Source organism: Wolffia australiana, chromosome 7, assembly GCF_029677425.1.
Source record: "Wolffia australiana isolate 7733 chromosome 7, ASM2967742v1".
Lineage (NCBI taxonomy): Eukaryota > Viridiplantae > Streptophyta > Magnoliopsida > Alismatales > Araceae > Wolffia > Wolffia australiana.
The window spans coordinates 10,960,977-11,077,768 of NC_135841.1; the positions used below are offsets into that span (position 1 = coordinate 10,960,977).

Here is a 116,792-nt window from a genome sequence, read left to right on the forward strand (position 1 = left end):
TAATCAAATACAACTCTTTCAATACCCACAACAGCTCATCTTAATCAAAGAAAATTTTTGACAGAGTGTTGTTTGTATTTTAGAAAAATGTCACGATTACCTGCCTAGTGGAAATTCAACGCTTTAAGAGTAAACAATACTAAAAATAACTTAAACTCAAACCTGGAAGGATTTGTGCAAATCCTTCAGTTGTCTTATTTCTTGTCACTTTGGCAACTCAGTGTAACTTTCCTGCACCATTAATCTGATTCAAACACACAAAGGGACAAATTCTCCAAACTCTTGTGTACTAATTTATTGGGTTTGATCACAATCAATTCAAGCTCAACTTAATTTAGTCTAATTTAAATTTTTGGCAGCTAACTAGACGCAGTGATTATGAGTAGATTTCGATCAAATGGCGAAGTTAAAGACAAAATGCTGTGAGCCAATACTGATCTGAGTTTAAAGACTTCTGAGTAACAATCAGAAGATATGTAAATATAGTTAGGATGCAGTTGATCTATATCAAGCTATGTAAGACTAATCTTACTTAAGTTCTCACTTTAAAACCACTCTCAACTGAAACAAATTTCAAAGCAATCCCAATAATGTGTTTCAGGATCCAATCTCGGCAGGGGATTGACTTTGACATGTTAATTCCAATACAGATGATTTAGAATGGCGAAACTAGTGTTCAGATGAAATTGATCAAATCTGTAATTTCAGTTTCATATTATAGGTTTTATTTGATGCTCTGATCAGATATGAATATGTATGACTAAATATGCAAGTATTTTATCGATTAAATGTGAAGACTAATGTACCCTACAAATACTCCAATGATACTCAAATAAAATTTTGTGAGAACTTAGCCTTGAACTATTGAAGATTGTGCTATATCCATCAACTTGTCAGGAGCTTCCTCAACTAACCCTGCAATCAAGGAGTACAGCACCAACACATGAATTACTAGACTGGCCTTACCGAGTTTCTTCCAGAAGATATAGATCTCAAATGTTGATCTTAAAGGATTAGCTCAGGTGTCGTTATGGAGGAGTCTTCCCCTTGTACTTTAAATAGTTCACATGAAGTTATTTTCAATCAACACGATCGTTGTTCCTCATTTTTCTCTTAGCTCAAACAGATTCTATTGTTTTTCGTCAAGCTCTTGAGAACTGTTAGATGGTAGTTAATGAATGGCCTTATGCCTAAAATAGCCCTGCATTTCTTAATTTAATGGTTACTTCTTTTGAGGGTAAAATAGTAAAAGTAAATGAAATATTTATAATTCATCCTACAAACATACCCTTATAAACATTACTATATGCGCCTGGAAAGATCAAATAAAATTAGTAGAGCATACTAGATATGATGTAGGATGTTGTTTGCATAGAGTTATTCCTTAGAACTATTATGCTGATCAGATAAAACATAAGAGAACATTTTAGTCAACTTTAACCTAGTGTTTCACATTAACCCATGCTATAATTGACTTCTCATTTGCCAAGATGGAATCGTTGTAAATTCATCAAAATTCCTAAATTCAAGATTCATGTTTAGGCATCAATCTTCAATCCTCAAAGGCATCATATTCCAAGTCCGTATCTGCCTTAAACTTTGGTACAAATCATAACTTCATGATATATATTAGGTGTTGACTCAGAGGCGAGGGATGGGTGACGGATAAATAGGTAGGGTGGAGCTTATTATAGAATTTTTTTAAAGAACTGGATTAAGTGTCAAATATCATTTAGTTTTAATGAGAAAGGGGAAGATCAAGGTTGTTAGTTAGAAGCAAGGTTTTTGATGTTAGACTAAAGGAAGAGGTCATGAAACTGGCAAGTGGGAACATGGAGCCATGATCTATCAAAAGAGGGATATGAATAATAAAACGTGATGGTGGTGGCATCATAAGAGGGAGTATGTACAACAAATGTGAAGGAAGAAGAGTGATGGCGAAGCCCTCAACGTATCCGCAACTTTTTTTCCTAGGTAGTTTAAATTTGGGTTAATATCACGGTTCAGCCCAAACTTTTCCGAAAATACGAGTTATAGCCCTAACTTTTTTTTCGCCGCGGCACAGCCCAAACTCCCTATTTGGTCCGCCGCCGTAGCCCGGCTGTGACGTGGAATCGACGTGGCTGCCAGGTGGGTTTCCGGCAAAGTCCACCTAGGCGGAATCCACCTGGCAGCCACGTGGATTCCACGTCATAACGGGATTTGAAGAAAGTCAGAAATAAGTTATCGATTAGTCCGTCCAAGTAAAATCACCCGGGAGAGAGATCAGAAAGGTGGAGAAGGAGAAGGAGACGGTGGAGAAGGAGAAAGAAAGGGCGTGCGAGAGAAGGGGCTTCCGCGCTGATCAACGCCTTCTGCAGTGGAATCGTTGCGAGTTTCTTCTTGGCTACGGGAGTTCCACGAGGTAGGGTTCATTGCCGTCGTCGGGGCCTGCCTTATTATCTCCCCCATTGGTCTTGTTCATCCAAGGAAGGTGCTCTGTGTCCCTACTAATCTTCTTATTAGGCAACTCGTTCTTTTTTGCTGCATCACTTCGGCGATCTATAGGGCATTTAGTCTTACCGTTTTATGCACATTCCACCTTATATCTTCACCGACAATGTCCATCCAACTTCATATTCCTCTTCCCAAATCCATTGAGCCATTTTTCTCTTCTTCCTCTCTCTCTCCCGAATAGAACACCTAGGTTCATATCAAAGTCCACTTCAACTAAAACACTTCCCGTAGCCCTTCAGGCCCACTGATCTGCTAATTAGAGGACCAAGATATACCTATATAATGTTAACACAAACTCTATAATGTTAACTTCCTCAAGCTGATATTGATCTGAGGAAACTCGTATAAAACCAGAGCGAACATCTATTCAACAGAATTTGAAATATTTCAGTAAAAATCGATCAACATTAATAACAGGTTCCTCCACAAATCAGAAAAGAGAATGTAGCCAATAAAGAGAGATCACACAAAGATAAACATTGATAGAGTTTATGGAGATTTCCTGTGAGCTCTCCCTTTCTGGTTTGCAGGCCTGATCCTGCTCACCAGCCCTCAGTCTGCTCTTAGCAACTGAATAATTGAAAGAATATAGGGTTCTTCACATAGTAGGGTTCTTTTCTTTATGTTATTTACTACGTGATAATAACTCTGTGCTCTATGACGTTGTAGAGGTTGGCATTGGCCTTCTGGGTTGTGGCGCCTTCTTTGCATTTTTAGGCGTTGTTCTCTTCTTTGACAGGGGACTTTTGGCTGTCGAAAACATATTCCACCTTCTGCCAGTTTGATTTGTCATCATAGTCACACTTGGTGTGCATTGGAGAACTTGTTTGTTTTCATTTCTTCCAACAACTGGTTCACACTATCCCACCTATCATGACAAAGACATCATCAGATCAAAGTGAGACAGTTTAAATGATTTTTAAAAAAAATAATCAGAAACTTACCTATCATTTTTAGCTTAAACTGACAACAGCAAGCAATAAGCTACCACACTGGGCATGCTGCCAAGCAATAAGCTACCACACTTGAATCATAATTTCATGAATAAACAGGCGTTAGACATGCTATCAGAACCAAGGTTGCAAGTTGAAATCCCGCAAAATTCAACACAACCTGCATCAGAGAGCGTCGGAGGACATCGGGATAAGCTAAATTCATGAACAAAGAGGCAGAAAAAACCGAGAATTGAAACGGAAAAAAGGATATGATGGTCTTGACGGGGTTGAATTTGTAGTGGACGGGGGAGGCAGGGCAGGCGAGATGGTAGATCTGGTCGACCTCGAGCAGCAGCGGCTCGACCACATCGTGCCGGATGAGCTCGAATCAAGGATTACCAAAGTGGTGCATCACATTTTCCTTCCTCCCCGTGAAGAAATTGTCCTCATGGAAGCCCAGCGCGGGCGAGGGCTTCCATGAGGACGTTGTAGCAGGCGGGCTCGGGGGCATTGCCTTCCTCCTCCATCTCTCTGAGCAGGTCACTCACTCTGGAGAGACGGCGGAGCTTGCCGAAGGTCTCGACGAGGTAGGCGTGGGTGACGATGTCGGGGAGGACCCCAGCGGCGTTCATGGTGCGGAAGACCATGTCGGCCTCATCGCTGAGGCCCCGGCTGCCGCAGGCCGCCAGCAGAGTGTTGCGGGTGACGAGATCATGCCGCATCTGCCCAAAGAGCCCAATTAGAGTGTCCCAGGGCACCTCCGTGGCCCGGGCGCAGGTGTTGATGACGGTGTTGTAGGTGAGGACCGTCGGCGCGACGGAGTCGGGCCGCCGCATCATCCGATCGAGGAGGGCGAGGGCGGCGGCGTGGTCGCCGTTGTGGCCGAAGGCGTTGATCAGCGCGGAAGCCCCTTCTCTCTCATGCCCTTTCTTTCTCCTTCTCCACCGTCTCCTTCTCCTTCTCCACCTTTCTGATCTCTCTCCCGGGTGATTCTACTTGGACGGACTAATCGATAACTTATTTCTGACTTTCTTCAAATCCCGTTATGACGTGGAATCCACGTGGCTGCCAGGTGGATTTTGCCTAGGTGGACTCCGCCGGAAACCCACCTGGCAGCCACGTCGATTCCACGTCATAGCCGGGCTACGACGGCGGACCAAATAGGGAGTTTGGGCTGTGCCGCGGCGAAAAAAAAGTTAGGGCTATAACTCGTATTTTCGGAAAAGTTTGGGCTGAACCGTGATATTAACCCTTTAAATTTTCATCTTTCATAAGTTAGGATTTCCCTTATTTTCCTCATGGGTCCTATATAAGGAACCCCTCATGTAATAGGATGACAGATTTTCCCTTTGGGGGAAACAAATTTTTGGAAGAGGTCCGAGTGACCTAGAAGAAGGCGGCTCCGCCGCCGCCGCCGGCACCGTCCGCCTGCCCGCGCCGCCTTGCCGCGCCCCGCGCCACCCCTCCGCGCCCCGAGCCGCCTTGCCGCGCCCGCGCCGTCTCGCTGTGCCCCCCGCCGCCTAGCCGCGTCCCGCGCCGCCTAGCTGTGCCCAGTGCTGCGGCGCGTCACCCCACGACGCTCCACGCTGCCCTGCGCCGGCTTGCGCCGCCCGGTGTCGCCCGTGCGACCCGGTGTCGCCCCGCGCCGCCCAGCCGCTGGACCCAGGCCGCGCCACCGCGCGCCCAGGTCCAGCCGACCGACCCAATGGGCCCTGCGGCCTAATGGGCCGGCTCCAACCGGCCAGGCCCACCAGGCCCAGCCCCTGAAACCGCGCCCCAAGGCGCCGCCTACCAGCTGCCTAGCCACCCCGTCTCACGTCCTGAGGCGCCGTTTCTTTGACGGTGGGGCTCGCAACTCGAGGCTGCCACATCAGCCCTAGCCCCCTTGTGGGCCTTGGTTATTGGGCTGCCTCCGGCCCAGGCCTTCGGCCCAGATCGCGCTCCAGCCAGCGGCCCAGACCGCGGTCCCCATCACGGCCCAGCACGCGGCCCAGTCCTGTGGCCCAGCCCGATCCAGTCCTGCCGCCTCCGGCCGTCGCCGCCGCTGCCGCCGCTCGACGCCGCCGCCGCCACCACCGCTCGACGCCGCCGCCCGCTGTTCGTCGATGCCGCTCGCCGACGCCACTCGCCGACGCCGTTCGCCGGCGCTGGCACCAGCGCCACGCTGACTATCCGTGGATCATCGCCCACACGAAGATAGAGACACCCTTCGGCCCCGACGAATTGAGGACCTCGTCCACCAACAAGCGGGACGTGCAGTCCAAGATCACTGTCCTCCGAGGAGGACGACGGACCACGCTCCCGTCGCAGAACGTCGACGACGTCCGTCCTGCATCAAAGAGTGGTGTAGAATGATGGTGGTTATGTAGTGAATCAAGGATTATCCTTGATGAATGTAACATCATTAGACAATAGATGTTTTTCATGGAAGTAGACGTAATTCCCTTACAGGTACATGAATAGCTGACAAATAAAATTTTGAGGACCAGAGGAGAGAATTTGAACAGGTTGGGCATATGTTCTTCGAAAAATGCAACGTACCCATAGACTCGAGGAGAGGGGGAGAAGAGTTCAAGTTTCTACTGGAGGAAAGGGATGAGAGCTTTCTTTTCTTAAGGGTATAAAGGGAGAAAATTCAGGATATATGTAGCCATCATAAGAGGATCAGTCATTTTTATTTATGGTGTACGAATCATCCTTGGATGATCAGTCAAGGCCACAAACCCCGAGAGTATAGTTTTCTTATGATTCTTTAAAACCTTAATTTATTCATTATATTTTTATTTAAATAAAACTGAATATATAATAACAAGTTCAGACTATATTCCGAGTAATAAGATATCATTAAGTAGTGCACTAGGACACCCTTATAATTATATACGTCCTGATATTATTTTTTAAAAAATTTATAAATATTTTCATCCATAAATATTCTTATTTAATTAGTATCATCTTCCGTATTTCCAAATTTTCACAAATCCACTTCTTATGAACCAAGAGCTTGTCACAAATATTTGAGTAATCTTCCATAATTTCACTTTTCCATAATAGTTTAATATCTTAGATTCTACATTCTGGTCATCACATGGTATAAAAACATTAACGCTAGTAAATTCCTTTTTTTGTTTATGTTGTGTTTACGAATGGTTTATCTAAAATGATGGGTGTTGGTTTGACACATGTTTGGAAATTTAAAGATGATTTATGTGACAAAATAAAGTGAACCAAATCATACATCTTACTAAAATAAAAACATGTCGATCATTGAATCATCTTGAGGGGAAAAAAATTGTTGATGTTTGGTTCCATGAAAAAGTTTTCATGAAATCCTCAGTTTTTTTACATAAAACCTATCCACACGGTCCTTGACACATTTTCATCTCCTCATCTTCTACTCAATCAACTTTACCATATATGAGGGAATTCCTTCTCGTCTTTACAGTTGCACTGGAGTGGAAGGAAGCCTAATGAAATATTTTAATACTTCATTTTTGTGATTTAGGTCATTTTATATTAAATAATACTTTTCATAAAACCCTTATACTTTAATTATATCCTCAAACATTCAATAAACCTAATGTATGTGACCCTTTAGGCCCATTCAATAAACCTAATGTAAAAGTATACTTCATTATTCTATCATCCCAATAACTATTTATTGCCTAAATATATTAATTAATTGATCCAACAAATAAACTCATTAATATTGGACATATTTAATCTAATCAATAGGCCAGGTAGCTATCACGTGGGGTGCACAGCTACATCATGTGCTCTAAAAGTTAAAAAGTGTTAAACAACCATTGCATGGAACCTTTCCATCATCATTATTATGTGCATTCTTGACCCCTCATCCATGTGGAATTCCTAGAATGAATCAAGGCATGATCAACTATTAAACCCCTATCAGTCATCCTACTAAGAGCTGTTGCATTAGGAAGTAGTAACAAAACTTAATTGTTGATATTTCTATTTTTCTTGGCCAATTTGGATATATATTATAAAAAGTTAGGTAAAAATCCATTCCAAGGATTTGCACAGAAAAAATTAGTGAAATATTTCCTTAAGGAGAACTCACTATCACTCATTATCTCGACACAAATGATTACATCGTTGACTGTCATTATCAAATGATAAATGGTAAATAATACTATTTTATCCAGATATATGGATGTTTAAAATATTTATTTGAAGATAATTCATCACCATAGCATGATATGCTTTTAATTCATTTATCATTGAACTTCTTTATAAGTATGACACGGGCATAATAATATACATATTTGTGATAATGAATGCTCAACGATATGTGTAATGTGTGATAACATGATAAATGTGCTTATAATTTTATCAATTTAATATATTTTTAGACATATAAATTGTAAACATATGATTTTATTAACCTACGTATCCAAATATCATTTTTGACACCTGATTGACAATTTTAACTAACCTACTAATGAATATTTCCTATTTCCATGATCAAAAAAGTATAAAAAAATCAAATGGCAGAATTATTAATGGGCCATAGCATACTATGGAGCTTGAAGTCAAAACATTGGGCAATTGTACTAAAAAAGAGCATTCTTGCTTTTAGCCGACAAAGTAGTTGGGGAGGCTGGGCCACGTCTTGGATCTATCCAATAGCACCCTTTAACTTAACTTCTAATGGGGAGCATAAAATTCAAGTCATGGGGCCTTTAAGAAATCATAAAAGAATAATAAATGGCATGAAGATAAATTAGGAAACAATATAATGGCATTTAGTAATCATGCCTATATACGAATATTATATTCCACTCTCTCTATTTCCATCATTCGGGATTAGCTCAAGAAATGGCTAGCTAACGGGATAAGGCCCTCAGGATCCTGGTTATTCAATATCGTTGGTGCAAGTGTTTTGAAGTGCTCGTCATCTTCAGGTAGAGGAACACACCTGATCTTGACAAAATATACAGATCTAAATTGAGGAAGAATTATTGGGGCTCAAGACACAATCACCAGAATTTTATGAACTTATATCCATGTTTTGTATATCATCTCATCCATTTAAACCACTGTTTCTCTCATTTTTCTCACTTCTCTCTCTACCTGACCCTTTCCTAAAAGGACAATATTTGTAATGTAGGTTTTATGTTATGGTAAATATGTCATAAAAAAACTATACTGTGTTTATTATGATTTCACACATCATTTTTTCCTCATTTTTATACATCTAAAGGTTTTTTCTAATTTTTTTGAATTATAATTTAATAAGGTTAGAGCTGTAAGTTTTATGGAATATAATATATTTTCTTGGTTTAGGCTCTAGATTAAGTTTAAATAATGAGTCACCTTATGGATAATATATTTTAATTTATATTGAATATCCAAAATTGTGTATCCTAAACTATCTCGTCAGCTTTTGATCAACGCATTTGGACTTGATTGAAATCGTGGAAACCGTGGTAATATTTTCAAGCTATATGAGTAATTAGTTCAACTTCTCATATCAGATAATATTATTTATCTTCTTGAAGGGAATTTACCTTTGACCATGTCGTCAATGGATTAAAACTTAAAGTTTAAACCTCAATTTTATTGAATTAATATTATTATGTCATTTGTAGATGTTTATTTCTTTATAACTCAAAATTTAAATCACTGAAATGAAATATTAAACTCATATATATATGATTCAATATTTATGAATTAAAATATAATTTATGAATGAAGACAATCATGAATATTTTAAAAAATATTTCAGGTAATTAAGTGAAGTCAATAAGATTAAATTACATGTACTTTCTCAATTTCAAAATTTTTCACTTGATCATTCATATTCTTTCATAAATAGGCTGTAGTTTTAACTTAATTTTTTAAAAACTCAATTATGAAAAAACAAAAAAAATTATGAAAACTGAACTGGGTGTTTAAATGTAAAATTAAATAATCAAGGGACATAAAACTATATAGTTTTAAGTTGAATTTGTTAAAGATGAAGCCAAGGGTAAACTTTCCATAATGATTAGGTAGTAATATGAGGATTTGAGAACATACACATGATAACATGGAAATCGTGCCTATAATTACATGCATGTTATATTAATTAAAAAATATTTCTAAGTTTCATTTAATCAGCACATTATGAATATTTTAGAGCATGTTGGGCTGGACCACAACATGATTTTAAGAGGTATTTCTTTGGGCTATTGGGCCGACTATGAGAAATTTTGCTTTTGGGCTTGAAAGGAACAATGAAGGGGTGTGGGTCATGTCCCAAATCCCTTACCAATTCCCTCTGTACATCATTTTAATGAGGAGCATTAAATTTAAGTCAAGGAGCATGAGAAATTCAACCGATGAGAAAAGAAGAACGAATAGCAAGGAGAGAAAATAAGAAAACATATCTCTCCCGAAGACATTTTGGACGTGGTCTAGATGTAGCTAGACAGCAGGAGAAGGCTAACTCGGATCTTAGTTTGACTTGATTGAAGTGTTTTCAAGTGTTTTTTTATTTTCTTGTCATTTTCTTGTAGAAAAAAAATATCATCCAAGTTTAGAAAGAGGCATTGGGGGATCAAGATGTGAGCATAACTTCCATTCACTTCCCCTACTTTTCATTCAATTACATCACCTTTTTTCTCTAGCATCCCATTTACTAAACCTTTATTTCTCAACAATTCTAAATTTCCTCTCCAAATGACAAATCCAAATGGATGTACAAATCACATATTTTAAGGATACTTTTGGCATCATTATGGTGATACTATCCTCATTTTAAGATGTATTTCCATGCATTAATGGTAATATTTTTTCAAACTACACTTTTTATGTAATTTTCATGTCCAATTTTTTTTCATGCAAAATGTGTTGCAACATTGTGAGTTTTAATGAGGCGGAACATATTTTTTAGCTTAAATAAAATATAAAGAAGAATAAAAAGGGGTTTTTGCTAAAGCTCTAGCGGTCAAGCCTGCTAGGTGAAAGAGCACTCAAGCCAGCCCCAGGCTGGTGAAAGCAAAGTGCTCAAGCAAGCCAGCGGCTGACCCGCACCAGCGCAGACACAGTATTAGCAAAGGCAGAATCAACAAAAGAAGGAAGGTCCAAAAAACAAACCGAAGGGCTGACAACTGAGTAATATGGACAATGAGGGAATAAGCAGTTATTATTCAACTTACATTCCCACTCAACATTTATATAGCAACCATTTTGCTTATTTTTCCTACATGGGATTGCTAAATAACAGTTTCCTTCCACCTCTGCGTTGGGCTGGGCCAACAAGAGAAGGAAACGATTGTGGTCCAATGGGCTGTGATTGTAGTGGGGTAAATCCAACCTTCAACACCATTGGCGTTGTCCCCGTTTGTCATCTAGCGGAGGCCAATGATGTGAGGTGGTAATCCAATCCAACGCTCCTGGAAGAGCCATTGGATTTGGGTCTATTAGATTTATGTTGAGGCAGTAATTCAAAATTTGAATTTTTCTAAGATTTTCTCAACATCTTAGAAAAATCTTCAATTTACTGTCTATTTCATTTCATTTTCAATCTTATACAAATCTTAGAATGTAGGACAATCAACTTTCTATTTCTTTCTCTTTTATTTCTTTCTCATAATTACTCTATATTATTTTGTAGATTATTAAGTGGAAAACTATAATAAATACTAGTTTTAACTCTAAATTGTAATTTCAACATAAATCCATTAAATCTGAAATAAATGAGGTGCCACTGTAGGGCCTCAAAGTGAATACAATTAGGGGTTTTATGGAGAAGAGCACTTTTAAGATTTAAGTGGGAGAAACTTACGCATTATGATGGACTCAACAAATATAAATTGAATTACTCGATGAAGAATTAAAATCTGAGAAAAAGGTTTAAAACTTTAATAAATTGACCCTACATCAACAGTCGATATGTCCGAGTGGTTAAGGAGGCCGACTCGAAATCTGCTGGGCTTTGCCCGCGCAGGTTCAAATCCTGCTGTCGACGGTTTTCCCTCGGTTCGCCGTTTTGGACCGGTCAGACCGGACCGGACCGCCGCCCCCCCCTCTTCCCTGTTCGCACCGCCCCCCCTCTCCCTGTTCGCACCGCCCCCCCCCAAGCTTCGCACCGGCCCCCCCCCTCTTCCCCGTTCTCCCCCTTTCTCTCTACCCGACTCCCTCCTTTTCTTCTTTCCGCTCTTTCTTCTTTTTCCTTTTTCTCCTCTTCCTATTTTATTCGCTTTTTTTCTTCTTCTTTCACTTTGACTCTTCCTTTCTTCTTCTCTTCTTATTCTTTTATTACTTTCTTTTATCTTCTATTCTTTTTCTTCTCTTCCTCTGCTGTTCATCTTCCTCTCTTATTTTCTTCTTCTTTGTTATTAATATTTTCATCTTCGTTTCTTTGTATTTTCATATTTGTCTCTTCTTTTTTTCATCTTCTTTTTTATTGTCTTTTTTATTATTATCTTATTTTTCTTATTTTCTTCTTCTGCTATTCATCCTCTCTTACTCTTCTTTTATTTTTCTTCTTTTCCTTCTTTTTTCATATTTTTACTCTTATTCTTTGACTTTGACATTGACTAGTCAACATGACTGGACTGGGACCAGATCGGACCGGACCGGGACCGGAAATGACCGGACCAAAACTGGATTGAAATTTAGATAAGGTTCAGGTCCTTGCTAGAAACCCGGACAGGACTGGGACCGTCAAACACTAACAATAACTATTTGATGTTGATTTTGTCCCCCATCTTATTTGTACCTCTGTAGGACCATTTATCCCCCCCACGCGACATCTGGATCAGTCAGTCGCTGTCACAACTTTCAGTTATTTTTCGTCCATTGGTATCCTTTCAATTCTTGGGAGGGAAAAATTAACTCATTTATCCGCACTAAGTCTACTCAGTACCGTTGATGTATCATTCTTTCATAGAGCCGAATAGCTGTGAGCTTTTTTCCTTCAAAAACATGCATCGATAATGATATTTTTGTTCAAAAGCAGAAAATTTTCATTGACAAAACTTTGAAAATAAGATATTGATATGATATCTACTTGATTTTTTGTTTCGAATAGTTGTGAGCTTGTTTCCTTCAAAAGTAAGCATCAATAGTGCTAAAAGGACGTGTTAAATGCGTTCATGTTTATCCTTCGGTTGTGTGATACCCACCAATTTGTTTTCGACATAATTATGGGTCTAGAAATCAGATGGTAAGATCATGATAGAAATTAATGTGAAGGAATATGCTAGATCAATATGTTTGTTATTTTCAAGGGTTGTTGTCTTCGAGCCCATCATTATGTAGATTTGTTTGAGACGATGTATAAAATTAGTTATCATTCAGATAGTTGCTTATATACATATAATCTGAGTTAAAATGTAATTAGCTTGATTTATGAAACTATGATATCATTGTCGGGCTTCACACTTTTTATTCTCTTTCTTCTTCTTCGTCTTCTTACCCTCCTGCAACTTTTGACCAAAGTCGTCTCTCAACAGAAGTCAATCTCCGATTAGAGTCAACTCTGATAAGGAATCAACCTCAGATCATAGTATATTCTGGTGATAAATCATCCCTTATCATAATCTGCTGGCATATCAGAAATGGACTATGATAATAATTGACATATCCACGAGGAGAATGTTTATTACTTATTTTCAGGTAGGAAGAAAGTTAGTGGGGAATTCAAACACTGAGTAGCCGCCACCTTTGAGGGGTTGATCTTTCTTGCGAAAGGTACGAGGCCCATTTTCACGCGTTAAGTGAGAAAATTAAAGGTTTAGTATCATACCTGGCAAGAATTTGGCTTCACTCCTCATGACCGCAAGCTCTTGCCAAACCAAGAGGATTCATTCCATGCATTCCTGAAAAGGCTAGTGTCTATGTTGTCATAGAAAGTATCCATGATAAATATGTGATTGATATCTTTAAAAAGTTCATGCACTTGTCTTCCTTTGTTTCAAGGTGAATGTAAAACCTAAGGAGAACATAAGGAGCACTGCTAAGGGATTAGCAATGATTAAGTTGGGGGGTATTTCATCATAAAACTATAATGTTATTTTTAGCAATAATTTCATGTATTTCATGTACTTATTTCACTTAAATCATCATAAATGCATGTTATTTGTGGCTAAAATGATTTATTCCACTTTTACTAGGAATTTCCAAGCTTTTCGTGATTTGATTGGCATTTTAACATAATTGCATGACATGAATTTCATGAATGAACTGATTTTACCAGTCATAAATTTTTTTTTCAGTTTTTAAAAAATATTTTAATGATTTTCTTATATTTCTAACATGATATTCTGATTTTTCGGGCTTCCTTGTATTTCTATGTAATTTTATAATGTTAAATTAATTAGGTAAATATTTTTTAAGTGATAAAAATACAAATTTTGAACGTATTTAAATATTTTTTATGAATTAATTGACTTTTTTCAACTCCAAGAAGTGCATGCCATGTTGACAATCCACCAACAAATCATAGATGGGAGAAAATTAGATGGCCCACATTGGTCCAAATTCAAATGATGATATCTAATGATATATAAGGAGTTTCATATTTCCCTCCTCTATCTATCCAACATATTGGATTTATAAATAGTAACCCCGCCCTTGTTGCAAGGGCACCTTGGATTTTGTTCTTAATTATGATTATGAATGATTCATTCATTTCAAACCTCATGTGATCCATTATTGTACTCCAAGAGAGAAGGATTGGAAGAGTGAGGTAAAGATTAAGACAGGTGAAAAAAAATCACTCGCCCGGTTGAGCATGTGACGATGAGGTTAGTGTGACCTTTGTATTTTTCTAACTCTCATATTTTTCCTCTGTCCTATCTTATCATCACCAACTCCACCTTTCGTAGGTGTGTATTGATGGAGAACGCCCACTCAAGATCACTGTCGCATCTTCGAAGCCCATCGTCATTGTCTACATCAACTCATGTCAACTCGCGTCCCACCCGACCAGCACGCCAAGGCTACAGTGAAGAAACCCGGGTTGAACACCCCGGGAGAGAAGCACGACCGCCCCAACGATTGACTCAAATTGCTCGCTAGCTCGTGCTCATTTCGTTCATCAATTTATCATGTTTTCATTTTCATCGTCCATATCGTTGTGTTTTTGTATACGTATCATCGTATTCGTCCATATCGCTTTACTTTTGCATCGTTAATTTCTCTAGTTCTTTGAATTATGTGTAAAGGGATCTCTTATTGGACCCCTCCTTGTTGAACTCTTTGTAAGGGCTCATCATGGCCCTATATAAGGCCATGATGGGCACCACATGTTCACAGATCTGGAATTTTCTTTTTTGGCAGTTACTCCACGTTTAGATCTCACCAAGAAGAAGAAGAGGAGGAGGAAGAAGGGGAGAAGAGGAAGATGGGAAGGCAGAGTGAAAGGGAAGTTGTCCATCATCCCTTCCGACCCCTTGGGCTTGAGGCATCTACCCTGTTCGGTTGCATACGCTCTATTTGCGGCCAGCCACGCATGCGGTGCATGGTGCCACAGTTTCGCCAGTCCACACAAGCATTTGACCACAGCTCGTTTGTGCGCCATCGCAAATAGGTGCATTGTCATCGCCAGTCATCTCCATCGGTTGTGCGCGTTTGACCACAACCCGCTGCAAAGGACGTGTCGTCTGCGTTGTGATGCGCCCAATCGTTGGTGCACTACAGCACCACAACCTTACGAACATCCAATACCCCAGGCGTTGACGTGTGAACCCGCACTGATGCACGGCCGATCGCAACTTGACGTTGTCACTGTTCAAGTTGTCATTAAGTGTCGACTCTCGACAGCATCATTGCCAAGATCGTTGCAATCCCTGCACGCCAACGTCGAGGAATCACCGCACCGACCATCCAGTTGCACTCTTCGCGATCCAGAACTGGGTGCCAGCGCTAGTCCTCTCATGCAGTGGATGTTGCTACCTGCTTGTGCCATCAACCACCATCCGTACGTGTGATAACTGTTCGACGTGCACCACTGCTGCACCACAACTCTCACCGCCACACGCTCGCCTTCGACACTACATCAAAAACTAAACATCATCGCGCCGATCTTCGGCCTACATCGCCGTAGCTAACTCACCGGCTCCACCCTCGCCTTGAGTTGTTGGTGATGCCACATATGCCGTCGCACCTTCACGTGGACGAACCCGACCGCCATGTTATGCCTGCTCCGACTCTCTCATTACAGTCATGCCCGCCGAGCCCGGCCACCCATTCAAGCCACCTCGCCTCCATCTCTCTCTATCTCCTCACCTTCGACCTCAATCGTTACGCTCTTGACCTGCGTCATTGTCACTAGTCAAGCCAGTCGTATTCCTCAATGGCATGTCTCTCACTACATCAACCCACACCGACACTTGCACCAACAGAGATCACAACAACAAGTTGATGGAAATATATGTGCCCGGCAAGCCAATCACACATTCCACATCTCGTTCCATATTCATTGCAACATATTCATCTCGTTCCATGATGCTTATAATGAAGTCCATGGATACATGATCGGGCTTAATGAATTATGATGAGATCGTAATACAGAGATCACTAGTCTTTAAGCATTTGTTCTAAACATTCATATTCAAAGGACACGTGAGAAGGACATCAAAGTACCCAGATAGAATAGCACTATCTAGCCTCACTCATATGATGAGCATGGCCTGTCCCGTATCCATTAGTGTGGAGACACTAAGTATAGATATTGGGTGCTCTTTAGTGGAAAGAGTTCATTGAATTGATACGTACAAATCCCTAAATGGTATTACACCAAACTATCAATCAGGTCGATTCATGTCACGGTTGTGTAAGTGCTCCTTAGACTTGAGACACCAAAGACGTCTTGTGGACGGACGGTTGTACTTTGACTATGGCCAACGAGTCTCTAATCATGGGATTCTAAACGGTTATAGTTCAGGTACATCAAGAGGTTCACGAAGACAATTGAGTGGTCACGATGGGATCGTCCACCCTCGGTATAAGTGGTGACAGCTCAAAGAAGACGATGTGATGAAGTCCTTGGCCAAGGCAGTGAAATATTGGAGAAGAGTTCTCTGATGATTTACGAATGTATTAATGCTAACTCGGATAACCGATTAGGGTTTGACAGTTAACCATACCCTAAGTCGTCCAAGGAGCGTCAAGTGGATGGGGGATTATACATACATAGTAACCGATGATGGACAGGTTCCATGAAGTGAGTCGATACACCCTTCTTTGTATCTTCTAGAGCACGAGGTTTAGCTTGGCATCCCACATGTTGGAGACTCGACCTATCAATTGGGTTAAATCCATTTGACATTAATAAATCTATATGTTGATATAGTTAATTAATTTGGAAGACCAATAAAGGTTATTGGGCCGCTGGAGTCATTAACTAGACTGATACACATGCCTAGAGGGTCACATGCAAATGGTCTTTTGGACGTTGGAAGTATACTTAAGTTTTGGGGGTTTTATGAAAAATACCCACTTATTATAAATAGGGGAAGGCCCTAAAAAAAATTAACCCAAGCCAGAATTGTTCAGGGGCCTTTCCCCTCCTTCTCCTTTCTCCTCACACACCCTCTCCATGCCCGATGCGATCAGGACGGCGTAATGATGACGATGGAGGTAGAACGGAGCTCGTCAATGAGGAGGAGGAGATCTAACGTGCTGAGGATCGTGTGGATACATCTAGAGGCTGCCCATTTGAGTTGCTCACCTCGGCTCACTCTAGGATCTAAGAAATCACAGATGTGATCCATGTAAAGGTACTTTGTCACATGTTTTAATCATATCGTTCAATTTTCGCAAAAATCTTCCGCTGCGAATCATTTTGATTTCTTCATCAATGTCAAGACCTCTAGAACCCAACATGAGCGATGTCACCGATGAGGAACGCTATCCCTTTCTCATCTGTTACATTAATTTCTATAGTAAATTTTTGGCTGCACTCCAGCGTGCTCGGTTTAGGTGAGAGAAAATTATCAAAGATTTAGGAATTGAGTGAATTCTTTGGAACGGGTCGAGCCCGTTCATTACGTGTGAGCGCCAACAAAAAGTCTTCCGTCCGACGTCGTAGTCACCGTTCTCGCTCCTACGAGGGTCAGAAGGTCCCCGTCACCATCATCAACCATCCAAACAGACCTCGGAGCTCGGCAAATTTCCCCACAAGTCGAGGCCTGCACATACACTCACGTAGGATTCACGTCATCACGTAGTTACTTCTCCTTAGTGAAATACCCCCCAGACGATGCCATCGGTGGCGTCCGACATCATGTATCCTTCCCCATCCTAGTTGCACTGGTGATGGTTAAATCGTCATCACTCATCCCCCTCTGCCATCATCCCCATTGAAACCAATTTGGTATGTCTTTCATCTGCTCTACTCCACTCATGTGTAGCAGAATCAACTTCCACCTAAGGCTCTCCAAAAGAGCCGACTAAGGTACTTCAGTTAGATTTTATTAATATTATTATAAATTATATTAAACTTCTCAAAATTATTCTATAAAAGTTGAATGAATTAGGTTAATTAGAATCCTCATTTTCTAATCATTTTTATTATTATTCTGAATTTAATTTTACAGGAATACTTTTTATTATTTAGGTTTAATTTCTAAAATAGAAATTGAAAATAAAAAAATTAGGGCTAAAATTTACCTATTAAATATTCACTCTTTGTGGATTCGACCCCTAATTGGTAGAATGTGTGAATCAAAATTATAAAATTTGTTGCATGAACTAGAAGCCTTAAACTACATTTTTAAACCCAGTTTCAGGCTCATAAAAAAAGCTCATATGAATCATGGAATGTATCATACAATTTTCCGTCATATCCACTATCATAACACTCACAATTTCTTTTAGGAAGATTGAACTCATCTTATTCTATATTAAACAAAAATTATTAAAAGACATCTAAGAGTCATTTTTCAAGACGAGGAGAAAGAAAAACTTTGTGCATGTCAATTATTATTTTCACGTGTCTGGCTGACTAATTCACCCGTAGAACATGATGGTGAATGGAAAGAGAATCACTGGATAAAAAATAAAATCCCTAAAGGTAACCGCTCCCAACAATGGCATCAATGGATGAAGTCAAACTTAGGGTTTTAATTTGTCATTGGTGCTTTTGAGTTTGATTAATAAAATATAAAATTAAGTTAATATGGTTAATGATGATTATGGATCATCTCCACAAGGAATGATGTGAAGGATTTAATATTCTTTAATAGTGATTAATGAGATGAGAGGATGTATAAAAATATGGGGCTAAGAAATGAGAAAAATGTAAGATGAGAAGGAGATACCTTTATGATAATTATAGTGAATGGCGGTGAAGAGGATAGTAGAATAATGAGTGGGATCAAGAAGGGACTGACGATAACAAGATTAGAATGTAAATAGGTGGGAGAGATGTGATGAAAAGAATAAATAGTATATGGGGATGACAAGTGACAGGATGAAGAGACAGTAATGTGAAAGGTGTAAGATGTGATTGAAATGTATAAAAACGTAATGTGATGGTAGACTTGGATGACAAGATGGATCTAAGCTAGCACTTATGCTGACAAGAACCAATCTAGAGCAAGGATGCTTATCATAAATTCTTAGATTCTACCAGGACTATGGCATTTTTTTAGTGCAAGAAAGGTTCCTCATGTCTTTGATGCCTCTTCTCAAACACATATGACACAAAGAACAAGATTGATGGATCTCAAAAGCTCAACTCTCTTTCCATTATCCCACAAATGTAAGAAGCAAGTTTAAGGATGATGTTTCAAAGACCCACATCTCAATTTGTAGATCAAAGGGCATGGATGTAAAAAGGGGGTAAACATGAAGCTACCTTCAAGTTTTCAGCTCAATATGCCTTCTTCTTTTTCAGATATGAAGCTCTGAAAATAGATAAAACTTGGGGGCCCATTATGCTTCCTCCTCATCAGCGCATCGTCGCTTCCTCATTTTCTGTTGGCTAATGAAATCCTTGAAATATTCCTCTTTACTGAGTGGTGTGATCTCTGAGTCATCCTCAAATGACAACTATGAGAGCGCCATGTGTCTTGCAGGTAAGAAAAAACATTCACATACTTTTTCCAATCAATGAATGAAAAAAAACTAAGAGAATCTCAATCATTGAGTGATATGGTGATGCATTACTCCGCCATCTCAACGTGTTTCCATAAATTGTTCCATTGACATGCTGACATGTGTCAGAATTGAATTAAAATACATAATATATCATCATAACAGTGAGGTGGCCACACAGATTCGCGGCACCATCACAGTTTCTCCATTATCCACCAATAATGTGTTCCCTCTTGTGCGTGCCATCTTTTTTGACTTTCCCCACTTTAAAAAAAGTTGAAACTAATGATTTTATTCTTTGTCTCTGCACACATTTATTGAAATTTAAATTTATTCTTTTTTCTATGGATCCACATCTACAACGAAGTTCCAAAAGATTGTGTCAACCAATAATTGGCCCCCCAAGTTGAAATACCACATTGGAAGCTTTTTGCAACGATTCACAAGGAAAATCATTGCCAAAAATTTTTGATTGGTCACTATTAGTTCAAATTTAATGGCAGCACAAGACAGGGCATGATTTCAAGACTATAAATATTAAATTAAATATGTTAAAACATATAATTCACTAAAGTGTATAAAATATATCCTCCTGCTTAAAAAATGAAAGAATACATCTTCCTGGATATAGTGTCAAATAATTCATTAAAAATATATTTTAACACAGAAAGTTATTTTTTAAAAGAATATGATGTTGAAAATTTCCAAATGATTACCAACAAATCATTATATCTCTCTAAAAATAGGTGTAATTATTTTATGCTTGATAACACACATATATAATGAATTTAATACAGAAAACATGCGAATTTCTTAAGATCAACATAATATTTTGAGTGTGATCACTGGTGAGTGACACAGTTGGAGACGACATGCATGATGGTGAAAACTTAGGCTAACAACAGAGATAACCTTGGAAAAAGGAATACGACTGAGTCAAACAAAAGATAAAGAAAAAACTAAGCTCACTCCCATGTTCCCAACAGGATGGTGAAAACTAAGCCCAGGATTTTATGGGTCGTCCTCGTCGCTCGGCGGCGACACGCTCGTTCTCCTAGAAGATCTTGGCATGTCCCGTAAGTCTCGTCTCCGCATATTCGATGCATAAGTCGTCGTCCATGCGGTTCCGCCGGAAGTAGGAGTTCATGCTCAACTCCCAATCGATGAACTCCTTGGGTTTTCTCGACCCCTCAAAGACGGCAACGTCAGCACGCACTCTCTAGTGGATCCGAGTGCAGTGCTCCTCTCGTCCACGTTTGTCATCGTCCAGGCGCTGTTCGGGCGCCAGGTGATCCTCGTGACGCGGGTCGACACGTCGTCGAGGCGGGGTCGGGTCGAGGTCGTGGTCATCCTAGTGTTGGGGATGAACGTCGTGCGGTGCGCGGATGACGGGCATCACGCGTGGCAGGTACCGGGGAACCTCGTCAGGTTCCTCGTACTGGCGGAGGTGGGGCCGGACATAGTCTTCACGATGGGCCGGTGGATCGGCGTTGTGTCTACTATCGTGGAGCCGGACATGGTCGTCACAGCGGGCCGGTAAGTCGGCGTCATACTCACGATCATAGCGTGGGATGTAGTCGTCCCGGCGGGCCGGACGTTCGGCCTCGTATTCACGATCGCAGGGCCGGACGAATTCGTCACGGCAGGCCGGTAGGTTGGCGGGTAACCACGATCGTCGCGGCAGACGTAGTCGTCTTGGCCGGCCGTTTTGTCGACCTCACACCCTCGATCATGGTGTCGGACAGGTTCGCCGCGGCAGGCTGGTAGGTCGGCGACGTAACCATAATTGTCGTGTCAGACGTAGTCGTCTCGGCGGGCCGGTAGGTCGGCGTCGGGTCTTCGGTCGAATGGCCGGATGTATTCGTCTCGGCGGACCGATATGTCAGACTCGTACCCACCGTCGGAGTCGTCACGTGGGTATCATCTATCCTGAGCATGGACGTCCGGTGGGTCGCATGCGGGGTGTTGGGCGGGGCGCCAATCTCGAAGCTCCTAGTTTGGCCTCCGGTCGTGCTCCTCGTACTCGTCATCGTCGTAAGGACTCCTCAAACGATCCGGGTGTCATGCGACATGGGGCGGGTCGCAGGCTCGCTCTGGAGCCACGCCCCCCGGTACGACGTCAGGTACTGGGGGTAGTGGGCATGCGAGCAACTGCTCGATGCGCTCAGCGAAGGCAGCCATGGTGCAGAGATACGCCCCTCGCTCCTCGAACGGGTCCTCCCGGGATCGGTGTTGTCGGCACGGTCTTCCTCATGCGCGTCCTGCTCCTTGGCCACGTGCGGTGGCAGCCTAGGGTGAAGCCTTGTCGAAGGAAGCTCTCCCGTGTGGGCGACAACTCGTCGTCACCCTATCCTCGTTGTCACTTGGTGACGAGACTCCTAGTGACCTTGGGGAGGTGCGTGGGGACTGTCGGTGTCCACGACATGCACGGGTGTGCTCACATGAACCGAACGGTCCGAGGGCACTCGCCTCGGCGAGTGTGGTCCGTGCGGGCTCCGTAAGTGGCTGTGATGGGCCGCCTACGCATGTCGCGGGACGATGTTCCGAGAGGGTCGTACATTGGCCTCTCTCGTCCAGTAACGATTCGATGCGTTGCGGGGAGGTCGAACCTCCGGGTCGCGCCCTCCTGCTCGATCGCGTCTTGATGGCCATATCCCTAGGGAACCTAGATGGGTTTTTGAAAATACGATGCGATGCAAAAATGACGACTATGCGGGGTCGAAGACGTGCTGTGAGCGCCCATAGCCGGGCTCTGATACCAATTTGATGGACGTCGTCTAGGAAGTCGTCCAATCGACACCGAGTATGATGGCTGTGGCCGATAAAGGATGATGGTATCGAACGTTGACGGTGTCATCGTCCGACAGATAAACCTTAACGGGTCAATATAACCACGATGCGAAGATGAGTGCCCTACATGTCGTAAGTGTAGGCTCCAACTCGAGGGAGTCGTGGGAGAGATGAGTGAGTCGACAAGCGGCAGCGCGGCTCAAGCACTAACCAGACTTGTCTCTACGCCCGGGTCGGGGAGCGAAATGGGCAAGGGCGTGCGGTGGGGCGAGCTGACGGCGGGCCAACAGGCAACACCATGCGAGTGGCTGAAGTGGGGTCCGAGACGTCTGAGGTCCCGAGAGGGGCTCGATCAGCAATCCTCAGGCCGTCGGGGCGTGAGACGGCAGACGATCGCAGCAGGGGAATTAACCATGGCCTGATTTTTGATGCGCCAGCAAAGCAGAATAATGTCGTAGGATTTCCGTCGGCTTGATGGCGCCAGTGAGTTGTTAGCAAGACCGGGGATGGTTGATCAGGGGTAGAAGGGTCGTTCCGACCGTCTGGTTAGGAGCGACGGTATTGGCAGAGTTTCTGATATCCAAATAGTAACTTGGGGAAGACTCCGGATCGTTCCCAAATCTTAGGAAATTGGCCTCACCTTTAAATGTAGTGGTCGATTTGCAGCACGAGTACGGTGACAAATCCACTGGGTTGAAGCTGCCGCAGGTTACCAAGGGTCGGGCAAACGCATCCTTCTTACGTCGAATGCGAAGTCTCAAATTCTGGAATTTCGCCAAGGCTGACGGGCTCAATTCCGATTTTGTCGCCCAATTCTTGAGAACGGGAGCTGGTAGGCCGTGAATCCTGCCACAGGAGAGCCTTCCCGTTCCTGTTCTCCCTGTCTTCTCTGCTCAGTTCCTTCCCCCACGATTCCTCCTCCCTCTGTGATCTTCTCTTGAACGAGGAGGGAGACCAAGATAGAACAACAACGAAATTCCTCTTTTTTTTTGTCTCCCTGGTCTAAGGGATTAGGGGCCCCCCCCCTCTTCCCTTATGAAGGGGGAAAGGATGGGCCCTTAAGTGGGTCAACAAAAGAGGGGGTAATAGGTCCATTAGGGGGCCTTATATAAATGGGCCCCCAATTACACATTAAGGGGAAATAGAAATTAAAAGAAAAGGAAAAGAAGAAGCAAGGGCACAAGGGAGGGGGGTCCAAAAATGACTAAGGATCCCTCCCCGTGTCGACGACGAAGAACGTACAGACACGTCGCGAACGCGATGAAAACACAACGACGAGATGGAAAAACATAAAACACGAGAGAAAGAACAATGAAAACAAAAAGCGATAATCTAGCAATTTTTTATCCGAGTTTCGACGACGGTGGCGGGCGTCACGGATGACGTCGTCGAAGATCTTTGATGGCGTGCGCCATCAAATCACCAATCTAGATCTTATTGGATTTAGTTGAACAATAAATTTATTGTTTCCTCAATTGAGTGTCATAAGAGATCTAAAAATATGTAACGTAATAATATTGATTCATGGAAAACTCTAGAATTATATTTAATAACCTTTCATGTATGATATTTTCTAATGAATCATCTTAAATAGATTCAAAAAGGAAACTATATCTTTATGCATGAATGACATAAGTGTGGACAACAAATAATATTATATATATTAATCAGTTGAAATTCATAAGATGCAATTGTATAATGTAATGGATGTTACTCTAGGGAAAATGATTGTTTTTTAAATAAGATATTTTCTTGCTCCTATAATTTGATTTATACATTAATATTGACTTTAACTTGAGTGCAACATCATCAAGAGGAAACAATCAAACATTTATGGCTAACAGATCAAAGATAATTATTTAACTTCAATATTGATCTTTGGATAAAAAAATTGATTCAATACATTAAATAGAAACTATGCGTGAACTGGAATCACATGCTTAGTTTTCTCTCTAGTAGAGAAACCATTCTCCAGATATTTCTCTAAAAATAACTAACAATTTTCTCACAATGAATTTTTTCCATAGATATGAGTGTCAAATAAATTGCTATTTGTCTAAGTATTCTTCACAGTTAAAAACGCGCTTAATATGAGAGTTCAAATAAATTGCTATTTGTCTAAATAGTGTTCACATATAAAAGCACGCTTAAAATGAGAGTGAAAATAAATTGTTACTTATCTAAATATTCTTCACATGTAAAAACACGCTAAATATGAGAGTGAAAATAAATTGTTCTTTATCTAAATATTTTCAAATATAAAAACACGCTAAATATGAGAGTGAAAACATATTGATATTTGTCTAAATATTTTCAAAAAAACGTAATAGCAACTAATAATGCCCTCACGCAGGATCGAACTACGGACCTTCAGTTTACAAGACTGACGCTCTACCACTGAGCTATAAGGGCTGTTGGGTGAGAAGTTTAAAATTTTATATAATTTCAAAAATAAAGAAATTGTTCTTAAAACATCATGCTTAGGTGTGATATCGGCGCGGGAAAAGGATGTCATCGTCGAGAAGAAAGAAATCAAGCAAGTCGCGGGCAGAAGAAGCAGACCTTGTCCCTCGTGGGATTTCGACGCCATCTCCTTCCCGTTCATCCCACCAAAGCAATGATGCCTCAGACGACGAGATTGCTCTTAAACATCTCTCACAGGCCGCCGCGAAATTCTCAGGTTTCATCGGCCAGTCGGCATTTCTGGGGCGTGTTGCCGACTTCAGCTCTTCCTGGGAACAGGACGGAGGCAGAGCGTGTGTTTGGCTCTCCGAGAGTGCCATGGTTTCTTCTTCGTTGCGCCCGGGTTCCTATGTTTCGGTACCTCTTCTCATACCCGTGTTGCCAAGTTGTGGTTTTTCCCAATTTTTGTCAGTTTAGCATTTGGGTTTTTTTTATCTCGTTCATGGTTGGTCCGTAGGTGTCCCTTGCAAATCCGCCGTGGACCCAGTTGTGTGTTTCTCATTTTTCTGGGATTTGTTTATTTATTTCTTAAAGCAGAGATCGCCAATGAGTTTGAGAATTTATTGTTTTTAAGCATTTGGATTATTTTTCACTCTGCTTGGTCAGAGGGTTTCACGAAGCTTTGGAATTCTTTTATTATTTTCAACATTTGATGTTTTTCAAACTTTCTTGGTCACTGGGTGTCTATTACAAATCCGTCAAGCGCCTGGTTGGGTTTTCCTATTTTTTGGTACTTTTTATTATTTTAAGCATATTTATTCGTTTTTGATCAGTGGATATCCGTTCCAAAACCTGTATAGGGCCTCGTTGGTGTTTTCCCGTTTTTTGGTTGTTTTCATTATTCTAAGCATATAAACTTTTTTTCGTTCTCGCTTGATCAGTAGGTGTCCCCTGCAAATCCGTCTTGTGATCAGTTGTGGTTTTCTTAGTTTTTTCTGGGCGCTTTTTCTTGTTTTAAACAATTGAATATTTTCCATTCTTGCTTGGTCAGTAGGCGTCCCTTGCGAATCCGTCCAAGGCACTGTCAGGTGAATTTCTCCTTGATTCGGTGGTCGATGCATGTGCAAAGTTCTTCTGCCTCGATGCTAGAGACTGCCTTACCAATGAATCCGGGAATTACTTTGCCATCGCCAAAATATTCTCTTCTCAGAAGGTAAAACAGTACTCAACTGCTGATTTGCGTTGATTTGCCTTTATAAAAAACATGGCTGCCCTTCCTAATGTAGGTCCTAAAGAATGAAGTGAGATTGTCTTGGAGTCTATCTTCTACTATGGGGTTTCCTGCTGCGGGGAAACTTATATTTGTTTTCCCTCTGGAAAATTTATGTTCTTCGTCCAATGTACTCTCGACATGTGGTATGAATAACTCAATTGCAATGCTAGATGATGCTTCTGCTTCCCGTTTCATCAACCGAAAGCTAAATCTGAAACTTGTTCGACAAAGCGCTGACCAAAGAAGAAACATTGGAGGAGAATCACCTGTTTCTGGCCTGAAAAACTCAATGAACATTCCATCCGCAGAAGCTTCACCACCAAAAACTCCAGTTCCTAATAAGAAATTGCAAAATGATGCCTCTGGGTTGCCGACTCCATTAAATCCCTGGCACTCTGTCATAAGTGGCGGACTTGAAGATGAGAAGAGCAACGAATTGCTTCGGACTTATGCAGTCAGATGGTTTCATGGACGTTACGTTCTTAAAGGGAATATACTAGCCCTTCCCATTTTTGGACAACTTTGTGCTTTTCAAGTGGAGAATTCTGTGGTGGAATTAGTAGGTGCTTCTGATGTGGACCAGGTGCAGTTTTATGGTCAAGGCAAATCATCTGACAGCACGGCATTTGCTAGTGATATATTTCTATTTGATTCCGGAACAAAAGTTCATTTTACCCTCACTCCGACGATCAAGGTTTCACCTAAAGAAGACACCTGTGGAATAGAAACTAAGAACTTTAAGTTAAAAACTTCGAGCGAAATCCCAAGGTTAGGTGGCTTGTCCAAGGAGTATTCTGTTTTAAAGGAAGTCATCAGTTTTTCATTCTCCCATCAGTCCAGTCTAATGAGGTATATTCTTTTCAAATTCACTCTTTTTCATGCCTCAACTTCTCTATAATTTCTATCTTTTTTTCTATACGCAGTTTGGTTTTTTCCCTAAAATTTCTTCCTTTTTGTTATTTCTTTAGAACGATCGAGCAAAGTCTGAAGTGCTAAGAATTCTCCAATCAATTTTTTAAATGAATGAACAGATATAAAGGAGTACTCCTTTATGGTCCACCTGGGACTGGAAAAACAACATTGGCCCGTTCATGCGTTCATGATGCTGGAGTTAAGCTCTTTGTCATTAATGGACCGGAGGTTGTCAGTGAGTACTTTGGAGAAAGTGAACAGAAGCTGCTTGAAGTGTTTGATTCTGCTCGAAAATCGACTCCTGCTGTGGTTAGATCCTTTAATTCTCAGTTGTCACGAAAATAATATTTCTCATATGTATTCTCTTGCAAAGTATAGAGATTTTTGTGGTATAAATCATTTCTGCAAAAAAGATGTTATGGGGGAAATGTTTTGAACGTTGTTGTTGCATTACAATTCCAATTTCTTTCACTGAAAACCCTTCATTTACCTAGGTTTTCATCGATGAGTTGGATGCTATTGCCCCTGCTCGGCAAGAGGGTGGTGAAGGACTCTCTCGAAGAATTGTGGCTACATTGCTTGAGTTCATGGACGGTATCATAAGGTCCGATGGTGTACTTGTCATCGCTGCCACCAATCGACCTGAAAGCATTGAACCGGCCTTGAGGAGACCTGGACGCCTTGATAAAGAAATCGAAATTGGTAATGAATCCTTTTTTCCAATTTTCACCATTGTACTTTTTCACATGGGGTTATATTGGTTGCCTTTGATAGGAAAAGGTTAGGCATTACCGTGTATATAATAATTGTTTTCGCCATCACTGATGATAGTGACAATTGGATGATTACGCTTCATAATTGTCTCCGTCATTTTTTCTTGCCAGGATGATGATGAAATTGTCGACATCATTCAAAGTGCAGACAATGCCGAATGGTAATGGCAAAGACAATGATATTTTCGTCATAGTCTGCAATCTCCATCATCCCTCTCGTCCACAGTTGGAATGACAGTGACGATGACGATTTTGGTCTCTTCATTGCCTCTTGACACACTCTTGGTGTTAAAACTCACTCAGATGATGAGAGATGCTGACAAATTCGTCACTGTCATTGGTCTGTGATAAGATCCTCTCCGGATCTATCGAGATATCGTAGACATCAATTAGATACGCAATTCCTCAATATTCTGACAGTAGATTAGGAGAAGTTATCAATCACAATCTATTCGAGGAGGAAATTCTCAGGAATGCTTTGAGGAATTAGCACAGAGAAGAAGAATGAAAGAGGAACAGATAGAATTGGAAAGGAAGAACAGATAGCCTAAAATGTACGATCCTTTTTTGAACGAACCATATCGCGGAAAAATCACAAAATTATATTCACGTTCAATCAGGGATGATTTAATAACTTCTACAGATGCAGAGGATTCCATAGAAATAGTCTGGATAAATAAAATTCGCTGTCTATTTCCTAATGATTCCCCCCAAAAGAATTTGCTCTCCTCCTGACCGGAGAATCTCCTGAGTTCCAGCCTCCGCCGTAGCGACTAGTCAGATCTTGGTCAACGTCATTTGACAGAGGTCTCCCTCCTTTACATAGAATTGTGTTCCCACCAATTAGAGTCACATGTGCTGCCTTGTATCTTCTTGGATCGCTTGTTCTGATAAGACCTGGGAAAATTCGTATGAGTCTCCGACCATTATGGCGATGATGAAATTGTCGACGTCATTCAAGCTGCCGACAATGATGAATGACAATGGTGAGGAGGAGGTTTTAGATGGCGATGGCGTTCTCTTCATCGTTTGCAGCCACTGTTTGAGAATTTGGAGACATTTTATTCACATTTTAGGCATTTTTCATATTCATCAAAACAATAACTATGGAATTTCCAATCGAAATGCCTTTCAGTGTTCAGCATATGAGTCTTGGTCCCCCTCTGCAGAATTATCGCACTCTTTGTCACTGTACCTCTCTTTGACCATTCTTGGATTTTTTTCAGGCGTGCCTACACGAGACCAGAGACTTGATATACTTTCGGGCATCCTTAGTGGAATGCATCATGCTTTGAGTGATGAGCAAATTCAATCATTGGCTTTAGAGACGCATGGGTTTGTTGGTGCAGATTTATCTGCTCTTTGCAATGAGGCCGCAATGATTGCCCTCCGACGATTTGTTAAAGTTAGAGAGATTAACAAGGGTGAAGAATATGAAGATCAGAAGCCGTCCTCGAAATGTGAAGGCGAGAACAATATGGACTCTGTTATATTGTCGCTGTCGAGATTGGATGTAAGTTCAAATGGTGCATCAAGTCCTGAAGGGATGCCCAAGAGATTCGATTTCGAACATGACAGTATTCTTGGTGCGAAGGATTTATCCGATCTTCAAATCAGAGCGGAGGACTTTGATCAGGCTAAGCTGAAAGTCCGGCCCAGTGCCATGAGAGAGGTACTTTTCTCTTTACCATCACGATTATTCTTAACTGAAAATTTGTTTCTGGTGTTCGCCGTCACCAAGGATGATGGCGAGAGGATGATGAAAAATCGCCATGGTCCTATCATTAATTCTCGGTCGGATGAGGGTGAGATGAGTCGAAATCATCATCACCCCTTTGACAATAACGACGACTCTGACAGGTTTTTGGCTACCAATCACGAATGTCTGTGTTGAGTTAATGCGGTCGCTATATCATGCATGATATTCTTCCCTTGTGTTTGCCATTCTGTACTTGCAGCATTCAGCCCTCGCATCTTCTCTCTATCGGGGGTCATCAGTCATCAATTTTTTATTCAAGCAATCGATCCCAACTGAATCAATCAAAGTTTTGATTGGATAGATTGGATTTATCGAAGCGATTTTTGATCGATTTATCAGATTTTTGATCTATCAAAAGGAAGGATTAGTTTTATCGACGCGGGTCATCTGTTGATCATGCAAGATATATAAGTTAATCAAGGACTACCAACCCTTTCTGATTTATATTTCTCTCCCTCGACGTCAATAATGATCCATAGATCACGATTTTGAAACATGTCAGCTGCAAAATTATTCATGCCACCCCTGATCGAATGGATCGGATCAATCCGATCATAACAGGGCTTATATCCAATCACAACAGGGATTTTTGATCTGATCCAATCGTTGGTCCTTTTTCTCTCTCTCAACAGGGCTTATATCGATGGAATATATGAATTGGTGGATGGTGATATCTTAATATGAGATTTCTATGATTAATGTTTCTTTATGTGGTTAGGTGATGCTGGAAGTCCCAAGAGTTCGTTGGGAAGATGTGGGAGGACACAAAAGTATTAAAAATCAACTGATTGAAGCGGTACAGTGGCCACAGACATGTCCAGACTCTTTTAAGCGGATGGGAATCCGACCGCCGAGGGGATTGCTCATCTTTGGACCGCCCGGCTGCAGTAAGACTCTCTTGGCTCGTGCCGTGGCGTCTGAAGCGAAGCTTAACTTCATCGCTGTGAAGGGACCCGAACTTTTGAGTAAATGGGTCGGAGAATCCGAAAAGGCGGTCAGTTCGCTCTTCGCCAAAGCGAGGGCGAATTCCCCATCCATTATATTCTTCGATGAGATCGATGGACTGGTTACAACCCGTGGGCGCGAGTCCGATGGAACCTGCGTTGGAGACCGGGTTATGAACCAGCTCTTGATAGAGTTAGATGGTATGGACTCGGCGAGCTGCCATTTTATTTTTGTGAGATATTTTGGCCCATTTTTTCTGTTTTCTGCTCATTCTGTGATATTTAGTTCATATGGGAAAAAAATGTTGATTTTCTTTTTTTTTTCTGTTTGGATGTTCTAAAAGAAGGATGTCTCTGATGCATGCATGCAGGCTTGGATGTAAGATTTGGGGTGACTGTCATCGCTGCCACCAACCGCCCCGATAAGATAGACCCGGCTCTTTTAAGACCAGGTTGGTACACTTCCTAGCTCAAGAGAGAGGGAGACGGGTGGATGGAGAGAGATCGATAGAAAGAGAGTTAAAGATTGATGGATAGAGGAAAGATAGGTAGCTTGAGAGAGAAGATAGTGATGTTGGTTGCTAGTTTGATAGACAGTGGAGAGATAGGTAGGTAGGTAGGTAGCCTGATAGAAAGGTAGAGAGATATATATTTGGATAGAAAGATGGATAGAGAAAGATTTTCATATTTAGCAATTTGAATGAGAGAAAGCTGGCTCTTTCCTCTGATGACTTGGGTGGGCGTAGGCAGGTCGATAGATGGATAGAGGAAAGATGGGTAGTTTGATAGAAGGAGAGAAAGTTAGGTTGATAGGCAGATTGTTTGACTGGAAGATTGATAGAGAAAGTTAGGTTGAGAGGCAGATAGTTGGAATGAAAGATTGATATATATAGAGAGAGAGATATACTAGGATAGAGAGATAGACGGGGAGAAAGAGAGAGATATATATATATATATATAGATGGTAAGTTAGAGAGAGAAAGAGACATGATGAGAGAGAAAGCACATTCTTCTCTCAGACTGACTTGGGTGGGGTGGTGGGCAGGTCGGTTTGACCGGCATCTGGACGTGATGCCGCCGGAGGAGGAGGACCGAGCCGAGATCTTCCTCATTCATACGCGGGGCACGCCGGTGGGCGGCGACGTCGCCGCCGGCGAGCTCGCCTCTCTCACGGAGGGCTACTCCGGCGCCGACATCAAGCTCGTCTGCCGGGAGGCCGCCATAGCGGCGCTGGAGGCACCTCCCTTTCTCCCGTTGACTTTTCTCCCATGGTTCCTCCGTTGACTTTTTGTGTTGGTTCTGCAGGAGAGCTTCGAGACGGAAGAGATCTCAATGCGGCATTTCCGGGCTGCAGTAGAGAGGGTGAAGCCCGCCGTCGACGCCCGGCTGTACCTCGACATCGCCGCCAAGTTCAGAAGATTCGTGCAAGTCGAGTTCTGAGGAGATCATCCCGATCTTAAAAACCCGTTTTTTCGATGCGACAATCGTGAGGACAAATCAACCGAAATCCGGATTTATTGGGAAAATGTGTGGAGACTGGACAGTGGACAGGGAGCAACTTATAAGGCGGGGGCGGGGGCGGGGGCGGGGGCGGGCGCGGGCTCCTCGGCGGCGGGGGGCTCCTGAGCGGCGGCGGCGGCGGGCTCCTGAGCGGCGGCGGTGGGCGGAGGGGGAGGCTTGAACTTGGAGACGTAGAAGCTGAGGGGGGGGCCCGAGTACTGGGCGGTGAGGGCGGGGGGCGGCGCGTTCTTGCCGACCTGGATGAGGATGGAGGAGGCGGCGGCGATGGCGATGAGGGCCAGCCCGCCGACCAGCGCGGCCGTGTTCTCCGCGCCGTCCGACGACGTCCCGGCGCTGCCCGAGCTAATCGCGCTCTCCGCCACGTACACCACCGGCTGCAGCCGCAAGAACAAGTCTCAAACGGAGGGGATGGAGGAGAAGCAGAGAGCGGGAGAGGGGGAGAGAGAAGACTGACCTCGACGGAGTATATGTTGGTCTGGCCGGCGGTGTCCTTCTCGACGTAGCCGGTCCAGCTCTTCTTCTTCGGGGGGAACGTGCCCGCGACCCGCGTCTTCTCCCCGGCCAGCCACTCCACGCTCACCTTCCCCACCTGCGCAGGGAATCGCGTCAGATGTCGTCGTCGGCGGAGGAGGGAAGAGACAAAAAGGACAAAAGAGCAGAGCAAGAGAGACCCACCTCCTTCTCCGGGGCGCACTCGTCGGCGTTGCAGTCCGGCTCCTGCGCGGCGGCCGCCGGCACGCGGGCGCTGCGGCGGCGGCGGCGGTGGCCGCCGGGGAAGGCGGCGCCGTTGGCGCAGACCACGGCGCGGGCGGCGCTGGCCATCACTGCAGCAAGAGAGATAGCAAGAGAGAGAGAGAAGAGAGTTTTTTGGTTTGGGGATTGTCGTGTGATCTTCTTTGTATGCCCGAGAGTGGTTTGAGGGGGGCTGGACCAGCGGCGGCCACGTCCGCCGGGAGGAGCGAAATCCCGGAATTAACCTCGGGGCAAAAATAATAGGCTGGGGTCGACAAGGACCGAGGGTTGGGAGTTGGGGTAAGGGGGGGGGGGGGAGGGGGAAATTAGTCTTCTCGCCACTTGTTGGAGTAGCGGAGGAACGCCATGGCGGGGCTGTCCCTCGGCGGGGCTCGCACCCGGGTCGACCGCCGGAGCACCGCCTCGTCCAGCAGCACCTTCTGCGCCTCGTCCTTGGCCCTCCTCTGCAACCCCGAGCTTTCCACCCCCCCCACACACACAAACACAAACAATTAAAAAAACAATTAAAAACTCTTTTTTAAAAACTTTTTATTTTTATTAACCTCACCTTATCTTCGCGTAGTACTTGTCGAGCTGTCTCTGCAGGCCCATCTCTCTCTCCCCCTTGGGGTTCAGCGACCCCACCAGCGCATCCAGCTGAACATGAACAACAAGTTTTTCAAAATTCAGATCAAGCCGATTCGTTTTTGGATTTTTTTTTTTTGTTTCGGGGATGGATGGATGATCACCTCTTGCTTGGAGGCGTAGTAGCCCCACTGCTTGAAATCCGCGCTTTCCACGAACAGCCTCCCGTCCCGGCGGAAGAACCAGTACCGGTTGTGGTTCCTGTCCTTGCCCAGCGCGTTCGTGCGTATGAACCGCTTCTCCATCTCCCCGCCCTGCGTTTTCCACCGATGAGATTAAGAAAACCCCCAAAAAAACCCACTCATTTCATTCATTTTCTCAGTCTCACCGTCTGTTTTTCCGCCGCCTTCTTCTCGTCCTCTTCCTTTTTGCCTCGCCTCTGCTTCGCCCTGCGAGTAGTTCAAAGATTTGTCTGTCGTAGAGAGTTCAAATGAGATCACCGGCGGAGATTTGTACCCGTTTTCCGCGGCGGGGGAGCCGTTGACCGCCGCGAGGGGAAGAGTCTGCTCCTCGGCCGCCAGCTTCCTCAGCTTCTCTCTCTTGCCGACCGCGAGTTCTCGTTGCTGTTCGATGTACTCGTCCAGCTTGTCTCTCACGGCGTTGGTGGAGAGAGCTTCCCAGACCAGTTCGTTGAGGATGGCCAGCTTTGCCCAAGGATCCAGCAGGCGGTAGTGGCCCCTCTTTATCGTCCCCCCATGCTCCGATAACTCTGAGATGTCCACCATCTCTATAAAGTCGCACAAGAGCTCCGTCCAGTTCGATTGCGTGATCTGTAGATCAGTCCAGAGGATTAAGCGCGAGATTAAGCGCGGCGTTTAGTTTTTATGTTTCTTGATTTTAAAAAAGGGATTCAACCCAAAAAAAAAAACCCAACAACTCCTCTCTGGAAAGTATCATTTAATTCGGATGCTTTAATAGCGTAAACTGTGGATCAAATCCGATAATTTGAAGAATGAACCGAAGCGTTTAGATTTCTTTTCAGCGAGAAAAAAGAGCATTCGGAATGTTTTGCTTTTCGAGAGAGAATAACTAATCATCTAAGAATAGAAAACAGGACTTCAAGGACAGGGTCCATGTTTTATTCTTTTTGTAGAAAATCCGATAATTTTTGAAGAATGAACCGAAGCGTTAAGATTTCTTTTCAGCGAGAAAAAAGAACATTTGGAATGTTATGCTGTTCGAGAGAGAGTAACTAATCATCTAAGAATTGAAAAGAGGATTTCAAGGGCAGGGTCAATGTTATTCTTTTTCTAGAAAAAAAGATTCTAATCTTTGGCTTTTTTGTTTCTAGAAGCGAGAAAAATCAAAAGAAAGACCAATTTTCAACAAACAAAAAGAGAATCCAGACCTTGGCCTTTCGCTTCTTGCTCTGCAAACTATCAAAGAATTCGCCCTCGTCTTGCATGATCACGCGTAGAAGACTGATGTGAGACTCTGCGAGTAAGACCAGATCGCTGTCCGTGTGGGAGATGGACTTGGCAAAGTCTTCGAGAGAGAAGGGCCACAAGCGGAGCAAACGGCAAAAGGAGGAGCAAAAGTCCCACACCATTAAAAGATCCCCCACGCAATCCATCGGCACCCCAAATTCCCTGCACGGATTGGGCCGTTCCGTAAATACTGGATCGTCCGACCCGGCTCTGACCAGAAGATCCTCAATCGGGTACCTCTGTTCTTCCCAATCCTCTTCCTCTGAAAAAAAAAGCCCAAAGAAATAAATCAAAACTTCATTAATAAGCGATTCCATGAGATGATGATGAAAATCCCATTATTGTCATCCTCTTCCTACGGCACGAGAGATGATGACGATTTGGTCGTCATCATGATCATCCTGGATGCAGACGAATGATGAGGGTCATCGCAATTTTGCCATCATTTATCGTCATCTGGGTGCTGTTGACCAAATTGTCATAGTCAACCAACTTCCGGACAAGAAACGTTGACTACGACGATTTCGACATTGTCATCGCCAATCATGGCGAACACAATGACGACTCATCATCATGGCGGAGGCAGCAATGGCTCGCCATCGCTTTCTCATCATCATGGCGCATTAGAATGAGGAAGACAATGACGTCTCGACACATCATTGAGCCGACGAATGACAGAGACGAAGACGACTCGTCATCACCGCAGTGACGGTGATCGCGTGCCATCCTCCTCTCAACATCGTCAACGGAGACAGCAAACACTGCTCCAGGCTTTCGTCAGACGACTAACCATTCTCTGATCTTTTTCGTTTCAGGCCTTTTTTCTTCTGGTCAACATTCTTCCAGCGTTGACCCTTGAACACTGACAGCCGGTCTCTCAACTCCGCCGGGGCTTCGCACGAGATGCCGTGCTTCGTCGCAATGTCCTCGTAGACAACCCACGGACAACTTCTTGATGTCATCTCCCTTATGAAGGATTTAAGTGTACCCCTGGAAAATGGAAGCTTCTTGCGGATGAGAGCCTCAGAGTCGACGATCGAATTGCTTGTGATCTGCCTGCTTTTATCGAACCAACCCACTTTAAATCGAGTAATGTCCTTATCTTCGAGTATTTCCAAGATCCTGCATGCAGAGACAGACTGCCCTCTCTGCGCAAAAACCTCAGCGCCTTTGAATAAACGCTTTGACAGCTTTGCGGAGACTGAGTCAAGTAGATCCTTTAACTTCAATGTGCCTAAACCAATTTAAAATAAATCAACAAAAGAAAGTGAGTCAACAGGGAAATACAAGTGATCAAACGTATAATCTTCTACAGAATCTAATCAGAGATGCTTTTTAAAGAAATCTAATCAGAGATGCTACGTCCAATAGCAACCGAATCCCAAGATTTTAAAAAAAAATTGAAAGAATCCCAATATTCGAATATGATGTAATGGTCGACCAATGCTGTGAACTAGCACAATATCATCATCATAAACCTATGCATAAAAACAATCTATAAATTCAAGGTTAACTAGCACAAGATCCAATAAGCCTTCACTCTCCCTCTTTTCCCTGGTCGTTACTTCTCTCCCTCACTCTTCAGGCTCAACCTCATCCCCCCACCCAAAGCACCAACCCCTCTGTCATCAATCCTTCGCCATCATCTCCCCGTCCTGTTCTTCTCTCTTACCCTGGGAATGTCTCCATATCTTCTCCCTCAACCTCAAACTACTGAACGTGGAACGATCTTGAATCAAAATGTTGATCGTATCGTGCGTTTCCCGGGTAATGAATACATTGGAAGAGATACTCCCGACAGAAGGGAATGATGACAAGCATGGGAGATTCTGTTGGAATCAAAATGTCGGATCGTATCGTTCGTCCAAAGTGTTAGTTTCCATCGTCCAAAGGTATATCAGACCTTTGGAAGATGGAAACTAACACTCTGGACGAACAAATCCTGAAGAGAAACATAAGTCTTGTATAGTGCCAGATAGTATGTCATGCATATCATCATTTCAGTCATTGTAAAATACTAGATAAATATCATTATGAACACATGCGGGTTATAATAAGTGCCCGCCAACCTAAAGACATCAAATGGATTCATGATAAGTCTCTTGGAACGCATCACTTGTCAATCGAGTGTATTGGAAATTGCAAAAGCAGTTATCAATTTTGAATGAAAGACAGGTTCAAAAATTGATCGAACAAGCAAGAAAGGATAGAGAACAAGATGATGGAGAGTCACTGCTGATGCCCCTGGGCATGTCAAACACGAGCCAATTTGGTTAGAATATGATAGAGAGAGGAGAGGTCAGAGTGGAAAGAGAGCGAGAAAGGGAAGAGAGAGAGAGAGAATTAGGTAAACGCACATGATGTGATTTTGCCGCCCTTCTAGTTCTGCCTTCCCATCTTTATACTATTCAAGTGTTGAAGGCCTGAGCCTCTTTGGGCCGCTACAAAGGTTTTGACATCGTATCAATACTCCCCTTAATTTCACCAGCTTGCCCTCAAGCTGAAAAACCGGAAACTGATAGCAGATGGTGGATAACCGATCCCAAGTGGCTTCAAAATCTGGTAGGCCCTCCCAGTGCATGAGAACTTGCAGAGCTCCAGGGGAAGGACTAAAGCAGTGATCTTTCCTCAGGACACTGATATGTACTTTTCAAGAAAGTACCAAAGAAGGAAAGGGACTCGACCCTATAAATAAGAGGGAATCATGGTCGGGGGAGAGGAGGATGTTTTTCTTGATTCAGGCCTGCGACGGTTACGTTGCAGGAGGACCAGAGACGCGGAGCTACACCGCAGATCTGGAAAGGGGATTACGACGACGAGGAAGGAGCTCCGTCGCAGGAAGGGCAAGCCGTCCTATCGTTTGATTCTGTTATCTTTCTATCTCTCTTTTCTTTCTCTCCACATCGGATCCAGACTCACAATTGGGTGAATATTAGTAAATTCTTGAGTTTCTTTTGGAGATAATGCATTGATACAACATAGGTGTATCATTTCACGTCTTCAGATGGTGAGGGCTGCAGTTGGGTAGCTGTACCGTTCACCTTACAGAGTTGTGACAAGTGAAAAAGACTGCGTGGACTCGTATTTCAGGGGGGAATTGATGGAGATAGGCAAACAATCCAATGCATTTTGCGATGGTGTAAGGTCCAAAAATACTTCGGGCCCAATTTTTTGTTGGGTCGCCTGGCAAGAGTTTTCATATGGTACAGTGGCCGGCTCGCGTAGACCTTATCTCCTACCTGAAATTCCACATGCGCTTGCTGTTTCATGTAAGTTTGTGCTATCTCCAGGTCTTCCTTCCAGATGTCCAGCATTTTATACTGTTCTTTGAGCAGTGTGTCTAGGTAGTCCAGTGGTGACGTGGCTGAACCGTAGTGAAAAATGGAGGGTGGTTCACGGCCATAGACTACTCTGAATGGTGGCGTGCTGAGGCCTGAGTGGTATGAAGTTTTCATATCTGGGTTCCCCCGATGCAGCTATTCAAAACGGCACATGTATGCCTCAAGGCTGTGGTTAATTATTTTTTTTTTTGAACTATAACAAGGGATGAACACCCGACCAATCGGTGAACCTCCCGTCAGGACCTCACAGGCTGTGGTTAATTATTTTTGGTTGCCCATCAGTCTCTGGGTGATATGTGGGCCTTCGATTGAGAACAGTCCCTTGAATCTGTCCAGAAGGTGCTCATGAAAACCCTTCCCAGATACAATATGATGGAGCGAAGAGAGCTATATGGAGCCAGATGATCTCTTTGGTAAAAGACTCCTGCCACATCCTTAGCTGAAAAGGGGTGGTGCATATCAATAAAGTTTTCGTACTTGCTGAAGTGGTCAACCACAACCATGGAGTCCACTCCCTTTGGCGTCATACTAGCCCGCTCATGATTGTCTGAAATCTGGCTACCATCAAATTCTCATGTGAGAAGCTGGCATTCTGTTAAGACCCGATCAAGGTCTATCATAAACAGAAGGCGCCTAAATGGCCCTCTGTCTTTTCGGCCCAAACGGGGGCCGCCTCTGGCCCAGCCCATCAGGAAATATAACTCACGGATGTACCGCGAGTCATAAGAAGGGAGAAAGGAAGATCGAAAGGCAGGAAAAACCTAGTAAGCTCTCTCCTTCTTCTTTCTCTCTACCCTTCTTCGACTTAACTTCTCTCTCTCGTTCTTCATCTCCAGCAAGGCAACCACCGCGCGCAAGATCATCTCGGCGATTGCGAAGGAAAAATCTCTTACACATCTCTCCCTCACCTTCTCCCCCACCCAGACTCAAATTTGTGGAACGAGCTTGTGTTCTGGAATTTGAACTCGTGAGCCAGCGAGAAGGGCTTAACAGATTCCATACACACTAAGGGCAGTATGAGTATCTGGTGCTGGCTTTCAGGCTTTCCAACACCTCGGCACCATTCCAGTCGTTGATGAACCTAATTCTCGAACCCTTCCTGTGGACTTTGGTGTAGGGTCAATGTTGATGACATCCTGATTTTTGGTAAGTCTGAGGCAGAGAATGACGGCCACCTAAAACAAGTCTTACAAGCACTACAGGCACACGACCCACAAGTTGACACAAAAAAGTGCTTCTTCCATCAAGAGCAGCTGGAGTATCTGGGCCACTAGATTTCGTCTGCAGGTGTGGCAACGGATGAAGCCAATGTTGCCTCTGTCAGAGATTGGCCCATTCCAAAGAGCGTCTAGGAGCTTTGAGGATTTCTAGTACTCACCAGATATCACTGTTGTCACCAGTTATGCATCTATTGCCTGGCTGTTGACGTAACTGCTGAAAAAGGGAGCTTTCTCATGATCGATAGGACCTCAACACGCATTTGATGCCCTAAAACAAGTGTGTTCAACTACACCAGTGCTTGTCCTCCCTGACTTCTCCCAAGAGTTTGTGCTGGACAGCCATTCTCATGCAGCAAGTAGAACCCATAGCTTACTTTAGCCAGGCCCCCCCACCATCCAAGTGCACAAGCTCCACCTATGAGCGACAGTTGCTGGCAAATGTTTTATTGGTATGAAATTGGTATCATTATCTAATATTCCAATCAATTGGGATTCGCACAGATCAACACATCTTAAAGTACCACCTTGAGCCAGTTGAAGTTCAAGGTGAATACCAGAGACACAAGTAAGTGGGCATACTCCAAGCTCATGGGATTCCAGCTTGTGATTCAAGACAAAGAAGGTCGGAAGAACAAGGTTGCAGATGTGCTATCCCACCTTCCATCTCGCTCCGAGGCACAATAGGATTTAGTGGCCGCAAGAAAGTGGGCATACTTGGAAAACCTCATGAAGGAAGTGGAGCAGGATGCATTCCTCCATCAGCTGAAACAACAGGTCTTACGAGGGATGTTGCCTTCTCCTAAGTATCCCGTGGTGGGCAGCCATTTACTACACCAAATAAGGATCGTTCTGCCCAAATCTTCAGCATAAATCAAATGTGTACTTAAAGAGTTCCACAACAGAGCATTGGGTGGGCACAGGGGATTTTCAAAAACCTACCATTGAATCAATCAACAATGCATGTCCTTGGAGACAGTAATACAAGTGGTCAGCATTGGCACTGGTAAGGTTGTTACAACCTCTGCCCATTGCAGACAGATATGTGAAGAAATATCAATGGACTTTTTGGAAGGCCTCCCCAAGTCGAAGTGAGTTGATTGCATCATGGTCGTGGTGAACAGCTTCAGAAAGTGTGAGCACTTCATCGAGATGCACCACCCCTTTTTGGCTAAGGACGTGGTTGACATCTTTTACCAAAGAGATCATGCGCCTCCATGGCTCTCCTCGCTCCATTATATTGCATCAGGGAAGTGTTTTCGTGAGCACCTTCAAGACAGATTCAAGGGATTGTCCTCACGAGAAGCCCTGCATATCACCCAGAGACAGATGGGCAAACAGAAGTAAATAACTGCAGCCTCGAAGCATACATGCACCATTTTGCAGGCAATCAGCAACGACGTCAGAATGGGTGGCTGCATTGGGGGGAGCCCAATAGAAAGACTTCATACCACTCAAGCCTTGGCACGTCACCATTTAGAGTGGTCTATGGTCGTGAACCACCCTCCATTATTCACTACAGTTCAGCCACGTCACCACTAGACTACCTAGACTCACAGCTCAAAGAACAAGACCAAATGCTGGAAATCTGCAAGGAACACTTGGAGAAAGAGAACTAGGTAAAATGCCCACAATGTGAATTCTTTGCCCCACTAGTTCCTCTTCCCTGAATTTACACACTACAAGAGTTGCAGGTCTAGGCCTCTTTGGGGTGGTAGAAGGGCCTCGACACAGTACCAGGCCAAGATTTGTCATAAAAACGGTCCGTCATTGTATTAATTAATTTATACAGTTAACTAGGGACTGTTAAAAGTAGAAGATCACTATGACGGGGTCATTTTGGAATATACTGATACGATCCTGTACCCCCAAGGGTATCTTAGGCATTTTAGCCCATTAGGGGTATTTTAGTCATATCATGCTTAGGGTAGACTGCTTTCTTTCCTTATAAATATGTATCGCCCTCCCTTGAGGAGGGCAGTCAAGACTTAAGGTAAGATCCGCCTCTTGGCTCACTACCTCGATCCTCCCTGTCTCGGTCCCGTCCCCTTGACCGTCCCGCAATCCCCTATCCCCGTGATCGTCTCACCGGATCTTCAGCCAGCTCCCCACCAATCCGATCCCTACCCTTACCGTTCGGTTCTCTTCTAGTCTCCGACGATCCCCGTCCCTGCGATCGTCAACCCTTCACCGCGTCATCAGGCGGCTCGTCCCTGGTCGATCCCTGCCCCATCTGTTCGACCCCTCCTATCATTCCCGTTTCAACTCTCCTACCCTGGGAACGTCTACCTCGCCTCGCCCTCTACCCTCCTTCCCATACGAACCTAGCCAGAGGTTCATATACCTACACCTCCACTAGATCAAGTCAAAACTTGATTGTTACCTTGACATAATTCATTCCCTTCAGCAAAAAAATCAATAGTTTCCTGTTAGTTTATCTTGCCTATCTCTCCTTTTTCCCTATCTACTGATTGTTATACGTCCAACCATTACCGTCACCCCTTTCGTTCTTTTAATATAAGAGAGCTACCTGATATTAAGTTGCTGACATCACTCCTTTCTTTCAATTGTAAGTAGGTCACATCTTCATAAGTGGAACACTTCACAGAATCTTTCTAGGCAAATTATTTCTCACGTAAGGAATAAGTGACCTAAGTTGTATGGGTCCACTTCATATCGTTGGGTATGATCCCCATTGTATCTTAAGCCCACTATGAGCACTTTTGTCTTTTGTCCTTTCCTGTATGTTCCAGTAAATATTTAACCCTCCGTGTTGGAAGGCAGGAAATAGACTATTATTTTGAAGTGATACTCAGAGGACATCCAACCCATGAGAATATCTTCTAATTGGCTAAGCCTACTCTGCCAACCTGCTCCATCATGTGGTCTTGGTGACGTCTATCCCTCTAAATTCCCCAGTGTCTACCCATTCTCAATATGAACCAAACCAGTTCATATCATCTGCCCCATATTTAACTAGTTGAAACAAAGTGAAATGATACATTGTTTTGTGATTAGGGTTTCTTTTTTAACCCTAACAGGACAGGCAGAGGCGACGACTGAAGAAGGAAGCGCCACCAAATCAACATTTCCTTTCACAAGGAAATCGAAATTTAGGCTAACTGTTAAAACTAGGATTTTTGTGAATGGCTAACTGTTATCAACAGTTAATTACATTCTAACGAGAATTCAGCCCATACAGGCATTCCGTCGTTCCAAAACCTTGGCCACAAGATATAGGGTTCTTAACCGGGTTTATTCTCCTGACATTTAGCAAGAAACAGATGTAACAGGATTTCCTCGTCAGTTCATGAAGAAACTAGAACCGGTGTACTTGCAATTATGAATATAACATGGAACAGGTATGTAAGACGTTAGTCAAATAAGTCAACGTCAAAATAAGCACAAATGGGATTCCGTTATCTTACTGTATTGAACCTCTTTCAGTATGGGAGCTGCTAAGTCTTTTGGGATTTGTTGGACTTTCTCACTGGCACGACGCTCAGACACCAATGCTTCCTCATAAGTCAAGTTAGTTTTGCCGGTCGCTTTACAAGTCCATACCCTCTGGCGGTATAAGTTCAACCTGTTTAGATAATCCCTATTTCCAATTTAAGGAATATTTTTGAATTTTTTACACGAATCGCAAATAAAATCATAAATCTTAGCTACGAGCATTCTTCAGCAAAACATTCAGAAAAAAGGGGTAAAATTTTGGAGCTCTTATCATTTTTTTAAAGAAAAAAGTTTGGAGCTCTTATCATTATAATGCAATTCGGATCACTCTGGTTCAAAATCATAGCTCTACCGGAAGCACTAAAGGCATTGCGTCATCCTTTCGGATCCAGTTTCTGACGGATACAGGTGCATCTAATTCTGCGAGCCGGTTTAAATTAAGTTTTGTGCAATTTTTTTTTTGAAAGATAGGTTCTGTGAAATTCTCTTTCCCTATTTACAACTTATGAATCCCGATGTTTCTCATTTTCTCCTTTGAGGTCAATTACTCCCTGAATTAATCTTCTATTTACTATTGAAAAACGAGATTGCATAAACTCTGAGAAAATACAAACATCTACGCCTTGAAAATTTGAAAATAAACTTCGAAAACATTCTGATTCCGAAGTTATATCTTCAAACATTCTTAGATTACAAGTCTGAAGGCAGAAAAAGTGAGTTGTGACGATAGGTGCAATAAGATATGCGGAGCATATATATACGGACATACCATGGGTAACTAAGAAATTAAAGATGGGAGACAGACAAGAGGTCATCTCGTAAGAAGGGAACCGTCAAAACCATATGAAAATTTTGGTCACTAGGTAGGGTTATCTCCCCGTTTACTCTATACGTACTCTATTCCTCACTCTCTATCAATCTTCATGGTCAAGGTGTCAGTCTATTGGTGGTAACGATAAGAACGAAATGCAACCAGATCAAATATAAAAATGACAGCTGAATAAAAGCACTTTGGACATTAATCAAAAAAGGATACTGGTAGTCTCTGAATATCTCTTTCGTAAAACGAACTTGGAATACAAGTTCGTTCGGTTCCAAAGCCTCAGGCAGCTCAAGGGGCTGAAGCAGTGTCCTTTTATAGAGAGGCATTTCCTTGGCCCTGTGATCAGCTAAAGGCAAAGGGCAGAGACCAGAAACATCGACATCAAAATCCGCCCTGCGAAAAGAGAAGTCTTCAGTTAAACATTGAAAATTATCATCATATACACCACGAACAAGTTTATTATGTATCTAATATCCGATGATATCAATTTCATAACACAAGAAATGTATGATACGAGCGTGGAGATCTGTTGAAATATATTCTAGGCGTAAACTCTGAGGGAATAGCTAGCGATAAACATTAGATGCCCCGATGCATCGAGCTGAAAATGGAATTTTAAAAGGTCGATTCCACGTAATACATTAGAACGATCGAAAAAAAAGCTCTTTTTCAAGGGATTTTAATTTCCTTCCATTGCGTCCCGACGAAATTGCACTAATTATCAGACAAATGGTTCAGTGATGCGTAAGCTGAACTGACTATATTCATCTTTTACCGTCCATAAAAGTGATTCATCAGGAAAATTGAAGATTCCAAGATTCAAAGAATCAAAATTCAAGCACTGCAGCTCAGACGACAACGAAAAGTCTCAGGACGCGCAGGCACATCTTCTACAAAGATTATAACATAGGAAGGTGAAGTATCGACTCCAGATCGCAGCAGACAAAGCGAATCGCATAACAAACACGGGATGCGAAAGCAATTCAGGAACACGACAGCGGCGGGAACCTCAAGCGAAGAGCAATACGGAAGAGGAACGCGGAATGACAACCAATTCAAGGAGAAAACAAGCAAAAAAGCTACAAAAACCGATACCTGCGTAGTCCGGAGTGCCGCGAGTTCTAAAACCTAGAACACTCTTCCAAATTGGGAAGAAGAAACAGCAGAAGAAAGAGTTTCACGCGCTGCGCGGCAACTTCAGCCACGACCAGCACCTCCAACAACAGCAAGATTCGAGCTTCAAACCTACGCCGCGCGTTCAAGAAGAAGCCGCCCTCCCGAGCGCGATGAAAAAAGGGGGGAAGGAGAGACTGAAATGCACGTTCGTTTTCGACTCTTCCCTCCCCGTCTCAGCAATCGTTCTCTCCCGCTTTTGTAACCTCTCTCTCTCTCTCCTCTCCTCTCCCTTTTTATACCCCCTCGTGTCTCCGCCCTCGTTTAAAACAACAAAGAGAGAAGCCGCGTGGATCCTTTTGGTTCCGCCACGTGTCCCGAACCGATCCAGCCGCCTTATGTATTTTATAATTATAAAAGCAAAGTGTTTGGCATAGTTTACAGTTATGGAGCCACCATGAATATTCTAATTTATAAACGGACCCCACTAGTCCACGCACAGTAGAAAAATGAAATGCATACAATTAGTATGCCTTCATGGCACATTAGACTCATTTTACTATACTGTTATTGGCAAGAAACAAGGTTTTATGTACAGCCTTAGTCTAATTTAATCGTGGCCCCAGATCTAATCTATACAAATATCCAACTTGATGATAGCCGCCACTGAAGGGAAATGCATATAATGGTAATACTTCGTGAAGAGCTACAAAGTATGTCTTGAATCCATGGCCCATTAAGCTGTTTGGTACAACCAACTCGAGGATCGTGCTTATAGACCAATCTACCCTTGCTTTAACATACAGATTCTACCCTCGTGCTTATCGACCACTACCTCGGAAAAAATCAATCAATAGTAATACCTCGGGAAAATACAGATTAAATCAATCAATAGTAATACCTTGGGAAAATACAGATTCTACCATCTATCTTATTATTTTGCGGGAAACATGATGACCAGTACAACCAACCCAAGGGTAGTGCTCATAGACCAATGTAGTTGAGACCTTGACACAACCCACAATGTTTTATACCTAAAAGTTGAGTGTTCAATATATTTTCACTAACACAGTCGTCCATGCCCACCATTGGAAAAAAAGATACAATAGTAATACCTCGGCGAGTCTCTGAGTATGCCTTGGATGCCACATTTTCTTCGTCTTAAACCATTGCGTTGACATGACGATGCACGCAGAAATGGGTCATATCTTCTGAATTTACACATAATTACAAGGAAATAGTCCGGCAGCGGCGAATTTGGCAATGGTCAACAGGCTAATCAGAAAGGGGAGGAGAAGACTGGGAATCCCCCTTCAAAGCCCATCCAATCTTCCCACTCCTCCCATTCATCGTAGTCTCCAAGGCCTGTCTGTTGCTCCATAGACTCCACCTCTAATTTCTGCATAAGACTCTGCCAACGTTGACCCAGGCATAAGTCAACCATGCCAGACAGTCAAACAAATAGGTTGACCACAAGACTACACGGTTCAGAAGTTCAATTCAATGTGAAATTAAAGTGCATTTATTTTTTTAACAAAATTGATTTTTAAAAATATCCCGGGGGATAAAACATAGTGGCCAACATCGAGGACTGAACTGGTGTTTGACCGATTGCCGCGAAAATGGAGGGTTACGTGCAACCCACGTCTTCCCAATTCAATGGCGTGTCTTCAGAACGTCGCGATCCAAATCGAAAACCACGGGAAACCCGGCGACGCGACGGGAACGAAATCGATTGATTAATGACGCGGATTCAGAATCGTTTCGATTTCTCGATTACAGCCAAACAATCGCCGTTGATGGATTTGATTTTTTTCCTAGAGCTGGACGAAGACGTGGAAAACACGAAGCCAGAAGATCGCGTGTGAACACGCTCACCGAACAAGAGAGTGTTCTTCCAGTGCGTACCTCGTAAGCAGATTTGATCTCCTTGAAGACCTCCTCCTTGGCAGGCCCTGTCTTTCCGCGGATCACATCCGGATGATGCTGAGCGGAGATAAGAGACAGATGAACATCATCATTCATCATAATAGAAGATTAAAACATCAGAAATTCGCAACTGATCAACATTTACAAGGTCCTCCGCGGTCGATTACCTTGAGAGCCAATCGCTTGTAGGCGCGTTTGACGTCGTCGGCGGATGCAAATGGACTCAGGCCGAGAACAGCAAACTCGCAAATCGGCGAAGACGAAGATCTTGGAAGAGCTTGCGATGAGATCCGAAGACGACGACGACCTCGGGAGATCGTCGGCAGTACGCTCCTGCCAGAACTCTTCAGCCCGCGCATTTCTTCCGCTAAAACAAATCTCCTCGGTCTCCCGCATATTTATACCTATTTCTCCGAGATCCGACGTGGCCGCGCGGGTGAGAATAGTAGAAAACGTTGTGCATTCACCGCCGTCCGATTCGGAATGGACGGTGGATCGCCCAGGCTTTGCGCCTAACCACCTGCAATCTCCGCCATTCCTGATACGACACGTAGTTGTGGGGACCACTGTCTGGGGCTAGGCTAACTTATATGGGGACCAACCATGGATAAAATTCAAGTATTTATGGTTGGTAATAGATCTACATATCATGACCCTCTCAGCCTTTATTATTGATTGGGGTACGAATATATACATACTATTTTCAAGTTCTGGATCCTAAGAATTTCCTTTCCTATATGTTGTATATAACGCCTAAGCCCTATGATAGCGTCAAAAATATTTATCATGAAGATTCAAGTCATTTTTATGATGTTTGGAGATTTGATGGACTAATCAAAACAATCATTGTTTTATTATTCCATCAAAGCTCCTTCTGAGTTATTAATACTAAATGATTTGCTCCACTTTATAATTGCTTGGGTCTATTAGCATCATATAGGGCTGCTTATATGATAGCGCACTGGTACAAAATTTAATAGTTCATTATGCGTACTCAATATTTATAAAAAAGTTCAAGATAATTGTAATGACAGTATGAATAGAAATACCAATATTAATGTACCTGAATACCTGTTATTCTCTCAAATACATTATTGTAATATCAATCTCAAAGGTAATAATTTTCGAAAAAAAAATCTATTAATAAAAATAAAATTATTTCTCTAGCTTGCCTTTAGGTCCCCACCTATATATTGTGTCTCTATATCTTTACACTCCAATAGCTAATCTTCTAGGTTCATTTATAAAACCGTCTCACCCCGAATAATTATCAATCCCCCTAGTTATTTGAACTGTATCCTTGTCACGTTTGACGAGAATGTTATAATGTAGTTATTTATCAATTTAATGTTAAAAAAGATTGGATAGTAAAAATGTAGGTTATTTATTATTACTCTCCATGATTTTAATATTATTACTCTCCATAATTTTAATGATTGGATAATAAAAATGAAGATTATTTACTCTAAAGAAATGAAGGGCCTTAGAAGATTATCCAAGAGGCCATGAAATAAATATGGCGACCAATAGTCACGATCAAGTAACCTCAAGATAAATACGATAAAGGGACGATGCAGGGAGTTCATTTCTTTAGAGTTCATTTTATTACACAATTTATTATCCCATAAGTTAGGCAGGATGCAATAATATATTTGTATAAACAAATTATGGAACTCATGCACTGCATGTAAACTATTATATGTGCATTTCAAATAATGTATGATATTACTTATTTTTTTATTTTATGTACAACTTACGTGTATTCATCCAAGTTATTCATCAGTGAAATTTTGTGACATTATTGATTTTATGAATCACCATTGTTTGCAATCTTGAAACTAAATAGATTTTTAGGATACTTCATGCTTTATTCAATGTAGAAGTAGGGATGCATTAAGTGATGGAGTTACGTTTCCTGAAAGCCATTGGTGCAATTAAAATTCATTACTATTCACAGATGATGTGAATACACTACGAGTATAAGTCAAATGACGACCAGAACATAATGGGAGTATAATACATTGACAAGTCAATTTTGAAAGAATGTATCCTAGATGATAATGCACGCCCATAACATGCATTCCTGCATCATTTATCGTAATTCTATGCATTAAATTTATTTGAAGAATGTAACATATAACTAATTTGACACATGTTTATATTGTTCGCACACAAACACAGTGTTCCCTTTTTTATATTCTTTTTTTGTAAATATGTGGGATACATTATGCATAAAATGTTTATAAAGTTATTGTAGAAGCTTCCCTAAGACATTATGCCTCATGCAGATTATTGGGATTTGACACTTTTATCCCAAAATAATAATATTTCAAGTTCTAACATATATTAAATAATTATTTATATTTTTCAGGTCTTTTTGGGTTAGTGGACAAGAATATTGGGATGCAAAGCTAGCTTAGTAGGGTGATGGGAGTGGGTTCATCATGTTGCAGATGAGAGTTTAGCAAATAGTTTCTATATGCAGGCTTAGCACATCTATCGAATATGAAAATGGGATACATATGCTTACTTAGGTGGTCCACAAATTGCCGAACGTGTGTCAAATTAGGGGGGTTGACACAACACAAATTTATTTAAGCTGGACTTAAGTTAAGATGCGGATTATATGGTTAATGATATTGATAATCGCAAATAGCATGCTAATGTTGATAATAATTTAACCAATTGGTGTACAATTTCATCAAAATAATCATACATCTATGTTATTAAGGCTTCAAATGGTTTATTTCAGGTTTACAATAAAGCTTGGATTTTTCTCAGTTTTGTGATATATTAACATACAAGTCATTTTATATGTACATTTAAAATGAATTTATCTGTTTCCCAAATTTCTGGAAAATTGGAACAATTTTGACGCTAAACTCACAACAATGTATGGGCATGTTTAAATATTTTTTGGGTTTATTATAATTCTAGAATGAAAGTTTTTCTTGATTTTTAGTATTTATGGGGAAATTTATGACATTAAATTCATAAATAAAATAAATTTATAAGTCTTAAAATAGAAAATTTTGATTTTTTCCCATGCTGGCACTCCACCACACATATTTAGAAGGAAAGACAAAATTTTTGGAGTGATAAAATTGTAAGAGAGAGAAAATTAGACGATTGAGATTTCTCTAACTTAAAACGAATATATGTAATGAGCTAGAAAAAGCTTAAAGCTGAAATTTTGAGGGTAGTTCTATCTTTTTCTCCTGTATCCATCTACCATTTTGGATCTATGAATACACATCCCACATTTATAAATAGACATAGTTGGTTTTCGTTCCTAACTACAATTATTAGAGTGTTTTACCCTCTCAGAAGCTTGTTTGGGGTCTGTTCTTGCACTTTCAGAGAAAAAAATTAAATGAATGATACTCTCACTAGAAAGCAACACTCAACACGTTGGGCAATACTGATGATGATGATAGTGTGATGTTTGTCTTTGTAAAACTCACATCTCTATCCTTATTCCTAATGGATATTATGTGGCCGTCAAGCCAATCACACCACCATATTTATTTAAGTTCATTGAATAAAATATTTATGTTAATTATTATTCCGCGTGATGTTTATAATGAAGTCCATGAATACGTGCAATGACTTAGTGAATTATGATGAGAACATAATACAATGGTCATTAGTCTTTAAACATGTATTGTTATTCGATGGATAGTCGAGATGGACATTGAGTTATCCGGATAAAATAACACTAGTTGATCCTACTTATACGACAAGTATAGCTGATTATGTGCTATTAGTGTGGCGACACTAAGGACATATATTGTGTGCTCTTTGGAGAAAGAGTTCATTGAATTGATCAGTACGAATCCTTTAATGGTATTATACCTAAACGTCAATCAGGTTGATTCAAGTCACGGTTGTACAAGTGATCCACTGACATGAGACACAAAGGACATCTCGTGAGTGGACGACTACGTTTTGACTATGACTTAGGAGCCTCTTATCATGGGATTCAAATAAGTTATAGATCGGATGTAATAAGAAGCTTACGGAGATGATTGAGTGGTTAAGACAGGATCATATGCCCTCGGTATAAGAGGAGATTCACTCAAGAAAGATGATGCAAAAAAATCCCTAGCCAGAGTAGTGTGGATATTGAAGGATTTCTCCAATGCTCCCCATTACGCATTAGTACTATTCAAATGACATATTAGGGTTTGATGATAAACCATACCCTAAGTCATTCGAGAGTCTCGCGCGGAGGATGGATTATACATATACGGTAACCGATGACAGTAAAGGTTCCATGAGAGAGTTTGAGACTACTCAGTATCTTCTAGAGCACGAGGTGTAGCTTGGCACCCCACGGGCTAGAAACTTAACCTATTAATTGGGTTAAATCGCCCTTTATTTAATTAATATATATGTTGATATAGTTAATTAATAAGGTTGGCCACTAATTGTTATTGGGCCACTAAAGTTATTAACTAGAACGATACATGGGCCTTGAGGGTCACATGCATAAGATCATAAGGGCATTGGTGGATATAATTTACTTTATAAGGTTTTTGAGAAAAACTTAAGTAAAATATAAATAGGGAAGGGGCACTCATTTCAAGCACCCAGGCCAGCCAGGTTTGAGAGCCTCTCCCTTTCTCCACTCTACCCTCTTCTCCACTCAACCAAGGAGAGTGTCTTAATGGTGAGACCATCTTCAAGATCTTCAAGAATAGTTAAAGAAGAAGCCGTGGAGATCCAAGTGCCGAGTGATCGCATGGATACTTCTAGAGGTCGGATGCGAGAATGGCTTCAAAACGGCAAAGTCAAGGGTGGAACAAGTTCCCCACAAGATACATTCGATATTTCATTTTAAAGATCGATTATGAATTGATTACCATGCTTTTGCATCCATGAAATCGTATTTTCATGGAGGAACCAAGGCACCGAACCCAACAATTCCTACATTACCAACATCAATAGCCTAGTTTTTAATTCTCACCCACACTACCTATAACTCCATGGCTTGTCGACAAGTATTCCCCTGCATCTATATCGATACTGGCAATGATAAAATCTACATCGCTCGCTCTGATCCACTTCTTGCTGGTGTGTATCTACAACCGTCTCCATGATATACTCAAATTACGGTTAAAATTAGGTTGTTGTTGATTTTTACTTTAAACAATAAAATTTGTGAAAACAGCTCACATAATATTTCTAGACAATGGATGAGTAAGTAGGATGATGTGAATAACATGAATGTGATGATGAATTAAGATATATGAAAATGTAAAGGGGAGATGTCTAAAATGGAGGATGAGTAAGAAGGCAAGACGAGGAAGTTAGTGATTCAAGGTTTTGTGCGTTTTACCCCCTTGGGGGGAACACCACAGATTTGAGAAGGTAAATTCACACAAACCAATCCTAAACTCTCTTTCGAAGTAAACTTGTCCAACTCCGGGTAGTGCAGTCCGGAGCACAAGGGTCCTGGTACTATCCTGGTGCGAAGAACCCCGAAGGTTACTACAGTGAGCAGAAATGTAACTCACCATCCTAAATGATGAGAAAACACTCAAACTTGAGAGCAAGGGATCACCCAACGAATGGTTCTGAAAGAAGTTATTTTTTACTTAAATAAAATCACTGAATCACTCAATAATAAAAAGATAAAAATAATAATCAAAGAAAGAAGCGTGATGCTAATCAATGAAATAAAAAAGTGAAGCATGAGAACAAAATAAGTTCTCAAAGAACTTTAATATAACCTCACTCTGAACTGCGACAATAACTGAATAAGCCGTGTCCTTAGGGGGCGGGACAGGGCCAAGCCGTGATGGGTGAAAGATCTGCCATAGGAGAACTCTGCGAGTAGGGCAACTAATGTCAAGCATACGAGGATGCCGCCCATTTTCGTGGAAGTCCTCAGCAGAGGAAAGGGTTGTAGGTGATGGCGTGTTCTGCTTCTTAGGGCACAGAAATAGTTCCTATGGGTCGTGCGTGGCTGCTGGTATAGATGAAGAAAGGCGAGCCACATGGGAACTATTCTCTTAATAGGTGACAAGCAAAACTGAATAGGAAAGGTGTGACTTCAGGCGCGAGTTTACGTGCGAAGGGGTGAAGAGAATAAATTATTGAATAACTTCTCTTGAAGATAATAATCTTCTGGATAACATTATCCAGCGGATAAACGATGTAAGTAAAAGTCAAAGTAAAAAAACATAAAATTAATCATAAGAGAGTGCCCTTGTACAGAGGGTTGTTTTGTTATGAATCGGCTATGCCTTACACCCTAGGACTTGTGGGAGTATATCTTTTATTTACTGGTTTTTACGTTGTCACTAATCTGTGCGTAATATTGGTTGTGCCGTCAAGATTGTTAGATACCAAGACTCGAAGTTGGATGCTTCCTTATCGTTTATTTAAACAATGATTTTTCTCTCCTCTTCCTCCTCACCACCGACATGACACTTTAAGGGTTGTGTCTTATCATCGTGTCATGTGTTCCTAACGCAAAAACACAAAAATACTGAATACTGTTATACTATACATAATAATATCAAAAGAGGTGTGTGACATGGCGGTGCATCGGCACGCAACACGTCTATATTTTCAGTTATTTCATCCACTATAAGACCAACATGTGGATGCCACGTATGCACATTAGTGCCACATGTATTCATGGCTTGAATTGTGTGTCACCACGTGTCAGCGTTGCAATCCTTGACCATTCAAAAAGGTAAAATGCATAATAAAGTATTCAATAGTAAATCCATTATTCATCAATCTTATCAGATTAATTGAGAATTTTTTTATCTTTTTATTGTGCCACATCTCAACCTGCATACGTGTTTGCATGTTTACATGTCTAATGTTTAATATCCTCACATGTATACATGCTTAATGTCTAACATTAAATATGAGACATTAAATCATGCCATTATGACATCACAATTTTCGATGACATAATCGTTATTTTGATAATGATTAGCGACCAAATAAGTGCGAAAAGTCTTGATTCGTCACTATCCAATGGTTTGCAATTTGCTATTGAGGATTAACCCCAAATATTCATTAACAAACTTATATAAATTAATATATAAGACCAAAAAATGTAAATAAATATATTTTCTGACTTTGAAAAATCATATCTTCATGAATATGATGTCAAAAAAAGAAAAAACGATAATATTTGACTCAATTTTTTTCTTAATACAATAAAAATTCCTAAAAGTACTTAAAATTTAACAAAATGGAAAGCATCATTTTAAAAATATATTTAATCATTTTAGGCTTCATAATACACATATATAGTCAAGTTAATGCAAATAAACATGCAAACGTCATTTGGTTAGCCTATTAAAATGTGTGATCATATACTTTAAGTTTAGGATTTTCTGAAAAAAAATTCATAAAGTATAAACAGATGGGACCCAAGAAAACTTCAAGATATATATGGAAGTCTGTCTTCGGGTGACCCTACTTCTCTCTCCTTGGGATGCCTCCCTAGAGAGAAGATCATCCTAGATTGATGATGGCACTTATCAAGTAATATACTAGGAAACTCAATCTGCCAAAATTTGAATGGGTATGTGTAGAAATTGGGCATTTGCGTGGCTCGTGAAGGTCATTCAAGTCATCAAATGATAGTTGATTCAAGGTGATGATATTGTCATTCCGATTTTTAATGGTCAGTCTCAGTTTAGTATATTCTGATATGCAAATTACTTTCAATTATCGATCATGAACTAGAACCTTAAAATGTGGTCACATGTTATCACTGTGTGTCTTTTCACCATCCCATTGTCACAACAATTTACATTTTGTCTTTGATGCCCAATAACATATTTATTGTTGTTGTGATTCACAAATAACTTTCCATAGATAAAAATTACAACCAAACGGTCATGAAAAAGATGATTCAAAAGTCTTTGTGAAATGGTGATGAGATATGATTAGGTATATATAACTTCTGCTTTAGAACATGCCAGTTTAAAAAGCTAGGGATTTTAAGTTGTTAACACACTCACCTAATAACTAGGGTTGAGAACAGATCATCTCCACCTGGATTAATGTTTAGGTATTTAGTAGACTCCCGAGGGATGGAACATGATATTGGACACAAAGATAATGATAAGGCGATGGATATGATGATATTAATTGGATGTGTGGAAACCTAGCGTCTCAAGATAAGGGTTTAACCTAGGCAATGTGGATAAGGTTGATAATGAGATCGATCAATAACTTGGCGTGAAAAACTAATTAGAATATAAGAAAATATTTTATGAAGAGGAAAAAAGGAAATAATGCTTTCCTTCGGCCCCTACATCCACAAAGACAATGTATTATCGCAGAAATAGAGAAGCACTACGTTTATCAAGGCACGCTAGAAACTCCAAGAACATGTAGGAAAAATGTTGTCAGCCATCATAGCAGTGTTTTCATTCAGACACCCACTTGTTAAGTGCACACAAATACCAATTCATTAGGCCAGATTATGGCGGACTTGTAAGGGTTCTTGAGTAGTACCAAGTAGATAGAAAACCCCAAAGGGACCTAAAAAACTTGTCCAAAAATAGCTCCATGTTTTTTTACTGGATATGATACTATGATATCCATTTTAATAGACCTCTATATATTCTAAGTCCTCTACCTCATATATTATCGGGTTATTACTATGAAACAGCATGAACTTTCAAGTTTGTCAGCCAGACAGCATAAACTTTATGATATGTTCAAAAAATAGCACGCACCAATAAGAAGACGCCAAGTGGCGTCTTCTTATTTTTTTTGTCAGCGATGGTCAACTGCTGACGTGGCTTCCACCGTGGTAGCCAGGTGGACTCCACGGTGGCATCCACATCTCCGGCCGCCGCTGTCGCCCGTCTCTGGCCGCCGCCGCCGCCGCCGCCCGTCTCCCGCCGCCGCCACCGCATGTCTCCCGCCGCCGCCGCAGTCCGTCTCCCACCGCTGCCGCCCGTCTCCAGCCGCCGCCGCCGCCCATCGTCTCTATCTCTCTCTCTATCTCTCTATCTATCTATCTATCCATCTCTCTATCCATCTCTCTCTATCTATCTCTCTCTCTATATATATATCTCTCTCTATCTATCTATCCATGTCTCTCTATCTCTCTCTCCTCGCGGATATAAATAGCATGTGAACATCCCATCAAACCCTAATTGTGCCATTTTTCTCTCTCCTCAATGCCGCATCATCTTTCTCTCTCTTGAAGATCGATTTTCTCTCTCTCCTCAACGCCGTATCATCTTTCCCTCTCTTGAAGATCGATTTTCTCTCTCTCCTCAACGCCGCATCATCTTTCCCTCTATTGAATATCAATTTTCTCTCTCTCCTCTCGCCTGGGACGAGTTTCTGTTTCCATCCACTTGCAGGCAGGTATAGCGGCATTTTTTTATGACGTTTGGGCATCGACGGCAGCCGGAGAGGGTCTCAGGACGGCGGCCGAAGAGGGTGTCCAATATCGATATTTCAATATCCATATTTGGATATCGATATCGATATTGGGACATCCATATCAATATGCGAACATCGATATCGATCTTCCCGATATCCATAGTTGGACATTTGGATATTGATGTCGATATTTTAGATTTCCATATTTGCACATCGATATCGATATTCCACTATATCCATAGTTGGATATCGATATCGATAATTTTGATTTGGATATTTGGACATCGATATCGACATTCCACGATATCCATATTTCGACATCGATATCCATTTTTTAGATTTCCATATTTGGATATCGATATCGACATTTTAGATTTCCATATTTGGGCATCGATATCGATATTTTAGTGCAGGCCATAAGAATCCTCTTGTGTCGTGCACCTCTAAGATATTCAGCCAAAGCAAAGGAGAATGTAAGTATCCTATTCATAACTAAATTTCCTCTGTATAATTATTTAAATTATTCTTTTGTATCTGTTTGTCAAATAGGGCTGATGACCGAAGTATTGTTTTTGGTTCGGTTTTAAGCGATGTGTGCTCAAGTGATCCCGATGGATATTCAAGCGAAGAATGGAATGAAGAATTTGTTGACGGGCTGAGAAGTAGAAGAGAAGAACGTCAAGAAGAGTTATATGGTGATGACGAGGGTGAAAATATTTTGGCCACACATAGCGGTAGAAGATATGATCCTGGGTGCCCCATCGATAATATTACAATTCAATTGGGCATGACATTTGAATCAGGTTCACAATTTAAAGCAGCCGTGAAGAACTGCGCCATATGCAATGGGTTCAATGTTAGGTTTCAAAGGTCTACGGAGAATATAGTGGAAGTTGTATGCCAGGAACATTGTCCATGGAGGATATATGCTAGTTGGGGTCCTACGAGGGAGCCCTTTGTCATAAAGTCAGTAAATGATGAACATAGGTGCAATAGGGCTCCCACGAATATACAAGTCGATTATTGTTGGATCGCAGAACACTTCTTAGAGACTATTCGAAGGGATATGAATTATAAGGTAGTAGATATGGTGCGAGAATTGCACCAAAAGTATGGAATCATAGTTTCACAGGGCACCTGTTATAATGCAAGGTCCTGGGCGCGCAAGGTGCTTAAAGGTTCTTTGAATGAGCATTATCACATGCTACCCTGCTATGTGGCCGAGTTACAGAAAGTGAATAGGAATAGTACTTTCCATTGGAGGTGGAGCACGACATTTATAATTGTTTGCCTAGGTTTAGCAGACTCTATAATTGCTTCGAATCTCTAGCAAGGGGGTTCCTTGAGGGTTGTAGAACAGTGATTGGGTTGGATGGTTGTTTTTTGAAAACTGAATTGAAAGGGCAGTTGTTGAGCGTCGTGGGGAGGGATGGGAATAACCAGATGTTCCCTATTGCTTGGGCGGTGGTAGAAGGGAAAAATCAAGCTTCTTGGACTTGGTTTATCAGCCTGCTGATGACTGATTTAGGAATTGTTGATGGCTACGGTTGGACGATTATAAGCGATCAGCAAAAGGTATTTAATTGACTCGTTCGCCGTATTCTACTTATTTTAAGGCTTAATTGGTTAAGGTGAAACCAATGTTGTGCACTAATACCTTGATACGCTTTGACATTTTGCAGGGTCTCGAGAATGCAGTGGCAGGTTTGTTACCAAATGCGGAGCATAGGAATTGCGCAAGACATATTTATGCAAATTGGAAGAAGGGACATTCCACTGACATCTTGAGGAACCTATTTTGGAAAGCAGTGAAGTGCACAACCCGTGAAGGATTCCAGAGGGTCATCGAACAAATGAAGACATTGAAAGCAGAAGCCGTGCAAGATCTTGTAGAGGTAGGCGTACAAAAGTTTTGCAAGGCATTTATTTCTGACAAGCCGAAATGTGAGGTTATTGATAACAATATGTTTGAGTGTTTGAATAGCTTCATCTTGCCGAGTAGGTCTAAACCTATCATCGACATGTTGGAATACATTAGAACGACAATCATGGAATGTATAGTTAAGAATAGGGAGTTATTCTCCGAGAGTGCTGATTCCTTATGCCCTCGGATAAGACGAGTACTCGAAGATAATAGACTCAAGTGTAGGACATGCAGTGTTATCCATGCAGGCCATCTTAAATTCGAGGTTAGTACACACGGAGAAGGATTCGTGGTTGACCTGCGTGCCCAACACTGTACCTGCAGATATTGGGCTATCACGGGCATTCCATGCCCGCATTCTATTGCCTGCATTCACTTTATTCGGGCGGACCCTGCTAATTACGTCAATGAATGGTTGAAGAGGGATTCAGACTAGCTAGCTTATAATTATGGTATCCCGCCGATGAATGGGAAAAACCTGTGGGGGGAAAACGAGGGAAGCTCCCTCTTCCCCCCATTGGCGAAGAAACAACCGGGAAGGCCGAAGCATAGAAGAAGAACTGACGTTAGTGAGGTAGGTCCTAGTGGTCTAAGATTAACCAAGAAAGGTGTGCAAATGCACTGCTCTCTCTGCAACCAAGGCGGCCACAATAGAAAGACATGCGGCAATAGAAGGCTACAACCTGCATGCGAAGTATGGATTGAGTTTTTTGTTGAACTTCCTTTATAGCCTCGATTTTCATTAAACATAAAAGATTAAGCACGTATTGATCAATCATGCAGGGATCACAGTCTTCTTCAAGAGGATTCAGCAAATTGTTGAAGAGCATGACGAAGTTCCAGGTTCGATTGTTTCTTCATTTTAATTAAGTACTATGTAATTTGTTGGTCAGTACTCGGATATTAATCGGTAACCATATTTCATAGGTACCAAAAATGAAATAACCTATGCTGCACGACTGATGCCCAAGAGGACCCACATAGATCTATTCACCTCATCTCAAGATAAAGAGATAGCAAGGACCTAACATGTGTCGCAACTTGAAACCATCCGACTCAGACCCAAAAAGTTGATATTTGGTTGTGTATTAGTATGCCACCTGTGTTTGTTTTCGTGCGTTATAAGTTGTACACAGGAATATTGGATATCCTGTATATTCAGGATATTGTAATATGGAATATCGATATCACGTTATATCGATATCACGTTATATCGATATCAATATCCAAAAATCAATTTCCGAGAATATCGATATCGATATCGAATATTGATAGTGGGGAATATCGATATCAATAACGGTAGAGGGTAAGAGAGAGAGATGGATGGTTCATGTAACATGTAACATGGAGAGAGATACAGAGAGAGAGAGGAGTGAGCAAACAGAGTGTGTGAGAGAGGAGCGAGAGTGAGAGAGGAGAGAGAGTGTGTGAGAGAGAAGAGAGAGTGTGTAAGAGAGGAGAGAGAGTTGAAAGTGAGTGAGAGAGAAGTGAGAATAGAGAGTGTATGTGAAAGAGAGAGTGGGAGAGAGAGAAATCCGTCGATATCAAGTAATATCGATATCCATATCCAAAAATCGATTTCCGGGAATATCGATAACAATATCGAAGACTGATAGTGGGGAATATCGATATCGATAACGGTCGAGGGTAAGAGAGAGAGATGGATGGTACATGTAACATGTAACATGGAGAGAGAAATACAAAGAGAGAGATAGAAAGAGAGATGGATAGATAGATAGATAGCGAGAGTGAGATAGATAGATAGATAGCGAGAGTGAGATAGATAGATAGAGAGATAGAGAGAGAGAGATAGAGACGCGCGGCGACGGTGGCGGCTGGAGACGGGCGGCGGCGGCGGCCGGAGATGTGGATGCCACCGTGGAGTCCACTTGGCTACCACGGTGGAAGCCACGTCAGCAGTTGACCATCGGTGAAAAAAAAAGAAGACGCCACTTGGCGTCCTCTTATTGGTGCGTGCTATTTTTTGAACGTCAGAAAGTTTATGCTGTCTGGCTGACAAATTTGAAAGTTCATGCTGTTTCATAGTAATAACCCTATATTATCTAATGGTTTTTAACTTCACTACAGACTCATCCTTTTATTTTTGAATTATATATATTACCTTTGGATAATTGAGGATAAACTTTGTATTCCATAAAGAGTCATACCCATTTAAGACTAATAAAAGTAAATAAAATGAATCCCTGAATTAATCAATATGATGAAGAATGTTGTGATGTTGTGCAGAAAGCACCAACTTTTTGGCACAAATTTTGAATTATTTAGTTATCAAATGCTCAACAATATTTTTATAATCTCGAGTCTTTTTCCACTTAAGTTGGCAAAAAATTCTTCAGTTGGCAAAAAGAAACAAAAATTACTCTCTACCCCTTTTTGAAAATCTATGCATTGCCTAAAAAGTTGTCACAACTAGAAAATTCTGAGTCACAATGAGCAAGATAATCCAATAAAGTCGACAGAAATTAAAGAATTGATACCCCTTACATATATAATTTCTTGAAATATTAGGGGATCCATACTTTCAAATAAGCTAAAGCTGAGGTCATTCAACCATTTGAAAATCATGGTGATTGTCATATCTCACATGAAACCAGTAATAAAAAACCTATAAACTTAAAAATAAACTTTCTTAAAAAAACTTACAAAGTAACCACTCTTATTAGTGATAACTTACTGACTTATCTTACCTTATTTGATGGCATATAAATACGTAGAAGTTATAGTTCATACTTTCCTAGTGTCTCTGTTCTTGTATTGTCTGAACGTCGAGCCGATGACCTGATACAGTCTCCACGTTAGAATCGTTCAAATCGCAGCATCATCTTCATTCCATTTCAAAGTTGAAAGAAACAGATGACATCAAAGCCAAATCCTGCGAAAAAATTGAGGTTAGTGGAAGGAGAGGAAGTTTCAGGGGGGGAGGCAGAAGCCGAGGAGCGTGACCCACATTCGGAAACGAGTAATATGAAGCAAAATCCAAGGATTCAAAGATATTTGATCGCAGTGGAGTACATTGGCACGCGTTTTTCTGGCTCCCAGCAGCAGCCTAATTTCAGGACCGTCGTCGGCGTTCTGGAAGTGAGTATATGTTCTTTCTTTCTGCTCTCCAATCGGTAATCCATGGCGTCTCTAAATTTGGCTTTTTTACTCTCTAGGATGCATTTCTGAAGTTTATTGGACAGCCGGTTTCAATCTTCTGCTCCAGCCGAACTGTAAGTTGAGTTCGGAACGCTCTTATGCTCTCTGGGTCTGTGAAAACGAGAAAAAAATATTAAGTCTTGAGAAATGTTCGGAAATTTTTCGCGTAACTGGGTGCCAGGAGACGATGATTCTGATCACTTGAAAAAGAAACGGAAACATTATCATCTGGGGTTTTCTTTGATTGATCGACGTTTCTATGTCATCATCTTTTTCTACAGATCGCATGACTGACGATCTTTCTTATCTCTGATTATGGTCTCGTAAACAGATAGCTTCAAGGAAACGTGGTGAATATTATTCTGACGTAATCAATCTCAATATTATTCTTCCCCTTCGATAGTAAGCATTGGTTCTGATGATTCCATCGTTACTTCTTATGTATGAATATTTCTTAATAAACTGACAGCTAGAAGGAAATGATGCCGTTACTCACGGACGCACTGAATGATGCTATCATGGTTTTCATGAATGCATTAGGATGGGTCTTGTATGTTCTTTGAAAATCATTGAATTTTTTAATTTTTCGAGACCGATTTCCCAGGAATGAATGTATTCAATTTTTAGAAGAAGACTTGTACATGAGTGACAAAGATTGAACTTGACGTAGTGGTGGTGCCCTTAGATAATTGATCATGACAAAGTCTTTTATTATAACTCATGGACAATTGATAATATCTTTTTGACACGATCGAGGGAAATTTTTCTCAGGATGCAGGTGTGCATGCTCTATCAAATGTTTGCCATGTGGATGTTGAGCGTATAAGCAAAAAGAAGCCTGGTGAAGTGGTATCTCATTCTTAGTTTTATTTTGATTGCCCTTCGATCTATCAGTTATGGTGCTTTCTTCCCTTAAATGTACAAGATCATTCAAATAGTGCATTTTGATTCATTTCTGGAAGTGATGGAAAATTAAAAAAGAAATAAGGAGGGCGTATGTATAATACTAACCTTAACTGCTGAGGGGTGGTCGACCAATACAGAAGATTTCTAGGAATGAAGGAAAGTCTCGGTTGAAAATTCAGGTCAACATTCCAGCGAATGGTGAGCTGAATGACAGATTCTTTCTCATGAAATTTCCTCTCTACAATCCATGAGAAATCTGCTTCGGAACTTAGTGTCAGGATTCAAACATTTAGCATTGATTATATCTGATATGAATGAGCTACAAATGAGCTGGGCCATTGGGTCTTAACCTATTCTCTCTCTCTCTCTCTCTCTCTCTCTCTCTCTCTCTGTGAATCTATGACTGTACACTGATTCAGTATTTTCTTCAAAAGAAAAGTTCCTCTGTCTACTGAAGTTACATTGTTGTTGTTATTCGAGTCCTCTGAGGGTTTTGCGCTGTCAGCAATCTCTGTCATGCTGGTTGCAGTAGTCTGTCTCTGACTTGAACCTAACTACATTTAGGGTGCCGTGAGGCAACTCAGCCCAACCTGTTGTAGCTCTGTCCGAGTTGACTCAAATTCCTACCCTGGATTTGTCAACTAGATCCAAGTTGACTCAGTTCAGTAGGTTGGACTAACTCTGAGCTGTTACATTTTACTTCAAAGGCCATCACAAGGCCATTGATCTCACTGTTATGTCACCCATTACTGTAATCTTATTGGTGTAGAAACCATCATTGATCTAGGAACCATCTCTCCTTTTATCTTGTCCGGCGTCTAATCTTATCTCAATAAGTCATTTGATGCATCCTCCTCCAGCGTACTTCTTGATCCTCATCGTGTGTAGGATTTAAAGATTGGATTAACTATTGATAAGGGCATTGAACTTGGTGGACTTTACTACATGAATCAATCTCCTCCTGCTGCTTGAACCATCTTCTCACATCTCCAAGCAAAAACTCGGCAAAACTGTAGAAACCACAGGTACTTGTCTGGTACATGTCCATATTCCACTTGAGTTCTTGAAAGATGTTGTTATGACTTTGAAAAAACCTGATTTATTATATGCCTTTGATACAAACCTTGATTTGGGTTTGCATCTGTTGTAAAATCGGATTGATTCAAAGGAGAAACCAGCTGAAGAGCCGGCAAGATAATCAAGGGGATAGGGCATAGTAGGGAAACAAAGGTAGCTGGTCGGAGGAGAGGGCAACAGAAACAACTTCTTGATTCAATTCTTGGCTGCCCTCCTGAAGGGAGGACTTCTCTATGTAAAGAGGACGCATAATATCGTAACTACCCCAACTGAGAGGTCCGGAATCATATCAGCCTTCCTATGTCCTTGATCACTAAGTTCCTTTATCTATCATCTACCCTAGTCAATCCTTATTTCCGTTGCTGCCGTTAGTCTTTGGCTGTGTATTATCTGTCCACCATCTCAATAGGGGTCTGAATAAAATTCTCAGGTGTGCCCTCCTGGTTTGTTCTCGTTGTCATTAGTGATATAGTTGCTATGGTGCATCTTTTCTTTTTTATAAGCTGATGTCACATTCTTTGAAAGGACTCCTTATTTTGGTGACTCGTCCTAGCATGTGTTTGAGTCTCTTCCAATTTGGGCGTAGCCATTAGGCTATTTTTTTTCAGCCGATTGGGTCTTAGCCTGCTCTCTCTCTTTATTCTAGCATAGTTGACGATACATTGCTTACCAGCCAAATCAAATTCTCGCCTGATACATCGCCTAAAAAATCTGATTCGTGTTGATCCTACCCCCAACTTATATAGAGATCTTGGCGGAATCGCCACAAATGAAATTTAGCACAATTTTGCAAAAAAATACCCCACTTGTTCTCAAGAAGAGAAAGAGAGGAGAAGCATGCTGATTTGATTGAATTGTTGCCTCGGGTCCTTGTTGTTTGAAGAAACATTTATTCATGAACTGGTTCAGTTTCTCAATTTAGTGAAGTTACTTCCTGCTATTAGAAAAAATGTAGAATAATCTTTTCTTGTAATATGTGCGGACAGTTTGTTGAGCAAACAGTTTTTTATTTATCTCACAACATTGACCTGCTTTTGTGGCTAACATTCCTTGTACTTATTGCAGCTGCCGCCCCACGAACCTGGAGTTGTTAAAAGAGCTGTCAACCATTTCTTGCGGGTCAATACATGTAGCCTTTCCATATCAAAGATTCTAACCCTAAATAATTATGCAAATAATTTCATAATTTTTTGATGTTGTTTATCTTAGATTTTGTCGATATCACCTGGGAGTTCTATCTTTGATAATTTTTTCTCTATTGTTTAATTTTCCTCTGAATTCACGAATTCCAACTTTCATTTATCTCTTGATAATTTCCTGAATAATATTAATTTAAAATTTTCTGGCTGATCACAGAAAAATGAAGGCGATGTAGAGGTGGTTGACGTTCGTTGTGTCCCTGCTGATTTTCACTCAAGATTCAGGGCCCTTGAGCGAACGTAGGTACCTTTTTGTCAAAAAAGCATATTCTTTCCAGATAAACATTCAGAAAACCTAATTCATCGGCTAAGATTCTTTCATTGAAGAAGAGAAAAACCACATGAGCAGATATTTCTACCGGTTGCTGTCGGGACCAGAGTCATTAACTGTGTTCGAGAAGGATCGGGCATGGCATGTGCCAGAAGAACTGAACATTCCTTTCATGCAGGTAATATGCTTCAGTTTACGTATTAAAAAACTCTTAAGAGGATGTCTCAACGTCTATGTCACTGCAGAAGGCTTGCCAAATACTTGTGGGATCACACGATTTCAGCTCCTTCAGGGCAGCCGGCTGCCAAGTCTGGTTCTAAGAATATTAATCCTAGTCTTATTTTGATAGCGTCTGACAATGGACCAATTTTTAATTATTTTAATAACACGCAGGCAAAGTCACCAATTAAAACCTTAGAGGAACTCCACATCTGTGAAGTACCTCCATCTCTCTACTTCCAATCGATCAAGGAACGAGAACAGATGACACTGGAGTGGGACCCGCAAACTCCCCTCCCTGAAAATAACCCAAGAGAGGTGCATTCTTCGTTGAACGAGGGTGGTCTAGTATTTGGTCAGAGAAAACGAAATCGATGCTACATCATTACAGCTCGAGCACGTTCTTTCCTCTATCACCAGGTGCTATTTGTTCTTGTTTTTTCTTATAATTTACGGTAAATTTTAGCTTAAAAAATTAAGTTTGGCTGTCTTTGTTGAACTTTCTCTCTACTTTAATCAGGTGAGACTGCTTGTGGGTGTTCTAAAATCTGTAGGAACTGGAGAACTGACGACAATCGATGGTACTCTCAGCCTACACTTTTTCACGCTCTGTAAATTGTTTTACTTAGTACATTGTTCTACACTTTTTCTTATATGATGTAGTGAAGAGAATTTTGGACGCAAAGACGGTGACTGCCGCCCCTCCCATGGCTCCTGCTTGTGGTCTTTACTTGGGGAATGTGAAGTATGACTTGCCTTGACATCTTAGTCCACCGATCTTTGAATTGATGACAACTTGTTCTCACGCAACTTTGAGGTTATGTGGCATTGAATGACGGGCAAGAAAGGAAAGGAGTGGTCAGTAATGGGTGGGTAGTGAATGAGTTTGCCGAAAATTTTTCATTGATTCCTGAGTGTTAGGTTCCTTAGTGCTTTTATGTTTAGCCATGACTCCTCTTTTTGATCCAATGTTATAGTGCCTCAGTAGATTTAATTATTTTGGCTATAATAAATTGTTTTGCTATTGCACCGTAATCTGTTCAACTCTTTAATCTTTGGCTCTCAAACCAAAAGCTTGGAAATCCTGACAGTTCTGTTTTTTTCCGGGTTTTCGTTTGACCTTGGATCCAATTTAATTAACATATTTATATTAAGTTTGACTAATCTGCGAAGTAGATGAGGGTGAGCACAGGTCTCTTTTGGCACTTGGATAGTATAGATACAATTTTTTGCCAATAATTGAAGAGTAAAGAATAAATAAGAAAAAATAGGAAGATTGAACTAAAGAGGAAGAAGTTTCTATCAGGTTGAGGAAGGTTACTTTGATCCTGTGAATCTGGTCTGGTTCACTTCATCTATTTAGCATCAACCTTGGGTTTGCATATTAAGGGCTCTTGTATATCATTTGGGTTTTAGTTTTTCACGTAGGTATGAAAAACAAATGTATGTTTTTGCCCAATTACTAGGTCCTTACCTCCCTTGTTTAGTTCTACTTCGTTCATAATGACTGATATCAAATTGTAAGTACATCTAATATGCTTGCGGAGGGAGCAATAAATAAGGGATTGAGTGGATAATTGTTGTCATGGTTTACCCGAACAATGAATAATGTATTTACATAGAGACTATAAAGTCCATCTTTAAAAATAAAGATCCCCATTAGATGCTGTGTTCTAGCTCGTGTAGGCTTCATTTGGTCATCGTACGGCATCCAACATAGTATGGCATAGACACGAACAATAAAAATACAAAAGGGGAAAAACATCCCTGAAGATTATACGATAATGAAAAATGATCATCAAATATCTATTGTTTGTCATTGACTTCTTTAGTTTCCTCCAATTTGGCATCTTCCTCTTTGTACTTGTCAATTTATGAGCACAACATTTTAAAGGCACGACTATAGATATATATTCTTTTGAATGTCATTATTCTTTGAAAGTGACGACCCCTCTTCCTGCTGAAACAAATATGCCATGATGGGCGCACTCCAGGCAAAAATAGAGAGGAACTCCTTTTTAAGCATTGCAACCCGTGGATATTTTATAGACCCAACTTCAGACCATCATTTGAGTGGGTCCTCGTAATGTTCAATGCAATTCATCTGCAGATATAGATGATTGACCTTGAATAGTTTGCCAGATGGTTCAAGTTCAAGAGGTGGCCAGTTTGTTGAGAAATTACACTAGACTGTGGATAATAAAAAAACTTGTCATCATGAGGGATAAACATAAGCCTCTTTCTTAGGTCTACAATTGTTGCAATGGGGAAAATAGTTTTCAACTTCAAGAGATGTTAATAGTGTATCAAGTTCTCCTCAATTGCAGCATATGAACATTAAGGCAACCTTGTTCATTCATTACTGCTTGGGAGATCAGGAAAGGACTTCCATAAAATGAATTGTACATAATAATTGATCTAATCGAAGTTGATGCACCCTCAAAATAGCAGATAAAATAGTGGTCTCTAATTGTGAAAGGATGTTAGAAGCATCCCACAAACCTTCTCAAGAGATCCCACAATCCAGGCATGATGAAATATCTTACTTTGCATTTATAATCGCTTGCCATCTTGTCTAATATAGTTATCTTCTCTCAAGCTCCAACAATAATTTCATATTTGGAGTTCAACCACTCCAAATATGAAATTATTTGCACCTAAACGCTCATAAGCACCTAAACGCTCGCTCACTCGCGTCTGAATCCTCATCCTCCATGCCTGAATCTTTTCATAAAGTATGATATTGGTGAAATCTTTGCGGTGAAGCTCCTGCTGCAATGACAAGTTTTTGAACTCTATGTAGAATTTCTTTAAATGACAGTCGGGTGTTACTAAAGAGAACATCTTGTTCCTCAATGTATTTGTAAAGTGAGCTTGTCGCCCCTGTAGTATGAGTCAAAGTACCAAGAGAAGAAAGAACCAAGGAGGTGGATCAGCCTTCTCTTCCTTCACCCAATCTGGCGGAAGGAATTCCCATAGTCGGTTTCCCCTTCTCCATAATGGATGATGTGATGGTGACATATGCCATTTTTTATCCCCCTGACTTGACAGATGGCATGACAAAATACTTGGGATGAGTGACCTGATGGGATGGCCATTACGTATACCAATGGTGAAAAAATTTTAAATGATGAAAAAAAAGGATAATAAAATTGTGGTATGTTTCAAATAAAAGGATAGATACCAAGGAAGTGAGAGAGAGGTTGAGTGAGAGAGAGGGGGAGTCAGAGAGAGATGAATATCGAGAGAGAAAGGAAGACTAAAACCAAAAAAGAGAGGGTGATGGAAAGAGAGAGAGATTAAGAGACAAGAGAGAAAATCAGAGAGAGAGGGGAGTCAGACAGAGAGAGAGTCAAAGAGAGAGAGTGGGGAGTCAGACAGAGAGAGAGTCAAAGAGAGAGAGAGAGGGAGAAAGAGTCTAAGAGAGACAAAGTGGAAGTCTAAGAGAGACATGTAGACAGGGAGAGAGAATTGAAACTTTTAAACTGAATGTCTAAACTTTTTAATTTTTGATATGTCCTTTTATCTCCTGTGATGGGGGTGTCATCTAGTGATGGGGCAAGGACTCGACGAGAGCCCTATTGTCGTGTAATGAAAATGAGATAGATTTTGACAAAATCTTGGGACACATGACAAGATGAGAGACATTGATGTTGTGTTCTAAAGCTTTGATCTGGATGAAGAAATCAAAATTATTCACAACAAAATATAACAAAATTGTAGCAAGATCAACAACATTAAGAAACAAATCACCTCATCACACATCACATCCATAATTTCTTAGATCCACAAGAGAGACGAGTCGAGATGCTCATGTGTGCAGCCTCTAGACATATCCACACAGTCCATGGCATGTTGAATCTCCTCCTTTGCCTTGATGAGCCCTGTTCTACCTCTGACATTGTCATTACGCCATCCCGATCACGTCGAGACTGAAAGATATGAAGAGAAGGGAAAAGAAGGGGAAGGCCCATGAATAATTCTGGCATGGGTGAATTTTGTTCAAGGCCTTCCCCTATTTATATAAGTAGGTATTTTTCATAAAACCCCCAAACTTAATTATATCTTCCAACGTCCAAAGATCATGTATCACTCTAATTAATGACATGATAACACTCTAAATTTAGTATTTAATTCAAGTAATTTGCGATTGGCTAACTCAACTAGGGATGGATAAAACAGACCACAAATCAACACGATCGATTTTCAAACATTTAAATCCGGTGAAAATGTTGATGGTGTAGCCCCTTTCCTCGATCGATGGCGGGAGGACTGTCTTACAACCACCACGGTGAAAATAAAGCTCCAAATCCAATATTACCAAGGGTCGATCATGAGGAGATTCAAACCTATGAAACTAAGTCCCACGGTGGTGGAAAAATAGACGAGTAACACCGATACCAAAGAGGGAAGAATGGACCTTTGGCACAAGAGTAGTGCGAAGAGGCGATGCAGGTAATTCTCGACACGTCGTTGGGGGGGGGCGAGTGATGTGCCCTTTGACAGGGTGTCACGAATGGTCTGAAGCACGTTGATGCAGAATGGGGCACAGGCAGTAGCTGGCGCAGGGTACCATGCGGGCGGTGGTTGCGCTGGGTGGCAGAGCGAGCAGGAGGATACGCACGTGGCAATCGTGCACGGGGGCAGGCGCCGGCGACTGTGTGTGCGGCGGGCGCACACGGCTATGTGCGCGGCAAGCACGAGCAGTTGTGCACTTGGTGGGTGGGGCGGCCGTGCACGCTCTGGGCAGGCTGCGCTCTGCGCAATGGGTGCGGGCAATGCTGTACTCAAGTGGAGACGACCACATGCGAGTGACAAAGCAAGTAGGGAGGCCTCCTCTCAACGACGGCAACGGCGGCAAGAGGTGGCGGCGGCGACGGTCAGAGGCTAGAGCAAAATTCTCTTAGAAGAATAAAGCTTCAATTCCAAAAGAAAATCACCAAGTAGTCTGATAAATTAAAAAATTACGTGTATATATTATTGGGTACTAGAGGCATTGACATAGATGAATAAATCAAAATATTCCTCAGTGGAAGTCTTGAACGGAATCGAACGACATTGATAAAACCATGAAATGAAGTACCTTTGCACGGATCGCATCTATAATTTCTTGGATCCCAGAGTGAGACGAGTCAAGATGCTCAAGTGTGCAGCCTCAAGACATATCTACGCGATCCTCGGTACCTTGAATCTCCTCCTTCTTATTGACGAGAAGCTTTCAATCTCCATCGTCATCATTACGTCATCTCGATTGCATCGGGGATGGAGAGGGGAGTTAGGAGAAGGGAGAAGAAGGAGAAAAGCCCCTAAACAATTCTGGCCTGGGTGAATTTCGTTCAGGGCCTTCCCCTATTTATACTAACTGGGTATTTTTCATAAAACTCCCCAAACTTAAGTATATCTTCCGACGTCCAAAAGACCATTTGTGTGTGACCCTCTAGGCCCATGTATTAGTCTAGTTAACGACTCCAGGGGCCTAATAACCTTTATTGGCCTTCCAAATTAATTAACTATATCATCATATAGATTAACTAACGTCGGATTGATTTAATCCAATCGATAGGTTGAGTCTAAACATGTGGGGTGCCAAGCTACACCTCGTGCTCTAGAAGATACAAAAGTGTGAGTGTCGACTCCCTTATGGAACCTGTTCATCATCGGTTACTGTGTACGTATATTTTCTCATCCACTTGACGCTTCTAAGAAGACTTAGGGTATGGTCAACTATCAAACCCTAATCGGTCATCCAAGTTAGTACTGATGCATTTGGAAATCATCGAAGAACTCATCTCAGATATTTTACTGCCTTAACCAAGGACTTTATCGCATCATCTTCCTCAAGCTGTCACCTCTTGTACTGAGGGTGGATGATCCCATCTTGATCATTCAATCATCTTCATGAACTTTGTGATGCACATGAATTAATACTATATAGAATCACATGATTAGGGATTCGTAGGTTTTAGTAAAAGTGCAATTGTCTGTCCACAAGACGTCTTTGGTGTCTCAAGTCCAAGGACCACTTATACAACGACGATGTGAATCAACCTAATTGACAATTTGGTATAACACCATAGTGTCTCCATGATAATCACAAATAACACAATAATTTTTACAGTAATTTCATGCACTTTATGTGTTTATTCTCCTTGGAATTATCGGAAATCCATGTTATTAGAGTTTAAAATGATTTATTTAACTTTTATAATGAACTTCAAATCTTAATTTATTTTATGGTATTTTAACATAATTTTTGACATCAATTTCATGAATAAAATATTTTCGCAAGTCTAAAAATATCTATTTAAATATTTAAAGGGTTTTGTTTTTTTATGTATTTTATAGCATATTTTTGGAATTTCTAAAGTTAAACTCATAAAGAAAAAAAATTTATAATTCAAAAAATATAAATTTGAATTTATTTAATTTTAATGATGAATTAATTGAAAATTTGCTCTCTTAAAAATTTGTGCCTGGCGTGAAATTTGTAAGAGAGAGAAAATGGGAGGAGAGATAAAATTAGATTGCTCAATCACTCCAAATTGAAATGAAGATATCCAAAAGGAGATTTAGGCTGAGATTTTTAGGGTAGTTCCACATATTCCTCATCCATCCACCCTCTTGGATCTATAAATAAAATCCCATATCATTGTAAGTAGCATAGTGAATTGCTCATTCAAAATCTCGCTTGGGTCCGTTCTTGTATTCAAAGAGTGAAGGATTGAAGGAGCGACATTCAGATCAAGACATGTGAAGAAAAATTACCACTCAACCCATTGGGCACATGACAACGAGGTTCGTGTGATCTTAGTCTTTTTTATGACTTGTCTTTTTTCTTAGGTCATCATCGCCAATAGCCTAGGTTTCTACTCACACGCACACCACCTTCAACTCCACCACTCGTCGGCGGGTATCGGCCTCTATCTCCGTCTCACCAGCGACAGTAAAATTGTTGTCACTTGCCCTCGCTCCGTCATTCATTGGTGCGTATCTGCTATCATCTCCGTTGAAATCAGCACGGTCTCCCAAAGTGTAAGCTAAGATGTTTTAAAATTAGCATTAATTAGTATTTTTCTGCTATCATCTACGTCGCATTAATCAGTATCCTATCAATCATTGCATGTCTTTCATCTGTAAAGTATGTTTTGTTTCAAATTATGAAAACGAGATGGATTATCAATTAATTAGCATTAATTAGTATTTTTCTGCTATCATCTCCGTCGCATGAATTAGTATCCTATCAATCATTGCATGACTTTTATCTGTAATGTATTTTTGGTTGCAAATTATGAAAACAATATGCAATTATCAATTCAAAATTTTAGGTTAGTTAATATTTGAAATGTTTTCGTCAATTTTCATATTTTGTTAGAACAATACTGTTAACTGTTTATATCATTAATATTTTAACTAATAAAGACTTATATTGATATATATTTTCAAAATATATCAATAAATTCAAAACTAATGTTTAAGATAATATATTATACATCGAGACCTCGACACTTGATAATTAAATCAATGGTTCAAGTTCATATAACCCACTAGACAAAAGGACATCTTAAGGATATGATTGTCTGGTTTGATCAGCTAGACTGATGATCCAAAACGATTCACCAAGTACTGATGAAATGAATAAAAATGGATGATAAAGGAAATGAATATGAAATCAAATCACCTTATGAGGAACATACTCAAAAATCACTTCATCCTGTGGATGAGTCTCTTAGACTTGCTCATGTGTCTTGCATCTATACATACGTACATGATCATCAGAATCTTGGTCCTGCTCGTGGTTCCCTTCAACAACACTGCTTGAAATCTGAAAGGATTTCCTCACCATTGAGTCTCTCTATAAGGCAATATTTTGAGACAATCAGAGAAGAGAGGGCAGGGGACCAATATTTTCTCTATGAACTTGATGACAAAATTTTCCATGAAAAGTCTCAAAAAATTAATTTTGGTAAGCATGTTAACAAAATATTTTGAGACTTTTCATGGAAAATTTTGTCTTCAAGTTCATAGAGAAAAGATTTTCTATCAGTAACCATTTTCTCAAAATTAATTAAGCTATTTATTTATTTTTCAGTGGTTTTTTGCTATTAACTAAACTCTACCATGTGTGTCCATCTGATATATTCATATGGAGACTAATTCATTTGTGTCCATCTGATATATTCATGTGCGTCCATTTAATAATCATTTTTCACAAATGATTAGTTAAAATAAGGTGCCATTATGGCATCATAAATTATAATTACATAGTACACCATTCATTAATGAAAATTTCCTTGTTTAATGTGCAGGAAAGTGTGCTATCAGAGAAAAAATGTATTATTAAAATTGTAATAAATGTGATTAAAATCTGAGACACGTGGGAACTACAAAATTGGGGGTTTAAAATCACCATAAATATTGTGTGAAGCTCCATGCTTCATGGAATCTGGCCTCATTCCATTGGCGAAGAAGATAAAAACATGTTGATGTGGCCACGTCACTTCGTCATGCACGAAATGTTGATATAAAATGTGATATTTTTTATGTCCCTTTAGTGACACGTCTCAAGCCACCAAAACTAGACGATGGAAGATGCAGAAATCGAGGCCTATCACAAGTAATTTAATAAATTCAAAGGAATATTTGACCGTTATCAAGATTTTAGACAATTTTGAAATCCTTTTTTTTCCTATGTTCGTTGATTCACATGCTGTATCACTAGCGTGCCACAAGATTTACATGCACCAAAATCCATATCTCGATGGAGATGAACATCCAAATGTCTTTGTGGTGTGTCCATAAGGATTGGTTACTAATGACTAAAATGAGATTTTTTTTGTAGCTTGATATTTAATCCAAAATCCAAATTTATAACCCAAACCCTAGTTTGAAAAGTGGAATTTGTAATAGTGATCCCAGTCGATCCATAGATATTTTTGGCTTTATGTTGTTATTTTTTATGTAGTTTTTTTTGTAGGAAAAATATGCTTGTATAGAAAAAAATGATAATTAAAAAGATAAAAAGTACATGTCATGCTATAGGCGTTTATCTTCCACAATTTAATGCAAAAGATTACATAAAAGTACACAAGTGTTAGCGTAGATAAAAGTGATATGATATTTTAATACAATGGATATTATGTGGTCTACAAGCCAATCATACCTCCACGTCTCATTTATGTTCATTTAATTAAAATGTATACACCATTATTCTCATATGATGTTTTTAATGAATTTCTTGAATACATGTAATGACCAAGTAAATTATGATGAGAACATAACACAATGATTACTAATCTTTAAACTTCTTTTCTGAATACTCCTATTTTGAGGATAATTGAGATGGATATAAAAATAAGTCTCCAACTTTGCATCGTCTCATAATAAGTTCCATAATTGAGAAGCTCAAAAAGATATTCATGAGTTTGGGAAAAAATAGATCGCATTTAAGCTATTAAGAATCACAATTTCATGCACATCCTCCTAAATTTCCTTCTCAAGATTAGGTTTTTACCTTATGGTTTCTCATCTACCATTTTTCAAATCCTTCTACCCACATCATCTCATCGTGATTCTTCCTTTTAGCAGTGCACATCACTCTTATTTAGCTTCATTTCTCTCAGGACCACCGTTAAGTCACTATGAAAACAAAGTATAAATTGTATTGAATAAGGCATTATAAACAAATCTATTCGCCCATTAATTACTCATTCAATGATCTAATCACAAACCAGTATTAGGCCAAGAAGTGAGATTCCGTCCTCTTAGTATTGGAACAGGTCTATAGCACTTGAAAAAGAGTTGAAAATTTATATCAAAGTTTCCCGCAATCCCATAAACTGGTCTAAGCCCAGAACATTTTGATGCCTTGGGCCTTATATGTTGCCTCTCTCTGGGGAGAAAGACATGTTAAAGGTGGAGGAGAGGACCACCTTTTTTAGGGACAGGAGTTAAGAAAAATGATGATAAGAAAAAACCCTAACCTAGGTTAGGAGGAAGAAGATGAGATTGAGAGAAGAAGAATAATCCCATAATAGTGAAGGTACATGAGTTGGGTATATATACCCTAGGAGAGAGAAACGAGAATAAGAGGGTAATGGGCTAAACATAGAGGCCCATTACCCATACAAGATGTATCTCACTAACAATGATATACATCAATGATGATAATATAACTGCAGAGCATGAAACCAAATGAGCTCTGCAAGAGATAACTCAAATAAGTGCTTTTTAAACTTGATGAAACATGCAAGGGACAAGATCAAACTGATAATATTCTTCAGTTTACAGCAGTGGAGATTCGTTTCACTTACTACTGAAGCCATTACGTATTGATTTCTCTTCATCCAATGCAGGAGACAAGATGAGTATCATTTCCTCTCATTACTTCTTTAGCTGTTGGCCCTCTTCTCTTTCTGCGCATCTTTTATAGAATGGTGACTTTCTAAAAGAAGATAGAGTAAGAAGTGATCAGTTTCCAACAGATAGAATGTGAGGAAGGAGGATACAGATGATGGTAGATACAGCCGGAAGAAGATGAAGAAGTTTAAAGAGCACAGAGGCAATATTTCTTTAGTGTTACCCATCAGCGAGAGGTTCTTAACTGCCGCCTTAACCTCTTATTTCATCATAGTAGTATCTTAAATTGACAAGAGAAGATGAAGAAGCAAAATGCTTCAAGGGTTCTTCCGCATCATTCCGAGGAAGCAGAAGATAAAATAAAAATAAAATAGGGGACCATTATTAGCTCAGAAACGAAGGGAAAACTGTCTGTGGTGGGCAGGAACCGGGTGGCCAAAATTAACAAGCTGTCTGTGTGTAGAGAATTTCTCTCTCTTGGGGGGGCTCGCGGCTATCTATAGAGGGGAAGAGAGGAGGGTGGAGGGGTCACGGGCGATGGCCGGCGAGGGGGAGCCGGCGATCCCGTCGCCGGAGAATAAGCTTAAGCTTCTCTGCAGCTTCGGCGGGAAGATTCTTCCCCGGCCCTCCGACAAGCTCCTCCGCTACGTCGGCGGCGAGACGCGCCTCGTCGCTGTCCCTCGCTCCGTTTCCTTCGCCGGTATCCCCATCCCACCCTCTTAAACTCCTCTCCCTCAGACTTTTTCTTCCTTTTCATCGTCATCATCCTCACCATAATCATCATCTTTGTCTTACTTCTTCTTCTTCTTCTTCTTCTTCATTAGTATCATCATCATCATCTTTTTCTTAATTCATCTTCTTCATTATCATCGTTTCTTTTGTTATCGTCGTCATCTTCTTCTTCTTTGTTATCATCGTCATCATCATCTTAATCTTCCTTCTCATCATCATCTTCCTCTTTATTATCATAACCATCGTCATCCTATTATTCTACATTATCACTATCATCTTCATCTTCATTATTATCGTCGTCTTCATCTTCTCCTTCTTTTTCATAATCATCATCGTCTCTTTCTTCATCATCTTCTTCTTCTTCTTGTTCTTGTTGTTGTTCTTATTCTTCTTTTTCTTCTTCATCATCATCTACTTCTTCTTCATCATCATCACAATCATCTACTTCTTCTTCATCATCATCATCATCTACTTCTTCTTCTTCTTCTTCATTATTATCGTTATCATCTACTTCTTTGTATTCGTTATCATCATCTTCTTCCTCTTCGTTATCCCCATCATTATCTTACTTTTCATTATCGTCACCATCTCCTCCATGACTACCATAACCATCGTCACCCTGTCATTCAACATCATCATCTTCATCATCATTATCACGATCACTACCATCTTCATCTTCTTCATATAACTAGCCTCATCTTCTTCTTATTCTGCTTCTTCTTCTTCTTCTTCACTATTATCATCATCTCCATCTTTTCATCAGCATCATCATCATCTTCTTGTTCGTCGGTATCATCATCCTCTTCCCAGCATCATCATCATCATGTTGTTCGTCAGTATCATCATCCTCATCCCAGCATCATGATCACCATCATCTTCTTCTTCGTCTTGGGGGCAGAGCTGAGGACGAAGATGGCGAGCGTGTTCAACGCGGGGGGGGTGAGCATACGATACCAGCTGGCGAGCGACGACCTCGACGCGCTTGTCTCGGTCACCTGCGACGAGGACGTCGACCACCTCCTCGACGAGCACGACCTCGCCCACCACGGCCACGGCCACGGCCACGGCCACGGCCGCTCGTCCCCCTCGCGCGTGCGCGTCTTCCTCTTCCCCGCCGCCGCGCCGGCCGATCTGAACCGCGCGCGCAGCTCGCCCGACCTCGCGCCGGCCGACGCGGGCTCGCCGGCGGACTGGCGGCGCCGCCCGCCGCCGCTGCTGCTCGGCGGTGCGCCGGGGCGGTCCCCCGCGGGCACGCCGCGCGGGGGCGGCGGCGCGTGCGGGTGGCGCGGTCGCGTGGCGGACCCCTCGAGTCTCACGTCCCCCGGCCGTCAACCCCCCCGGTCCTGACCGACCTCTCATGCAGAGTGTACTTCCTCGTATACTGTACAACTTCCAAACGAACCTCTTATTCTGAACGAAAGTTACGGAAAGGAACGGAACGGAACGGGAAGTGACGAAATAGGACAAACATGGACGGGGCGAAATTAGATGAAACGGAACGGAAATGAGCGGGACGAGATGGGACGATACGGGACAGGACGAGAGGGGACGAAATGAAACGGACGAAACTAGACGAAACGGGACGGAAATTAACGGGACGAGATGAGACGATACGGACTGGACGAAACTAGATGAGACGGAACGGAACGGGACTGAAAAGAGACGAATCGGGACGAGATGGGACGAATTGGAGATGGGATGAGACGAAACGGGACGGAATGAATCGGGACGAAATAGACGTGACGGAACGAATCGGGACGAAATAGACGTGACGGATAGGGAAGGGCGTGCGGTGACTGCACGAATTTTCGACCGCACAAGAAGCTCCGTGCAATGTGCAATTTGGATTCGTGCGGAAATTCGCACCCCACATCGCACAAATTCGCACAATTTTGAGATTTTTATTTATTTAACTTATAGTTGTACCCTTTTATTTTATTTTTCTATTTAGATAGGGGACTGCACAAAGGCTTTGGTTGGTTCTGTTCTGAGGTGAGGAGGGGTGACTGATGATAAGGGATGCAATGGATGACGTAAGGGACGACGACGATGATGATGATGATGGGTATAGGGCTAGAGCTAATCACAGTGAGAACATGAAAGAACAGAATTTTTAATTTTCTGAGGGCAGGTTGGTTGACTGATGACAGTAATGAAAATAACGGACAATGGATCATCATCCGTGCTCAAAGTATAGTTTATATGGGAGGATGATGATCTTTTATTGTCATCGTCTTTCTAACCATAAAACATTTTATGCATTTATAATTGAGTGGACAAAGCGGGTTTAAAGAAAAAAATAAAAATATTCAATCCGGACGAATCTACCATTCCTTAATGACGTGAACAGATTGGGGTGACATTGACTGTAGTTTTCTGCAGTATTGAACATTTTTTTGGGAGATCTTGAGAATTATTTGGTTTATGAAGTTATTCAGAATCTTGTGTGAATATTTGTAAGAATTTGTCTATAATCTTAGATCTGAACTACAAATTAAGTGAAAGAATTTTTTAGCTGTCTGGAATAGTTGGATTATCTGCAGTCAACTCTAGGAATTTACCATATCTGTAGGAGATTTGTTTCCTATGGACTCACGGAGAATTGACTTGATATATGGATTAAATGTAAAGTTTGGAACTAATGATTGTTTGATGCGATCCATCATCGCATATACGAGGGTCGACCCCGGCCCACGACGAAGGAATAATAGCCGAGCTATTTAAGCCGGCTATCTGTATGGAGAAGACGGCTTTTGACCTAGTAAGTGCTTACACACTTCTCGTCTTAATCCCCTTCTCACCTAACCAACCTCCTTTGCAGACATCCAGACCTGCAATGGAGCTTGGACCGCCCTGAGGTCGGCTTTGCCCATCCCGCCCCCTTGACGGCATCGTCCATTCCGCCGGATCTCTCTCATCTCCTCTCTATTTGCGCTCTCTACTTCCTTCTCTCGTCATTTCCCTTACTGTGACATTTCAAGACATTGTTGCAAGTTGTATTGTTGCATGAATTCAAGGATTGTTGAGTACACGAGGAACGTAACATTGTTACAGTTTGATAATACACTAGTGAAAAGTCATAGTGGATAGATATTTGGGTGGTGGATGGATAGTTGATGAATGAACCAAAGGATGGTACACGAATGAAAACACGAATGTATGAACGGTAAATGGATGGAAGAATAGATAGATGATCGATGCATGGATTAATAAAAAATAGCTGAATGGTGGATAGTAAATTAATGGATCGGCATATAGATGAACACACACGAGCAAAACATGATTTTGACTTTGAATGTGATTCAGCGACTCAATCATAATAATCTTTTTGTCTTTGAGCCTATCTTTGACGCTTTAACTTGTCAATTACGAAAACGTTGATCTTTAGCATAATTCAATAATCATCATCTCTCCAAAGAGGCAGCCAGCGGGTCAACAAAACCCGGTTTTTCATTAGAATCAGCTATTTAAGGGAGAAAACAAATGTTATTCTTAAAATCAAACTTTTTTCCATAAATTGGAGACTAAGAAATTTATCAAGTTCGATCACCCCAATATCCGCTAACCTGGACTAAATTCAAGTAACATAAACGTTTCCTTTTAAAGAGGCTACAGCAGGATCAATGCAATACAGTTATACATTAAAAACAGCTGTTTCAGGCAGCTGAAATTATCACATTTTATTCAAAGAAATAAATATTTCTCCAGAGATTTCGAGACTCACAGGGAAATTGAGATGGGCTCTCAGTTGGGAGTGACATGGCGCTTCAGAGCCCGCCAGCCGATATCCTGGCGGAAGAAGCCATCCGGCCAGTTTATAACACCAACAGCATCATAAGCTCGATCCCGGGCCACTTCCAAGGTGTCACCTTTGGCAGTCAATCCTAAAACACGCCCGCCCGCAGCCACAAAGTTGCCATCCGGGTCGAGAGCAGTACCAGCATGGAAAACCTTCACCAATGGCGAAAGCTGTTCTGCCTCATCGAGGTTCTTGATCACCGTGCCCTTTTTGTATGTGCCCGGGTATCCCCGGCTTGCCATGACCACCACCATAGCCGAGCCATGAGCCCACTTAAGATCCACAGACCCGAGGTCTCCCCGACACGCGGCCAGAAGTACCTGAGCCAGGTCTGACTCCAGTCGCACCATCAGTACCTGAAAATCCGTTAGAAATGGAATATCAGCTAGGGTCTTCCATGAATGGCCAAAACCTTAAACCCTGAACCATAAATCCGGTATGAGTTTGGGGAAATGGGTTGGTGCTAGACCTGGCATTCTGGGTCCCCAAAGCGCACATTGTACTCAAGGAGCTTGGGCAGGCCGGTCTTCTTCTCGATCATGAGGCCGGCGAAGAGGACGCCAATGAACTTGCAGCCCTCCGCCGCCATGCCTTTCACAGTTGGGAGGATGATGGACTCCATGACAAGAGACTGAAGCTCAGGTGTGAGGATTGGGGCCGGCGAGTAGGCTCCCATGCCTCCAGTATTCGGCCCAGTATCGCCATCGCCGACTCGTTTATGGTCCTGGGCAGACTCAAGAGGAACGGCATCTTTCCCGTCAACCAGAGCAAAGAAGGAGACTTCTTCCCCTTCCAGGAACTCCTCTACGATGACCCGAGACCCGGCAACACCAAAGGCGCCACCGAGAAGCATGGAATCCACGGCTTCGAAGGCCTGTTCCAAGGTTTCAGCAACCACCACACCTTTCCCAGCAGCGAGCCCATCAGCCTTGACCACAATTGGCACCCCTTGGGCCTCAATATAGCTCTTCGCAGCCATTGCTTCTGTGAAAGTACGGTACTGGAATGATGAATGAAACGATCTAGTTAGTGACCATCTTAACTTTGGATAGAATTCTGCAATCGATGAACATAGTATGAAGAAAGGAGGCACCTTTGCAGTGGGGATGTCATACTTATCACATAACTTCTTCATGAAGTCCTTGGAACCCTCCAATGCGGCCGCCTCAGCGGAGGGACCAAATGTGGGAATACCTGCGCCGACCAGGTCATTGGCCAGGCCAGCGACAAGGGGGGCCTCTGGACCGATGATGACGAGGCCAATTCCCCAGTCCCGGCAGAAGGAGACGACAGCGGAGCTGTCAGATATGTTGAGGTCCGGCAGACAAGTGGCGCTTCCAGAACTGGAAATTCCAGCATTGCCCGGGGCACAGAAAACAGCGTCGCAAGATGGGGATCTCTGCAAAGCATAGCACAGCGCATGCTCCCTGCCGCCGCCCCCAATGACCAAAGCTGATACTCTGCTCTCTTGAGCATTGAACAGACAAATATTAGATGTGCGGCCAAAAAACACTGAATTCAGATAGTGTAGACGGATGCTAAATGGTGAAGCCTGAATCATTATGCACAAATCTTTCTCATTTAATTAACATATACGACATAAAAAGTGCAAGAGCATAATTGACTCAGTAACATGTAAGCAGAAAAAACAATGAAAATTATTTGATAAATATTCAGTAGCCAAGTCACACATTAGCTACTCAAATTGGAAATTGAAAAGCTGGTTGTTTTAAGAAAGGAAAACACTGAAAAATGATCAGAAAGCTAACAAGATAGAAAGATACATAGTCCCACCAGCGGCATTTCCATTCTCGATTGAAGATGATGCAGATATTATCGTTCGTCGCCTATCGGACGAATTTAAAGCGTTCTCTCCACAACCCAAACCAGAGTGTGCAGAACATTTCCTGAAGTGGACAGGCGAAAGATATTTCTTCCATCGCAGAATGCATGAAAAAGAGGGTGAAAGATTGAAGTTAATGGGAATAAGGGGTTCTGGGAATCCTGGATTTTTAAGGGCGCCATGGGCTAGGCAATTCATGACTTCCTGAAACAGAAAAGGGGAACAAATCAATTTAAATCATTGCACCCATACAAGCAGACATGATGCTGCATAATTTTGATGCACAGACAATGGGGGAGGCAGAGGAGATTCTTTTCATGTGGAAGAGCATAGTCTCTACAAAAATTTTGAAAGGATGGAAGATTTCGTGTTTCGAAAAAAGGAGAAAAAGAAAACTCTTACAAGAAGAAGCTTCAACAATAGAAGATCAAGGTCAGTTCAATTGCAAGTCATCTACATTATAGCAGGAGTAATGAATTTAAAACCCCTGGAAGAAGAAGATCGTATTCAAGAGTTGAAATTCACGACGAAAAGAACATAAGGGAATGATCACTTAAAAAAAATTCACAAACCGACCGCCAAAGCGAATTTCCTCATTGATATCTCCCTAAATGACGGCCCGCTTAATTCAACTGAGCGCAAAAAGCATCCAACGAATCACCGTGAAAAACCATTCGAAATCTTAGCCACTAACTGATCGGATGGAACCTCCGCGAAGCCAGAGGGACAATTTCCCAAAAAAAAAAAAAATCAATAAACCACGAATGCTAAAGCCGAAACAAAGTAGCAAATGGAGAATCAGATCACCTTCTCTTCCTCGTCGAGAGGCCTGCGACAGTAATTGGCCTCGCACGGACAGAAGAAAAAAAGTGCAACTTTTAAGAGAATCTCGACTTCCGCAGCAATGTAAACCCTATCCCTTATCGCAATTCCGGCGTGAAACCCAAGATTACGCTGTCGTCATGGGATCTCCACAAGGACGAAGAACACCTATCTTCCCTTCCCTTCCCCGAGTAGGGTTTATCATCGATCTCGAACTCTCCAATGTCGCTGGAAGAGGATATAGTGGTAAACTGATAATAAAACAAATATTCAATGTCCATTTACAATTATGCCCCCCTACACCATCCACTGACTCAGGCCAAATCCTCACGGTTAAGTTATAATAAAATATTACTAATAGTCAATAAGCCTAAATTATAAACAACAGAATTTCAATATTTCTGATGTGGGAAATGAAATAACCACAGGATTGGCCCCTAATGATGCATGGAGCGATGGGCCCGTATGTATTTTTTTATTTTTAATACTCATATATTGGGTTAGCACATAATGATGAATCTTGACTCATCGTTCCCAAAAAAATGAACTGTGATTTATTCACATTCTGGAATCACCAATGTTTTATTGTTTCATGTCCTAATTGAGGGGTGTTTAAACTCATCATGAATGTTGTCTAAACTATTACAATATCTTCTAATATCCAATATCTGATATCCGGCATCCAATAAATTGGATACCAGGATGGATGCAGATCGGCAAACCCTAGTGGGCTGTCATATTGATGTCAACATCAATATCTGTCAATATCATTACTATCATCACTAATCCAACAATTCAAAACTCTCAATAACATCAACGGGAGTCGATGACATTGACAGTTAAATTTAAAATCTGGAGAGACGAGGGACGACGGTTGACGTCAACCAACCTTGCTCATCAACAATGATCCCATCAGTTTCAACATGAACCATCCAGCACCAGAAAATTCGACATCTAACCGTCAACGAGAACAAGGTTTGATGATGTTGACTAGTCAGTTGACGTTGACGTGAGTCAATTGCTACATCTCAGGGAGGTTAACAAGTGTAACGATGATGAGGGATAATACTCTCATCATCATCATCATACTCATTGGTACATCCTAGCAAGTATAGAAGGCAAGGAAAATGATGATAAATTACGCTTTGGGCAGACAGATAACAGACGGAATGGTAGACGTTACTGTAAAAGTATGAATGACAAGGATGATGACAGATAGCAAAGCTCTGGATGGACGGAATGGCAAACAGTAAAGTGTAAGGATGAGAGGATGACGACGATGAATCAGGCTATGGATGGACAGATGATCGAAAACGGTTTGGGGCGGACAGAACAACAAGCACCAAGGTGACATTCAGATTAGGGAAGGCTGTGCCAAGCGGTGCGAATTTTTGCACCGCCCATGAAAGGCTACATGCGATGTGTGCTGCGAATTCGTGCGAAAATTTGCATCTCACATTGCATGAATTCGCACATCTCCTCCATCTGGAACCTCGCCACCGCCGGCCCCCCGCCCTTGTGCTGCCACCATGTTCCTCTCCGGCATTTCCTCAAATAGCGCATGCGCAGCCCTACAATCTATCTCTCGGCGTGCGTAATTAGAGAATAGTTTCTCTTCAATTTTGAGGAATCAACTGGGCTGCTTTCTCGGAATATCGGTATTTGTTAGTTGGAGGTTCTACCTAGACTGAATTCTTCTGGGCTTACACTGCAATTAACTCATCGTGGGGAATAATCGGTATTTTTTTCACGTTTTGCAAAATTTAAGCGATTGATGCGCTGAAAAAAGTGCTTGATACGATAGAGACTCTAGGCTGAAATTGTTATAAACTAACGGACTGAACTTTATCCTTTTTTTCAGACGATGGAACTACTCTCTTGTTCTTCCCTTCTTCCCTCTCGCTGCTCGTACGCAACACAAGACTCAATCCACGCGAACTAGAAGTCCTTCCATCTCCCACAAACCCGAGCCCAAAATCCCAGACCCACGAGATCTCTGAAGACTAACTGCTATGTGGCAGAATTAGGGGCCTCGATCAGAGACATGACGGCAAAGATCGGATCTGGATCAAAGGTCTTGATTCCGGGGCTGGCAGACGAGCTCCATGGAAAGAACGGATCTTTGATTAGCAGTGGCGTTTAGAGTGGAAACCCAAGTTCAATGTACACTATGAAACTGTAGGATCATAGAACATTAACACTCCTACTGTTCTCTTCCTCCCTGGCTTCGGAGTGGGATCTTTCCGCTACGAGAAGAAGTTAAGATATCTGGGAGAGAGTAGAGTTTCACTCCACAAAAAAACTCGGAAAAATTCTCAGAGAGAGGGCAGCGAGCGGAAGTGGTGTGGCCGAATGTAGGTCGTGCGGTCCGGTCCAAATTTTTCAGCCGGCCTGCAATTTTTTCGATCGCACAAAAGCACAGATCGATGTGCGGTCCGAATTTGTGAGATGAAATCGGACCGCACATCGCACAAAATTGGACATCTGAACGTAAAGGTATGCCGCACAATTTTATTTATAGATATACCCTTGTGCTTCTCTCTCCTCCATATTTCCCTAAGAAAAACCATAGGAAAAACGAAATTAATTGGATAAGACCCGTGATATATTTTTTAAAATTCATTTTTTCTTTGATTAAACTCGAAAAAAATTGAATAAAATTCAAGAAAAATAAAAAAAAACAGTAATTTATCCCACATTATTTAAAATTAGTTTGTGTTTTCAAAACTGCCATTTTGATTTAAAAAGAGTTATTCCAAGCTTTAATAAATTCCATAAATTTCATAAATGAACATAAAATTTATGATGAAATCTGAATTTACTTGGAATAATGATTCACATGTAACTAAAATCCATAAAATGATTAAAAATGAGCTAATTACTTGAATTAAACACTGAATGTAGGGAGTTATCTGTTTTACACTCACGAAATTGATATGTCCCTTCAAATAATGAATTAAACACTGAATTTATGATAATTCATTAACTCTATTTGAAAGTAGAGAACAATTATCGTGGATGTAAAGCTAAGGACATTATGATAAAAATTTTAGGAACATTGTTCATTGGGTGCTGGGTGGGCTTATTATTAAGAGAAGTAATATGATTTCAAGATTAAATTGCTCATTAGTCAATTTGATCCTAAAGTAGATAATTATTATAATGATTGTAATTCTTAGTCCATTATGTTAATATTTTAATTTTATCTGAAACTATGTCACTAGGTGTAATTATCGTCCTTGTAAATCTAAAGAAATTATGTCACTAGGTGTAAAGTAGGCTTATTATTAGAAAAAAGAATATGATGTCGAGATTAAATTGCTATTATGAGGAAAAATAATGCTTGTAAATTTTAAGGCATTATGTTGAAAATTATGATTTTTTTACGAAAATGAAGTCAAAATGCCAATGCATGTCACGTAAAACTATACAACACATTGTTCCAATATATCATCATGCTAATCAACCTTTGGATCCTCCTCGCTATGTTCTACATCTCTATTTCTACCATCATTGACATCCTCCTCCGCTCGCCACCAATACTTCAGTGTCATGAGTAGCTCGATGCTTTTAGCTGTCAACCATGTCGCTTGTAGTTGATGATGGCATGACCAACGGAGAAAAATCTCTCTGGGGTGCACTTGTCGCCGAGACCATTAAGAACTCCTTCACAATTACTGCTAAACCAGGATACGAGTGCTCACCTATGACCTTCCACCAGTGTAAAAGTTTCGTCCCCCTGATAGGAGGTGAAGTAATGTAGACTTCTAGCTCGTGCAGTGGATCAGAATGTAGAGCGTGATCATTATCGGGAAACAACTTATCAAGTGCTTCGCTAAAAAAATTTATCGTTGTCCAAGCAGGACGAAAACACCTAGAGGGAGCTGAATCAGTCATAGTTTGATCATTTCTGCCGTCGTGTGTAGCTAATAAATTCCTTACATAACTGATGGCTTCGCCTCAGTAGTCACAGTCGATTAACCGTCCCTTCATGGACGGATTAGTGAACGCAGCAACGGTGAAGGCCTGGTTACTAGTGAGGATGGTTGAATATTTATTCAGCTTGGTATTCATTGCTTGACAAGCACCGTAGACGGAAGTCTGTTGCCGTGAAGATATAACACTATTCACTTGAAACAAGGTTGATTCTCGGCTTCCTTGCTTGACACTATCAAGATGTTTTGTCATCGCTCTAAGGATAACAATTGCTTCATTTGCAGTTGGTGACTTAGATTGACAAGCAAGGGACGTGGCCATCACAAGGGGCTGTAGTATTCCTGCAAAATCTTTGATTATTTGCCACTCTTCATCAACAAGCACATGCTTCTTCAAGACATTTACCGACATTGCATCAAGAATATCCCTCTTTTTTATGCTTGCAACAAGCATCTCATAGGTTGAATTCCACCTTGTAGTGCAGTCTAAGGAGATCTTCTTATGGTTCGATAATCCAAACTGCTTGCATAGTGATACATAGCGCTCGACGCGTTGTGTTGACCCATATACTGCAGTCATGATGTCCCTCAATTGGAGCACTACGTCACCCAGAGTGGATGAACCGAAGTCATCAATTGGGGTGAACTCGTCACTGTCATTGGTGCCAAGAATATGACTATCATCTAGAATGACTTGCTCAGATGGTGCCTCCGTAACCCGTAACGAGCTTAGCCTCGCATACTACAAGGTTGATTACGTGTACCACACATAATTTGCGCCTACTTGTAGTGAAATGATGGTTCCCTTGCTTCAATTCATCTTCTAGAGTAGCCATCATTTTCTTGTTATTTGACGCATTGTATGTGGTCATTGCGCACACCTACGTAAAAATACATTAGGAATGTGAGAATGACGTAGCATAAACTATTATTGATTACATTGTTATGCATACCTTTGACCTTTAAGTCAAACTCCGCCAATATTTGGAGGACAGTTGCGCTAAGGTTTTCCCCAGTGTGTGATCCTTTCAATTGGCGTATCCCAAGCACACACTCACAGTTTCCACTCCTTGTCCACCCAATGCATAGTCACCCCTAAGAATGCAATGTTGTTTTTAAAAGTCTACGGATCCAGTGTTAGTGATACACGAGCAACGTCAGCCAGTTTTTATCATATGATTTTTTCATATCTTTGTAAAGAGCATGTGCTTTGGCTTGTATAGCCTGTACAGATGGGATAGATATCTCTTCTTGTGCGATGTAACGGATAAGTCTTATGAAGTACTTCTTCCTAACAATCCCCCACGATGAATCAGATAGACATATGAATCACATTAGTTCTTCCTTCGTATGCTCTATCTTACAGCCAATTTAATATTGCTTCTTACTACCTCTTGCATCAAAATATTCAGTCACTGACCTCTCCCTTTCGACGCTGTTCCCCTTGCCCTTCAAGGATGCGAAAACCTTCTGATGAAATTTTTCTAGATGTCTCCACAAAGGAATGCTGTTCAGATATTTTCTGCGGTCCACAATTATACTACATATGATGCATCTGAATTTTTGTCGTCCCTCAGACGTGAAGTACCTTAACGCATCACATCTATTAACGCGGGGCTTCTTATGTTCTCTATTTGCGCCACTGTCTGATGACTCATCTTCTGTAGACATAACTGTGAACTCTAGGCCGTGTGATGATTTATCGTCTTCCATCCTAATATTTAAAAGGAAGGGGACATTGAATAAAATATCTGTCCAGCATCAGTTCAGGTTCTCTTTCCCCGAAGCTTTGTTATCCACGGAGGAGTGGGCAAATCCTCCTTAGTGGTGCTTCTTTTATGAGGGGTAACTCTTTCCCCACTAGATATCTAGTGAGGGAAGAGATTAGAGTGAGAAATAGGGGTAAGAGGGAGTAAGAGAGTGAGAAATAGGGGTAAGAGATAGTGGGAGTATTTGAGAGTAAGAGAGTGAGAAATAGGGGTAAGAGATAGTGGGAGTATTTGAGAGTAAGAGAGTGAGAAGTATGGGTAAGAGATAGTGGAGTATTTGAGAGAAAGAGAGTGAGAGAGAGGGGGGTAATTGAGACAAAAAGAGTACGAGGGAGGGAGGGAGTATATGAGAGAATGAGAGAGTAAGAGAGTGAGAAAAAAGGGGTAAGAGGGAGTAAGAGAGTGAGAAATAGGGGTAAGAGATAGTGAAAGTATTTGAGAGAAAGATAGTGAGAGAGAGAGTGTGCAATTGAGAGAAAGCTAGTAAGAGAGAGGAGGGAGTAATTGAGAGAATGAGAGAGTAAGAGAGTGAGAAATAAGGGTAAGGGGGAGTAAGAAAGTGAGAAATAGGGGTAAGAGATAGTCGGAGTCTTTGAGAGAAAGAGAGTGTGAGAGAGAGGGTGTAATTGAGAGAAAGAAAGTACGAGAAGGGAGTAATTGAGATTCACAATTTTAGAGAAAGAGAATGAGAGAGAGAGGAGCAAGAGAGTCATTGAGAGAGTAAAAGAGTGAGAAACAGGGATTAGAGATAGTGGGACAAATTCAGAGAAACAGAGTGAGAGAGAGAGAGAGGAATAAGAGAGTCATTGAGAGAAAGAGAGTGAGAGATAGAGGAGTAGAGAGTTATTGATAGAAATAAAGTAAGAAATAGGGGTAAGAGAGAGTAGGGAGTAATCGAGAGAAAGAGAGTAAGAAGCCAACATATAAAATAAAACTAATCTCGGGTACGAAAAAACATGATAATTATCCATGAAAAAACATCACATTTGCAGGAACTAATCTACAATTCTCCATTTTGCAGAAACTAAACTAACCCAAAAATAATGAAAAAAACATGATAATTTACCATTGAGGCGTCTATGCTTCACTGAGAAGCCAAGAGATAAAATAAAAATGATAATGATTTAGATCACACAGGTATGTGATCTAAATCATTATCGGGATGAAATAAATATCTGATCTAGTATGAGATAGCTGGATTGTGTAATGTATATACGTGTTACCTTGCAATGGAGGCAATTTTGGCCTGAAAATTTTTGGGAGTGAAAAGGGAAACCGAACTTCAATCTTCAGTCTTCAGCCGGAGGCCCGGAGCAACAGTCAGAAACTCTTAATGAGAGTGAAAGAGAGAGAGTAGGGAGTAATTGAGAGGGAGAGAGAGAGAGAGAGAGAGGAAGCCCGACGGAGACCGACGAGGGGAAGTCTTCACTGACTCTTCAGCGGTTCCGCCCGAGACCCCGAATGCCCAAGTGCCTTACGGCCGCCGCAGCCCACGCCCCGCAGACCCTTATTCGAAGTTTTAGAAAAAAACTGGCCAAAATCGCACAATCGCACCGTACACGACCGTGGCTGATGTGCGGTGCGATATATTGTAACTCTGTCTGATGTGCGGTCAGAAACATCAAACCCGATCGTACATTGGCCTAAAATCGCACCAGTCGCACCAAAGGACAAACCCTAGTGTGGCCTCTCAAAATTTTTGCACATTTGCACAAAAGCGCACGGCACAGACCCGTGTTTCGCACCGCACCGCACAACCGCACATTCAGCCATTGGGTCGCACAAACGGACCTTCCCTAATTCAGATGGCATCTAGTTTGATGCAATGAGTAGACCAAGTTAACCTGACATTGTCTTTCCCATTCACTAGTCAACACGTCCGCCCAGGACCGGACGGGACTGAGGCTGGACCGAGGCCGAGACCGGACCAAACTTTAGGTCTAAGTATAATGCTAGGACGTGGTGGGGATGGTTTTTCGTCCCAGGATGAAAAAATCGTCCTGTCCGCGAGGTTGGACGAAAACCGGGACAGAAATTTTTTCCTGGACAAATGAACAGGCCAGTTTTCCAATCGTAGGATGAAAAAACCGTCCCGTTCGGAGGTCTCGGACGATGGGTGGTAAGGGATGGACGATAATCTGTCGGATTTGCTTCCTACAGTTGAGATCTTGCCACGTGGCATCGCTATATCAATTCCTTAAGATTTTGCATCAAAGTCCCTGCTTTTTTTTACGCGCCCAAACTGACGCGACCCAAAAGTAATTGTATATGTCCCTCCGCTGTCTCTCTCCTCCATATTTCCCAAAAAAACTTAGAAAAATCCATATTAATTCAATAAGATCTTGGAACTATTTTTATTGGATATTTCGTCGGGGACGAGGGACAGGATGGTTTTTCTCCGGACGGGACGAAACAAGCAAGTTGGGACGCGGACGGGATGATTTTTTTGTCCTGGGATGAAAAAATCCTCCCGTCCATGCCCCTGCACAGATTCTAGATGTGGGACGGGACTATCTTCGTCCCGTCCATCGTCCACATCCCGGATGATCCGGAACTTTAAGTATAGGTTTAGGTTTTTGGCGAAACCGGTCCGAGATCGGACAGTGTCCTTCCCTACGTCTGATCATCCATTACAGAACGGATGACGGATCTAATTCCGTCCCGTTCTGTTCGTCTTCTCTTTAATTTGAACGAACAGTTCAAAATTACTATCATCTTCTGACTCTTCTCTTTCTTCGGCGGACGACGAACGACAGCCACAACTACTGGCGATCGATCTCGGCCACGAGTCCTCCAATGGCGGATTTCTCGTCGTCGCACAGATCGAAGCTGTCTCTGATCGCGTGTCTGCTGCAATCGCGCGGAAATTTCAAGCGCAATGGCGTCGACAATGACGACGGCGGGGACGAGGATCGGCTGCGGAGGCCATCTCGGAGGAGAATGGCGACGATCGGCAAGACGTACTAGATCAAGGAAGAGAGGGTCTGTTGGTGTTAGTGCACTTGGCGGGGTGGAATTAGGGGAGAAGTTCTTGGTTGAGGAGTTTGGATGGAGAGTGCGGAGGATGACGAAGGTCTCGGAAGAGGTGAGAGAAGTGGCTCGCATCCAGGCTGAAGCATTTCACGAACCTTCGGCGTTGTTTGACGATTTCCTCTTCCAGTTCTTTGAGGTAAGGTTTTTCGCGTTGGGAAATATCGGGATCTTTCGTTCTAGCACTGTTTAGTAACTTGGAATGTCGATTTATTTAAACCCTGATTCGGCAATTTTTTTCGGAATTTCAAACCTTTCAGCGAAGAGCATTTCGTGATTTTTTTATCAAGTGTTTTGAATTTTGCTACGGGAAGATTTTGGAGTGTGAAATAATGGGTTCATCGAATTCCTTGTTGCGGAAGATCTTTGATGATAGCTTTCCGAAAGTTCATCCGCATAAACTGTTGTTTTTTGCGATTACTATCATCTAGAGAACGTCGTAATCTGAAATCCAGGCAACCCGAAGCATCATGGAATTTCGTTGAAATCATGTACATTAACATGAACATCACGTGTCGATAATTGACTTTCATAAAAGTAGTTGCTCGAATTTTCTTTAGATTCATTTATACGGATTTTCTGAAAATTTTATCAACCAACCCTGAAGAGTTCTACGCTGTGGGTGACACTAAAGTTTATTGTGATGCAGGCAGACGTGCTTCAAGCTCTTATCTACAGAATGAAGAATTCTCCACCGGACAGGTAAAGCATATGCTGGATCAACCAATATATGATCTTTAAAACACTTAGTCAATGAGATGAATATAAAATTAACTGGTGACTTGACTGCTGCAAAATGTTCATCTCATGCAAAAAGTTGGGGTTCAAAAAGTTATTATTCTTAATTATTCATGAAATATTCGAATCATTCTCAAGATCGGGAAAGATTCGCGAAACTTATTTCCTGATTCGTTTGGGAAAAAAATCAGATGCACGTATCATCAGTCGAACATATCTATTCTAAGTTATTTAATGAATTGGGATTTAAATGTGAAAGTTTCATGATTATTCTTACAAAACGCAAAATCAGTCAAACATATCAAATGCATCAATCATGAGTCGAACACATCTGTTTTAAACCTTTCTCGAATTTGAGTTTATAGTGAGCTCTTAACCAGCTTTTGGGTAGCAGATATGCCTGTTTGGTCGCAGAGCCCAGGGATTCATCGAATCCGGAATCCACGTCACCGCAGTGTCTTGTCGGTGTCGTTGATGTTTCCATCCAGAGGGAATTGGACGTTCTAAAACATCTAGAAGAGGTAGAGGAATACCTCTACGTGTCTGGGATTGCTGTTCTTAAGAGCTGGAGGTAACAAATATTCTTTTAGCTTTCAAGGGATTATCCAGAGAATGCATATTTCTATTATGATATTGCTAATTGGGCCAACGCTTAGATCTAGTTTGTATTTAAGATCTCTTGGTAACCAATTTTTCTTCAGTTTTTGTGGGATTATCAGGAGAATGCATATTTCTATTATTATATAAATATTGGGGCCAACACTCCACTCGCATCATAAGCCCACTAGTAGACATAGTTGTTTTGTTCTGTTCGTTTGAAACGAACAAAAAATTCGCACAAAAGAACAGCACAGGGCTTTGTTCTTTGTTATGTTCTTTTTTACTCAAAAACAAACAAAATTCGCACATTCGCCCAAAATTAGACCAAAATTCGCACAAAGCGAACAAAAGAACCGCACATGGGTCTGTGTGATGTTGTGTTTGAATTCGTTTTTGTTCTGTTTGGAAAACCGAACAGAACTTACGTCTACCCACTAGGGACCTTTTTGTCTCTTCATTTCCCTTTTAAACATGTAACCCTCCTCGTTGGAGAGCAGGACATTAAGTCATTGGTGAAGCTTCCCTTTGGTAGTGACGTTCCTGTCGACAATCGCTGCCCACAAACTCTCCTATTCCTCGATTCCCCATGGCATTATCCATCTGCCAGAGACCCTCTACCTCTCTCTTGTTCATGATACATCTGTGTAGGATCATATCACACTTAGATCTTGCTTATTTTTAAGAGCTGGAAGTAACCAATATTCCTTCAGCTTTCATGGGATTGTCCACAGAATCCATATTTCTCTTATTATAATAATTATTCAACAACTGTAGGTCTCCAGTAGTGCTCCAGCTCATCGAATATCCTGGGAATACATATTCCTATGTTTATCAAATTTTCGCATTTACTTTTACCTTTCGAGAAGCAATTGTTGGATTGAGCAGAGATACATATCTATATGGCAGGAGGAGGAGAGTGGCGAGCGCTCTGCTCAGAGCCTGTGATGCTCAATCAATCATATGGGGATGCACTCATATGGTGCTACATGCATATGAAGATGATAAATCTGCACAGGAGCTATATAAAAAGGCAGGTTATGAGGTGGTTTCAGATGATCCATGGTGGGTCAATCCTTGGTTGGGCAAGAGGCGCCGGGTTCTTATGATAAAAAAATCGTCACTCTGTAAGTTTTTATGGATCTTGTTCCGTCAAATTATCATGTAACTGCATCCATTATTTCCTACTTATTTACCTACTTTGTTTCGATTTGTGGGCAAGTTCAAGTTGTTTTGCTCTGAGTTAACATGGGGAACTTGTTGGCTTACAGGGGACTGGTATTGATGATTTCTTGCATGTGAAATGCTTTTCATGCATGTTCATCCCAATGCGAAGGATCTTGATCACTGTGCTTATTCACAAGATCACTGTGCTTGATCCCAAGAGAGAAATTCATAATCCAGTCATATTTATTCTCGCCGCTGACATATTTTTGGAGAAAATTCTGGAGCAGTATGAAGGAGAAAGAAACCAATAAACTTATGAACTGTAACGATAATTTATTTCCCCGTATTTTTTCCTCTTTTTGCATCCAACTGTATGGCATTCATATGCATGTTGTAGTGTACAGAGATTTTACAGATTGCTCATTTTGGCTTGTCATTTTTCCAATTCAATGACCTTGTGATAAAAAAAGATGAAATTTCCTCTCTGGGGTTTTATTCCTTACACCCTAATTCAAAGCCTAGTTCTGATGTGTAGAGTGAGTATTATCAGTTAGCATGCATAAAGCTGGAGCTCACAGAATAAATTAATTTTATTTCCACAAATGGAAACTGGAAATCATAGTATTTGCCAGAATTCATTTGTCCTATGCCCCCAAGTATAGTTCCGGATCGTCCCGGACGTGGACGAAGGATGGGAGGGGATGAATTTCGTCCCGTCCTACATCCGATGTTAGCTCAGGGACGAAGGACGGGACGGTTTTTCGTCCACCGACAAAAAAACCGTCCCATCCAATAATCTCGGGACGGTTTTTCGTCCCGTCCAGTCCTCCCGGGACGAATTTTCGTCCCAAAATTCGTCCCAGACGAAAATTACCCTTTTTATATTTTTAATTTATTAATATGGATTTTTTGAGTTTTTTAGGGAATTACCGAGGAGAGATAGAACGCAAATGGACATATCTACAATTATTTCTGAGTGGCGCCCATTTGCACGCACGCAAAAATACATGGACTTCAATGCAAATTGTCATTGCGAGGCCACATGGCAACATCTCAACCGTCGGATGTGAATCTGGCGGTTTTCTGTCCAGTTTCGTCTGTCCATCGTCCGAGACCTCCAGACGGACGGTTTTTTCGTCCCACGGGACAAAAACCGTCCCATCCAGTGGTCCCCGGGACGAATTTTCATCCCGAAATTCGTCCGTATCCTCGGACGGGACGATTTTTTCGTCCTGGAATGAAAACATCGTCCCACCCGCATCCCTGTGCTATACCCCCAAGTGTATCTTTGTCAAAACGTTCAGGTTCTGAGGGAAAGTCAATTATCTTAAAGATAATGTTATGAAATAAACGTTATGTTTACATAAAGTCAAAGTCAAAGTAAAGAAATGTATGTGTGTTTTTTTTAACATTATAAAGAGGTTGCGGAGCAAAAAACGGGCTTTGCTCCCCTTTACAATATGAAGAAAGAAATAAGGGTCGAAGTTTAGACCGCTTACAGTAGTTCTACCTATAGAAAAGATCATGAAAGAAATAAGGGTACCCGAATCCATTTACGATCCCGTGTTTTCAGACACATCGCACTTCCGCTCGGGTTGAGGCTGCCACTTGACCCTAAGACAGATCAAAGAAGAGTGGGAATCTCTCGTTGGTTTTTTATTCACCCAGGAATGGAGGGTAGTTTGGCCATTTATCTCCTAGTCTAGTTTCATCTAAATACTTGTATTAGGGTTCCTCTTTGGTGGACAGAGAAGAATGAACTGAAGATTGAGGCTTCTGCTCTACTATTCCACATCCTTCTATCTCTCTGTTCTCCCCTTCGACCCTCTTTGATCCGATCCTCGTCCCGAGATCATCTCCCCATCACCAGAGCTTTAGCCAAATTCCCTCCCTCAATCCACTCTCGGACAATTCCTTCCTCAATGGGAACCTACTGATTCGAACTAGGGATTGGGGATTTCATATGATCGATCAGATGGAGCATTCCATCGATCGAGTTTGAACCTTGATTATTTGGGCCAGAAAATTGGTTCAAATTCGATCCAATCCTTTGGGTCAGATCATATTAAACAATTCGACCTAATGTTTGGATCGAATAACCCAAACTTATTTGATTCGAACCTCCTGGGTTGGATCAGATCAGATCAAACTGTTGGAATTAACTAAAAAATAAAAACTTATACTAAATGAAATGAGAGAGAGAGAGAGAGAGAATGAGCGGAAGAGAGAGAACGAGAGTGTATAAGAGAGAGAGAGAGAGCAAGTGAGAGTGGGAGGGCGGCAGAGAGAGAGTCAGAGGGAAAGAACAAGAGAGAGCCATAGAGAGAGAGCCACAGTGCAAGAAAGAGAGAGCCAGAGAGAAAGAGAACAAGAGAGATAGAGAAGGAGAGAGAATGAGCAAGAGAAAGGGAGAGAGAGCGAATTAACGAGTGAGAGAGAAAGAGAGAGAGAGAACAAACGAGTGAGAGAGAAAGAGAGAGAACAAACCAGAGGGAGAGAAAGAAAGAAAGAGAGCGAGAGCAAACGCGAGAGAGAGAGAGAGAGAACAAACGAGAAAGACAGAGAGAATGAGAGAGAAAAAGCCAGTGAGAGAAAGAGAGAGAAAAAGCAGAAGAGTTTTCATTTTTTCTCAAACTGTTTGATTTCCTTTGAACACTTCAAATAACATTTCTATCGATTCCGATTGCTGAAATCGAATCTATCAAATCTGTAGCTCGAAATTGAGCAAAATCCTTGCTTGATCTGAATATTTGAACTGCTCGGATCGAATTCCCCTCTGCTCGACCGAAACAGTCAATGTGTTCAGATCGAATCATTCAGTCAATTTTCATTCAATCCTTTTCGATTTGGTCCCTAATTATGAACCTTTGAGTTAGATTCATATCAGGGAAGGGGGAAGAGGAGAAGCCAGAGTAGAGGCCGTGATTAGCCAGAGATGAACTGAGATGAAGTACTGACAATCAAGATTAAAAGACGATTGTAGATTGGAGAGAAGGTACTGACTTGAATATTACTGGCTGGGGAGGTCTATTCTTTCTAAAGGGAAGTGCAACTGCTAAGAGATCAAAATGCCCCTGCTAAAATGATGAAACTAACCTTAGATTAGACAGGGGTCATACCACCAACATCAAGGTTTCTATCAGACAGTTAATCCTGAATTCAGGGGATATTGTACTGGATAATTACTTCCAAATATCCCATTTTCTATACATCATGTCTCCTGGAATCCCATGGTTACGACTTCAAGCAAATATGATAGATGTAAGGCCCCCAAAGAACACACCCAACTGCAGAATAGAAAATGGGGCGTACCGTTTGGAATTAGATTCCGATAGCATCAAGAAGCTTGGAGTGGTCAGACACAGAGACAAGAGAGTTGGCGACAATCGCGCCGCTTGCAGCGACAGCGGGGACGCCAATTCCCGGGAAAGTCGAGTCGCCGCAGCAGAATAACTGAGAAATCGGCGTTGAATTGCCGGGAAATGTGGCTTCTCCTGCTTTGATAGCTGGTCCATATGTTCCTCTGTTTCTTCGAAGAAATCTCTGGTGAGTGAGAGGTGTTCCCACCAATTTGACATCGCAGTCTTCGCGGTTAAAGCCAGGGCCCAGAACACGTTCCACAGCTTTCCACATCACCTGACACCATTCCCAAAACAAATTCAGTTAAAAAACATGAAATTTACATAGTACGATTTATGTGATCTTCTACGGGACATGGATTTGTGTCAGTCAAAGAGAAGAAACAATACAGAAAAAGGAGTCAGAAAGGTGATTCATCCCAAGTCAAACAGATTTTTAAGGAATTCTTGATTTTAACTACGCTGTTATTCTCGAAAATTTGATGAGAATCATTGTGTCAGTCAAAAACCTCAGAGGTTTCAGCTTATGATCGATTACAGATGATCATAGATTCACCATAGCTCTCATGGTTCAGTATTAAAGTTGTCCTTCTTGAAATTTTCACAGAAATTAACATGAAATATGGGAAAAAATAAAAGTATATTTAGATATACTTTTTTTTTGAAGAATATATTTATTTTTAGATATAGTAAACTCAGTGTGGGAAGCAATACTTCAAATCGTTCAGTTTAGGGTGAACAAGAGACTACCCAGATTTTCTAGAAAACTCATGATTTTTTAACCTAAAAGCTACCCTTCTTGAACAATTCAGAAACTTTCCAATAAAATTTTGGAAAAATAAGAAGATTCAGAGCCCGATGGCCTCAAATATCTTTTTTCACATCATATTGTTCTGCTTAAATTTTCAGCGCTCAGATACTTATATTATCCAGGCAGGTCAGATTTTTGAGCAAACTCATGATTTTAACATAAAAGCTATCTTTTTGAAAAATGTACAAACTTTACGGAAAGCATTGGAAAAAAAAAGTCGAATCCAATGAGCAAGGAGGCTTCTTATCCGAGGAGGCTTCTTTCAAATGTAAGTTTACTGCACTCGGAAACTAATATACTTCTATTTTCGAGACATCCCAGATTTTTCGAGGAACCTGACAGGAACCTGAGAGGATCCCAGCCGGGATCGTATCGAAGACAGGTGAACCCGGGCGGAGTGGACGTCGCCGGAGGGTCACGAGCGGTCGGAGGGACGGTGGAGTGGACGTTGCCGGAGTGGATGTCGTCGAGGGAGAGAGGAGAAGAGACTACTAGAGGAAACAACTCAATACTTTATGTCCTCCCCTCCAACAAGGAGGGCTACATACTTAAAGAAAACATCAAGGAAATGTAGAAAGACGCTAATGACCCTAGTGGGCTTAGTGGATCGTAACAGAACCTCTGTCTAGGTTCGTATCGGAAGGAGTGTAGAGGGCGAGGCAAGGTAGATGTTCCCAGGGTAGGAGAGTCGAAATGGGAATGATTGGAGTGGTCAAAAAGACGGGGCAGGGATCGACCAGGGTCGAGATGCCTGATAACGCGGTGAACGGTTGACCATCGCGGGTACGGGGATCGTAGGAGACTAGAAGAGAACAGAACGTCAAGGGTAAGGATCGGATTGGAGGGGAGCCGGCTGAAGATCGGGTGGGACGATCACGGGGATAGGGGATCGCTGGACGGTCAAGGGGACGGGACTGAGACGGGGAGGATCGAGATAGCGAGCCAAGAGGCAGATCTTACCAAAAGTCTTGACTGCCCTCCTCAAGGGAGGGCTACACATATTTATAATAAAGGAAACAATCTACCCTAAACATGGAATGACTAAAATGCCCCTAGCAGGTTAAAATCCCTAAGATACCCTTTGAGGTAGAGGATCATATCAGAACCTCACACTTTTTTAGCCCAAAGCTACCCTTGAAACTTTCAGGAACTTGACGAGAAAACAGTAGAAAATTATAAACATTTCGAAATCCAATCACTTCGGAGAGTTTTTTTACCTCAGATCGTTCAGCTTTAAGTTTTTTGTACTCAGAACTTCTACGATCCAATCCTTCCCAGATACTGTACGGCTCTGTTCCGGGCGTGTAGGCATGCAAAACGTGTTTCCCAGGGGGCGCCAAGTTCTTGCTCAACGCGCTTGGTATTGAGATTAATACTACATTCTGATCCGCATCCACACCCCTTGACCAGTCATTAACCACTATGTGATGGATTTGAAGGTCGTCAGGGACATTCTACAGCATCATGCATAATTAAAATGAAACAATAAGCAAGTCGAAATAAAAACAAAAATTATTTTTATTTTTTAAAATGTAAATTAATTTTCTCCTCACCTTGGCGTCAAAAGCAATGTGAAGATGCATGAATGATTCGCACTGCGGGGTCGACTTGACAGTGTTCTGGTATGACGCTGGAACAACATCTGCAGGAAGCAGATTTAAAGTATCCCACATCGAGGCATTGCTAACGACTGCCTTTCGAGCACGTATAATCTGAAAAGTGTAACATAGAGTCAGATTATTATGATTCAAACCTTGAGATCTTTTATGTGGAATTTTGTATCCATTTTTATTCATTTGATTGAAGGATAAAATAAATCTGAACTCATTTTGTCCCCTTTCTGACGAAAATATGTCAATCTTACAATTAACCAGTCGACATCAACAATTAGAATTTGACCCTGTTTTTTCTGTGAGTATAGATTTTGTTCAACTTAGCTATTTTTTTCACTTACTTGGCCACTTCTGAGCTTAACTCCTGTGGCACGTCCGTTCTCTACAATGATCTTCTCCACATGGCTATTTAAAGAAAGTCTTCCTCCAAATTTTTGTAATCCTCGTACAAGGGCATCAACTATCGCCTCAGTTCCAAGAAGAGGGTACTCCAACTTGCATCCGGGTTTATACCATTCTGAAAACATGTAAATCTGGAAATTCACAAGTTAATGGAGAGAAAAATCAAAAAAAAAATTAAATGAATTTCAAACAATAAGAAAAAAAGACTCAAACTCACAATTTCTGCGGACAATGCGCCATCGGATTTCACTCCAGCAAGGAGAAAACACAGCAAATCAATCCAGTTCCGAACAAATGGATCTTTTAGGTCAAGTGAGTCCATTATTTCAGAGAAAGGCCGAAGAAGCTTGGTAGCTCCAAAAGCTCCTTGGGGTCCCATCTTTATGAACGAATTAAGAAGAGAAGGCGCATACCGCAGGGCTGCAGTGGAAATTACTCCCAAATCCCCTCTAATGGCAAGAGGGGGAAGGGCCATGGCAGCAGTGGATAGAGGAAGAATTGCATCCTACAGAAAATTATGCATTTTAAAAAGGAAATAATCTGATTTTTTCATTCAAATAACTCAACACATGACATTTTAATCATTTCAAGACCATCCAAACTGTGCCTTTATGAAAGGAAAAAATGTGTCAACTTTTTATCCGAATATCTGTTTTAAATTCAAATAACCCAAGCCAATGAGTTTTAATTACTTTATGCCCACCAAAATCATGCATCTATTGAAGGGAAAAATCTGTCAAATTTTCAACAGAGTAACTATTTTGAATCCATAGAACCCTGCGCAATACACTTTAATCATTTCAAGGCCATCAAAATTCTGCATTTATTGAGGGGAAAATATTTATCAAATTTGATAGATAGACTCACGAGAAGTTTTTGCCATTCGCGAACAGCATTCTGACTTGCATACTTTTCTAGGTCCTGACAATAGACGACAAACATCAATATGAGCAAACCATAAGAATAAATGTATCTTCGGAAAAAATTCTAAAGTGCATATGGGATATGATCGTCTTTTCTCTGTTAAAAACTAAAGTTTGAAATCTACATAGGGAGATTTGATCCAGGTGGAGATCAAGATATAAACGTAAATGGATGTTTAGAGAAAGAATTGAGGAACATAGTGACAGATATGGTAGAACAACAAGACACAAAAATCTTTAAGTTCTTTACACGGTCTCATCTCCCCTATTTAAAGGAGATGAGAACCTTAAGTTTAGAACATAAAAAGGCCCGCAAGGGGATTACAATTACAGATCTAGTCCCAGATGTATAATGATCAGGTCCCTCTAAGGATTTATCATGAAGCCAAGACAAGAACGCCATCACCACACACTGTGCAGTCTAACTGGTGCGTGATCCATTCAAATAAAGATTGGTAGAAGCTGTTCTCTATATATAAGGAACCGGGGAGAACAAAAAGGAGTAGGACATTTTTCAAGATCGCAAGCGGCAGCTGCTTGCGGGAACCCCCGGATCCTCCCAGTTCTGGCGTCCACACAGAGAGTCGATCCAACTCGATCTATTTGGAGAACCGAACTGGCTCAACCTCTTTTTTATCATATACTGTATTTTCTCTTTGTATTTTCGTTGGTATTGTTTTGGCCCATGGAAGCTTACCAAATTGAAGATACTGTAATTTTTCTATGATCTTGAAGGTACTGTAATTTTTGTATTTTCGTTGGTATTGTTTTGGCTCATGGAAGCTTACCAAATTGAAGATACTGTAATTTTTGGATAATCTGGAAGGGGAATTTCTTTTTCAGTTTTATTGCTGATCTCAGTTTTTGAAGCAGGATCGCAATGTATAACTCTCCCTTGCTTACCACAAATAAAATTACGGTGCTTGAACAACGGATCAAAGATACCAGAGGGATATGAGACAATGAAATAACGCATAAATATTCGTTTATCCTGTAATTTGGGCAGTGAAATCACCTTCTTGAACTCTGTAGGCCCGATCTTAGATGAAAATTCGCCTTCAGGTAAGTAAACCATCCACGAGTCATACGATGCGCATGGAACTGACTCACCCAGGGCATCCAACACCTTAAATCAAGCCACAGAATCAACATATTATTCATCAGCACAAGATTAAGCATTTGAGACATTTATTAGCAGAGATTAATGACTAATTGGGTATACCTGGGCAAGAGGATTAGCCTGCAGACCTCTTGACTGAAATCCAGAAAACAAGGATGGACCTGAATCAAACTTGTAGTCCTTGATTTTAAATGAATGTGCTGCTCCACCAGGAATGTCATGGCTTTCCAAAACGATAACTTCTTGATTGTATCTAGCTAGCAGCCCTCCACAACACAGTCCTCCGAGACCGCTGCCTATTACAATTACGTCGGCTTCTGGCTTTCCTGAAAGCGTATCTACGCAAAGCAATGTTCATTATCAGATTGGTCGAAGTTTAAAAAACAACGTCCAGTTCTATGAATAAGAAAGAAATTACGACAGAATTAAAAATAGTCAACGACTCTAGCCTTCCACTCCGAGAAAATAAGGTCAAGAATCATAAAAAATACCAACGATTTGGACAACAAACCTAATTCATCGCGGCAGTGGTTAACCGACAGAATGCAAGGCTAATTCAAATTAATAATCAAGGTAAGTGTGACTGTAATCACGAGATCAATCAACCAGTGTCTCCCCCCAAATCCTAAACAGTAATCACAGATACGAGATCGAACAGGAAGATCAGAAAGCAAACAGATTATAAGAATTAGAGGAAAACCTGAAAAGGAATCTGCTTGTTTTTTCGGAACGCCAGGGATAGAGACTTGCTGCTCGCTTGAACTACGCGCAGAAATTCCTCTTCTACTTCCCCATCCTCTGGACCTGGAGGAAAAGTGCGGTCCGTGAAAGCAGCACACAGAAGCTCCAGAGGCCATGAGATCGAGCGATCTCTGAGGCGAATTCGATCTCGTCTGCTCCAATCCAAGCTCCGAAGAACTCTAGCGCCGGCCATGGCCACTTCTCGGGCTGTTTCTTCGCGCGATAACTGACGACGTGGCCTCTGGTCGTCCTCTGCAACGTAACAGAAAATTCTGTCCTCGAGCCTCAGATATCGAAACATTACTGTCATCTAACATTACTGTACGATACCCGATTCAGTATCTGTTCCAATACCATCATCCTATACTGGGTATGGGATCGGCGAACACAAGATCAGAGTATCAAATACTGTCATCTAACACTGTCTTCCTTTTTTACAGCTCTGAAGAAGGAAGAAATGTTCAATTGAGGAACATGCCATCTGACCCATCAGATGATGTGGATATTAATGGTGTAGAACCTATACTGGTATCTAATATCATATATCAGCATCGTATCTATAACTGATATCCAATATTAGCGTTGTACAGATATCCAATAAGCAGTGTTTAGCCGTCTGATATTCGTCCAATGTCCAGATGAAATTTTGGTGGTTTCAGATATCGGATATTGGACATCGGATGGATATCTAATTTCCATCCTACATGGGATATCGAGATGAATGTCATAAGGGTCCAGATATAGCCAATACAATATCGCATATCATATAAAATATCCGATATCGGTATCCATACGAAAAAATGGTATCCAGATATCCGTTTAAAAAAATAAGCACCAAGTGTCCCATGGAGAAAAAAAGTATAAATGTTTTTTAAGAATAACAACTTGAGAAAAACCATTTCTTTGTCCATCCAAAGTTAGATATATATCACATACACATATTGGGACCCATGGTACTCGGCTCTTTTTTTTGCCAAACTGGACTAATAATGTGTGATAATTTATTGAATACTGATGAAGTCCACTAAGAAATATCATTACTGCTCAAATATATTATACATATATATTATAATTAAAGCTTAAATGCACATTTATATATATTTCCCAGTAAAACGATGCATTTTTTAAAATGTATGTCTATTTATAAGTGAGAAATCAACAAATCTGATGACCGATACCAATACCCGATATCATCATCCAAGCCTTGAGATGAAGACAGATGTTGATAGAATGAGGGATAGAGGTATCAGAAATTATTATTGTAGCGACTGATATCTAGTACTGTCATCCAACCAGATATCAGTAAAGACGGATATGGGATAAGCTCATTTTCCAATATCCTGTTCGGCATCTGTCCCGATACTGTTATCTGGAATTAAGCTTGCACCGGTTAGTCAAACACTACCGATTAGGTGGATATCACATTTCCCCATTTTGAATTCCGATGTGCCATCCATCCGCCATCGCCATCCAATATCGGCACCCAAACTGGAAAATTCTAGATCAGGGACAGAATCAGGAGGACAATCCGATAAGTTCAAGACTCACGAGTAATATATATTACTATTATTACATGTCAGGACGAAGATGGATGCCTCTATCAACATTGGCAAGATATCAATGGTGGATATCAGATCTCCCCCTTCCAATATTATAATTCATTATTATTTAAGGGGAATCTATATTTGGTTGACAATCGGGTGATGGATCCGATTAATATTACACATATAAAGTCATATATACATTCAGTTACATATTCTTATTATTATTACATTTTAATCAGTTTAAAGAAAGAAAGAAGGGAGCTCCGGTCCGGAAGGCTATAAAGCCGGGTTCACTTTAAAACCGGTTCGAACCGGCACGGTTCATTCACCGCCAAACGCTATAAATTCGGAGGAGACCCTCATTTCTTGAAAATTCGCGGTTGCTTGGTCTTGGTTGGATAGTTGGAGTGTTTCGCACGCTTTCTTACCCTGTTTCTGGCGAAGAATCACGGTTGCAGGAGCAAGAATCAAGATGATCGAGGTGGTGTTGAACGATCGCTTGGGCAAGAAGGTACGCGTCAAGTGCAACGAGGATGATACGATCGGCGATTTGAAGAAGCTGGTGGCCGCTCAGACTGGGACGCGGCCGGAGAAGATTCGCATCCAGAAGTGGTACACCATCTACAAGGATCACATCACGCTCAAGGATTATGAAGTTCATGATGGCATGGGCCTTGAGCTCTACTACAATTAGCTGAAATCTTGGTGGATCGTGTGAACGAGGTGGCTCATATCTATAATTGCGTGTTTTCTACTCATCGTGTGTCGTTCTTATCTGATTTTGTCGTGCCGTTATTTGTGATATAAAATAAAATCTTCTCTCTCTGTCTCTATGATACTTTTTTGTTTTTTTGAATCGGTCGATCATTTTAGTTTCTTCAACGTAGGGTCCTTTTGATCATTCTTGACGATACCGAAATTTGGGGATTCGAATAAGTGAGTATTATAATCCCCAAATTCATACGTTAATATCATAATCTGACATCGATGTTGAAGTCTAATAGCAATTTTTCAGAGTACTTGTTTCGCAATTGGCAATTACTGGGTTTTACGAATCTAGAGTATTTGTTGTTGTATATTTTTGTTTGGGTCAATCATCTTTCCGTGGAAAATTTTGCTTGTAATACTCATTGCTCACCCTGGACTATAGTAAAATCTGAGGATTCATAATTAATCGGAATTATGATCCCTAAATTCATCAGTTGGTGTCATACTTTGTCAGGGATGCTGTAGACATATTGAAAGTTTTCAGTTTGTATAGCCTACACAGTTCACTAGTTCGCAAATCTGAAGTATGATAAATCTTGGGTATGAAAGAATCTTCAATATATTTTATATTTGTAATCGGCCAATCCTCTTGATGTGGAACTTTTCATTGCATCTGCAGCGTAGGGCCTTTTGCTCCCCCTTAACGATGTATATTTTTTATGAACATTTTGCCCTTTACGATATTAAAACTTGGAAATTCTTAACAGAGAGAATTAGAATCCTCCATATCATCCATTTATGTCATACTGCGGCATGATGTTCAAGACAATTTTTTTCGTATCTCAGTTCATACACCCTAACCTATCCCATTTAGAATCATCCCACTTCGAATTATTTTACTTTGTCTATACTCCATGTCTGTCTTCATACTAGACATGGTTGTTCTGTTCTGTTCGTTTTAAACGAACAAAGCTAAAACAAAATTCTCACAAAGCAAACAAAAGAATCGCACACGGGTCTGTGCGATATTCTGTTCGAATTTGTTTTTGTTCTGTTCGGAAAACCGAACAGAACGAACCATTTGCACAAATTCGCACATAAAGAACAGAAGGACCATGTCTACTTCATACTCAGGCACTTTTGAGGAGAATGTTTTTATTACTTGTGGATCGTACTTAGTTGGATGCTACTTTTACGGCATGTTTTTATTATTGTCATTTTAAAAGCCTTGAGACAAAATTGGACGTGAACAAAATCGAACATATTCTTCCTTCTCCAAGTATTCAAAGCTGATCTCAAATTTTTATGAAGGAACCTTTTTTTGTTTGAACTAAAAGTCGATTCAATTATCACGGAGACAATTTCCAGTTTAACTTGGTATTTCCCCAAAGTTACCGAATAAGGACTCATAATTTAACAGATAACTGAGTTAAAAATATAAAATTGTAGGTCTATAAACTACATTATTTTGGTAATGCATAGGAATTTGGCGTTGCTTGACAGTCATATCTCTTTTGTAAAGTTATGTCCGGTCTGATCGAGGTTGTCCCATTTTGACTCTGACCGCGGACAATGTAGTCTCGGTTCTTGATGGGATATTTTGCATTTCTTTCGTCCTCGTCCTCGATGTGCAATATTCAATTAACTTAATTGTATTCCTAATTAAGCCTTTTCACATTTCACTAAACATAACAGGCAGAAAACTGTCTAAAAGGAAGAAGGAAGAGAACTGTCTAATAGAAAACAAAAGAGCTGAAAGAAAGAAATGTTATGAAACAAAGAGTATTGTGGCATCATTTATGAGACAGCTTGTATCCCACTACCAATTATTGTATCTTTGCATTGAAAGAGCAGATCAAATCCACTTTTAAATGCACTCTACTCATCTCCATAAACATTTCAGCCTTTAACTTTGCCTGGCTTGCATGCTTTTCTTGTTGCTTTTCTCTGTAGCAACTGCACATTAAGACAGATGTTGAAGTTTTGTCTTTGGATATCCTGTTCAGCATTCATCCTGATATCCCCTCCGATATTGGCATATGGAGGGGGAACACTAGTCATCTTCAAAATGATGAATATTCCCCATGACAGAACACTAAAAAAAGACGAAGAAAGCGCAATAAGTTAAAGGCATGAATGTAAAGAGGAAACAATATATTGTAAACGCAAGGGGAAAGATCAATAATGAGAGCACTGGTCGTGTTGGAACCATACCAAGGTGAATATGTTGACATGGTTTTTTGAGAGGAGAGCCAACGATTTAGATATACAGAGGGATATTTGGAATGTAATGAAAAATGGGTAGGGAGAGAGATGAGAATTGGGATTGATACAGTCCAAGTCATCAAAGGATAATCAATAGGGATAAAATTTATCACACTAAGAGGAAAATGGAGAAATGGATGATGTGAGAATGAGAGGGAAGAGAATCATATAAAGAGCACATGTATAAATAACAGTTGAAGCTCAACTGCATTTGAGCTAGCACCGAGAAACCAGGATGAGAAGTTGAGTGATGTGAGAGTGAGGATATGCCAAGACGAAGATACACATCAAGTGTGAGGTAAAGAGAAAAGAACAAAACAAAGAAGAAAGTAAAGAAGCAATGCAATTGGATCTGTTAAGATGGAGAGATAAGAAGTGACGGCATGCTTATCTCTATTGGTCAAGATCACTCAATGCCTTCTGAGTGATCTCCTTGGCTATTCAATTGGATGGAGTAAAAATTAAACTCTGTAGAAAATATAGTGATTAAATGAAGTAGATGGATCAAACATAACTTACTAGGTCATAAAATGTCCTCATCATTATCATCGTCATTAGAGTCTAAGGAACATTGGTCAAGATGACAAAGCCATGCTCACAACATCATCAACATCTCAATGCTCTCTACGCTTAGATGTGATCCGCGATATGATGGATGTTATGTGGTCGTCAAGCCAAATCACACCACCATATTTTATATAAGATCATTGAATAAAATATTACCTTCGTTATTATTCTAGTGTGATGTTTATAATGAAGTTTATGTGTACGTACAATGACATAGTGAATTATGATGAGATCCTAATTCAATGATCAATAGTCTATACACATGTATTCTAAATATTGATATTCGATGGAGAGTCGAGATGGACATTGAATTATCCGAATATAATAACACTAACTGATCCTACTTATATGATAAGTATAACTGAACTTGTGACTATTAGTGTGGCGACACTAAGGACATATAGTGGGTAATTTTTAGAGAAAAAGTCCACTGAATTGATCTAAAGAAACCCTGAATGGTATTGTATGTAAACATCAATCACGTTGATTCATGTCATGGTTGTATAGGTGATCCACTGACCTGAGACACGAAAGACATGTCGTGGATGAACAATTACATTTTAACTACACATTAAGAGCCTCTAATCATGGGATTCAAATAGGTCATTGCTCAGATGTAGTAAGAAGTTCACGAAGATGATTGGGTGGTCAAGACGGTATCATCTGCCTTCGGTATAAGAGGATATTGACTCAAGGAAGATGACACAAAAATCTTTTGCCAATGTAGTGAGGATATTGGAGAAGACATTCTCCAATGATCCCCGTTACACATTAGTATTAATTGAATGATGGATTAGGCTTTGATGATAAATTAAAACCTAAGTCATTCAAAAGTCTAGCGTGGATGAAGGACTATAATATACGATAATTGATGACGTGCTGGAAACTTAAATAGTTCAAATACTACTTGGTATCTTATAAAGCATGAGGAGAATCTTGGCACCCACAGTTTGGAAACTTAACCTATCAATTGAGTTAAAAAATCTTTAGTTAGTTAATCAATATGTTGATATAGTTAATTTTTTAAAAATAGTTGATATAGTTAATTAATAAGGTTGGTTAATTATGGGTCATTAAAGTTAGTAACTAGAATGATACATGGGCCTAAAGGATGTCACACACAAGATCATAAGGGCATTGGTGAATATGTTTTACTTTGTGGGATTTAGAGAAAAACTTAAGTAACATACAAATAGGGTAATGGGCCCAAGCTAGTTAGAATCGGGAGCCCTCCCTTTCACCTCTCTACTCTCTTCTCTACTCAACCAAGGATAGTGTCTTCATGGTGAGAAGATATCCAACATTTTTAAGGAGAGTTGAAGAAGAAGAAGCGGAGATCCAAGATTAACATGATACAATGGATACTTCTAGAGGCCATGCACGTTAACGGCTTCAGAGCAATCTCAAAGTGATCAGGTCAAGGGTGGAACAATTTGCCCATAAGGTACATGGGATGTATGATTTCATAGATCAATTAAGAAGTATTAAATGCTGATGGGGGACCATCCAACTTTGAAGACCCTGTCAATCCAGTTTTTCGCGCGATGGCTCAAGTGCGAAACCCGGCCTCGTCAATGGCCTATAAAGGTTTGACATTATCTTTCCTTGCATTTTCTTTTTTAGTAGGCCATGTATGTCAGCCACCTATCAGTTTGTTTTTTGTTTATTTGCATGTGTCTGGACCGCTGTACGGACCAACACATTTGCGTGTGTGTTAGCGTATGTGAGGGCAAGTTCGTGTTTTTCTCTCTCCTATTAGGGGGCCCCAATTATTCTTAATTGGGCCTTCTCCCCTTTATTTTTAAGGGGGAGGCCCATATTGCTCCTAAAAACGGTGGGGCCTGCCCATAGGAAGAGAGAAAAGTGAAAAAAGTGATTTTTCTTAATTTTTTTGTTTTTTTTTAGTTTTTTTAGTTTTCATCATATTTATGAAGATAGGAGAGAGAAAGGAAACCCTAGAGTTCGCCGGAAACCGCCACCATCTTCGCCGGGAACTGCCGCCGTCGTCACCTTCATCGGAGTTCTGCCCACTGCTCATGAGGCTGTCCGGCATCGCCCAGCGTCGTCCAGCGCCGCCAACGTCTGTCGAGGGCCTCTAGCGGCAGTAGAGGGCCGCCAACGGCCACCAGCAGCCGCAGAGGGCTGCCAGCGGCCCCCACGACCAACTGCGGCCGACCTCAGGTGGCCGCGACCTGCGACCGACCAAAGGCCACCGCGACCCGCAGCCAACCGAAGGCCGCCGTGACCTGTGGCCAACCGAAGGCCACCGCATCCCGCAACCGACTGGAGGCCACCGCGCCCTGCCGCGGATCAGAGTCTGCCACCCCGCCATCGACCGAAGGCCACCCCTCGGCTGTCCTGCCACCATTCTTTTGGTCACCCCCGGCCAACCCTACGGCTGCCCCACGATCTCACTTTGGACGTCTCGCGGCCGTCCCCACGGCCGCGCCAAGGCTGCCCACGCAGGTGCCCCTTTGATCACCTCCTTCGGCTGCTTCACGGCTGCCCTTGAGGTTGCCTTTTTGGCTGCCCTCAGCTGCCCCGCGGTTGCCCCTCACTCGCCCCCGCGGTCGCTCCACAGTCGCCCCTGGCATCTAGCCACGGCTGACCGTGGTGCCTGTTGCACCTCCTTGCCTTGATGCTGCCACGCCTTGTTGCTCGCCATCCACGGTTGCTGAAGAAGACACCTCCCAACCTACTGTTCCTGGTACGCTCTTCGATTCCCCCTTGGCGTTATATTATTTCTTTAAGTGCCTCCGAATGTCTTCTCCACCGCCGGGGTTAGATTAGTGATAGATAGGATCATGCTTTGAGGACTTAGGATTTCATTTGGTATGCCCTTGGTTAAGACCGTCGAAGGCGTGCGCAAAAGCGGCAGTAGCCGAGCTCGCATTGTCAGCCTTCAAATTGACGTCCGGATCATTGGGAGCTTAGTGGCATTCTCAGGTCTTGCTTGCCGTAGCCTAATGGACGTTGTGTACGTCGACGCCGAATTTATACTTCTCACTGATTTCAACGTTGCATCATCATCACTCGCATTAAGTCTTGTTACATCAAACGCTTGTGCATCCACGGAAAAACATTTCATGGTTGAATCAAGGCACAAAATCCTACAAGATATGTGGTGATGCTTCTAACGATGGAGAATATTCGTTATTCTAGAGTGCATGTCAGGCTCAAAGCAAGATACTCGGAATTTTTGACAACTTGGAAAAATATTGTGTCCCGACCTCCTTACACCATCTAAAGGTGGTATCTTCCTCCTCTCCACTGCATGGGATGGTGAGGTACTTCTCCAAAACCTGCCTCGGTGTTGAGCATGGTTGATGGTGATGACCTGACTATAAAAGTTGAAGTGTAGATGTGACATATGGTTGCAGTCGTTGGTCTTATGACAATTGTCCTTGCTCTTACTCATTATCGCTTGCATTTGGATCTGATGCAAACTCAAAGAGTTTTCTAAGATAGGAGAACACATTTTGGTGACATGATGGGTCAACTACGTCCAGTTTTAAAAAATAAATCCAAGATAGGTACGCTGACAAAGGCTTGATTGCACCAAAGCACAATTGCATATTGTATTAGCTTTGCATGCATTGCACTGCACAAGTCCTCAACACATCCCTTTGCTCTAATGGTAATCCTGCTCTTGAATTCGACATTGCATCTTCAAGGTGGGTTATGAGTGCATTGATTAATGCTGTGAATTCAGTAACATGCAGCTTTTTTGTTGAGCAAAAAAATTCTGAGCCATCGCACAATGGGCGGAGAATTCTCACATATTCATCAAGCATGGCCCATTAACTATGAAAAATCTGTATTCCTTTGTTGGTGTATTGATGAAGCATAGAGCCATATTCTCGAGCATTTCCCTTTTGAAAAGAGTCACCTCAAACATATCAAACGTGGATTTTGGACATTCAACCACTATTGTTTTAGAATTCATCATTTCAAACTTCTATAAAAGGTCACATATTTTTCCATTCATTGCGTAGAGCCTTGGATGGCAATAATTGATAGCTCCTAACTGAGCAACAACTGCTCCTAAAAGTTCCAAGTTAGATGATATAACTCATCCATGGGTGATTCAAATGGTTGTTCAACATCTGGTAGTGCTTCTATATTTTGATGTTGCATGCACATGACTCCTCTCCTTGTGCCTCCGTAAAATGAATAATTTTTAGTCCAACTTGGACAATGAGGTTGAGCATGTGGGTGATGCAAGGTACGTGCCACTCCATAATAAACTAGGGATTCAAAATTTTCAATGAATTTATAATTTCTGTCAACATTGTTTCTTTATTAGATGCATCGTCTGTTGTAATGGTCCAAATATTTGACTCATTGTCATACTCATATATGGCTTCCATTACGATCCTTGCTAGGTCTGTGCCAATATGTGAGCCCTTAATTTGTCAGAGACCAAGAAGCATCTCACAAAACTTCCACTCAGTGTCGACCCAATGGACTGTGGCGCCTAACAAGACAATGTTGTTTTGCGATGCCAGACATCTACAGTGAGAGAGATGCTGTGAATGTCAACAAACATGGTCACCAGTTTTCTTTGTAGTTATTTATACATCCTTCTACCTGTTTCTTTCACTGCAGCCAAACCAGGGACGCCCCCCATTGTTTGTCTCTCTTAGAACTACAACCGCCGGAAGGACTTCGTCTTGATGAGTTCCCATGGTACATCATTAGTGCATATAATTCTAAAAAATTCCTCCTCCATTTTCTCCAAGGTGACACCACGGAGGTATAGCTTGTTCGATTGTTAGTTGTATTGAAACAATGTCACTCAATTCATTGAAACAACCCTGATTTCATTATGGACTTTACAATGAGCTTTCTCCAAATGCCTCCATAATGCATTTATGCACTTATCCTTATTTCACTTGACGACATCCTTGTATGTGGTGTTTTGCACTTCACAAAGTACACATCAGTACTCATCTGGGCCAATATCAATGAACCTATCCAAAATTTTGGATCAAGTTTGCCTAATGATTCGGGATCGGTTGTTGTCATCAACCTCTATCCCCGCATATTGGTCCAAAATTTTGGGTGTAGCCCGCATAGTTGAATTCGGCATGGTGACTAATGTGGACTCCATTAGTCTATATGTTATGATGATAGAGAAGACGTTGAAAAATTCAGAATCAAGAAGTTTGTACATTCCGACTTTCATAATCAAAAAGATTGTATCCATCTAATAACCATTTCATATATGATGTTTATGTTGGATTCTTTAGGCTTTGACATGGATGAACAAAACAAAATGATTCGCAGCAGAAGATTTTTGCGAATTGAACGGCATCAACAAGGACATCGAAACGAGGTACCTTTGCACGAATCTCATTCGTGATTTTCTTGATCCCGGAGCGAGACGAGTCGAGCTGCTCAAGTGTGTAGCCTCTAGACGTATCCACGCGGACCTCGACACGTCAGATTTCCTCCTTCTTTTTGACGAGCCCCGTTCTTTCTCCGTCGACATTGTTGCGTCGTCCCGATCACATCAGAGATGGAGAGGGGGTGTGGGAAGAGTGGAGAAGAAGGGGAAGCCCCTGAACAATTCTGCCCTGGGTGAATTTTATTCAAGGCCTTCCCCTATTTATACTAAGTGGATATTTTTCATAAAAAACCCCAAAACTTAAGTATATCTTCCAACGTCCAAAAGTTTATTTGCGTGTGACCCTCTAGGCCCATGTATCAGTCTAGTTAACGACTCTAGTGGCCCAATAACCTTTATTGGCCTTCCAAATTAATTGAATATATCATCATATAGATTAATTAATGTCAGATCGTTTTAACCCAATTGATAGGTCGAGTCTCTGACACGTGGGGTGCCAAGCTACACCCTGTGTCCTAGAAGATACAAAGGAGTGTGTATCGACTCACTCATGGAACTTGTTCGTCATCAGCTACCGTGTATGTATAATCCCTCATCCACTTGATGCTCCTTGGACGACTTAGGGTATGGTAACCTATCAAACCCTAATCGATCATCCGAGTTAGTATTGATGCATTCGAAAATCATCGGAGAACTCTCCTCTGATATTTCACTGTCTTTGCCAAGGACTTTATCGCATCATCTTCCTTGAGCTTTCACCTCTTATACCGAGGGTGGACGATTCCATCTTGACCATTCAATTGTCTTCGCGAACTTCTTGATGTACCCGAACTAAGACCATTTAGAATCCAATGATTAGAGACTCGTTGGCCATCGCCAAAGTACAACCGTTCATCCACAAGACGTCTTTGGTGTCTCAGGTCTAATGACCACTTACACAATTGTGACGTGAATCAACCTGATTGACAGTTTGGTATAATACCATTCAGGGATTCGTACGGATCAATTTAGTGAACTCTTTCTGCTAAAGAGCACCCATTATCTATCCGTAGTGTCTCCACACTAATGGCTACGAGACTAACTATACTCATCATATGAGTGAGGCTAGATATTGCTATTTTATCCGGATACTTCAATGTCCATCTCACATATCCTCCGAATAGAAATGTTTATAACAAATGCTTAAAGACTAGTGATCTCCGTATTACGATCTCATTATAATTCACTAAGTCCGATCATGTATTTATGGGCTTCATTATACGCATCACACGTGCACTATAATGAATATGTTCTATTAATAAACATGGAACGAGATGTGGAGTGTGTGATTGGCTTACTGGCCACATATATTTCCATTAGTTTATTCAGCCTTTCAATTGATAGACCTAACCTTCTATGTTAAATACATCTGTTTCGGTAGACTACAAAGGATATACAAACTGTTTATGTACATGGGGATATAGCCCGACTAACAAGTTTTCAATCATCGATAAGTGTTTAAAGTGGAACTTTTTTTGGAGACATGCTATGTGAAAATAAAAATAAGAAAATTAAATTATGTGCTCTTAAACCACATTAATTGAACAACTTTTCATGATTCCAAAACATGTTTTATTTACCTAATTGTTCCAATGAATTTATTCCTCAATAAACTCCAGTCTGAAATTTCCAATTAGTCACAAAAACAATAGAGCATTAGTGAATGTATGCCTATTCTTTGTCCTCATATCGGGTGATTATGTACCATACTTGTATCAAATTCTCAGTGGTTTCAATGGACATATATGTTATATTCCTCAGTTCATATTCCTAAATTTCTCTATTGTCGTTTATGACTTACCCTGCCATTGCTTTTAATACTATGTCATAGCTTCTACCTATAGCAATCTCATGCCAAGAATGACAAAAGTATATGAAAGCATATTCTTACAGTAAAATTCTTTTTATAAGATGAAACTAGTACTTAAAAATTGTATATTCAGATACATGACAATAAAAACTCAATGTTGCTAACAGATAACAGATACTCACCGATAGACTTGGCAGTAGGAAATATTGGCTGAAAATCCTAATAAGCGAGGTCCAAACTCTAACTAAGAGAGGATCTTGTGCAAGGTCGAACGAGAGTTGAGATTTGAGATCCAAGAGCCAAAAGCGAAGGACCTCCAAGAGAAGCAAAGCGAGAGCCGAGAGAGAGGATTCCTAAGTGGAGCAATGCAAGAGCTGAGCTAAGAGTGAAGGAACCCTATTCAGAGCCAAGCGTGAGCCGAGAGCCAAGGACTTCCGAGCATGGCGAAGCGCAAGCCGAGTCAAGAGCAAAAGATCATTGGCTGGAGTCGAACGAGAGCCACGAGCCAAGAGTCGAGAGACAATGATCGTGGACCAAAGCAAGGCGAGAGCCGAGAGATGACAGCAGTGGATCCTTGAGCAAAGCAAATCAAGAGCCGATAACTGAGAGCAGAATATCCTGAGCGAGAGCCGAGAGTAGAGTGATGGATATTATGTGGCTGTCAAACCAATCACACTACCATGTTTATTTAAGTTCATTGAATAAAATATTTGCATTCATTATTATTCTGTGAGATGTCTATAATGAAGTCCATGAATACGTGGAATGACTTAGATAATTATGATGAGATCATAATACAATGATCACTAGTCTTTAAACATGTATTCTAAATATTCCTATTCGATGGATAATCAAGATGGACATCAAATTATTTAGATAGAATAGCACAAGCTGATCCCACTTATACGATAAGTATAGCTGATCCTGTGGCTATTAGTGTGGCGACATGAAGGACATATAGTAGGTACTCTTTGGAGAAAGAGTTGACTAAATTGATCCGTATGAACCTCTGAATGGTATCATTCCTAAACATCAATGAGGTTGATTCAAGTCACGGTTGTATAAGTGGTCCATTGACTTGAGACACCAAGGACATCTCGTGAGTGGACGACTACGTTTTGACTATGACTTACGAGCCTCTAATCATTGGATTCAAATAAGTTATAGGTCGGATTTAGTAAGAAGCTCACAGAGATGATTGAGTGGTCAATAGGCGATCATCCACCCTCGGTATAAGAGGAGATTGACTCAAATAAGACGATGTCAAAAAATCCCTAGTCAAGGTAGTGAGGATATTGGAGAAGGCATTCTCCAATGATCCATGTTACACATTAGTACTAATCGAATGACATATTAGGGCTTGACGACAAACCATACCCTAAGTCGTTTGAGAGTTTTGCACGGATGATGGATTATACAGATATGGTAATTGATGACAATAAAGGTTCTATGAGAGAGATAGAGACTACTCTATATCTTCTAGAGCATGAGTTGTAGCGTGACACCCCATGATCTGAAAACTTAACTTATCGATTAGGTTAAATCGATCATTATTTAATTAATCTATATGTTGATATAGTTAATTAATAAGGATAATCAATAAATGTTATTGGGCCATTAAATTTATAAACTAGAACGATACAAGGGCCTACAAGGTCACACACACAAGGTCATAATGGCATTGGTGGATATATTTTACTTTGTAGTGTTTTTGAGAAAACCCTTAAGTGAAATATAAATAGGGAAATGAGTCTCATTTTAAGCACCAATGCAAGCCTGATTTGAGATCTCATCCCGTTCTCCACTCTCTTCTTCACTCATCCAAGGAAGAGTGTCTTCATAGTGAGGATATCTTCTAGATTTTCAAGAAGAGTTGAAGAATAAGACGTGGAGATCCAAGCGCCGACCAATCGCGTGATTACTTCTAGAGGTCGGACACGTGAACAACTTCAGAACAATATCAGAGCAGCAAAGTCAAGTGTGGAACTAGTTCCCCAAAAGGTACATTCAATATGTTGATTTTTAAGATCGATTGTGAATCGATCTACACGCTTCCGCATCCATGGATCATGTTTTC

At 41.2% G+C, this 116,792-nt stretch overlaps 10 protein-coding genes, 1 long non-coding RNA gene and 2 other non-coding genes across 16 annotated transcripts; 6 read left to right on the top strand and 7 right to left on the bottom strand.

Moving 5' to 3' along the window:
* Positions 1-11,321: 11,321 nt before the first annotated feature.
* TRNAS-CGA (transfer RNA serine (anticodon CGA)) lies at positions 11,322-11,403 on the top strand. The gene has a single exon. It is a non-coding gene; the product is annotated as a tRNA-Ser (tRNA).
* A 7,685-nt stretch (positions 11,404-19,088) lies between these two features.
* LOC144705956 (uncharacterized) lies at positions 19,089-23,265 on the bottom strand. Its single transcript, XR_013582154.1, has 2 exons — positions 22,912-23,265; positions 19,089-19,455 (listed from the first exon to the last, which is right to left on the bottom strand). It is a non-coding gene; the product is annotated as an uncharacterized LOC144705956 (long non-coding RNA).
* Positions 23,266-24,611: 1,346 nt separating this feature from the next.
* Positions 24,612-24,683, bottom strand: TRNAT-UGU (transfer RNA threonine (anticodon UGU)). Its single transcript has one exon. It is a non-coding gene; the product is annotated as a tRNA-Thr (tRNA).
* An 87-nt stretch (positions 24,684-24,770) lies between these two features.
* On the top strand, positions 24,771-31,861 carry CIP111 (Cam interacting protein 111). Its single transcript, XM_078578198.1, has 10 exons — positions 24,771-25,091; positions 25,729-25,887; positions 25,961-26,796; positions 26,979-27,168; positions 27,354-27,561; positions 28,859-29,304; positions 30,110-30,536; positions 30,707-30,787; positions 31,381-31,571; positions 31,641-31,861. The coding sequence occupies exons 1-10, from the start codon at positions 24,780-24,782 to the stop codon at positions 31,773-31,775; spliced, it is 2,985 nt and encodes a 994-aa protein (XP_078434324.1). The 5' UTR covers positions 24,771-24,779; the 3' UTR covers positions 31,776-31,861.
* LOC144705493 (proline-rich family protein) lies at positions 31,825-32,789 on the bottom strand. The gene is made up of 3 exons (XM_078578200.1): positions 32,532-32,789; positions 32,311-32,445; positions 31,825-32,230 (listed from the first exon to the last, which is right to left on the bottom strand). The coding sequence occupies exons 1-3, from the start codon at positions 32,676-32,678 to the stop codon at positions 31,895-31,897; spliced, it is 618 nt and encodes a 205-aa protein (XP_078434326.1). The 5' UTR covers positions 32,679-32,789; the 3' UTR covers positions 31,825-31,894.
* Positions 32,790-32,828: 39 nt separating this feature from the next.
* Positions 32,829-44,885, bottom strand: LOC144705492 (DDT domain-containing protein). The gene is made up of 10 exons (XM_078578199.1): positions 44,593-44,885; positions 43,711-43,890; positions 42,647-42,819; positions 35,451-35,894; positions 34,582-34,922; positions 33,690-34,003; positions 33,562-33,622; positions 33,338-33,487; positions 33,157-33,245; positions 32,829-33,065 (listed from the first exon to the last, which is right to left on the bottom strand). Exons 2-10 carry the CDS (start codon positions 43,821-43,823, stop codon positions 32,915-32,917), a joined length of 1,836 nt encoding a protein of 611 aa, XP_078434325.1. The 5' UTR covers positions 43,824-43,890; positions 44,593-44,885; the 3' UTR covers positions 32,829-32,914.
* Positions 44,886-45,636: 751 nt separating this feature from the next.
* On the bottom strand, positions 45,637-46,923 carry LOC144705494 (Chaperone DnaJ-domain superfamily protein). Its single transcript, XM_078578201.1, has 3 exons — positions 46,707-46,923; positions 46,519-46,596; positions 45,637-46,021 (listed from the first exon to the last, which is right to left on the bottom strand). The coding sequence occupies exons 1-3, from the start codon at positions 46,896-46,898 to the stop codon at positions 45,890-45,892; spliced, it is 402 nt and encodes a 133-aa protein (XP_078434327.1). The 5' UTR covers positions 46,899-46,923; the 3' UTR covers positions 45,637-45,889.
* Positions 46,924-60,518: 13,595 nt separating this feature from the next.
* LOC144705961 (Pseudouridine synthase family protein) lies at positions 60,519-65,719 on the top strand. 2 transcript variants are annotated; one of them, XM_078578835.1, is made up of 10 exons: positions 60,519-60,943; positions 61,021-61,077; positions 61,775-61,852; positions 64,052-64,105; positions 64,343-64,425; positions 64,513-64,634; positions 64,702-64,769; positions 64,850-65,095; positions 65,196-65,256; positions 65,339-65,719. In XM_078578835.1, exons 1-10 carry the CDS (start codon positions 60,719-60,721, stop codon positions 65,434-65,436), a joined length of 1,092 nt encoding a protein of 363 aa, XP_078434961.1. In that variant the 5' UTR covers positions 60,519-60,718; the 3' UTR covers positions 65,437-65,719. The 2 variants fall into 2 exon arrangements, with proteins under 2 accessions (XP_078434961.1, XP_078434962.1); XM_078578836.1 differs by having other exon boundaries at positions 60,561-60,943; positions 64,535-64,634; positions 64,702-64,764.
* A 9,737-nt stretch (positions 65,720-75,456) lies between these two features.
* Positions 75,457-77,199, top strand: LOC144705534 (uncharacterized). Its single transcript, XM_078578271.1, has 2 exons — positions 75,457-75,731; positions 76,662-77,199. The coding sequence occupies exons 1-2, from the start codon at positions 75,569-75,571 to the stop codon at positions 77,108-77,110; spliced, it is 612 nt and encodes a 203-aa protein (XP_078434397.1). The 5' UTR covers positions 75,457-75,568; the 3' UTR covers positions 77,111-77,199.
* A 2,140-nt stretch (positions 77,200-79,339) lies between these two features.
* Positions 79,340-82,456, bottom strand: PUR2 (Glycinamide ribonucleotide (GAR) synthetase). The gene is made up of 5 exons (XM_078578284.1): positions 82,213-82,456; positions 81,357-81,609; positions 80,656-81,029; positions 80,032-80,562; positions 79,340-79,918 (listed from the first exon to the last, which is right to left on the bottom strand). The coding sequence occupies exons 2-5, from the start codon at positions 81,601-81,603 to the stop codon at positions 79,508-79,510; spliced, it is 1,563 nt and encodes a 520-aa protein (XP_078434410.1). The 5' UTR covers positions 81,604-81,609; positions 82,213-82,456; the 3' UTR covers positions 79,340-79,507.
* An 8,207-nt stretch (positions 82,457-90,663) lies between these two features.
* LOC144705445 (Acyl-CoA N-acyltransferases (NAT) superfamily protein) lies at positions 90,664-94,794 on the top strand. 3 transcript variants are annotated; one of them, XM_078578117.1, is made up of 5 exons: positions 90,664-91,100; positions 91,611-91,663; positions 92,094-92,270; positions 93,206-93,423; positions 94,386-94,794. In XM_078578117.1, the coding sequence occupies exons 1-5, from the start codon at positions 90,810-90,812 to the stop codon at positions 94,772-94,774; spliced, it is 1,128 nt and encodes a 375-aa protein (XP_078434243.1). In that variant the 5' UTR covers positions 90,664-90,809; the 3' UTR covers positions 94,775-94,794. The 3 variants fall into 3 exon arrangements, with proteins under 3 accessions (XP_078434243.1, XP_078434245.1, XP_078434244.1); XM_078578119.1 differs by lacking the exon at positions 94,386-94,794 and adding an exon at positions 93,568-93,908; XM_078578118.1 differs by lacking the exon at positions 94,386-94,794 and having other exon boundaries at positions 93,206-93,506.
* Positions 94,795-96,610: 1,816 nt separating this feature from the next.
* Positions 96,611-102,885, bottom strand: LOC144705444 (FAD/NAD(P)-binding oxidoreductase family protein). Its single transcript, XM_078578116.1, has 9 exons — positions 102,392-102,885; positions 101,794-102,029; positions 101,587-101,697; positions 100,516-100,569; positions 99,866-100,153; positions 99,588-99,779; positions 99,187-99,345; positions 98,851-99,087; positions 96,611-97,099 (listed from the first exon to the last, which is right to left on the bottom strand). Exons 1-9 carry the CDS (start codon positions 102,546-102,548, stop codon positions 96,785-96,787), a joined length of 1,749 nt encoding a protein of 582 aa, XP_078434242.1. The 5' UTR covers positions 102,549-102,885; the 3' UTR covers positions 96,611-96,784.
* Positions 102,886-104,331: 1,446 nt separating this feature from the next.
* On the top strand, positions 104,332-104,801 carry LOC144705844 (ubiquitin-like protein 5). The gene has a single exon (XM_078578682.1). It carries the CDS (start codon positions 104,449-104,451, stop codon positions 104,668-104,670), a length of 222 nt encoding a protein of 73 aa, XP_078434808.1. The 5' UTR covers positions 104,332-104,448; the 3' UTR covers positions 104,671-104,801.
* Positions 104,802-116,792: the final 11,991 nt, after the last annotated feature.

What these genes read in the sequence shown, in the direction of transcription:
- LOC144705492 (XM_078578199.1), bottom strand. Translation starts at nt 43,823, where the DNA reads ATGCCTCTCTATAAAAGGACACTGCTTCAGCCCCTTGAGCTGCCTGAG. An exon ending in AGGCGGCGGAAAAACAGACG is followed by an intron (nt 33,488 to 33,561) that starts GTGAGACTGAGA and finishes TGGAAAACGCAG; the next exon opens with GGCGGGGAGATGGAGAAGCG. An exon ending in ACTACGCCTCCAAGCAAGAG is followed by an intron (nt 33,246 to 33,337) that starts GTGATCATCCAT and finishes GTTCATGTTCAG; the next exon opens with CTGGATGCGCTGGTGGGGTC.
- PUR2 (XM_078578284.1), bottom strand. Translation starts at nt 81,603, where the DNA reads ATGAATTGCCTAGCCCATGGCGCCCTTAAAAATCCAGGATTCCCAGAA. An exon ending in ATGACATCCCCACTGCAAAG is followed by an intron (nt 80,563 to 80,655) that starts GTGCCTCCTTTC and finishes TCATCATTCCAG; the next exon opens with TACCGTACTTTCACAGAAGC. An exon ending in TTGGGGACCCAGAATGCCAG is followed by an intron (nt 79,919 to 80,031) that starts GTCTAGCACCAA and finishes ACGGATTTTCAG; the next exon opens with GTACTGATGGTGCGACTGGA.
- LOC144705961 (XM_078578835.1), top strand. Translation starts at nt 60,719, where the DNA reads ATGACATCAAAGCCAAATCCTGCGAAAAAATTGAGGTTAGTGGAAGGA. An exon ending in GCAGCCGGCTGCCAAGTCTG is followed by an intron (nt 64,770 to 64,849) that starts GTTCTAAGAATA and finishes AATAACACGCAG; the next exon opens with GCAAAGTCACCAATTAAAAC. An exon ending in AGAACTGACGACAATCGATG is followed by an intron (nt 65,257 to 65,338) that starts GTACTCTCAGCC and finishes TATATGATGTAG; the next exon opens with TGAAGAGAATTTTGGACGCA.
- LOC144705844 (XM_078578682.1), top strand. Translation starts at nt 104,449, where the DNA reads ATGATCGAGGTGGTGTTGAACGATCGCTTGGGCAAGAAGGTACGCGTC.
- LOC144705534 (XM_078578271.1), top strand. Translation starts at nt 75,569, where the DNA reads ATGGCCGGCGAGGGGGAGCCGGCGATCCCGTCGCCGGAGAATAAGCTT. An exon ending in TCGCTCCGTTTCCTTCGCCG is followed by an intron (nt 75,732 to 76,661) that starts GTATCCCCATCC and finishes TCTTGGGGGCAG; the next exon opens with AGCTGAGGACGAAGATGGCG.
- LOC144705493 (XM_078578200.1), bottom strand. Translation starts at nt 32,678, where the DNA reads ATGGCCAGCGCCGCCCGCGCCGTGGTCTGCGCCAACGGCGCCGCCTTC. An exon ending in AGTGCGCCCCGGAGAAGGAG is followed by an intron (nt 32,446 to 32,531) that starts GTGGGTCTCTCT and finishes TTCCCTGCGCAG; the next exon opens with GTGGGGAAGGTGAGCGTGGA. An exon ending in CCAACATATACTCCGTCGAG is followed by an intron (nt 32,231 to 32,310) that starts GTCAGTCTTCTC and finishes TTGCGGCTGCAG; the next exon opens with CCGGTGGTGTACGTGGCGGA.
- LOC144705444 (XM_078578116.1), bottom strand. Translation starts at nt 102,548, where the DNA reads ATGGCCTCTGGAGCTTCTGTGTGCTGCTTTCACGGACCGCACTTTTCC. An exon ending in TTAAGCTCAGAAGTGGCCAA is followed by an intron (nt 99,346 to 99,587) that starts GTAAGTGAAAAA and finishes TACACTTTTCAG; the next exon opens with ATTATACGTGCTCGAAAGGC. An exon ending in TTAAAGCTGAACGATCTGAG is followed by an intron (nt 97,100 to 98,850) that starts GTAAAAAAACTC and finishes GAATGGTGTCAG; the next exon opens with GTGATGTGGAAAGCTGTGGA.
- CIP111 (XM_078578198.1), top strand. Translation starts at nt 24,780, where the DNA reads ATGTCATCGTCGAGAAGAAAGAAATCAAGCAAGTCGCGGGCAGAAGAA. An exon ending in GCCCGGGTTCCTATGTTTCG is followed by an intron (nt 25,092 to 25,728) that starts GTACCTCTTCTC and finishes CTTGGTCAGTAG; the next exon opens with GCGTCCCTTGCGAATCCGTC. An exon ending in AAATATTCTCTTCTCAGAAG is followed by an intron (nt 25,888 to 25,960) that starts GTAAAACAGTAC and finishes TTCCTAATGTAG; the next exon opens with GTCCTAAAGAATGAAGTGAG.
- LOC144705494 (XM_078578201.1), bottom strand. Translation starts at nt 46,898, where the DNA reads ATGCGCGGGCTGAAGAGTTCTGGCAGGAGCGTACTGCCGACGATCTCC. An exon ending in ACAAGCGATTGGCTCTCAAG is followed by an intron (nt 46,597 to 46,706) that starts GTAATCGACCGC and finishes ATCTCCGCTCAG; the next exon opens with CATCATCCGGATGTGATCCG. An exon ending in AGATCAAATCTGCTTACGAG is followed by an intron (nt 46,022 to 46,518) that starts GTACGCACTGGA and finishes CAACGTTGGCAG; the next exon opens with AGTCTTATGCAGAAATTAGA.
- LOC144705445 (XM_078578117.1), top strand. Translation starts at nt 90,810, where the DNA reads ATGGCGTCGACAATGACGACGGCGGGGACGAGGATCGGCTGCGGAGGC. An exon ending in AAGAATTCTCCACCGGACAG is followed by an intron (nt 91,664 to 92,093) that starts GTAAAGCATATG and finishes TTTGGGTAGCAG; the next exon opens with ATATGCCTGTTTGGTCGCAG. An exon ending in GATAAAAAAATCGTCACTCT is followed by an intron (nt 93,424 to 94,385) that starts GTAAGTTTTTAT and finishes TGAGTTTTTTAG; the next exon opens with GGAATTACCGAGGAGAGATA.